This window comes from Sorex araneus, chromosome 7, assembly GCF_027595985.1.
Source record: "Sorex araneus isolate mSorAra2 chromosome 7, mSorAra2.pri, whole genome shotgun sequence".
NCBI classification, from domain to species: Eukaryota; Metazoa; Chordata; class Mammalia; order Eulipotyphla; family Soricidae; genus Sorex; species Sorex araneus.
In genome coordinates, this window is record NC_073308.1 from 27,083,485 (window position 1) to 27,227,663 (window position 144,179).

A 144,179-nucleotide genomic window follows, 5' to 3' on the forward strand; every position below is an offset into this window, starting at 1 on the left:
ACATGTTAAAACAGGAATTTCTAGGTCTAAATATGCTCCCCGTCTGTATAGAAAATATAGCTAGCTTTTACAGGGGAATTTGATCTTTTCCTGAAGCAGGATCTTTTTCATTTCTTTTTTTTTCTGTGCTTTTTTTTTTCTTTTAGAAAGGCCTAAAGATTAGTTGAGCTCAAACAACAGAAGATCCAATAATTAGGCATACTTTAGAAACACCCAGTCCAGACCATCAAAATACCTCTAAAAGAAAAAAGTGTCAAATCTTAATGTTTATGGTTGAAAAATGTATTGGGTAAATAGCCCAGTTACATAGTTACAAGATAAGAAGACAACTTTTAGTTAGTTTCCAAACTAAAAAATTTTGGCATGGTTCAGTCTATAAATTTTAGTTTGCCTTGTAAAAATGTCAACACAGCATTGTATTGTGTTCAGTACTAAGCACATTCCTCATGACTCAACTAGACTTCCTAAGTTTCTTGTGTTGGTTTTGTGAGCTAAAAAAATTATCATTTTATATATAAAATGGTCAAAATTACATGTGTATATGTGCGTATATTAACATATGAAATTTTTATTTAACTAAATAAAATAATAGGCTTTTGGGCCACATCTGACTGTGCTCAGAGATTACTCTCATCTCTGCACCCAGGAATCAATCCTCCTGGGGGCTCAGGGGACCATGTGGGATACTGGGGATTGAACCTGGGTTGGCTGCATGCAAGGCAAGTGTCCTACCTGTTGTACTATTGCTCAGGCTCATTTTAGATGATTTTAAACTGAGAATTGTTAGCAATTCTTCTTAGATTTTTTTTTGGTGGGAGAGGGTTACACACATGTAACCCTGAGGGTTTACCTGGCTCTGCACTCCAGGATCATTCCTGGTGATGTTGAGGGTGGGGTGCATTTTTGGTACCAGAGCTTAAACCTGGTTTAGCCCGGTGCAAGGCAAGCAAGCACCTCACCCACTGTGTTCCTTTAGGACACTTGATAGCAATTCCTATTAAGTGAATGGCTAGAAAAATGACTTTTTTTGCAAGGTGGAGTGGGGTGGAGTGGGTTGTTGTGTTGTTTTTGTTGGGTCACACTTAGCTGTGCTCAGGGCTTACTCTTGGCTCTGTGCTCCATCACTCCTGGCAGTGCTTAGGGACCACATATGGTGCCCAGGGACTGAACGCAAGTCAGCTTTGTTCAAGGCCTGTGTTTGATTCCTTGGTTTGATTCTTGGGCTTGATTCTTAAGCCCGATCTCAAGTTGTTAAAAACTTTAAACTATTGTGGTATTCAGCTCTGCTAGGTATTTCCTATATAGATGTTAACAACAATCTGAATTTTTTTCTCTCGTCAATCTCATATTTGGCTAGCCTCTTTAACAGAGAGGGATAATGGCAGTGATGATTTTATTATTTCACCATGGGATGATTTCCTGTTTGAACCCCCCACAATAGTCCTTTGGCAGGGAAGCAGAGGGGAGTCACGATGGAGAAAGAACCACCTTGGAGGGGTGGGGTGGGGAAGACATAATCAGACAGAATCTGATTTCCTAGAAACTTTGACTTTTTCTTAAATCCATTTCCACTTGGCCAGTTGATGCTCTGAGAAGGTGGTTTGGTCAAGTTTAAGTTCAAATAAATGGCAGTTAACATAGAAGAGTGCCTTGGATCCCTTTCCATGCAGGGGCTCTTTTCCATTAAACAGACAGACAAACAAAAAAAACCCAAAGAACAAAAAACAAACCAGAAAAAAAAAATCCCACTTTCAAACCACATCTCTCCCCCCACCATCCTCGACCATCCAAAGGGGCTTCAAGTGATCACCGAGACCTAGAGACCTTTTTCTCGGCCGGGATCCTAACCTGAAGGGAAGATCACGCCGGCTTTGTGCAAAGCTTATCAGACCTTCTCCCCAGGGAGTGGGGAACGCCCCGGCTCACGGTCCCGGGGGTAGCCGGGGGCGCTCGGCGCGCGCGCCCGGGACGGAGCTGGAGCCCCCACGGCGCAGGTGCGCGCGCACCTGCTGCCGCCACGGGCGCCCGCCGCGGGGGCGGGGCGAGGGGGGGCGCGTCTGCGGCGCGCGCGCACCCGGCAACGTTCCCGGACGTCCCTCCGTGCGTGGGCGCGTCGTCCCGGCGCTCGGAGTCGCGGGCCGGGGAGTCGGCGTCAGGCCCGCGGGGAGGCGGGGAGCGGCGTTTCCCGCGGCGGCTCCCCCTAGCGGCGGCGGCCCGCGCGGCGGCGCGGCGCGCAGTCAGGCGTTCTCCGCGGACAGCCGGCGGCGGGGCCTCGGCGGGTAGCGTGGGGTCCTCGGCGCGGGGGAGGCTGCTGGCGCTGCTGGCGTGGGCGAGTTCGGCTGCCTGTGCGGCTGCTGGCGGCTCGCGGCGGCGGCGGCGGCGGCGGCGGCGGAAGCGGGCGCGGCGGCCGGGCCCGGAGGAGGCGGGCGCGGCAGCGGCGGCGGCGGCGGCGGCGGCGGCGGCGGCCGGGGCCGGCGGGCGGCGAGGGGGGGGCGGAAGATGGCGGACGTGCTCAGCGTCCTGCGACAGTACAACATCCAGAAGAAGGAGATCGTGGTGAAGGGGGACGAAGTGATCTTCGGCGAGTTCTCCTGGCCCAAGAACGTCAAGACCAACTATGTGGTGTGGGGGTGAGTGGGCGCCGGGCCGCGGCGCGCGGGGGGCTGGGCGGCGGTCCCGCGGACTCGGGCGCCCCCGGACGCCCTCTCCGCCGCCCCCTCCCCCGTTTCCCTCAGGGCGGGCCGCGGGGGGCGAAAAGTTTCTCCTCGCCGCCCCCGAAGTTGCGGGAGTGGGCGCGGAGGGCGAGGGGCGAGCGGCGCGGGGGGCGGGGAAGGGGCGCGGGGGGCCCCGGGCGCTCCCCGCCGGCGCTTTGTGCTGGGCGAGTTTTGTCTGTGGGCGCGAGGCTCTGCGGCCGGCCCGCCCGCCCCTTGGGCTTCCTCTCGGCGCCCGTCGGGGGTCCCCGTGGCCCCCCGCCCCAGCAGCCCCCCGAGAGAGCGGCGGGAAGCCGGCCCGGCCGAGTCAGGGGCGGGGGCGCTCCCGCGGCGGTGCCCCGGGGGCGCGGGTCCGAGACGCGGGCTGGCGTGGGGGTGACCCCTGGGAGGGGCTGGGCCGGGGAAACGCTGGGGAGCCGTGGCCTCCTCGAGGGTCCGATCGTTCCCGTGCCCCAGGGTCTTTCCCCTCGGCGGGGGGGTGGGGAGAGTTTCTTTCGCATCGTTCGAACCTCGGGCCGGAACTTCTCGCTCTCGTTGGGTTTGAATGAGCAGGAGCCGCGGTCCCGCCGCGGAAAGTTCGGGGGCAGGCAGGGGAGGTGCAGTCGGGTGGGTGGCTGCTGGGTTTGGCCCGGGGGAAGGGGGGTTGGTTTGGCCGGAGGAAATGTTGCTGAGGCCCTGGCACGAGGGTGTCCGCGGACACGGTGGCGGCGGATCCGCCCCGCCGCCTCCTTTGAAACAATGCGGGACTCCAGGTTTCGCGGCTCGGTCCGGGCTTTAGGAAGAATCTACAGGACCCTGGTTCTTGCCTTAGGGTTAATTGAGTTAGAATGGCTTTTGCACAGACCGTGGTAAGGACTGCCTGCTAGGGTTGTATTTATTTATTTTTCTGCCACGGACTTGCAAAGTTCTTCACGCCGGAGTTTGAGGCGTACAGTGTTCCAACCCCAGTCATGTCACCCGCGCTCTCGCTTTCTCACTCCAAGAGGGGAGCAGGTCCCTTGACTTGGGGTGTTAGGAATAAACTTGTGGTTCGGGCCGTAGACGGTACGACAGGTCTTTTTGTGGGTGGGTTAAACGAATGAACAGAGCAGCCTCGGAGGGTCGGAGCGGGGGTCTGAAATGGTTGGTGAGTGGCGCTGCAGGGCGGAGACCCAGCGGGCGGCGAGTGGAGCAGCGCGGGGGAAGTGGCATTGACCGCGCTCGGTGAGCCCCGGCAGGGATGGGGCGCTCACGTTTGTGGGAGTAAGTGGCTTCTTGCACTACGAATTTGCATCCCTCAATGAGACTGTTTTAGCAGGGGTGGAGTTCGTTCTGGTTCGACATCCTAGGGCTAGTCTGGCGGATGTCATAAGGACCGGGCTTCTGAAGTTCATTGTTGTGGTTGCTAAGAATGTGATGGAGTTTGTTCAGCGGCATCCCGCTTAGGACACCTTTCTAAGGAAACAGGAGAGATTCCTCCAAAAATTGCCGCAAGGAATACTTGAGCTTCTCACAGTTTGTTTTACAAATTCCATGGGTGCTTTCCAGTTTGTAGCTGATTAGGGTTCTCTTCTCATTGAGAAAGCCCCGAATCTAATTTGTGTCAAATTCTGAACAGAGTATAAAATACCTTCCTTTGGCTTGTTTGCTTTTGTTTTTGGGTCATACCTGGCGGTCTCAGGGGACCAAAGGTATAAGGATGTTAGGGATTGAACCTTGGTCTGCTTCATGCGACGCAACCGTCTTACTGTACTGTATTTTTGGCACCCGTGCCTAATTTCTAACAGAAAAAAAAAATTGCTTTAAAGAAAGCAGTTTTCTTTAAAGGAGAGATAGTTCAGTAGCTTATGTTAGTGTTGGGCCCTGAGCACAGAACAGGTGTAACTCCTCAGCACTGCTGGTGTATTCCCCACTACAGACCTCCTCTCAATTTTTAAAAACATTTATTAATATCAGTGATTTGTATGCCTATTTTATAGTCTGTGTCCCTAGGACCACCCAATTTCTTGAGTGAAGGGCTCTTGAGGGGAAAAGCTTAAGAGTGCCCACCTCCCACCTGCTATTGCATGCCCTTGTTATGTCATGCCTTCAATCATTTCCAGCTTTTGTGGTCGTTTTTTTCCCCATGACATTTCCACTTAGCATTGTGCATACTTTTTTGTATTCTTTCTAGCTATGTTAAATCTATTGTTGGATAGCAGAGTGGCTATCAACAAATGAATATATCTAAATTGAATTGTCAGTAAGACTTCTATGTTTATTTTTTTCAGAACTGGAAAGGAAGGCCAACCTAGAGAGTACTACACATTGGATTCTATCTTGTTTCTGCTTAATAATGTGCACCTTTCTCATCCCGTTTATGTCCGACGTGCGGCCGTAAGTAGAACTCATTTTTTGATTTAAGAAATTTAATGGCGGGTATAATTTGGCACAGCTGATTTTCCTCATGGATTGTAAGGATTGAGAGTAATGCCTATGAAAGTCAAAATTAACTTTTAAAATTGATGTCAAAATCACCGTGTGGTTCAAAATTAATGATCATGCAGATTTTAAATCTGATGTTTTTGCTAAAGTATGGAGGATGTTTACAACAACAAAAGTTTTAGAGGGGCTGGAGCAATAGGCACAGTGGGTAGGGTGTTTATCTGGCATGCTGCCTACCTTGGTTCAATCTCTGGTATCTCCTATAGTCCCTGAGCTCTGCCAGGATTAATTCCTGGGTGCAGAGCCAGGAGTAACCCCTGAGCATCACCAGGTGTGACCCAAAAAGTTTCAGAGCTTTTTGCAGGGCTATTAAAAATGTGTTAATTTGTGGAATGATCATATTATTTAGAACTGTTGTTATCATGAGGTTTTATTTTTCATGAGAAAGAATGAAAATTAGCATTTAAATTTTTTTTTAAGCAAGGGAGTAAATGCAAAAATCTTTTATTGATAGAATTCATTTTTAGTATTTTACCGTTAATCTGCATATAAGTGTTTGAACACTGCTTTCCAGAGAGATGTATTTAGTGTCAAATATATGTTGAGCAAGTAGGGTAAAACTATTTGGGACTGGGAAATAGTAGGTTAAAATGCAGAACTTATCCTGAATTATGTTACCAAGTGTTTTAAAAACTGAAAAGGGGGACTGGAGACAGCTAACTGTGCTGGATGGAGCCTTTACTTTTAGGTTGCCTGAATTTGATCCCCAGAACCCTCTGGTTCTTAGATAATGCTGGGAACAGTCCCCAGCATTGCACAGGGAGCAGCCCCTGAGCACCAGACCCGGAAAACCCGAGTTAGTGCAGTTGGTCCTGGACAGCATTTGTGGAGTGGGTGTAGGGGACTCTCCCAAATGGTGCTCCTGGGGTATTCCTGGCAGGGCTGTTGTTCAGTGCTGTGGCCCCAGGATGTGGTACTGCTTAGACTCTGGGCCTTCCAGGATTCTTGTCAGGTGATGCTTTGGGGCCTTGTGCTGGGGATTGAACTAGGGCTGGGCGCAGGCAAAGCATGCACCTTAACATCTGGATTAGCTTCTGTCTCTGGATTTTTCCCTAAGAGATGCATTGGGATTTCTTGCTTTCTTTCTCGCTGTCTCTCTCTCTCTCTCTCTCTCTCTCTCTCTCTCTCTCTCTCTCTCTCTCTCTCTCTCTCTCTCCTTCCTTCCTTCTTTCTTTCTTTCTTTCTTTCTTTCTTTCTTTCTTTCTTTCTTTCTTTCTTTCTTTCTTTCTTTCTTTCTTTCTCTCTTTCTCTTTCTCTCTTTCTCTTTCTCTCTTTCTTTCTTTCTTTCTTTCTTTCTTTCTTTCTTTCTTTCTTTCTTTCTTTCTTTCTTTCTTTCTTTCTTTCTTTCTTTCTTTCTTTCTTTCTGACTTTGGACAATTTGAAAAGTTACCTAAGCTATAGGTGAACTATGTAACTTATAAAAATAGGAAAAATAAATTAAGTTAGGTATGCCATGATTACCTAAAATGCGGGTAGCACTGTCCTCCCGTTGTTCATTGATTTGCTCTAGCGGGCACCAGTAACGTCTTCATTGTGAGATTTGTTGTTACTGTTTTTGGTCTAAAAATTATTACCATAAAAGACATAAAGTTATCATTTAAAAAATTAAACATGCATGCAACACTTCGGATCATCCATGACTGTATTTCTGGTTGAGAGAGAGGTAAGGAAGTGTCAAGATGCTCTATTGAATCACAGCCCTATCCAGTTGACTGTGGTAGATGCTGGGCTGCTATGGTAACTTCACACCACCCCTGGTGCTGTTGCACTGAGCTCAGCGATTGCAGGAATCTGCTTAAAGGGCCCATGATGTCAGTTATTTTTCTGAGTGGGTCATCTCCAGTTAAAAAAGATTTGTACAAGGAATTTTGATTCTGTCCTCTATTCTCAAGTTATTTGAGGGTCGGGTAATTTAAGCTTCCCCGGGCAATAAAGATAATTCTGATGCCTGATTTCAATTTTGATGTCATGTGCTTGGGGAATGGTGTAGCACATTACTGCTAGCTAGGAAAGTGATAGTTATTACTGAGGACTGTAAGACCCTTGCCTGTAGACCCTAGGCATCCTAAGATTTAATTCTTAACTACTTGACTAAAAGGACAGTCTGAATGTCTTTATACTCCCACCCCCTTACTCCTTTGTCTAATTTGCACTTAGGAGCACACATACCATTTCTCAAGTTTTTACAACTCTGTGATAGACGTTTTTTTTTTTTCATTTGGCTCCATGTGTGCATAATTCATTAGTGATCAAGTGATGAGATTTGTGGTATCAGATTTGGAAACTAAATTAGAAAAGTAGTGAGTCTTATTGTCCCACTGCTCCGAGGAGAGAGTCCCATCTTTGGAAGCAGTGGGGCTGGCACACACATGGGGCTCACTTGATGGCCCAGGATTGAACTCAGGGCCACATGCTGGCTCTTGCTGCTTTCTAAGTGCTGTACTGAATTACTTCCAGCAAACTCTTTTTGCTGCGATTTCCAGCAGTAGAGCTGTCAGGATTGCTGGGACCCAGGAAATCAAAGCTCTGAGAATTGCTTGGACTCTAGCTCTTGCACTTGGCTTTAAGATACTGAGCCTCTTTCAGATCCCTGCATTAGTTTTTAAAGTGAGCAACCAGACAAACCTCGTGGATTCTTAAAAAATGTTTGTAAGCAGAAGTTAAAATGTAAAACCTGTAAATAATACATTAAGTCGTCATAGATCATGTCTTTCAAGTGGCGCAGAAATTTTGATGCTGTGAAATATGATTAGTATTCAGCCAAAGACAGTAAGACTTCTTCCCATTTTATTGTTGATTCTATTTAGAAACAAATAGATTTTTGACTATAGAATCTTATAGCCACCAGCTTCTTCTGTAATCACCTGTTTACTCCAGTGGTTTTCACCTCCCCCTCCTCCCTCCCCCCCCATGGGAAGGCAGTGCTCTGTGGTGCGCAGCCACTGGGCCACACCCAGGGATGTTTGGGGTGGGAGGCTGGCATGGGCTGCTGGGGATTAAAATTATGGCTTTGAGCATTCTAGGCATGCCTGGTCACTTGAGTGATCTCTCGTCCCCATTTTCAGCCTTTTTATTATTTATATAGGTTTTGAGCACCTGGCAGTGCTTTTCAGCTGCTTCTGGCTTCCTGATGGGTGGGCAGAGATGACACAGATGGTGAGAGGATGGAGTATGTGGTACTGGTATCAAATCACAGTCAGCTACATGCAAAGCAAGCACCTCCATGCTATCTCTTCAGCCCTTTTCAACATATTACATTAGTAGATCAGCATTGGTTCATGAACTAGCAGTTGAGAGCTGCATGTTTACATTATTAAAAATAAGGAAAATTATTTTGTTAAAGAATTCATTAGTTTTTTTATGGCCCATATATGATTTGGTACTTAGACTAAGTAACTTTTGCCCCTCCGTACCTTTTTACAGATGACTACTGTAGGAAATTAAAAGACCATTATCTATATTAACAAATGTATTTTCTTGGATTATATCTTAGTTCTCACTCTTGATGAATTAATAATGCACTTTAAAGAAAGTTATTTAATGTGGAAGATAAGCAACTTTTAATGATTTTCTATTTAATCTCTCTTTTCCCCTTTATTTGGTTGTAATGCCCAAAGATAGCACAGTGGGTAGGGCATTTGCCTTGCATGCGGCCGACCCGGGTTTGATTCCTCCATCCTTCTCAGAGAGCCCAGCAAGCTACAGAGACTATCCCACCTGAATGGCAGAGCCTGGCAAGCTACCCGTGGTGTATTCGATATGCCAAAAACAGTAACAAGAAGTCTCCCAATGGAGACTTTACTGGTGCCCGCTCAAGCAAATCAATGAACAATGAGATGACAGTGCTGCAGTGCTAATGCCTAACTTACTTGAAAGAGTTCAGTATTTTGAACTCCGATTTTGTCTGAGAAAAGAAAGCACTTGAGAATTATTGCATCAAATGAGTAAGAAATAAACTTAAAAGGTATTAGCCCCCAGTATACAAATTATCATGGATAAAATTAAATGTTAAAGTTAGTTTGGGGGGGTCTTAGGGTAGGAGTAGATAGATGGAGGGTTCCTGGTTCATTTGTAGTAATAATCTTATGTACGTTATTATAATTTCAGGAAAAAATTTGACTGGAAGGTAATACGCTTAAAAACTTTAAAAGTTTTATTAGGTTCTTTTAGCGTGGATTTCTAAAAATGCTCCATTATCAGGCATGTTATAATAAAATTCAGACACATGATTTTTATCCTTGTCAAGTTTCTTACAACTTTTTGAGTAATAACTATTTAAAATTTTTGACTTTAGACTGAAAATATACCTGTGGTTAGAAGACCTGACAGAAAAGATCTACTTGGATATCTCAATGGTGAAGCATGTGAGTGATTGTTATATTTTGCTTTCAAACATCATGGTTTGCAGTAGTTTGTGATTTAGTCCAACATCATTTACTGTAACAAACCCACCACCAGTGTTAACCCTCCACCACTGACTCTGTCTCTTCTCATTCCCACACCTTCACCCGTTAGTAGTTAATTTCTTTATTATTGTTATTTTTTATTTTTTTGCTTTTTGGGTCACACCTTGCAATGCACAGGGGTTACTCCTGGCTTATGCACTCAGAAGTTACTCCTGGCAGTGCTCAGGGGACCATACGGGATGCTGGGAATCGAACCCGGGTCGGCCTCGTGCAAGGCAAATGCCCTACCCGCTGTGCTATTGCTCCAGCCCCTTAATTTATTGATTGGTTAGTTTTGGGGTCACACCTGGCAGTGCTTAGGGCTTACTCCTGGCTCTCCACTCAGGGTTCACTCCTGGTGGGCTCTGCGGACCATATGGAATGCTGGGGATTGAACCTGGGTCAGCTGTGTGCAAAGCAATCATCCTCTCTGCTGTACTATCGCTTTGGTCCCCTAGAGTCAGTTTTGTAGGTAGTCTTTCAGGACTTATTCCCTTACTGTTTCCTTACATGTATGTGAGTGTGTTTTATGTTTAGTTTTATTTTTGTGGACCACACCTGCTTAATGCTTGGGTGTGGGGGCTGTGGTGTGGCTCAGCACTCCTGATCAGACCTGGGCCTCTTGCATGCAAAGCATCTTTCCTGTTGAGCCCTCTCTCCATCCCTCTCCATGCTCCCTCCTCTTTCCCTCTGATTCACTTTCCAATTCACTTTGGTCTGTCTTTCTGTCCAAATTACTAAAATCCTTCTCATGGCATCAGTGTAGACTGGATTGGCGAAACTTTGGTCTCTCATATCCAGCGCTTCCTTGATCTCTCAGCGTTATCTGATACTGCTGACTTCTTCCTTTTGGGATGCCTCTGTTCTTTTGACACCTAGGGCACCAGACAGTTTTTCCTTTGTACTCAGTGACCACCTCCTTTTATTTGCCCACTTCTCCAATCTCCATTACTGACCTTCTTGAGTTCCATGTTTCTTAATTTCTGTCACATCTTTCTTTTGATACTGAATAAAAATCAGACATTGAATATTTACAAAATAAAACTCCCCTTCCCTCCATTCTCCCCTCGAGCAAAACAAACTTAGCAAGTTTGTTCTGTACATTCCCATCTCAGGAAACTGTTTTGATTGTGTTATGCTTGGCTTAACCTGGAGACCTTTTGGATTTCTTTTCTCTCAGACAGTTTACAGCCTATTAGCAAATATTGTCTACTCCCACCTTGTTCCATCCTTCCTCTTGGGATTCTTGCTAACCCTTGTTTTCTGTGGTGGAGTCTCAGACTGCTGGTTAGAGTGACCTATTTTTCAGAGACCTGTATATTCGATTGTGTCTCTTACCCACTCACAGCCGCCCTGTGTGCCATCAGCTGTTGTATAAGTCTCAAACCCTCTATCCTGCTTATGTGATCTGTTAGAGTCTCCTTACCTGCTCTACTGTAGCTCCAGCCCTACATCTCATTCATATCAGTGCTCGAGTTCAAATGTTTCATCAGAGAATTTATTTGACTGTCCTAGAATTAATTGCTTTGTACCCTTGTGCATATATCGTATTGTCATTTATTTTTCACAAAGTGCCTTGTAACTTGAAATTATACATTTATTTGCTTACATATATATTGTGTGCCTTTACTTACATAGACTGTCACTAGAGGGTAAACTTTTTTGTTTTTGGCTTTTTGGGTCACACCTGGTGATGCTCAGGGGTTACTCCTGGCTCTGCACTCAGGAATTAACTCCTGGCGGTGCTCAGGGGACCATATGGGGTGCTGGGGATCGAACCCAGGTTGGCCGAGTGCAAGGCAAATGCCCTACCTGCTGTGCTATCGCTCCAGCCCTTAGAGGATAAACTTTTAAGGAGGCAGGTGGTATTATGTGCCCAATATTTAGAACAGTAAGTCTTTTAGATGCTGAGTAAAGGAACATGACTTCGTGTGTAAGTACCAGAATCTGATGTGTGAACCCCTGGTCACAGCAACGTCACTAATAAGGGAGGGATGAGTCTATGAGGAAACAATCCGCTTTATCTAATTTACAGTTTGCTTTTGTAGTATCACTTTGTAGTAACCTCCACTGAGAAAAATTCGATAGTAAATTATTATTACAGATTTAACATAGAAATTCTCTAATCTTTTATCTAAGAGTTGTATATGGAGGGGCTGGAGAGATAGCACAGCGGGTAGGGCGTTTGCCTTGCACGCGGCCGACCCGGGTTCAAATCCCAGCATCCCATATGGTCCCCTGAGCACGGCCAGGGGTAATTCCTGAGTGCAGAGCCAGGAGTAACCCCTGTGCATCGCCAGGTGTGACCCAAAAAGCAAAAAAAAAAAAAAAAAAAAAAGAGTTGTATATGGAAATGTATGAAACCAAATGTGTATATATGCATAAGTATATATTTATGGTGTTTGTCTACGTATGCATATATGCCTGTATCTATATATAAAAATTGAACTCACAGCTTTGGATATAGCTTAGAGGTAGAACACTTGACATAAGTGTGTGAGATCCTGGGTTTGACCCCCCTCCTGCCCCCCACCCCAACACGAAGTTAATTCATTGTTACATTGTAGTATCAAACTGTTAGTATTGAACTCTCCTGAACTCTCCATAGACTGGCCAAAGCATAGTTCATCTCATGTATACTGAGACTTAAATGATATTCATATATTGATACGGATGGATTATTGGATAATGTTTAAGAAAATAGGCAAGAGGCAGCTCCAAGGACTGGAAACCATGCATTTCTATTTGGAGTTGTGGGTTGACTCATATAATGTGTAGTTTTTCAGCGCCTCAGCAGTGACTCCTAGCACCACTTGGTATATTTCAGGAACCAAAAAGCAAGGTTTAGTATACTTCCTTTTTATGCTTTTCAAAAAAGCAGGGGTAGGCATAAAATCATAATTTTAAACTTATGGTTTCTACAGAAAATTCTGCGAAGTTCTTTAATGAGACAAAAACAGTGCTTACATACAGTGATAGAAAGTAAGTGGATGGGGGACAGTTTCTGTTCTTTGTTACAGTTACATTGTTTTGTGTAACTCAGGAACTAGATGATTTAATTTGAAGGCTTGTACAGCAGGTAGGGCATGAACCTTGGTTTCAATTTCCAGTACCATTTATGGTTCCCCAAGCCCTGCCAGTAGTGCAGAGCCAGGAATAAGTCCTGAGCACTGGTGGGTGGCTCAAAAATAAAAACAAAACAAAACAATCCATCAAAACCAAACAAAACAGAAGAAAAAGATAGTAAAGTAAAAATACTTAAAGGTACTAGGATGTGACTCAGTGGTAGATAGCATGCCTCATGTGTGAAGCCTTGGGTTCCATCCCCAGCACTGCACAAAATAGAAAAGGCTTCACATTCTGGCTGGAGCCACAACAGAATGTCTTCGAACACCAGGCGACTCTCCATGAACTCCAGAAGAAAAATGTTTAGGCATCCAGCCAGGGTTATGTGTGAGCCCTGGTCATTGCAGAAAGTGAAGCGAAGAAAAAAAGTGGATGGGGAAATTAAAGAATTTGCTCTTACAGACTTTCTTATTTTTACAAAGAGAAATCACTATGTAGAAAAATAAGAATCTAACAAATCTTGAACATTTTACTAATGTAATAATTGCTCAAATACTGGTTTTCTCATTAAAATCTTCTTAAATCTTCAGCAACATCGGCAAGTATAGACAGAAGTGCTCCTCTAGAAATAGGTCTTCAGAGATCTACCCAAGGTATGTATAGTCATAAGTTTTTATATTTGAATTTCACAAACCTGTTTACACACTGTACTAATAATATTTTTTGTTCTTATAGTCAAACGAGCTGCCGATGAAGTTTTAGCAGAAGCAAAAAAACCACGAATTGAGGTAAAGGAATTTTAAAATGATGCCTACTGAATTTTAAAATCGTATCTGCTGAACTGGAATTGTGTTTACGTAAGAATTCCTTGATTACAGTACTACTGTGAATTTTCTGGAAAAATTTGTTTGTAATGGAAAGAAGAAGTTGCTTGAATTGTAATTTAGGAATTCTTACTGTAGGGGCCAGAGCAATAGTAGAGTGGGTAGGGCTCTTGCCTTGCACATTATTAACTCAGATTCCATGACTGTATCACATAATGGCCCCCCGACTCCTGCCAGAAGTGATCCTTGAGTGCAGAGCCAGTAGTAAGCTTGTGAGCACCACTTGGTGTGTGCCCCAGACAAATAAAAGGAATCCAAACTCGTATGTAAAAGCTGTGAGGTTAAGTTAATAAATTTTATGTATGTTCTTTGCTTTTATAGTCTTATATTTTATTGGTGTGGTTTGGGCCACAATTGGAGCTGCACAGGTCCTACTCCTTGCTCTGTGCTGGGAGGCTGCCACTTTGGGAAACCTTACGTTGTCTGTCAGGGATAGAATCTTGGACTTCTTGCATGTGAAACGTGCTTTAGTCTGTGAACTATATTATCAGGCCTACCTTTTTAGTAATAATGAAGACAGGTTTTTTTTTTCCCCTTTGGTGGATTTTGTGTCCCAGCAAAACAGCAGTGCTCAGGGGTTACTTGATTACTCCTGGCTTTGCACTCAGGAATTACTCTGCGGTGTTGTGAGGCCATATGGGATGCTGGGGATCTGCTGGGGATTGAACTCAGGTTGGTTGTCTGCAAGGCAAATGCTCTACTCACTGTACTATTGCTCCGGCCTTGAAGACAGTGTTGGATTAGAACTGAGGTCAGGAAGATTTACTGGACCACGCGCTCAGTGACAACTGACGCAATATTCCCATCTTAGTACTCGGAGATCACTCCTGGCAGTGCTCAAGGGCGTGTGTGGTTGTTGAGATTAAAACAGGTCTCAATGCAGAGCATGCTCTTCAACCCATTGAGCTGTATCTCTCTTGTCGAAAACCTTCCTATAAAAATTTACAATAACTATTTTACTGTAAAATATCAGACAGTAAATATTTTAGACTTTGTGGGCTACTTAGTCCCTGCCCAACTAGAGTTGTTGTTTGCACCTATTATGGTGCAAACACGGGCGTTGGCTGTACAAATGTGAACAAGTGTAACTGTGTTTCAGGAAGTTTTACAGATATGATGGTCAGCCAGATTTGGGCTTGGGTTGTAGTTTGCCTTCCCTTGGAATAAGATGGTGTGGAAATCAGTTTCATTCTTAAGATCTTGAACTGCAATACGTGTTTATTGCAGTTTCTTCTTAAAATATCTATCAGGACCAGATAGTTCAAAGGTTAACGTGCTTACTTATCGTGTGGCATGACTGTGACCGTAGTTCGGATTCCAGCACTGTTTATGGACCCCTCAGTGTAGGTGGTGTGGGCCCCCAAAACATAGAAATTCACATGTCAGGTTATAGGTAATCTTGTAGCATCCAGCCAGGCATGTGAGTGAGCCCAGTGATTGCAACAACAGTGAAGGGAAAGGGCTATTGAGTGGAATGTTCAGAATATTGCTAAATATGGATGAAATAAAAATGGGTTCAAAACCAACATGAAGAGCAGGATGTTTCATATACTATCATTAACTTGAACTTTACAAGAAGTCATATATCATTTTATTTCATTTTATTTAAAATTCAAATAGAGGGCCAGGGATGTAGTTCAATGGTAGGGTGAATGCTCTGCATATATAAGTCCCTGGTTTCGATCCTGGCATCACAGTCAATAAAGATAGCAAATCAAAAGAGTTGTACTTTTTGCCTGTTATATAATCATAAGAAAGGTAACTGTTGGTACTGGGGAGATCACTCAATGGACAGGGGTGCATGCTTTGCATGCTGGAACCCTGAACTTGAACCCCCTCCACCACGTGGTCCCCACGCGCCGCTTAAGGGTGACATTTCAAAATATTAAGCACTGTTAAAAGAGACAAAGTTGATTAAATCACTACAGTAGAATCTGTTATAGAATTTGATGCAAAAATTGTTGACCCCACTCCTCACCCCACTCCCACACACACGTGGCAGTTCTCTGGGTCTACAACCAACTATACTTTGAGTATCAGGCACTGGTGGAAAAGGGTCATGCAGTACTTGTGCTCTTAACTCCTGGAGCCCTTTCCTTGACTAAAAATAACATATTTTTATCTGAGAAGAATATGACACATTGCCATTGTTACTGCTGTTACAAAGGTAATAATGAAGATTAGTTCCTTGTTGTTCCTCTGTAGGTGATGGTCTCTATAGTTAATATTGATATATGGAATCACTGGACTGGAGTGATAGCACAGCGGGTAGGGTGTTTGCTTTGACGCAGCTGACCCAGGTTCAATTCCTCTGTCCTTCTCGGAGAGCCCAGCAAGCTACCGAGAGTATCCCGCCTGCATGGCAGAGCCTGGCAAACTACCTGTGGTGTATTTGATATGCCAAAAACAGTAACAATAAGTCTCACAATGGCGAAGTTACTGGTGCCTGCTCCAGCAAATCGATGAACAATGGGACGACAGTGCTGCAGTGCAGTGCTGTGTAATCACCACCATTCACATTGAGGTTTGTGGTACTATGTATGTTATCTCTGATCACAGGCTAAGAAGGAGTTAATGACTTGCTAAGTTTTACAGAAACAGATTTAGAGTCTAGGTAGTTTGACCTCTGGCCATTTCACTGCTGGGCTTGGATTGTGTAGCAGTAAATTGGAAAATCTCCCCAATTCTATGCTTAAGAGAAGTTGTGACTCGTACAAAAGTGAGTTACTTAGGGAAAACCTGAAACTTACTTGGAAAAACCTGAAAATATTTGGAATAACTGTAAAGCTTAGGAATGCTAGTTTTCTAGTATCATAGTAAATTGAAAGGTTAGTCGCAAAGATCATAATGAAATTTATTTATACAGCATATATAGTTTTTTATTTTAATTTTTGTGGTTTTTTTTTTTTTGCCACACCCGACAAACCTCAGAAGATTACTTCTGGTGGTGCTTGGGAGACTGTATGGGATGCTGGGATAGAACCCATGCCTTCATTGCATGCAAGGCAAGCACCTTCCCACTGTATTGTTTCTGTGGTCTTTGTAACTTTAAAATAAATTACTTGAGGACCTGCAAGGGACTGTAGTAGGAGAGAGAAATCTTCAGGGCAGGGATTTAATCTGCACTTCTTTGGGTAATTGTCATATCTTTTATTATGAATGGCAGAAATGCAGTATATTTGTTAATTATTCTTGAATTAATTTGAATAATGTGTTAGAATTTTTAAAGTGTGGGACTAACTAGAGAGCAGCTCTTTTTTTTTTATCATATTCCATCAGCCATAGACACTGTAATCCTTAGTTTTCTCAATCATCGAATATTGAATTAGCTCAATTACTTTGTTGTAATGGGCTGGAGCGATAGCACAGCGCTAGGGTGTTCACCTTTCACACGGCCGGCCCGTGTTCGATTCCTCCGCCCCTCTTGGAGGGCCCAGCAAGCTACCTGTGGTGTATTGAATATGCCAAAAACAGTAACAATAAGTCTCACAATGAGAGACATTACTGGTGCCTGCTCGAACAAATCGATGAGCAACGGCATGACAGTGACAGTGACTTTATTGTAATTGTAATTGTAACCAAATACTATCAAAACTGATTTTTTTTGTTTTTGGGCCACACTCAGCAGTGTTCAGGGCTTACTCTTGGCTCCCAGGGATCACTCCTGGAGGGCTTGGTGACATATGGGATCGAACCCCTGTCATCTGGGTGCAAGGCAAACACCTTACTTACTGCACTGTTTATCACTCCAGCCCCGAAGCTGAATTTTTTACTTGAAATTCTTATCTGTAAATTAGATAGATCAAAGCTGAGAGCTGAGGTTGAATTCATATAAGTGGCCCATGGGGCATGTTGACAGAAAATCCTATTTTGAGTTAATTACTCTGAAAATGCCTAAGGTTTTACTTCTTAAATTTCTTACTATGCTCAGAGATTCAGAACCTGGGACAACAAAAGAAAAAATGTTGCTCTCAAGTGAAAATGATGAGATTTCTCTTTATCTTTAGTGATATAATCTCTTGAAGACGATTTATTTGTGGTATAGTATCTATCTGTATTATAAGGAAATGAGTACTTAACTATAAAAAAAGTTTTGCAAGTCTTTTGGTAAGCTTTAGTCTGTTCTAATTTTACGTGATTCAACATACATTTATTATTGCTGCCTTTATGTAACTAAAAGTAATCTTAAAGTTGACTTAAAAGCTAGTGTTGTCTGGAACTGTAGAGGTTGAAACTTCAATGAGGAAAAATTATGTGCAGTTTTTTTCTCTTTGGCTGTAAAAGTTGAACAGAATTTTTCACTAACAAGTGCTGATTTTTCAGGATGAAGAGTGTGTGCGTCTTGATAAGGAGAGACTGGCGGCTCGCTTGGAGGGTCACAAAGAAGGAATTGTGCAGACCGAGCAGATCAGGTAAGAATTTTTCTTCAGTACAAAACAGGCAGTTTAGGTATCTGTTACTGCAAAGTGGATTTGAATATGCCATCTACGTGTGCATCGACCTTTTATTATCGATAGGGGGCTTTTTACCTGTGCTCTGGGTATGCTTTCTGGAAAGTGGTCTTGGTTCTGTTACCATTTTGATCTTAAATTTTACTCCATAATTTCAGCCCCTTTTTTTTGGGGGGGTGTGGGTGGAGGGAAGCACAGGCAGGTGTACTCAGGGCTTTCTCCTACTCCTGTACTTAGGGATCATTCCTGGTGGGGCAGGGGACCACATGTGGTATCACATGCAAGGCGAGTGCTGTACACTCTCTGCTCCAAAGCCACTCAGTTCATCGTGTAATTTCTTGCTGTTTAATAGAAGTCTGCAGATTTTTTCTGTAATGTGTTATATGTTTAATGTTTTATTTTTTCTTTTTCTCGCCACACCTCCTTGTGCTTAGGACTTGCTCCTGGCTCTGCTCATGAATCACTTGTGGCAGTGTTTGTACCATATATGGGGTGCTGGGGATTGAACCAGGGTTGACTGTATGCAAGACACACACCTTAATCCTTGTGCTTTCTCTCGGCCTTCTCTCCCCTAGCCTTACCTTTTTTGGGGTGTGTGTGTGTCGGGGGTGGGGGGAGGCGGGGGTGTTTGGCCACATGCTGTTGTGCTCTGGACTTATTTCTGGCTCAGGAATCACTTCAGGGAACCATGTGTGACGCTGGGGATGGAATCCAGAACAGTTGCTTGCAAGGCATGAGTCTTACCCACTGTATATCCAGCTAAATGTATTTTGCTTTGCCAGTTTACACTTCTTTTTTGCAGTTGTTTAAAACTTTTTTTTTCTTTCGGGTCACACCCAGAGATGCACAGGGGTTACTCCTGGCTCATGCACTCAGGAATAACTCCTGGTGGTGCTCGGAGGACCATATGGGATGCTGGGAATTGAACCAGGATCAGCCGTGTGCAAGGCAAACGTCCTACCCGCTGTGCTATCGCTCCAGCCCCTAAAACTTTAAAGTATTTACAAAGGTATTCATAGTTGAGTTTTCAATATATAGTATTGCAGCACCCATCACCCACCAGTGTCAACTTCGCTCCACACTGTCCCCAGACTCCCTGTATCATGCTGCCAGCCTGCCATCCTGACAGGCATCATTTAATTCTTCTGTGGTAGATTACTCTTATTGTAAATGAATGCCCTGGCCTGGATTGGCTTGTGGCATTGATTGTATTGTTCACCCCTGGTTGATTTTTGGAGGCAGGGTCATCCCTCATAGTGTGAGGCAGGCGTATGGAGTGGGAGGGAGTGGGAGTGGTTGGTCAGCTGGTCACTCCAGGCTTGGTGCTTGGGACCATGTAGATTGAACCTAGGCCTCTCTGGTTTAACCCCTGATTATCATTGTATTTACTGTAACTTACGATTTTCTTCCATGGCATAATGTGCTTCTTGTGGAAAGTATATTTGAACTTAAAATTTGAATGCAGATTTGTAAAAGCTTTATTGAGGATAACTGACAACAAATATTATGCATTTAAATTATAAAAGTGGATACATTTAAAATGTTTGTGTTTTTGTGAAATCATAATTAAAATGAGCATAGACTCATCCCTGTATTTTCCTGTATACCTTTCAATGAATTCCATTCCTCTCAGACAACCAGTGACCCATTATTACTATAGGGACATTTTTTTCTAGAATTAAATTTAAGAGGAATTATGTTGTCTTCACTTTTTTTTTTATCATTTAGCTTAATTATTTTCAAATTCATTTATAGTGTTGGTTGTTTCAGTGGTAAAGTGTTTTTGTTGTCTTGGTACCAGTGCTTGGACACAGCTCCTCCTCCATGCAGATTGTGAGTTTTACGTTGAGCCACATTACAGCCTAGACATTCTTTTTTATTTTTTTTATTGTCAAGCACTATTCCACTCTATGGCTTTATCAGTGTTTTCTCAGTCACCTGTTGATAGATGATTTTTATGCTGTGTTTTGGCTGTTGCCATTAAAACTACGATGTATGTATACAAATTTTTGCATAGATTTGATTTCTTTCATTTTGGATATATACCCGGGAGAGGAAAGGAAATAAATAATACAGCTTTATTGATAGAAGTAGCACTTTATTATAGTATCAGATAATGTAGTTGCAACAGTGTTAACATTTCCAGTCTCTGCTTATTGTCCTGGTAGAGTGACAAGGGAACACACCTGGCTTTGTTTAGGACTAACTCTGTTTTCAAGAATAACTACTGACAGTAGTGAGGGGGGTGCCATAATGGCTTGCCTGGGATTGAACTCAGGTCAGCAGGTCGGCCAGGACGCTTTACTATCGATCTGGCCCAGGGAAGAAGCCCTTTTTGAACATCACTTTGTATTTTCTTTAGGAATATTAGAGGTTATATTTTAAATATACTTTTGTGATCTGCTTTCAGATACTGTTTCTATATATGGTACATTGAATAGCTTAAAGCTTACTCTTGGTGGGTTGCTGAGTATTGAACCCAGGAATCAGTACATTCAATGCTTTTACTTTACTGCTGTGCCACATCCCACCCCAGAGTTCATTTCTCTTTTATGAGATGGGAATTTTATCACACATTCTCTTTTATGTGCGAATATGGATAGTTAGTATCATTAGTCTCCAAGAAATTGTCTTTGTGCCTATGTAGCTAATCACTTGTATTTCATTCATAGGTAGATCTGTTTCTTGCCTCATCTGTTCCATTTGCAGCTGTCTGCTTGGCCAGCACCACAGTGTTTTTACTACTGTTACACAGTGAGGTGCAGTTTGCCTTCTTGTTCTTCTGGAAAGGGGTGTTTTTGGTATTTAGGTAGTCTTTGCATTTCCATCTGGTTTTTGTAATGAATGTGCTATTTTCCTAGAGGAAGGCCTCCTGGGATTTTGGTGGGACTCTGTAAGCCAGTTTGATGGGAACTGACATCTTACTCAGCCTTCTGACTTGTGAACAGGAAATATTTCCCCAGTAGTAGGAAAATCTGTAGGATTTTAATTTACTTTTGTTTCAGCTTGCAGATCCTTTATGTTTTTTTTTTTTTATTGCTAAGTATTTCATACTTTCTGGTGCAGTGTATGTGGTAAAGAGACATAGTTTAGTGCTTATTGCTAGTACAGAAATATAGTTGAGTTTTGTGCAAAAGCTAGTATCCTGTAATAATACCTACTTCATTGATTAATACCTACAATTCCTCCCCTCCACCATAAATTTAATTGGCTTTTCTGACACAATTGTCTACACATAAAATAATTATTTTTTTTCCCCCATTCTTTTCAGTGTCTTTTCTTGCCTCACTACACTGGCTTAATCAATATTGATGTGGGAATATGGGATTAGGCAGTCCTTTTCCTCATTCTTGGTAAAAGCATTTAATTTTATATAAACATTAAGTGTTAGGTTTTTTTAAGGTACCCTTTAATAATTGAGGAAATACCTTTTTTACTTTACATTTTGCTCCATCCCTCTCCCCCACGTGTATGTGCATGTGCATGTGCTTGGGGGCTTCTCACTCCTGGGCGTTAGGAGATTGCAGTACTAGCCTCCTGCATGGAAAGCGTGGGCTCAAAGTGCTTAGAGCTATCTCCCTAGCTCCTGCTGAGCACTTATTAGAAAGGAATGTTGGCTATTGGTAGATGTTTCTCCTGTTCTCTATTTCAGTGATCATCTATTCCTTTTTCTTTCAAGTGCATTGCTCTTTGGGGAGAATAGAATTTTATGAATAAAATCTTCTTTATTTTGTTATTTCTTTTTGGGTCACACACCCTTCGGTACTCAGGGGTTACTCCTGGTTCTGCACTCAGGAATTACTCCTGGCGGTGCTCCAGGGACCATACGGGATGCTGGGAATCGAATCCGGGTTGGCCACGTGCAAGGCAAACGCCCTACCTGCTGTGCTATTGCTCCAGCTCCCAATAAACTCTTCCTGATCATTTTAATAATCACTATCATTTCATAGCAGATTACCCAAAATTGGCTGGCTAAACAACAGACCAATTATTTCTGTGTGTCTGGAGCCTTGGGATGATTTAGGCAACTGCTTTGCTTCTGGGACTGTCGTGGGGCTACAACCTCTGACCCTGTTGTTGGCTATAACTGTGGTCTTTTATAGACTTGACTGGGAAGGAATCTGCTTCCAAGCTTGCTAATATGATTGTTCCTTGAACTCAGTTCCTTGGAGGGTGTTAGATTGACATGTCACTTCCTCAGTTGTCACTTAAAAAACAGTGACTCTTGGATATTTACCACATATCTACTTTGTAATATCTCAGCTTGTTTTGTCAGAGTGAATAAAGAGTGCAAGAGAGAGGCCAAGCAGAATAGAAATTAGATGATCTTCAAAGTGATACTCTTACAGAAGAGTAAGATTCTGTAGGAATCTTACTTACAGAAGATTCAGTCTATACATACCCACAGTGGGGAGGGAATTACCTGAGGCTTCAGATGTCAAGTGGTTATCATTAAATTAGCATTTCAAATACCACCATAATCATAATGTGCATTTTGAGAATGTGCATTGCTGTATTCAGCTTACTCACGTCTCTACAGGGATTACTTGTGGTGGTGCTTGGGGCAGTATGTGATGCCAGGGATGGAACCTGGGTTGGTCAGGTGTAAAGCAAGGGCCTTACCTGCTGTAAGGTCTCTCTCACCCCAATTATAAATTTATTTAAAAATACTTAATAACCTCCACATTTACTCTAAGAGACTCTAAGGGATTGTGTCACACATTTTAAGAAGCTGGAATTTAAGATTACTATTTCCTCAGTGCTTTTGAGAGAATTTACTAGTTACTTGTGCTTTTGTTGTGTCATCTCTGATTTCATTATTGGTCTCACTTAAAGTTGATCAATTTTACTGCTTATCTCAGAGAACTAGATTAGGGTTTTCTCTCTTTTTAATTCTTCAGTGTCTTTTTTAGGTTTTTCCTTTGATGCAGGGCACACCCAGCTCTGCTCAAGACATCCATTCTGACTCTGCTCTCAGGAATCACTATCACTTTGGCCCATATTCTATTTCTCTTTAGTGTCAAACATTTTAATAGTCTGTTAAGGTCACAGTTGAGGTCACTGATTTTACTTGTTTTTGTGTTATACCTGGTGTTCAAGAATCATTCCTGACTATGTTTAGGGGACCCAATGGGGTGCCAGGGATTGGACCTAGGTCAGTTACATGCAAGGCAAGTGCACTGTCTGCTATACTGTTGCTCGAGTCCATGATTTAAGTTGTAAAAGTATACTTTAATAATTGCTCGTTTTAATAGATTGTATTTTTATTTTCTATTCTCTTAACTTTTTTTTGTTTCCCATGTGATTTTTTTTCTTTGGTTCAGGATATTTTCACAAGTAAATTATTTACTTTCCAAATGTTTGGGAATCATCTTGATTTTTTTCTTTTTTTTTTTGGTTACAAATATCCTATTTATGTATTTATGTCTGACAGTGGGTATAGTACAATATGACTTAAATTTACTTTGGAGTATATTGAAACAGGCTTTTTTGATCATAGGTACATTGTCTTGCTAAATTTTTTTTTCCCTTTTACATGTGAAACTAGTGTATCCTGCTGATGGTCTAATAGTCAAATTGGTCCATAGTAAAAAGTCAAAATAGTAAAGTTCTTATGTGGTTTGTGTGTGGTTTTGGGTAAAGAACTCAGCACCACATATATGCATTGCATTTCCTGCGTTTATCCCTGATTCTTGTCAAGTCATTGTCTTCTTTAAAAAAATTATTGAGCTGGTATTGAAATCTAAATGAATTTGCAAGTTTTTTTTTTAATGTAGGAGTACTGTTATTTATGCAGACACTGATTAAGCTGACTGAAGCAGGCATGAACTCCACATTACTTTTTTTTTAAAAAAAACTTTTTGTTGAATATCTGTGAGATAGACCATTATAAAACTGTTCATGATTGGGTTTCAGTCACACAATGATGCAACAGCTATCCTCCATCATTTATGGCAGTGCTTTTGGATTGTGGAAGCTGGCAACTGTGGGGGTCTCTGCTTGCCACCAGGCTACATGGTGGCACTGAAATTCGTTGTGGGGGTGACTCCCAGTGCATTCAGGAGTATTAGGAAGTGGGTGGAAATAGCCCATCCCAACTCCGAGAAAGCCTGGAGATTTCAGTCACAGAACCCGCATACCCAGAGTTTTAGTAGATAATGTCTTGGTGAGATTCATCCTGAGATGGTGGAGTCAAGCTAGGGAATGACAGCGATTTTGGATTGTGAAAGCAAGTGGCTGCTGAGAGTTCTGCTTGGGCAGGCACTGGGCTGTCCTGCCCCCCTCCAGTTTACCCTGGTCTGTTCAGCCTTGGTGGGTCTGAGATCTATGGCTTTTGATCTCTTTTGAGTTATTTTATAATTATTTATGGGTCTCTGAAGCAAGGCTGAAAAATGAGCTTGTGTAGCTGAGCCGGAGGTGGTTTGTGGGTGTGACTCCCACATGCCTAACTTTTGGGCATTTAATTTCTCAAGTTATTGGGGTCTGGCCAAAGGCACAGCAGCAGTTTTGGGGTATCAGGAAGCCAGAAGGCATCATCAGGCTGCTGATGCATTAACCCCGAAGGTACAGGTTGACCTGCCAGAGGCACCTTATGCCCTTACATTTGTAGTTTTATCTGATTAGGTTTTTCTTTGTATGTTTAAACCATTTTCTTTGTTGCTTTACTGGGGATCATTGAGAGTTTCACATAGGCCAGGCCTATTTGAATGTGATTATTCATGTGGTTAATTTTAGTGTGGCTATTTGCCTTTTTTGGGGCCTCTCATTCTTTACCTTTTTTTGGCTTGTTTTGGGAAGGAATATTGGTTTTAGTTCTTATTTTTACTTACTGCTGGTTATAGTTATTTTAATGGTTGGTTTAGAGTTGATGGTTTTTTTTTTCTGTTTTGTATTTTGGTTTGGGTCACACCCTGCAATTCTCAGGGTGTGACCCAACGTCCTGGCTCTGGACTTAGGAGTCACTCCTGGCAGTGCTCTGGAAACCATGTGGGATTCTGGGGCTCAAATGCAGATATGACATGTGCAAGGCTAGTATCCTGTCTGCTTTACAATCTCTCCAGCCTCCAAATTTCTGAAAAATTTTAATTTTGTCTTCCCTCTTTACTGAGTATAATTCTGTTTACTCTCTTAAAAGTCCTTATAAAAATACCTTCTTAATCAAACTGTTTCTGATAAGTTTCCTTAGCAGTATTTGTGAAATGAGCCATTTATTTTCTTTGACAACCTAAATTTTTTTTTCCCAGTTGCTGATGCCGTACCATTGATTTAGGGAAATTTGCTTTATGGTTCTTTTCTCAACGTATGTTGAGCTTCTTGAGAAAAATTTAGGGTTCATAATTTTCACTGGAAATTTTGCACATTGTTTCTTCAGAGTTTGTTGCTCTCTTTTTGAAGTTCAGCTACTCATACTTCTCTTAAAGATGTCCAAGAACTGATTTTGCTCTTTTTTTGAATTCCTTTTTTCCCTATTCATATTGCTTAGTTTGTGTGTCTCACTAATACTTTCTTCTGTAATCCCACATATTTTGTAGTTTAAAACATCTGCAGATTAACTGTTAAATGGCATACAATGTGTTTACTTTGTTGAACAGATGATCTTAATATTTTTGCTAATCCTACATCTTTGTTAAAGTTGGTTTTGGTTTAGCTTATTCTGGCATATATATGTGTGTATATGTATATATGTGTGTAAATATATGTATATAAATACATACACTTTTTGTTCCTTTACATCCCTTTTTCTGGAGATTAGATACTTTGCATTTTGTTGAATGCTGCATATTTTTGTATTTTTCTGAGTTTTCTATAGCATTATTTTTGGATAGTACATGTAACTTGCTCATTTGGGTCTTGGACTTTTAAAATTTGTTGTTTAAATAGTGCTCAATTAGGGTAAGTATTTTCCACCTATTGTTGTAATAAGGCAGTTCTTGGTTCTCTAGTATTCCATGATGGAAAAATTTTAATGCGGCAAGTGGGAATGACTACTATTCTGTACCCTGTGTGAATTCTGGGTGTTGACTTCCTTATCACAATTCTGTGATGGTGCTAGGCCTATCATTAATTTCCCTAATGCCACTGAACTGATTATAATTAGTATTTTATTGGAATATTTCAATGTAGTGACCTTTGTGTGTCTGTGTATTTTTTTTTAAGTTGTAGCCTGATAATTGAAAACCATTGATCTAAATTGAACAAGATAGTTTGTTTTAGCCTTACACAAGAAATTAATCTGTGTACCAGCACCATGGACAGCTGCTTAAAACTCTTGTTCTAAGGAACTTTTTTTTTTGTGTAGGGCTACTAGGTGTGCTGTCCTGTGAATTTTAGCCACTGTATTGCTTTGTTTTTTCAGCTTCCGTTTTCTAAATCAGGGAGTCCGTTTAATTTTGTGTGGGTTCTCCCTATGTCATGCAGACATTTTCAGGATATTACACTGTGGCATTCGTATACCTCACTTCATTTAGTTTTCATTTGTCAGCCCTGTCCCTTACTGCTTGAAAATCAAATGTCTACTTCTGTGTCTATTTCTGTGGCATATAAAGGCCTCTCTTGTTTGTGACTGGTTGTACTAAGTCAGGAGTCTTTACCTATTCCATTTGTTTCATCATGGCGCCTAAGTTCCAATGATTCAAAGTCCAATTCGTGTTTGAATATAATTTAGAAAAATATTAGAAATTGGCTCAAGGCATGCTGGTATGCCTTTCATTTTAAGAAAGTTGAACACTACTATATAAAATGAATCAGATATTAGCTACACCTCCTATAGAGTACCTTTATACCTAATATAAGTAGTACAGTATACTTTATAATACTACCTGCATATTTAAACCTGCAGGAATTCCTGTCCTTTTTCCTGATGTTGTTTAAACGTATTTCAAGATTTTCATCTTGTGATTAGACTTATAATTTTGTCAACTGTTAAGGTACCCAAACACTTCTAAACTTTTATTTACCATTGTACATCATGAAAACACTACAGTTTTTTATTATCATTTTAATAAAATCTATAATTTTAGTGTTGTCTTTAAAAAATAAATTCTGAAAGCATAATCTTCTTTTGCTACTTTACCTGTTATTTGAAAGTCAGGTAAAAGCTGGGGAGGGGGTTCAAAGGTGGTTTCATTTTCCAGACAGTAAAAAAAATATTTCTGTGGCATATAAAAACTCTTGTCATCTACAAAATTAATATTGTACACTATTACACAGGTTTAAAACCTTGAGAAAACAAGGAAAACCAAAGCTTTGAATTCTTTATAAAATGAAATTTTTATTCCTGTTCCAAGATGGGCTATGTGTGCAAATTTATAGCTGTGGGTAGGGATGGGGTTGGGGGGTGGGGGATTGCAAATAGAAAATATAAAGAAATTACTTCTTAAGTCCTGCTTTTTTGGTGGGGTAGTGGGAGATAAAAATGTAAAGAATTTTATTGCATTGACTCTTTAAAGAAACTACTGATTTGCAAAACTGTAGACTATAAAACTCTTGCATATCAGGCATAAATACAAAATACAAAGTATGTGAATTGTATAGATTAAAGGAAATAAAGTTAATTATTACCACTTACAGTGCTTTTTTTTTGATCAGAACTTAAAGTGTAACTATGTATTTATGTCCTCAATAGTCCTGCTATGACACTTTAAAAAAATAATGCTTTTAGGTCTTTGTCTGAAGCAATGTCAGTGGAAAAAATTGCTGCAATCAAAGCCAAAATTATGGCTAAGAAAAGATCTACTATCAAGACTGACTTAGATGATGATATAACTGCCCTTAAACAGAGAAGTTTTGTGGATGCTGAGGTAGATGTGACCCGAGATATTGTCAGCAGGGAGAGAGTGTGGAGGACACGAACAACTATCTTACAGAGCACAGGAAAGGTAATTAAATATTCTACTCATTCATTAGTATCCATGTGTTTAATTTATGATTGGTTGGTCATGGAATTGGTTACTTTAAGGGCAGGTTTCAGGTTATATCTCTGAAGAACCATTAATGTGGATTTCTAAGTGGCCGTATTTATCATTTTATTGTCGTTTATGGTTGGTTTTAGGTCGTCAGAGACACTGGGGGAAAATGACACATTTCGTGTTTTATACATGCATTTGTGGCTTGGTTTTCTTGTTGAGCAATGTTTTGCTTCAGCCTAATGGATAGGCAGACTCTCTTATCATTAATTTTCCCACATAACCCTGAGAACTTGGTAGTAGCAATCATTTGTTGGGTATGTTTTATGTAGATAACCTGTGAAACTTGTGTATTCCAGTGTGTTCTGTAGTGTGAATCTGTTTCATTAGTTCCTTTTTTTTTTGCTTTTTGGATCACATCCGGCGATGCACAGGGGTTACTCCTGGCTCCGCACTCAGGAATTACCCCTGGCGGTGCTCAGGGGACCATATGGGATGCTGGGAATCGAACCCGGGTCGGCCGCGTGCAAGGCAAACGCCCTACCTGCTGTGCTGTTGCTCCAGCTCCTCATTAGTTCCTTATTAATGGAGTTTTGTTAACTTTTCTGCCTCTACCTCTCCTCCTAGTTTCTCTTAAATGCTTATTCTCTACTGACGAACTGTTGTAAATAGTGATGATTTGGTAAGAAAGTTTGTAGAAGTGATAGAGTTTAACTGAATGTTGATTTAGGCTAAGTAGTCTCTCCCACTCCTTACCCTATTCTAGGGATCATATCCAAGGCTTCACAAACGCAAAGGCTGTTTTCCTGACTGCATGCCCAGGTATCACTCCTGGCAGGTTGAGAGACGGGTTTGAGGGGGGTTGTGTGGTGCAGAGGATGGAACCTGCATCAACAGTGTGCCAGGCAGGTGTTCTATTGACTGTAATCTCTCTGGTGCAGTTGTACTCATTTGTACTCATTTGCAGGTTTTGGGGATTATGATCTTAAATGAACTTAAAGGGAATAAAACTACTAGAGTAATAAGAGATTCTTTTTATTTTGTACTTTTATCTGTTTTATAGAATATTTGAGGTTAAGATAAATAATATTATCCAGGGCCAAAGAAATAGTAAAGGGGGGTTAAGATGCTTGTCTTAACCCTGGTTGTCTTGACCCTGGTTCAACGCCAATAATGCATATGGTCCCCAGAGCACTGCCAGAATAACCCTTGCTACTGCTGGGTATGACCCCAAACTCTCCATAAAGTACATTATCCAGAATTTTAAATGTAGAAAGCTCTGAGTAACTGACTAAATTTCCAGTTTTTAAAATTTATAATAATTTGCAATAAAGTATATTTATAATATTTGTATTTATAATTAAGTGATCTGTTGCTACTGATTTTCACTCCTGATATGGATACTACTGAGTAATTTGTTGTTTAGCCATTTTCCTTTTGATTGTTGGGAAATTTTAATTTTTTGGTAAATTAAAACAAGTGATTACACGCCATTTTAATTTTAGAGCAAATAACGAGAACAATTTTTTAAATTACGAAGATGAACAATTTTGTTTGAACTCTAGGTGGCAGGATTGCACCATCATTTCAAAAAACTTGAAATTAGTGTTTAATTTTAAGTTAGTATTGTTGGCATCACTATATAATACGAAAGATAAAAAGAACCGTTTTGTAGCTAGGTTGCTTGAGTATTAGTATTAAAAAATAAAAACATATTTTACTTGTCTAAGATGGTTTTTAATCTTCTACTTTAAATGAAAACTTAAAAGTTCTCAGTGCTCTAGGTAGCTCACCATTATCACCTATCAGGGCCTCATCATTTTCTGAATTTTTGAAGAAAAGAACAGATTTAAGATTCTTTAACAAGTATGAATAAGTATATTCTTTCATAACTGTATTACTATTCTAGCACTCTATAAAAAACTCTGTTCTTGCCTTTGGAAACACTTTCAGACTTGACATAGTTTCCTAATGTTCAGTGTTTAAAATTTGATCAAATGGATAACCAAGGGCTGGAGAAATTGCATGTGGGAGTCCCTGGCTTGATCCCTGGAACTTCATGGCTCCTATCAGGAGTTGCACCTGAACACTATCAGGACACTATCAGGACTTGCACTTGAGCACTATTGAGGTGTGGGACTTGCCCCCAAGAGCCCCCAAAAATCTATCTAGAATCAAGAGGAAGATAACATGTAATTCTGCCTCACAAAAGTGACATTCTAATTATTTCTAGAAACTTTTATCTTATGCAGAAGTACTGTTTTTAAAGTAAATCGAATTTTCATGTGCTTTCAGTTTTTTTCATAATATGATTAAGACTCGATTAACTTTGCTGCATCTATTTTTGTACTACAGGAACAGTACAAGCAGTAGTCAGTTAACTGCTACTGTCTTGGTCTGAGTAAAACAGTTCACTGGCACCAGACCCCACTAGCAACCCTTGTGTTTTACACCCACTTATGTCATTGGTTAAAATTTTGTACTTTTATGAAAATCTTGGTCTTTTCTGTTATATATTTTGATTATTTTTTTAATATGGGACATCCCTTTCAATGCTCACGACTTATTCCAGGCTCTGTGCTCAGGGTGGGGCTCAGGACGATATGGGATTCCGGGCTTTGAACCTGGGTTAGCTTTGTGCATGGCAAGTGCCCTGCCCACTGTACTCATCTTTTTGGCCCCATCTTTTGTGACTAAATATTGTGTGTGGTTAAGTCAGGATAAGTCAAGTACTTCTGGATAAGAAAATTGATGATTGTCTATAATAAGTAACACTTGGATTATTGTCTAAAATTGTTTGCTAAGCCTGCTTTTTTCACAGAAATCTTTAATTCAAATAACTTACTCGCACTTGTGTATTTGACAGACATGTTTTCAAAAATGAAGGAAGTAAGTCTTCCTTTAAGGAAAGCAACTGATAGTATTTATTGCCAGTAGTTAAAGGTGAGCTTTTATTAAAAAATTTAGAAATTTGCTACTGTGACCCTTACAGCTTTCTAATTCTGAGTCTTCTCTTGAGATTTTGTGATAATATTAACATATATTAAGTTGTTGATATTGTCTGTAGTGTGTTGAGATTAGAAAAATTGCATCTCTCAATGATTGTTATTTTCCAGATAATGATTGTGGTTAAAAATCCCTGTGCTGTTTAAAAAAAAGAAAAGTCTATTTGAAGGGGCAGGTGGATGTAACTCAGTTTGGTCGAGCACTTGCCTTACCTGAGTTCAATTCCTGGAACCAATTAAAAGTCAAGAGACCAGTGGATTTTAACATAACAGTGTAGAGACCAGGGATGAGACTCAGTAGAATAGTGCATGTGTTGCGTACTTAGGGCCCTTTGTACATACTTAACACATATATATATGAGTAGGGCGGTATATGCCTTGTGTGCATGAGTCGTTGGTGTGTGCTTATGCACACATACATATACATAAGCCAATTGTACAGCATACTCCTGTTTTATCAAATGACTATACAAACATGGTTGCTTGAAATTTGTTCAGCTTTTCTTTTTATGTGAGACTAGTTTATTTATGTTGACCAAAATTAAACATAGAACAATAGGTACTGAAAAATTAAGATAGAAACATATACCTTTATTATTATATCATACTTAGGGATAGTTGCAAAACTTCAAAGCGGTTCTGCTCTTTGGAGAAGTCATTAGGTTTTTGAAAAAATTTCATAGAAGTATTTTTATGTGAAATAATTTTTTACTTTTAAGAAATATTTCTGGGCTGGAGTGATAGCACAACGGGTAGGGCGTTTGTCTTGCACACGGTGTGCCCACCTGAGTTCGATTCCTCCTCCCCTGAGAGCCCGGCAAGCTACTGAGAGTATCTCGCTCGCATGGCAGAGCCTGGCAAGCCACCCGTGGTGTACTCAGTATGCCAAAACCAGTAACAAGTCTCAAAATAAAGACATTAGTGGTGCCTGCTCCACCATTTTGATGAGCAACGGGATGACAGTGATACAGAAGGAATGTTTAAAAATTCTCACTTTTAATTTCTAGTGTGATAAATGTTATAATGCCTCTAAATCATTGCCCTTTATATAGTCTTTTGGGTTTTGGACCACACCTGGCAGTGCAAGGCAAGCGTCCTACCTGATACACTATTGCTCGGGCCCCTATATGCAGTAATTTTGAAGCAGTCAAAGTGGTTCTGACCCTGTCGTTTTATGTTCTAAGGAGTACGACCTAATAAGTACTGTGTTTGGGACAGTGGTAATATATACATTTTGATAGTTCGATCCAAGGAACTTTTCTCTTTGTCTTGGATTTGAACAGATCTGATGGTGCTCAAGCTGGGTGTCTGGTAGGGGGTGGTCACTGTGTGTTACGGTGCTTGGGGAATCATGCCGTGCCCCTTCCCCTTTCTTCTGCCCTCAGTATCAGTGTGCATTGCAGCCCTGTGAACTGCCACCATGGCTCAAGATACTTTTCATTTTATGTACTTAATGATATATTTTACTATCTGCAAGTTACATCTTGAACAGACAAAAATTTTAAATATGCACAACAAAATTAAGTATGCAGTTATGAAAGAGGGTAGGCACCCATCATGTACCACTTTTTCTTAGGAGAAAGCAAATTTGAAAGAATAAAATGCAGTGAATTGGTAAATAAAGGCATTAGGTAGAAAAAGTGAATTTCTAAGCCAAGGAAGTGTTATGCTTCTTCTAGAGAAGAGAGATGGTGTTGTATTTCATGTTCACTGGAGAAAGGGTGCTACCTCTCTTTTCTTTTGTATCCAAGTACCATGCAAGGTGATTGTTAGTGATTGATAGCTGAATTGGAAGAGCCTGAAGAAAGGTGTTTGAGGAAAAGTGGGGGAGAATATTAGAAATTAAGGAACAGTATTTTGTGAAGGAATGAGTACTGAGATTAGTAGTGAAATTTGTCAACTTCATTCAGGGTTGCTCAGCTTCTTCATGTAAAACTTTAAAGTTTTGTTGAAATTAAAAAAAAAATGTGAGGCTCACCCAGCAGCCTCAGGGACTATTCCTAATTCTGTGCTCAGGATCATATGTGGTGCTGAGAGTGAAACCAGGATTTGCCACAGTGGCAGGATGTAAGGCCAGTGCCTTAACTCTTGTACACTCTCTCGCTCAAAAGTTTTAAGATATTTCCATCTGAAAAAGTATATATTGACTCCTGACTTTCCAGACATTTTAGATCCATAAATAATGGCAATCTGAAATGAGAATTTCTTTTAACAACAGACTGAATTATTTTGGCCAGTGCTTGGAATTGAACCCAAAGACTCACGAGTTCTGTGCTCTACCATTAGTTCACATCCTAGCCCCAATGTTTTTACTTATTTGCATGAAATATAATTTATCTGTCCTACCACCATCTTTACAGAAGAAAAAAAAATCACTCATCACCCTGCTGGAAATCTTGTCTTCTTTATGTGAACAAAGTGGCCCCTAGTTGCCACTGCTGCTCCCCTGAACCAATCTGCCCCACTCTGAGGAATTACTACTCACTTTGGAAATAGTGGTTGAGTGTTCACTTGTTCCCTGATTACAGATTTGAATACATGTGGGATATTAATAAGTTCATAGCAATAATGCAGTTACAGTAAAGTGAAAATGCAATGGATTTTTGGGTAAATTTTCTCTAATAGTTGATTTTTCACTTACATGTATTATAGTAATACCTTGTCATATGATGTAGCAAGGAAGAATTGATGGGGAAATTACTGAAGTCTTGTTATTTATTAAGTACATTCACTGTATTTTAAGTGGGCTTACCTAAAATTAATTTATGTTTTAGAATTTTTCGAAGAACATTTTTGCAATTCTTCAGTCTGTCAAAGCCAGAGAAGAAGGACGTGCTCCTGAGCAGCGTCCGGCGCCCAATGCAGCCCCTGTGGTAAGACTTTGAGTTGCTGACTAACGTGGTTTTCAGTATTGCAATTGCTAGTACAGGCCATCTTAAAATTGTGGGTTTTGTGTGTGCATATCCTGGGGGCTAATTTTTTTTTTTTTTTAAAAATCAGTAGTTTTAAAACCAATCATCCCTAAACTTTTCTGTACATCAAGTGCATACATGCAACGTGCTTGGCCACTCAGCTGCATATCTGGCGGGCTCTTTCTGCTGCTTCAATGTACTTGAAAGATGTGAAAACCTTCCTCATCCATTAAAAGTTCTGCCTCAGGGCTGGAGAGGTAGTAGGTAGTATGGCCAGGAGGTTGGGGGGGAGCGAGGTGTTTTCTCTGTATGTGTCCTACCCCAGTTAGGTACGTGGCACTGCGTATGGCCTCCCCAGCACAGAGCCAAGAAGAGCCCCAGACACTGATGGCATGGCATGGCCAGTCCTTCACACTTCTTTATTTCCCAGTAGTTCCTCATTGGAAATATTCTTGTGTCACAGTCTGAAATGGGTCAATTAAAAACCTTCTGAGTTAAACTCTAGTTGACTTAATGTGTGGGAGAATTAACTAGCCATTTAAAATGTTGGGGATCGAACTGGTCAGCTGTGTGCAAGGCAAGCACTGTATACCTTCTGTACAGCCCCACCTTATTGTGTATTTTGTTTGTTTCTGTTTTGGGGGCATACCCACTGGCACTCAGGGCTTACTCTTGGGTCTGTGCATGGATGGGCTTTGTGGGGTGCCATGTATCAAACCTGGATTTTCACACGTGCAAGGCAAAACATCTTAACTAGCTGTACTATTGCTCAGGCCCCTTTCTATGTTCTTTTGGTGGTGGTTGTTGTTTTAATTTTTTTATTGAATCACAGTGAGAATACACAGTTACAAGCTTGTTCATGGGTTTTAGTCATATTGTGTTCCAAGACCCATCCCTTTAGCAGTGACCATTTTTTACTATCAATGTCTCCAGTTCTTTGGTTTCTTAATTTGAGTATTAAGTAGCAGTTAAAAATACTAACATGTAACTCACTTTTCTACAGGATCCTACATTGAGAACTAAGCAGCCTATTCCTGCTGCCTACAATAGATATGATCAGGAAAGATTTAAAGGAAAAGAAGGCAAGTCACTGAACATTTCTTGTTCCACTTTTGCTATTGTGCTGAATATGTGCAGAATATTCTGATGTTTAAGATCTAGGGTTAGCAAGATGTATCTTCAGGATACATCTACAGGCAGCACTAAAGTTTTGTTGGAGCCTGGCCAGACTCTTTCATTTATGTATTATTCGTGACTAGTATGAGCTAGACGCTCTGAGTTGTCACAGATGATGTAGCTTGCAAAGTCTCTGTATTGTCTGGCCCTTGAACAGAAAGCAGTGCTGGTACCATGTATTCTGAATCCACAGTACCTATTTCACATGTTACATAACAGGTTATTTTGCTGTGAATTTTGATAAATTTTTTAGCTTTTAGCCTGTTTCTTCCTGTGTATGTTTACAATATGAATAGCAGTAGTGCCCATATTTTAGGGTTACAGTGATTAAACTAGTTAATATAAAGTTCATTAAATGATTGGTTTATAATGTCTATTACCTGCTGGTATTTGCTGTTACCACTGTTTTTTCTTCCCCCCCCCCCCATCCTCTTACAGTAGAGAGTCTTGATAAATCATGTTAGGTTTTCACATTATATGTATTCAGAACTTGGGAAGCATAGGTTGTGTACTAATGCATTTTATGATAGCCTGTTGGCCAAAATTGGATAATTTAGGTGTGATTTAGGGAGATGGGACTACTGTCATTATACTGTCCACTTTTTTCTATTCTTGGCCAGTTACATGACGAACACAGTTTATGAAATAATCTTGCCGGGAGGTGGCCATGTCACCCAAGAACTACTGCCAACTTGGGACTCATTCCTGGCAGTGCTCAGGAAACTGTGCTGTGCCAAGTATAAAACTTAAGCCTTCTGCATGCAGAGCATGGCCTCCAGCCACTGAGCTATCTCTTTGGTTCCCTTGAGATAGTCTTATCTTTTTCTACAGAATTGTTTCATTGCTATATTGAATAGATTCTTGGCGACTACTGCCACTTTCAGAGTTTTTGAGTTTTAGGGTCACACTCAGTGGTGCTTAGGGCAAATATAATTCCCCGCCCCCCCTTTTGGGTCACACCTGGCGGTGCACAAGAGTTACTCCTGGCTCATGCACTCAGGAATTACCCTTGGTGGTGCTCAGGATACCATATGGGATGCTGGGAATCGAACCTGGGTCGGCTGCGTGCAAGGCAAACTCCCTACTCGCTGTGCTATTGCTCCGGTCCCAACTTAGGGCATATTTTGACCGTGCTCAAGAGAGGTCCTGGCCGTCCTTGGAAGGGGGGCTCTATGTGGTGCCAGATAATTCAAATTGGGATCACTCACACATACAGCAAGTGCCTTACCTCCTGTATGATCTACTCAGCCTCACCGATTTTTTTCTTTGTTCTTGATGTCATATGGACAGGGAATTTAAGATTTTCTTATTCTGTTGGAATGATAATGTAGGTGATACTTTTTGATCTGTTACTTATCATGAAATACATAAAATCTTGTTTAAATTTTACAGAAACGGAAGGCTTCAAAATTGATACGATGGGCACCTATCATGGTATGACGCTGAAATCTGTGACGGTAAGTCGGTTCCTTGCCTGCAGCGCTCCTTCTGTTCCTGCTCTGTTACGTGAGTAGCAGATGTTGATGACAAGTTTGATTTTCTAATCCTTTCTACTTCAGATGTCTTTCTTTAATAACTACTTTGCTCATCTGTGATTATTTCATGGGGTGACCCTTTTAGTTATATACCTTAAGTGTACCTGAGTGTGTGTGATGGAAGCCTCCTTTGAATCACTAGACATGTGTAGGTGAGTGGCTGCTTGTGTCGGGATGAGGTCTGGTGTGGGAGGAGTCTGTGGTTCTTCAGAGCCAGATCACAGTGCTTCCTGGGTAACAGTGTGTGCCTGGCAGAGCCAAGAGTTGGGTGTGCCCTTGCTTCATTTTGATTTTAGTTTTGATTTTTGTTCAGAGGCTGGTGGTTAGGGGCTACACCTACCTCTGTGCTCCTGATAGTGTTTAGGGACCATGTGTGCCTGGAATTGAGGCTGGTCTCCTGCTTGCACTCGGCTCATTGTGCACTCGCTTTCTCTCTCTCTCTCTCTCTCTTCCCTGGTTTAAGTTTTCTCTCTTTCTGATTTTGCTTTGTTTTGTTTTGTTTTTGGTCCATACTTTTGGCTATGTTCAGGCTTACTCCTAGATCTGTGTTCAGGTATCATTCCTGTTAGGAGTCAGGGAATGGTAAGTGGTGCCAGGGATTGAATTGGAGCTTGCTATGCACAGCAAGTGAGCAGGTGCCTTCTGTACCATCTCTTTGATGCTTCCCACCCCCTTCACTGTGAGTAAGCTGTTTCTTGGGGCGGGGGTGGCAGTATTAATTCTGGGGGATTGAGCCCAGGGCCTTATGCATGTGAAGCATGTACTCTACCACGGGGTGTTCCCTCTGCCCTGCCCCACCCCACTGTGCTCCTTCTTATTTAAAAAAAAAAAAAACCCTCTAAAGATAGTTGTTTATAGCTGTTCTGATCAAGCATGTAAACATTTAGCCAGGTTTTTTTTTTTTTTTCACATTTTTTTGTAGTGTGGGGCTACCCAAGCAGTATTGACGGTCCCAAGGGCTACTCCCAGTGACACTTGGCCAACCTGGCCTGTGTTCAGTGTAGGGGTCTGAGGATGTGGTGCTGCTCCAGGCAAGGTCACCCAGCGCGGTGCAGGGCTGCACCGTGGGATGCTTCCGTGTGGAGGGGTGCAGGCAAGGCTTGTCTCCTCATTCCTGTAATCTCCCTGGCCCACATATAGACAATTGATTTCAGTCAATGATTGGACTTAGTGATGCTGAAGAAATCAGGAGTTTTTCCTGGCTCTGTGCTCAGGGGACCATATGTGGTGCCAGGAATTAAACTTGGGTTAACCAGTGTGCAAGGCTAACATCTTACCTGCAATTTCATTTTCTGGACCTGAACATTATACTTTTAATTTCTGGGAGGTGGAGTGGGGCCATACCTCTGGTGGTTCTCAGGGCTTACTCCTGGCTCTGCTTCAGGGGTCACCTCTCTTGGTCTCGGACCATGGGGGATGCAGGGTATCACACTTATGTTTCCTGCGTGTAAGGCAAGTGCCCTACCTGCTATACTGCCCTATGTGCTATAGTATTGCTCTGGCCCTGCATTATACTTTTAAAATACTTTGTTAGTTTGCTCACCAATATATTTTAAATTCTAATGCTAAACTTTGTCATTGAGTTGTTATTTGCTGTGATATTTTGTAGCAGATAGTTAAATGTAAAGAATCTGGTATTAAAAGGTGACCTTTTTCTGTACTTAAGACTGAAATTGAGTATAATATTTTGCTGGTGAATCTTGTCTTTTAAATTGTCATCAAATATATTGTTGAAGTTGTGTGTGGACTCATTAAGTCCTTCAAGTACATACTGTGTTCTGGTTGCCAGCATTAAAGTGGTCAGTAAGAGATAGGGCTTTTCTTGTTGTTTGTATTTTGGGGCCACACCTGGCAGTGTTCAGGAATTACTTAGGACTCTTCTCAGGAATCACTCCTGTAATGCTGGGGTCAAACCCAGGTGGACCTTGTGGAATCAAAGTGCCCTAACCACTCTACTGTCTCTTCGGCCCCCTGTAGGGCTGCTTTAATGACACTTGAGCACCTCATTGGAGGTGATAGTTGTGTGGAGTCTGGCAGGTAATGGTGCTATTGAAGACAATCAGGTCTGGAATGAGACCCTGTGAGCAGTAACTGGAAACCAGTATGTCTAGTGTCTATGAAAGTAAACTGGTAAGAGATTAGATAACTTCATTTTAGGAAAATTGCCTCATTTTTATTCAGTAGAAATCATAACCATAAGATTAATGTACTGGTAAAATATTTGACCTTTTGGGGGCAAACAACTTAACTCCTGACCCTTCCTAATTTGTTCTCATGGCGCTGAAGTTGCCTTTAGGGGGCCACAAAAGGAAATTTTTCATTGTTTATGTTGTCATTGTTTCTACTTTTGTCTGAAACACCATGAAATTTCTATCACTGTTAAGCTTTTAATCAAATAGCAAAATCATGAATAGCTTTTTGGTAATGATGGATGCTCTCTACAGAATTCCTTTTCGATAAGGATTTTGAAATAGGAATGACCTGGTGCTGCTTCTTGGTAGAGACTGTTCCTAAGTACAGTTACAGGAGAGGTGAACTTAAACAGTGTGGTCTGGGTGCCCATAGAAATAATTTTAGGCCATCTTGATGCCACAATCCACAGAGAAGCGGCAGGCATTCTGGTGAGCAACGCGGCCCGGACAATGCTCCGGACCCGAATCGGGGCCAGCAACACTGGGGGGCCGGAAGGAGGAGGTGCCGCCAGCACACCTTCTCCAGATGGAACCCTGGCGACACTGAGCAGCAACTAACACGGCTCCAGAATTCGGGACTGGGACACATCCGAGCCGCGGGGGGGGGTACTGGAGTGGGGCGGCGCCAGCCCAAAACTCCAAGTGACCTTTTCTAAAACCTAAAAACATACAATCTTTTAATGGAAAACTAATTATCAAATGCCTCCTTATTAGGGTTATCTTGTTTGGGGATATAACTCCGACAACAATAGTGAGTTTTGTGTTGAAATATGAAACGTAATCAAGGTGAAGAGAAAATAAATTGAAATTCATCAGATATACAGTTTGGGTGGGGGGCGGGGAGTATACCCGGGATTTTGGTGGTGGAATATGGGCACTGGTGAAGGGATGGTGTTTGAATACGGTACAACTGAGACATAAACCTGAGAACTCTGTAACTTTCCACATGGTGGTAAAATTTTTTAAAAAATAAAAATTTAAAAAAAATAAATAAAATAGACATAAACTCTCAAGGAAAAAAAAAGAAATAATTTTAAAGATTATTGTGGTTTGGAAATGGAATAAAAGACCAAAAAATGATCAAATTTGTAGCACTTCTAATATTTCATTACTCAGTGTGAGACTTGGCCGCTTGTGCTCTGATTGATTTTAGCAGTTGTTAGAAGAGTAAATACATAGCAACTTGAGCTGGGAAGCTTTGGGGTAACTCCTGTGTTTAGTTTTCTCTAGTTGAATCTCAGAGTTGTTCCATTGTGATGTTTTTTGACTTTTTTTCTTTTCCCCTGCCTCCCGACTGAGTGGCATCTTCAGTGTCAAGCAAGTCTCACTTAAAGTACAGAAGTCTATATTAAATGCTTTGTTGCATCTACCTGGCTTCCTTTCTTCTTTATATATAGTTCATTTTTGCTACCAGTGTTATTTAGGGTTATGTACCCTGCTTTTTACACACACACACACACACACACACACACACATACACACGTATGTATATATAATTAGTAAAAGTGGGATTGGTTTATGTTATGATTACATCTTTCGGTTTGTTTTTGGTATGGCAGGGCGTGGAGAACTATATTATGCCAGGGATTGAACCCAGGCCTCTTGCAAACAAGCTTGAGCTCTGCCTGCTGAGCTGTCTTTTTGGCTCCAGAGCTGCACTTGCTTTTTAAGTTTTGGCACTGTGATTTACAGTAGTAATGATAGGGTTTCATGCATACAATGCTCCATCACCACACCCTCCTCCAGTGCTCCTCACACACCAAGCTAGATAGTTTTAAGTTCAAGACAGCAGAAATCTGTTAGATGTAAGACCAAATTAATTAATTGTTGTTTTGGTGACTAGAAAAAAGTACAAATATTTTTCTTTCTATGTCACTGTGACGTTAGTAGATTTACTAGTAAAGGTTCCAAAGTTCACATTCAGAAGATCCAGGTGTTATGCAGTGGCTAGAGCTTTTCCTCAAAATGTGGACCTTAGGTTCTGTAATGGTAAACACTGAACATATTTTGAACGTGTGTGCATAAGGAAGGTGAATATGCATTCTTTTCCAAGCTTTTTTACCCCCCTCTCCTTCTTACTGAGAATACTGAAGAGTTAGGCCTTACATAAAATCAATGTAAGTGAAGCTGTCATAGGAATTTCCAGTTAGAAGTAAGCAAAAACCAGGATATTTATTTTTGTGGATCCTTTTGTGAGTGGCGTCATTTTAGACTTAGCAAATGCCATTTAATAATGATCTTCATTATTTAAAAAGAGGGAATTTTAAATTTTAAATTTTAAATAATAATTTTAATGTTAAGTAGTAGCAAGGAACATATTTGCGGTTCCATGGGAGAGGGAATAAGAATATATGGTCATAGTTCTTTGTTTGTAAGGATTTGATTGAATTGAGAACTACTTTATTTTAATCTGTCATTCTAGCTTGTGTATGTTTAGGTGGAGATGTTACATACCCTAGGCCCTGTTTGTTCCTAGTGATGTTCTTCTTGAGTATTGACACTCTACCTTACTGTGGATATATTATGTTTTTTTCCTTCAAAAACTTAGGGGTAGGAGTAGGCACATGCCTGACAATACCAAGGATGTGTGCCTAACAGCCCCGAGACCAATTTTGAAGGGGCTCAATCTGGGGAACCATATGCAGCACCAGGGATTGAACCATGATCAGCTATGTGCAAGGCAGAGGTCTTAACTCCCTGTGCTCTCTATGTAGCTCTTGTCTTCTTTTTTTTTCTTTTGCTTTTTGGGTTACACCCGGCGGTGCACAGGGGTTACTCCTGGCTCTGCACTCAGGAATTACCCCTGGCAGTGCTCAGGGGACCATATGGGATGCTGGGAATTGAACCTGGGTCGGCCGCATGTAAGGCACATGCCCTATCCGCTGTGCTGTTGCTCTAGTACCCCCTTGTCTTCATTTTTAAGGACTTTTACTCTAATGTTGTCCAGAAGTTTTCCTTTAGGTTCATTGTTTGAATTGACTGCATCACATATTACAGTTTTTACAATAAATGTCTTTTTTTGAGGGGAAACTATTTTCCTGATGGTAAATGAATAGATTTTAAGTGGGATAATGGGAAAAGATGGAGATATAATGATGGCACTATCATGAAAGATTCAAAGTCTCAGTCTCCTGAAATTATTCCTTAAGCAGAATTCATACATTAGTAACCTTTCTGCTCTCCACTCTTTTGTAAAGCTTCCTTCATTTTACTTTCCCCTTCTCGTTTTCCTTCCCTTTTGTTTTTGTTGGACTGTGACCCAGTCAAACATTTGGTATAGTCCTCACTGGGGGTGACACATTTGGTTGCTACACCTAGGATCACAGTGGCAGAGCTGGGGATCTCATTTGAATAATCAGTCTCGTTGCCTTTCCACATTGAAGATGGGCATTTGCCATTGAGCCACAATCCTGGTTTCTGAACCTCATTGGATTTTGATGACTTTGTTGTTTTATCTCTGCTACAAGTGATAAGAGATTGCTTTCATTGCAATATTTGGGGATTCATTGTAGAGCCCAGGGTAGTAGAAGCTGATCAGAACTATTTGAACTCCACTTTTCTTCCTCTCTGCCTTCAGCAAGTATTTTGAGTGCTGTGTGTTCTGCAATATACTAGGTGCTTGGACATCAGACATCAGAGTTGAGCCAAACCAGATATGTTACCATGACTGGAATGATGGTGCTGCGGGTAAAGTGCTTGCCTTGAATGCAGCCAATCCAGAAATTGATCCTTGGCACCACGAATGATCCTTGAGCATTGACAGGAGTGATCCCTGAGCACAGAGCCAGAGAAAGCCTAGAGCACTGTCATATGTGACCTGAAAATGAAAAAGGAAAAAATGAAACCCAGGAAAAAAAAAACAGACATGATTTCGTGGACTCGATTGATGGTCTTTTGTAGAAACATACACTAGTCCATCAAAATGAAACATAGGTTATCAAATATAAAGTTGGCTCAAGTGTGTAGAGAGATGTGTTGTGTCACGAAAAGCCAAATATGTGGACTTTTTAAAAAAATGGGAGTCAGAAGAAGATGCTAGCCAACGCAAAGATGCCAATTTTAGGACCAGTGAAGACAAAGGAGGGCTAAGTGTTCCTGGGAGGGAGCATGGCAGGTAGAGAGTAGGATAGAAGACAGATTATTGTGCAGATTTTTAAGGACATTTAAAGGAAGTTTCTTCTCAGAGGTAGAAGCTGCCTACGTCTTGAGTGCTGGTGCATTGGTAATTGTCTGCACAGCAGTGCTCTGCCTGAAGCTACATTCACATCCACAGCCATCACGTGCTCTTTTTTTTTTTTTAAGCATCCCACTGGAGTCTTTCATTGTGCTAGTCTTTTTTTGTTTGGTTTTGGGCCATCCTATGGTGTTCAGGGCCTTGTTCCTGGCATTGTTTGTGGAACTGTACAGTGCTGGCATCAAAGCTGAGCCTTCTGCATGCAAGGCATGCCATGGTCTCAAGCTGTCTCTGTCTCTTCATTGTGACTTTCTAAATGTGGCCAGGTCTGTTGTATAATGCGTTCATTAAAATTTTAAATGGTATTCTTACATTTTAAAATAGAAATAAGAGCATGTCCAGCATGTTCCATTAAGCTGCCTAGTGTATTGGGGTGCTGGGACTGGCCCTCAAATAGCAGAGCATGTGAGCTGCTGCTGCCTTCTTTAGATGGATGTTCTCTCTGGTTTGCCAGAGGATGTTCTCTCCATTTGTTCTTGTTCTTCCTCTCTTTTTGTTTTTTTATACTGACTCTACTGGTCTTTGAGCTTGAGGTCTCCTATTTAAATAAAGGCCCAATTGGCTGTGGAAGTTGATCAAGCTAGAGAGAAAAGGGTAACGTGCTTGCCTTGCATTTGGTCAAGACTGATTCTTTTGAATCACCAACACTTTTGGTCCACTGGGGACCACCAGGAATCACTCCTGAGTACCAGTAGAGTATAGCCCCCAGATAAAAACCAAATAAAAAAATAATAAAAAGAACGTTAGTTGGGAACACTATGAGTTTAAGGCTTTTGAAGTAAGTCCCTGCTTGAAATTGCAAGTTGTATCACTTACTCTGCCACAAATGATGTTGAGAAGGTTGTTTAGTCTTGATTCTTGTTTTCATTTTATAATAGAGATAAAGAATGTAATAGAATAAAGAAAAAATGATGAATATGATGTAAATATAAAATAAAATTTAATATGCACATGTTGACATAGAAATATAAATTTATGTAATGAATACTTACAAAGTACGTTAATGGAAAGAAAATTAAAAAGTGAATCTTAGCTCTGTTAATAATAAAATGCATTTATATGAAAAGTGTTCAGCACAGAGGACTTAATAACGGCTACTTTTATGAGTTATTATTTTATCTGCAATCTAATGTGTAAACAACCATCACATTATATACTTTAATATTATATGTTAAATGATAATACTTTAATAATTATGGAGACTAGTTTATATTTTGGCAGTTTGGAAATTGGGATATTTTTATTGTAGCAGTATGTGTTTGTCTTCAAGTAAGGTAGGAACTTGCTACAAAACGTCATCTTACAAAGTAAGTTATAATAGCGTTAGGCCTTCTTTCCTGCCCGTTGGGGCTCATAACTATATATGGAACCCAAACTGAACTTCACTTACCTTGGTGTCACCATGTTTATTGAACTGCATAAAAGATCTGGTAAGTCAACTGGCTATGTACAATTTAAAATAAAAAATACATATGTATATACATACACATATATGCACACACATATGTCTGCATCTGTATATGTTATTTAAAGTATTTGATCCCAAAGTATAAAATGTATCAGATTTTTAATATGTGATCACAAAATTTCCCGTAGGAATATTTTTATGATTTTTATGCCGTTAGGTCAGTATATGTCTTGAGATTATTTTAATTAGTTTATTTTTGGGATTTGGGGTCATCCCTGGCTGTGCCAGTAGGCTGCTCCTGGTGGTACATAGTGCCAGTGAGCCCATACTGTTCACAGATGAGCATGTGCTTGGCCAGCTCGAGAGTGTTGTATTGAACTTGAAATAATTGTCAAAAAATGTTGACTTACTATATTTTAGCGACTTATGATATTTTTTTTTTTGCTTTTTTTTTTTTTTTGGGGTCACACCTGGCGATGCACAGGGGTTACTCCTGGCTCTGCACTCAGGAATTACCCCTGGCGGTGCTCAGGGGACCATATGGGATGCTGGGATTCGAACCCGGGTTGGCCGCGTGCAAGGCAAACGCCCTACCCGCTGTGCTATCGCTCCAGCCCCAGCGACTTATGATATTTTAGTGTGATGGTTCTGTTATACATTAGCCTGATTAACAATGGTATACTCCCTAAACAGAATAAAATGTTACTTGGTTTCTGCCAGTCAGAACCTATTACATGTCTAAAGCTCTCAGGGTTTTATGCATTTACTAGCTGTTATGTGAAAAGATATTTAAATGTAACCTTTAATATTTTTTACACAGATTATTATCTTCACTTAATAGATTTTAAAGATTAAGTACTTTATTTTTCTATGTACTCAGTTTTACTATATTTCTTTTCTAATAGTTTAGTACTAGTGATTTTTCCAGTTTCCTTCCACCTTTTTCCTTTCTGGAATGATGTCGTGTTCTTCATAGATTTAGACCATTCCTTTAAACTGTCTCCAAGGAGAAGATAAAAATATTCCTTTATTATAATTTTATATATTTTTTAAATTAGGTAGTGCTTTTTTCATCTGAAAGATGGTGGTGCAACAGCTTTTGGGGTTTGGGTGTCTTTATTATTGTTTGTTTTGATTTGATTTCATTGTCATATCTGGCTGTGTTCAAGGCTTTTTCCAGCTCTGTGTTCAGGGGGCCATTGGTGATGCCAGCGATCAGAGCTGGGTCAGCTGTTTGCAAGGCTAGCACGTTTCCCATTGCACACTCTCTCGTCCCTTGAATTTGTTTTGAGGTTTAAATATATGCAGGCATACCTTTTTCAATATTGTTTGATTCACTTTTGTTTGGTTGTAGCATTGAATTAATTTTGCAGTTTTTTTATGATAAGTACCTAAGAGACTTTGTTATTTTTTATGTTAAGAAATACAGATAACACTTCCTTCTTTTTTGTTTAGTATTTATTGTGAACACTTACATGGGTGTATATTAAACTCCTTTGAATTGAAGAAATAAAAAAAATCTCATCTTACCATAATATTTTGCCAGCATAATCAGCATTTTGATCATAATGTACTTCAGTAAAAAGTGAATTATAACAGCAGAACATTTAAAAAAATTTCTTTTCTTTTTGGGTTACACCTGGCGATGCACAGGGGTCACTCCTGGCTCTGCACTCAGGAATTAGCCCTGGCAGTGCTCAGGGAACCATATGGGGTGCTGGGAATTGAACCCGGGTCGGCTGTGTGCAAGGCAAATGCCCTACCCGCTGTACTATTGCTCCAGCCCCTAACAGCAGAACATTAAATAGGTCTCCAGGAATTTTAATGCATACAAGATTAAAGTTATTTCATGTCTTTAGTTATCATTAGTGTTAACATTACCTTGCTCTCTGTGTTTCTGGGCCACATCTGGTTGTGCTCAGGGCTTACTCCTGGTTCTGTCTCAGGAATCACTCCTGAAAGGGCTCAGGCTGAGGGTAGAGGCGGAGGCAGGGTGGTGAGGGGGACTTATGGGATGACCCTATGCTCTGTCAGGGATCAAAACTTGTTCAGTACATGCAAAGTGCCTTATCCGCTCTACCATCTTGTATCAGTATTGGTAGACATATGTTTTTGTGCGTTGACTTTATTTGAGAAAAAATGCAATTTTTTAAAATTCTGACATGATTTAAATCCACTGATACAGAAAATATTTAATAAAATGCCAATGCTGGAGTGATAGTACAATAGGTTGATTGCTTCCCTTGTATGTGGCCTACTCAGGTTCTATCCCTGGCACCACCCCATATGGTTCTCTGAGCCATACAAGGACTGACCCCTGAGCACTGTCTGTATATGGCTCCAAAACAAAACAAAAAACCAAGACAAAACAATGCCATAATTGTGGGTTTAGATAATGATAGGTATTTTTGGTTGGTTGTTGGCTGGGTTTTAATTTATTATATAAAAATTTCTTCATAAATGGATTGAAATCCAGAAAATTTCTTATCTAAAATCTGCTTTGAAATTTTAGTTTCTTAATTGTCTTAGCATTTTGGCCTTAATATTCATGTATTATCTAGTCAGTTTATCCCTTTCTTCTCCCTTCCCCCACCCACCTTACCTCATTTGATCTTTAATTCTAAGTTTTGGTTTCTTTTCCAGGTCTTTTTCTTGATGGATGTTTCTTTTAGTGTTGTTCTTCTTGTCTTTCCTGCTTCTCATGTTCCTCTGTGAGTGATTGTTCCCACATTTATTTAAAATATCTATTTAAGGCTCTTTCTTGTTTCTTGTCTGGACAAATCTTACTATTAAGAAACTTGTTTCTGTTTGAAATTTCAGAAGTGTGCTTTGCTTTGAATAAGTTGAGGACTAAGAAATTACAGATTTTAATGTTTTTTAATTGGAGAGAAAAGTGATAACAAAACTCAGATAATTGTCTCATTGTTGAACTTTTCATTTTACGTTGTCATTGATAGAACATTTTTTCTTTGCATTCAGATGTTTTACATTGAGACCAATTATTTTAAAGTCAGTTTAACATTTCTGCAAATTACACTTTAAGAATTGATTCAGTATTTCATCATTGTTTACAAGTAGTGAGTTCTGAATATTGTCAAACTAATCATTTGTATCCCTAAATTTGGTATTTTCTGATTGATATATTTTAGTGTCTCTTAGTTACATAGTGTTTGAAACATTTAGCAGTACAACTCTTTGTAATAGCTCTTCGTATTTGTTACACCAAATTTGAGAATTTAATATGTTCTCAAATTTATTTGGATTTTGAGTCACGCCAGACTGTGCTCAAGGGTTACTTCTGGTGGTGCTCAAGGTGACTCTGTGGGATGCCAGACATTGAACCTGGGTCGGCTTTGTGCAAGGCAAGCATCCTACCTGCTGTTACACATCTCTCCAGACCCTGAATTATTAGTAATTCTGTAAAGTTTATATAATTAAAAAAAGTCTTTAGTATCAAGACAAAATTCAGCATGGCAGAATTTTCAAAACATTCTTCACTGTGGCATATTAGTGGTATTACAGTTCAATTTAAACTGGTAACTCTCAGGGCCAGAGAGAGATCGAAGAGTGGGTCAGCATCTTACCTGTTGCACGTGCTTGATGCAGGTTCAGTCCCTGGCATCCTTCAAGCACCACTGGGAGTGACTCCTGGCCTCAGAGCCGGGAATGAGCATTGCCAGGTGTGGCCCAAAAATAGAAACTAAAAAAACAAACAAAAAAGTGGTACTCTGCTGTAGCTCACAGAAGAACAATCCATTGTCATAGCATCTAGATGTAAGTACTTAGAGATTTTTTTTTTTTTTTTTTGATCACAGTTGGCTGTACTGAGGTCTGAGGTCTTAATCCTGGCTCCATGCTTAGGAATTACTCTTGGCAGGGTTTGAGGGACCATACGGTGCTGGAAGAATTGAGCTTGGGTTGACCATGTGCAAGACAAGCACCCTACCTGTTGTACTGTCTCTCCAGCCCCCAGTACTTGAAAAATTTTTATCACCCTGTCATATGTTACAGATGGGAGATTAAATCATGGTAGTGATGAACAGTAGTGCAGAGGTTATGCTTCTCTGGCAGACTTAGCTGAGTGAGTTCCAAGTAAGTTTATTAGGTGGCATTTCCTTAGTCATGTACAACTGCCTGGAAAAGGCAGAGAAACTGTATAATACTAGTATCCCATTATAGACTGGTATATTTTTCAAGCTTAAGAGAGTAAGTTTTGAAATGCTATTCACTCATTTACAGAGAGATACTTAATTGTCAAGGGCACTTAATACTTAGTTCTCTGAGTGGAAAAAACTACATGGCAGCCAGGGAGATAGGCGTACATGGGTCCCTGGTTTAATTTTAAGTATACCGCATTGCTCCCTAAGCATCACTGACTCTGGCTTGGGTTGATGCTTGAGCAATGAAGGCAGAGCATCATTGTTTAATGGGGCCTTAGCATTGAATTCTCTGTTCTCTTTGGCCAAGCATTGTTGCCTGCTCACAGCTTCCCTTCCTCCACCCCCCAATAAAGAAACTCATTACCATGTAACAAGATGGTAGCATAGTATGCACACATTAAATTATGCCTTTTGACTGCTTAATGGTAATAGAGTAAGATGCCTCTCTTCAGTAAAGACCTGTTGCAGCCAGGAAGTCTTTAGCATGGGTTACTGCTCAGATAGGCTTGGTCATCATTTTTGTTACTTCTGTTCCTTGTTGGCCTGCCTGAAACACTCTCCACGTGGATGTAACACATTATTTTATGGATGTCTGATAAAACTTTATGGTTAAACTCTCAGTCTATTTAATATGTTTAAAAATGTTTAGCTATTTGGAATTTAAAAATTCATAATGCAGATAGAGTGGCAGTAGCAGATCTGACCAGAAGTTCTAACTGTAGGTCCAGGATTAGTTCTCCTTTTTTGTTGATTTGGAGGTGAGAGTGATCAATGGATTTTCTGTTACATTCTGTAACTCATGTATTTCTTTAAACTTTCACAGGTTTATAACAGTGACCATATTAAAATCCCACCTTCCCAAATCAGTTATTTTGGTGTTATAAAGAAAATGTCACAGTAGAGGCCAGAGCAATAGTATGGCTGGTAAGGCATTTGCCTTGCATGCAGCCTACCTGGATTTCATCCCCAGCATCCCAAATGGTTCCCCGAGCACTGCTGGGAGTAATTCCTGAGTGCAGAGCCAGGAGCAACCTTTGAGCATCACTGGGTGTGACCCTCAAATCCAGACAAACAAAAGTTATAGTTTAAGGTTTTTTATTTTTATTTTTTGGGGGTGTCGAAGAGGTGGCGTTTTATAAGAGTACTTAAGATACAGAATGCAATCAGAATGAGTATAATGGCAAACAGAATTAGTCTGAGTGGAAAGTGCCACCATGGTTACTGTTGTGGAGGACTTTCTATACAGAGATATGTAATTATTCTCTCTTGGGATTCACATTTTACATGACTTAATGTTACTTTTGCATATTTACTTGAAAACTATGAATAATTAAAATATGTGGTCTTTTTTCTTATTTTTTAATTTAAATGTTTGTTTTCTTTCCTCATTGATGTTTTGATTTTCATTTTTTTTTTTTTTTTTCTTTTTGGGTCACACCTGGCAGTGCACAGGGGTTACTCCTGGCTCTGCACTCAGGAAGTACTCCTGGTGGTGCTCGGGGGACCATATGGGATGCTGGGAATCAAACTCGGTTGGCCGTGTGCAAGGCAAACGCCCTACCCGCTGTGCTAACACTCCAGCCCTGATTTTAATTTTTAAATTGTCAGGGTCTCAGCATAGTTTGTATGATTTCTATCTTCTTGTTCTTACAGAAATATGTTTTGTGGCTCATCATGTGGTATGTCTTTGATAATGTCCTTTGTGCACTGATGAAGAACATATGCTCAACTTCTGGGGGATGAAGGGCCCTATAACATACATACATACATACATAATACATACATACACACACACACACACACACACACACACACACACACACACACAGTCCGCTAGGCTTGTCTCTCCCTTTGTTCCTTCAAGGGTAATAATTCCTAATCAAAGTTTTGTCTAGTTAACCTATCCAGGAATGATAGAGAAGTGTTAAAAGTCTTCCACCACTCCTGTGTAGCTGTCAGTATTTCTCTTTAGTTTTATTAGTTATTTTATGTTTTTGTTTTGTTTCGTTTTGCTGGCGGGGGTGGAGCACAGTGTTCAAGACTTTTTTCTGCCTCTGCACTCAGGGATCATTCTGGCAGGTCTTGGGATGTGGGCGTTGACCATATGGGGTGCCAGGGTTGGCTGGATTGGCTGCATGCACGGCGGTCCCATATCTTCTGTGCTATCTCTGGCCCCAGTTCTGGAAAATACTTATCTATGGTTTCTTTGGGGCTGGAGTGATAGCACAGCGGTTGGGCGTTCGCCTTTCACGCGGCCGACCCGAGTTCGATTCCTCCGCCCCTCTCGGAGAGCCCAGCAAGCTACCGAGAGTATTGAGCCCGATCGACAGAGCCTGGCAAGCTACCCGTGCATATTGGATATGCCAAAAACAGTAACAATAAGTCTCTCAATGAGAGATGTTACTGGTGCCTGCTCGAACAAATTGATGAGCAACAGGATGACAGTGATATATATGTTTCTTTGACTAGTGATTCTTCACATTTGGGTACCCATTCCCTCTTAAACTCATCCCATACTTTTTTGGTACGATGTTCATTTATTATCAGACTTTTTTCCATCTTAAAATTGTTCTAAAGTTCTTATGCATCTTATCTTGGAGATCATGGATCTTTTTTGCCTGCTCTTGTTACTTTCTTGCTCAGATCTTCTGTTGAGTGTTAAATTTCACCTGTCCTACTCTTCACTTCTGTCATCTTTGATTGCAGTTTTCTCATTTCTCCACTTTAGTGTGCTTAACAACTACATGTACCATCATTTTTTGGAAGTTCATTAAACTTCCTCAACATGGTGTGTCTAGTGTAGATACCTGAAGAATTACAGAGCTGGTTGGTCCTGGTAGAACCTTTGTGCTCTTGTTTCCACTCATTGAGTTTGGGGTGCTTTCTCATTGTGTTTGTGCTGCTCTGGGGCTGTGTCTTTCTAGCGGAGTGTTGGAGGAATGAAACTGTGTCATTCTGTTCCTTCCCTGCCGGCCCTCTGCACCCAGGAGGTGCGGGTGAGCAGAGTGAGGCTCCAGGAGGAGAGCTGCTGCACTGCTGCTTACTTACATTCAGGGCTCCAGCCTAGGTTCTTGCTGGAAGCCTGGAGGGGCTGAGTCACTGGCTCAGCTGTGAACGGGCCTGGAGGGCTGAGTGCACAGGTGAGAGTCTGAGGTGTGGAAGTGTGCTCATTGACATGGTGGAGGTTGGTCAGGAGGCTGGAAGTTTCTAGGGAGGTTTTTGGAAATAAGAGTAATTGATACATTCTATAGACATTTGCTCTACCACTGAACCACCTCTTGGCTCTTCTCTAATTTGTTCTTCAACAGTCTCAGTAATTTTCTTCACTTCACAAACACTTCTTTTTCCCTGAAGAATTCAGTGCTTTGCCATTTTAAAAATAATTATGAGTATTTTCAAACACATACGTAACTACAGAAACTAGCTCTCTGACCCTCAATGAAGACTTTATTTGCATTACTCTCATGGTGGCCAAGGTTGACGATGGTTATTGTGGGTCATGTTTCTTTCTCTGTAAGCTATTATTTCCTCCCCCCCCCCCCCCCACTATTTCTCTGGCGCTATATTATATTGAGAGTACATAGGTTGCAATTATTTTTTTCTGTCATTTAATATTTTTGATGGTGATCTTACTATATTTTTTAAAAATTTTAATGTGATTGCATTTAGAAATTGTTGGTTTCGTGTTTTAGTCATATGTAGAAAAGTTAACTTCTTCCAAGTTAATAAAGGAGTTCACTATTTTCTTTTTCTCTGAACTGGTTTTAATACTTATGATTGAGGAAGAAATCTAATGCTGTTTTTTTTTATTTCGTATGACTGCTCAGTTATTCCAATATTATTTTGACCATCTGAATACCTGAAAGACCATCCTTTAGTTGATTATCACAATTTTGTCTGTCCATGGCAAATTGTTGACTCTAAATAATACCGAATGCTTGAATGAATGAAAAGCTATTTTAAACATGTAGTCAGGTCATTTTATTAAACTGAAGTTTCTTAAAACCATAAAATTAATTAGATTTGGAGAGCAGTGATTATGTGCTAATTAAACAGTAGATAGCCCAGATTTTAGCATGGTGTTTGTTCATTCACTGATTGCAAATTTAGAAGAAGTTTTTTTTAATGTCAAGATGAAAATGGCCATTTCATTTTACAGAAATAACCACTATTTCTTATTTTGCGTGTATTCTAGGATTTTTTCCTGGCCAGACCCAGCTGAGCTCAGGGATCACTCCTGGTGGGCTTGGGCGGACCATAGCTCGAGGTGCTAGGGATCAAACCCAGGTCAGCTTCATGCAGGGCCAAGTGCCTTACCAGCTATACTATGACTTTATCTCTATTATTCATTTTAATTATTGCATAAAGTTTACTTAAAATATTTGTTAAACTTTATCTCTTTTTTTGCTTCCTTGTTTATTACTTTCAAATAGTTTTCTTTGGGTGGGGGGGGCATCTTCCCAGGGATGCCTGGGCGTCTGAAGCTGCTGTTGGCAGTGTAATTTTAAACGATGCATTAATATTTTGTGAGATTTCTTAGAAAAATAAAGTAGAGGTTAACCCATATAGTTCTTAAATCCTTGTTAATTTATACTCATTTTGTAGATTAACGGTGAGAATGGTCTATGGGGGGTGGGGAATAGAACCCAAACCCCAACCTTTAATTTGATAAAAAGATTTTACTAAGCCATTACCAAACAGTGACTTACATGCTGAGGTGGATAAGGGCATTGCTATTTTTCTCTGTTAAAATGATCAGTTTTGTTGCAAAGGAAGTGCCTTTTATTAGTTTCAAAATTTTCTAAGTGCCTCCTATTTATTACTAAGAATTGTGCTCAGTCATCTAAGGAGCAAGAGAAAAGATTTCACTCTTCAAAGGTCTGGCCACAAGGCATCAATATCTGAGAAAGGACAAAAAAAATTAACCGTGAGAGCATAGATTTTCTCTTTTTTTTTTGCTCCTTATTTACACACATCAGGTGCCATTCTAGTGTTTGAAAGTGGATATGCACACCCTTGGTACTGGCAGAAGATGAAACAGGAAATAGGAGAATAGAATACATGCCATTTTTGCTTTGCTTTTGAAAGACCAAAACTTTTAGCAGGTGTCATACATGAAGTGTGGAAGAATAGCATAATAGTCTTTGGAATAGAATCCTGTGCTCTCCTAGCTTTGTGATCTTCGATATTTAACCTCTTTCATGAGCCCTGCTTTCCTGGTTCTTTGTATTATTTATAAGGATTATAGGAGTTCATTTGTGTAAAGTGCCTTAAAAGTTCCAGGCACACAAAAGAGGCTCAATCGGTAAATCGTTCCTCTTACTGCTATTGGTATTATTTTTATAGTTATCTTTGAAAATAGCTATAAATATTACAATTAGTATAAAGTGTGATTATACTGAATGCCAAAAGCTGAGACATTTAAATTATATACTTGAATTCTATACTTAAGAGTGATAGCACAGCGGGTAGGGCATTTGCCTTGCACGAGGCCGAACCGGGTTCCATTCCTCCATCCCTCTTGGAGAACCCAGCAAGCTACTGAGAGTATTCCGCCTGCATGGCAGAGCCTGGCAAGCTACCCGTGGCGTATTTGATATGCCAAAAACGGTAACAAGTCTCACAATGGAGACATTACTGGTGCCCGCTCGAGCAAATCGATGAACAATGGGATTACAATGCTACAGTGCTATTTGAATTAATAAACTTTGATCAAAATTGAATTAGCTAGAATAAGTATTGAATGTTGGAATTTTTATTAAAAATGATTCGTCTTACCACTTAGAATTATATGGTCATTGTTAATAAGTTTTTTCTTCAGCTGTATGATTTGATATTTAAATTATATTTTTATGTATGATAAGAATTGTATTATGAGTAAGCAGTTCTTACGCTTGGTAGATATTTAATATTGACATTGGATAAACACACTGAGTAAAAGTTAAAAAAAATATGGCTTATTTTAAAATAAGACATTTTTCAGCAGGACAAGGATCTGATACTCTACTGCTTTTTCAAGAACTCAGAATGTCATCTATTATTACATTACCTTTATTTAAAAAGATAGGGTCAGGGTTATAAAGGTCCTGGCTTAAAGCTGATGTCTAAAATACCTATTTCACTGTCAGGAATTCTGTTTTTCAGTAATTTTTTTAAACTCAGAATTTGTTGGAGAGTATAATTGAGAAAAAATCCTGCATAGAATTAGAATTTGGATTGATTGCACTTGGATTTTTTTTTCCTGTGTGAACATCTGTTCATTTGTGTGTGTGTCTTTGATTTTTTTTTCTCAAGTTCAGAGGTATAAATTATAGCCTAACCCACTAGTGAGAGAAAAGAAGGAGATTCTTTTTGATTTTCATCAGATTTAGGTAATTTGATGTTACCCTGTCATGCGTGATGTGTATTTCATAAGGATATTTAACAAGTTTAGAGAACTTAGTAAGTTTCAGTCTTGTAGTCATAAAGAATAATAGACTTGAATGAAAGTCAGTTTTCAGAATTACTCTGGGTAGAACAGAATACTTACAATATTGATATGAAAATGAGATAAAATATAAATAGCATATTAGTATTTCAACAGTTACAATGCTTCTGAAACTAAGCAACTATTGCAATTCTATTTTGGCACAGTTTCCTCAGAATTAACTTAGATAAATTAGTGTTCTGGGGGACTGGAAAATAGAGATAGTAAGGGCGGTATTTGTTCAACCCCTGAGGGCCAGAGAGTTCCTGATGCACCACCAAGAATGATCCCTGAGTGTAGAGCCAGGAGGAGTAAGCCCTAAGAACTGCCCCAAATAACACCAGAAAACAGTAACAAAAATTAATGTTTTTGGGATTGGAATAAGTAACATCCTGGATTTATATACCTTTATGACATTAAAATACTATTTTAAAGTTAAAATACTTAAAATTTTTTGATTATTAAGATTGTAATGCAGTCACGTAAAAGTACTATGAAAATATTTGTACCATAAAACCCGGTAAAGTTTTTAATTTATTTTTTTATTAAAAATTTGATAAAAGTGCAGTCACATTATTCATTTTAGAATCAAGTGTTCATCAAACATTTGTAGTTTTTCCCCAGCTTTCCCCAAAACGTTTTTAATTGGTGACGCAGAATATGTGTCATCTATGAAATTAAAAACCACAGGTTTGTAAACTTGGCACTCAGAGGGAAGGAAGTGCCATGAAATGATTAAGTGTTGGCATGTGCACACCTGCTGTCAGGAAATAAACATCCCATATGTTGCAGTTTGGCAGACAGGCATCTTCAAAGTATGTTGAGTGAAGCTACTGCTATCCTCTTTAACTTTTACTTTTTAAACAGCACATTCTCTTTGTGAGTGATCACTTAGTTTCAGTTAGAGGAACATCATATTTTATAGGTAAGTGGTGGAACTCTTTTATATCTAACCAACCTAATTCAATAACTCACTGAAGAGTTCTAGATTGACCCTTAACATCAGACTATTTTGATACCAACTATTTTGAAACATTTAATTTTTTTTTTTAAAGTAGAGCCTGAGACACATTGATATACTTTTTTCACATTTTACCATGTCGTGTCAAAATAATTCCTCTCAATATTGTTAGTGAAACAAAATGAATGTCAATTTTTAAAAGTTAAGTATTTAGATGAGAACTATATTTATGAAACATTTGAACTTTATAAATATGTTCATGGAATAACTCAATGTTATTGCATGGAATATAGTTTTTATAACCCTAAAATAGTCAGGTCAGAAAATCTGTCTTTTGTACAAAGTTTCCTCAAAATTGACAGCATTGTTTTATTTACATTTATTTGTATGGTGAAATGATAAACAACTTAACCTAGTCTTTCAACTGTTTTTTGTTTTTAAAATTAAGATTTTTGTGAAAATATATGCAAATCTATTTTCCTTTAACAGATGATTTGAACCATCATATGTGCATGCTTGTTATTGCATGTTGACACACAGATTCCCCTCATACAAATTTTTAAAGATTCTTTTGGGATGCCTTTGTTATTACAGTGTAGGTGTTTTAAGAATTATCTTCTTTGGAAATTAAAAAAATATTTTTTTGGAATTCATTTATGTGATGACTTGTAACTAAAGCTTGTCCTATGGATGTAATCAGTTTAAACTATACATGCTTTTAACAATATTTTACAGATTGCACATTGGAAAACAAAAGTTGTCTTTTTTAGTGTAGTTTACGGTGGCGATACCTGCCTGCCTTTTCTTTCGCTGCGTTGGCACAGGCGTTGTGCTTATTTTGTTGTAAGTGGTTCCAGTATTTTATCAGTTCGCTAGGCTGGAACTGATGAGAGGTAATTAGGTGACTGTATTTACAGCTTGAGTAAGAAACTCGCCAGTGATTGAATACGAACTCATTGGGAGGGGGCACAGGATCAATCCTCAGTTTGGCAAGACAGATCCCCACATAGACATCTTCCAAGTGCAAACGACGGATGCTTAAAGACACTTTAAATATCTTTTCTGCCAGATCTCCAGAAAAAACATAACCGGTCCCGGAGCAGAAGACAGGGTAGCGCTCACTTGGGTAGAGTTCTGGTGGCATGTACCACTTACTGTCTTTGTTGCGATTGGGTGCGTATCCTCTCATTAAGTAGCCAGTAAAGTAGTTATGTCTGGGAGGCAGGTCTGGCTTCAATAATTTATGTATTAAATATTCAGTGTTAACAAACATGTCACTATCAGTTTTCATAACATAGGGAACATGTGGACAATACGTTGCAACCCAGTTCATGCCCATTAGTGTTTTAATGGTCAAATTATAGTATGTATCTAAATATTCCTGTTGAATTATATCATGGTATTGTCTGCTTTCTTCCAGTATTGCACGTTGAAGGTAGCCATTTAGCTTAACACTTAGGCCCAACAAAAAAATTCGTGTAATTGGGATACCAGCGGCTAGAGTTTCATTGCCCCAGGTCTGTCGGATCGCTCTTCTCGCTTCTATTTGTCCAGGTTCTGCAGCTATCAGTAGGATTAAAAAGGGATTTTTCACCTGACATTTGTCAGGTTCATTGATGATGTATTTGAAATGGTAAGAATGTGGATGTCCAGTACCTTTTTCATTGTAAATGCTTCCATTGGCACTAAGTGTGTTCTCTAGTCCTGTAACTCCTTGTGGTGACAGGTCTGTGTTGTTGGAGTTAGTTGCTGTTTGAGGCCTCAGTGTTTGAGGGACTGTTTCTTTCCAAATGTTCCGAAGAGAGCTGTGATTTGTCTCACTTTTTGTTGACCGAAATCCACGGAAAGTGTATGTCACAGGGTTTTCTTTGAATCCAGCCCTGCCTGGCAGCCAGTCGTGGTGATTGAAAAACAGAAACACAGCAAAAAGAAACACCAGAGAAAGTACACCTATAAGATGAGTACGAAACAGAGACCTCTTGACATTCCAGCTCATCTTCACAAAGCAGCAGTATCTTCTCCTCCACTGAAGCATGTTGTAAATAGCCAGTAATGAGATTGCGCTGTTGGTGGCTGAAGATGTGTTTCTCCTCCTAAACTAATGCTCTCCTCTGGTAATCATATTCCAGTTCGGTCCTCATGGTATCCTCTGCAAGTCATTCTGTAAAGATGAAACATAAAAGTTTACAAAACGCAGTCATTCTATAAAGGTGAAGCATAAAAGTTTACAAAATTCTTGGTGTTAAAAAACTGCCTGAAAGAAACTTTGGGTGCTAATAAAATTAGGGCAAATAAGAACTTTTTAAAACTGTGAAAATGCAGAAACAAAGTTTATAATTTGTTTTCCCTTGGCAACATAGCATCTCTGAAAGCAGAGTAGACTTTGTAGAATAAGTACCTTAATGAGAAGTGATGGATTTCTTTCACTCCTTGTTACTGTTTTATTATCTCTGGTTATCTGTACTTTTGACCCAGATTAAAGATTTAAAAGTTGTATGTATGTATGTAGAAGAGGAAAAATGTTGGTCGATTTCCTGTGAGAGGCCCTGTAAGAAGGCTTGTGAGCAGATGGAAAATTTATTGGTATTAATTAAAATTGATTTGACATAGCTTTGGTGGTATGGTGCGCAGTGAGAAGCCTTTTTTGTAAAATGGTCATGTACCAGTTGTGGGACAGACGGTGCAAGGTTGATTATGGCAGAGTTCTGTTAGTCACAGTACACTGCTTGGCATGTTTCCATTGGCCCCTACTGTGTTGAGAAAGTCAATGCGAAGATGCACCTGTCAAAATTAATTTTCAGGGTCCAGTAATTTCAGTGCTGGATTTCAAGATAGTAATAAATGATGAACCTTTCAAATACTCCTTTCTAATTCTAACCTTCCACTTAAATATGAGTTACTCAGGTAATGACAGTTCTTGTTTGGACTTAAGATTGATTTTAAAACATAACTGATTATCTTTGACTATTTGATGCCTTGGTAGAGTACTGTCACCGCATAGTTCAGTTGAGTGTCCAGGTTAGTGTTAAACAAAATAACGACTTTGAATAATCTTTACAGACTTTATGCAAATATAGTAACTTGGTGTTACAAAATAGACTAAAAATGTTAAATTTCACAGACCATATTGACATATTTTAAAAATTATTACTGACTTTATAAAAATTTTCGGAGTTCTGGCATAACACTTAGATCTTAATATTTTAAAAGATTATGAGAGTAATTTTGGGAGGTTCTTGATATTACATCAAGAACTGGTTGTGTTATGTTTTAAAGTTTTTTCATTCATAGGGGAAACATTCATGCATTTCAGTTTATTAATATTCTAATTTGGTATAGATTATGAGATACTAAACAGTGAAGTAGAAGAAATCTATAATGCTTCACTCATTCTACAAAGTATATTTCAAAAGAAATCAATCATTTTCAAACATGAGGGGAGAAGTGTGTATGGAACTATAACTTTTATGGTTCTAAATGAGAAAACATGTCTTGGGAAGAGGACTGTTTCATTTAACATTTTATTGTTAAAATTATTTCTTTAGGCTAAATAAAACTAGTTAAAATAATGTAGTATTATGTAAATGTATATACTTAGCCTGATGCTGATATTCATGGTCAATATAAAATTTTCATAATTTTAATTCCTTGGAAGGTAATTAAGACAATTAGTAAAATTTACATATATAATGCTGATACTTTGGAAACATTGCAAGTTCATTCATTACATGAATGAAAGTAGTAGTATTCTAGTAGCTGCCACAAGGAGGCGCAAGTAGATGGGAGTTTGGACAAATTTTTAAATTGTCGTAGTACAGGCACCAGATTTTGATTTTTTTTTTTTTAATTTCTGAAATGATGTAGTATTTTAAAAGGTACTTTAAAAAGTTACGGTATTTTTCAAATGTTTAAAAAAAGCTGATCATTTTGAGAGATACTAACAATGCTTTTTTAAAGCTTGGAATTTAAAAATCAGAGAATCTGGTTTTTAATTCTTAGTGTTAATAAAATAATAAGCTATTCATTAGTTTATTAGCATTCATTTTAATATTTTTATAATGAAGACCAAGAATATTCATTCTACTAGAAAAGCATATTATGCTCTGAACTTAGCTGAAAATTACAACTTAGCTGAAAGAAAGTTGCATTTTCTGATTTGAAATAGACATTTTTCCTTCTTGTAAATTGTTACTCTGTTAAGTCAGCAAACTTAAAAAAATTTTTTTTACCTGTAGTTTTAGGTAACATGATTACAGTAGTGTTAACTCTTATGGTTTAGACATGCAAAATTAGTGCACTATCAGCACCACCAAAGCATCTAAGGACCCTATACTACTGTCCTTGTTACACCAGCAAACTCTTTGTGAAAAAAATTTTTTAGAATGATTTTTTTGTGTGTGTGTGAATAGTATTGATGTTGATTCTTTCTTTACCTCATAAAGAAGCCAGTAAAGTGTAGGATTATGTGTGTAAAATTTTTAAGTTCAAATAAAAGTTTAACCTGCTTAAAACATTCCAAAAACTAGATGTAGTAGTTTTCTGTTGATAAAATAATTTTTGGAGTCTGGTTGAAGTCCAGTTAGATGTTTGTTAATGGAAATTAGATGGGTTGCAAAAACAATAAATGGATGTTTGAAGAAATGAAGGTAAATACGTTGATAAATCTAGGTTATTTTTGTGGAAACAGTATACCTAACTGATGTCTCTAAAGTATTTCAGTGTTACAGAAAACTGCACGTTATTATTTATTGTAGCCTTAGGATGAATACATAATTTATTGACCGTATGATTTGTCAGCTGTAGGTGAGAAAGATGTACCTTAATTCAAGTTCATGTCATTTGGATGTTTGTAAATATGAATAAGCCCTGAAATTTGCAGTCGAACATACCTACTTTACCAATCTCCTATTGGTAAATGAAGTGCTTGTGCATCATTTTTAAATTGTTTATTAAAAGTTTGACAGGTATTTTTTACGATTTTTCCATTTAAAAATAGCTATAGTCTTCCTCTTACTAAATGAAAAGTTATTCTTGCTATTGCCTATTATGTTATATTTTAATTCTTAAGAAATGAAAATGTGTTCAGGTAAAATATTTTGGAGTTAAAAACCGGTTTGCTCTTTCACATTGTCAGCATAGAATTAGTTTTTATTTATCTCTTGTAGGTTAAGTGGGATTTCCCTCCCTAAATTATAATATTCTCTTTTACATCTCTGGTTGAAAAGCATGGAGAGAGTTACTGAAAAATGCTTTTAAAAAAATTGTTCACTTAAACAGTTTGTATCATTTGGCTTTAAAAAGTGTTACTGTCTTTAGTCTTTTGAAAATAGAGATAAGTTAAACTTGAACAAAAAATTTCTACATTTTTGAGTTGTCTGCCTTATATAACAGTGTTTAGTTGGTGACTTTAACATAGGTAAAGGCACTTAATAGATTTGATCTTTACAGTAAATTATTTTTGCTCAATATCACCTTCTTTAGTGGAGTCAAAATTTATGGTATTAGTGACAATTGATACATGTAATGATAATTGGATCTGGTAAACTCATTTAATCTTAAATTTTAATACTTGTTACTTGTCTTTAGCAACTATTTGCTATTTTTATTATTAAATTATGGGTTACTGTTATGTGAAATGGAGCATAAATTAGGGTGTTGATCTGTTAAAATAGAAGAAATCTCTTGAGTTCTCCATGAGTTGATTTTTCTAAGTATGACTGCTGCTGAATTTGTCAGATTTATTTTTGCTCTGCACACAAACACATGGTTTGTTACTGCATATTAATGGAACCTGGAAGCACAGCAGCACATTTTTGTTTAATTTTTTGACCTTGTATTGCTGTTCATAGATATTTTCATATCAGTATTTTCATTTTATGCTTTTGATTTCACTTTTAAAATGACCAAGAATCTAAAATTTGGTCATTTTCAGTTTGTTGCTTAAAGTAAAACTGACTGTTTCAAATGAGAGTTTTTAGTAGCAACTATTATATCTCTTTGTTCTAAGTTGTATTCAGGAACACAGTAATAACATGCAAATCTACTGTGGTGTGGTGCTGTGTCTATGCTAACGCTGCCTTCTGTGATCCTCTGCGAATGTTACCGTCTTTCTATTAGCTCATGGCTACAGAATCCTTAACATTTGTTGGAACCTCTTAGGTTGTGTTAGTTACCTTTATTTGGGGAAATGGATATTGGAGGGAGGATTTTGTTTTAGGAGGAAGCTAGCTTTTGGAAAAAACTCTAAATGTTAAGATTATCTTTGGTACTATTTAATGTAAATTTCCTTATTGTATCTTTTGATAGCACTTTAATTTGCTAGATAAGGACCCACTTTGACCCAATTTGTTAGAAGATGCTGTGTTTTCTTTAGAAGACTATAATTTTTTTCTTTTAAGTTTAATTTCTGAGTCCTTTATGCACATCTCATCAGTATTTGCCCTTTCTCTTTTACACATCTATAATCTATAATTACTCCAAGCTATGTATATTAAATAAAGCAGTGACATCTTGTCTCTAAACAATGACAAATTAAAAAATAATGTATTTAGAAACCGTTCAGTAGTTTCAAGGGCAGTGAGCTGTACGCGCTTGTTTATCACATATCAGTGCCTCCAGGGCTCTAACAAGGTAACAGGCATTCAAATGAATATCACACACAAGATTGACATACCTTCCTTGGTCAGGCCATTTATGTGAAGAGGACTATGCCCATTGAAAATACTTTTGCCACGCCATCACTTCAGTAGAAAAGATGCTACGGAACATGCGCACATCCCCCGATAGTCTGCCTCCTGCGATTGCTTTTCACAGTATCCAAAGTGTCCATCTGTCTGCTTCTCGTCGAGTTACCGTCTTGTTCATACGGGTCCCAGCGTTTGGAGATTTTCCTCTTCTTTCATTTTCTTTTCTCTTTCTTCAAACAAAAGAGCTGCAGTTGTCTTTTCTGTCTGGAGCACTGTTGACTCTTCTCGACAGTTGATGCATTGAAGCTTTTTACATCTGCTGTTTTCCGAGCCGGACAATGCAGTGCTGTATTCTCTGCTCAGTATCCATATTTCTAGTATAACACTGGGCTGCAACGCAAAGCAGCTAGAGCTAGAATGTAGTGCTTCGATTCTGTTGGGAAGAAATAGGATTGAACTCTTTCTTGTTGCCTGGCAGCTGCAGAAAGGATTTTGAGCAGGTCTACGCGGCTTTTAGTCTGTAATATGAAATCTACGGTTCCTCAGCTGCTGCACAGGCAGGCAGCAGTTTCAGTGTGGGCTTGACAGATGCTCTCTCTGACAGAGCAGAATTTAACGTCACTGCTTGGCTGAATCCCACGTGATTGTTTGCATTCATTTTGACTGAAAAACTAAGGTAGGGAGAAGCTTAGAGATTTTGCTCCTCTGTGTTAAATTATCTCTCTATTCAGTACAATTGTAGTGATGGGTAAAAAATTTGATGATTATGATATGGAAGTTGTAATTTAATTTTTTCAGCACCCCCTGCCCCCTTTTAAAATGATTTACATAGGATTCCTGAATGTTTTCATTGTTTGATGCTGGTATTCATGTTTTTTACATGCTTCTGTAGGACATAAGCAGCACACAAGCAGCGTAAGCATTTATGTGTAATTTGATCTGATTTAACCCTTGCAGTGTCACCTTTCCTTGAATTCTATCCCCATCCTACACAGCTTCCACTGCACTAATCCCGAGCTAAGACTTAGAGACTGTTTATCTTCACCTTCAGCTTAAGACATCCTAGCCACTCAATTTTCTGGGCTTGATATAAATCAGCTCTTTTACTGGATTTATCAGATTGCTTTGCTGATATACTTGATATAGCTTCTGTATTACTTGCTTTATTGTAGTTTCTTGCATTCTTGGAGGAAGCAGAACTTTTAATCTTTTAATCACTTCTATGTAAGCATTTGATTTTCCTTTTAAAAATTGCATGTCATTTCAACAAATTAATATAGATGTGGCATACTTGTATATGATCTTGGTGTAGATACTGATATCTTACAGATATTTTCCCAATTATTTTAGATTATAAAATAGCTTGCCATTAAGCAAGAAAGCATTAATTTCTTATTCTAAAATCTGTCTTTTACATGGTTAGACTCCTGGCTCATGTGACATTCTTTTTTTTTTCTTTTTCTGTACAGCCCTATGGTTTTCTGTTGTTGTTTCCCCTTACACCCCCTTCCTTCTTTTACTTTTCTTTCTTTTTTTTTTTTTACACACTTTTGTTGGCTACAGTCATGAGCCTTTCTTGTTTAGTTTTTGCAACCACATGAAATCAAACTACAGAGTTCCCATTTCACAGCCTGAAATCCAGTAACTGGTCTGATAAAGACAAATTGCCCAAGGGCAATGGAAGGATAAATGTTTATCAGTGAGAAGAGTTGAAATCTGCCAAGAAGGAATTTCTTGGGTGGTAATCAGGATAGCTTCCACATTTCAAACTTTTGTTCAGTTGCAGCTACTGAAGGAACATAAGGCAAGTTTCAGTAAATTTAAATAACTCACTCAATTTAAAGATAGAGCTGGAATTTTGACCTTGCCCCTCCCACCTATAATGGTTATGCTGTTTTTGACTTTATATTACTTATCACAAACCTAAAAAGGTAACTAAGTTGAAATGAGGCTATTGGAATGAACCCCAAGCCCCAGTGTAGGAGATTGGTGCCATTATAAGAAAAGGAAGCCAGGATTTAGAGAGGCCCTGGGGGTATATGTACCCAAAATAAAGAAGATGCAGGTAGACATTGCTGTTTGTAGACTAAGAGATTCTGGAAGAAACCAGACCTGCTAGCACGTTGATCTTGAACTTTTGGGCCCCTGAACAGTATAAATACATGTTTCTACAGTCAATACAGGCGTTAAGGATCCTTATCTTCCATGTGCCATCCCAGTTGGGTCCCTAGCACCACATGGTCCTCAAGTATTGTCAAATGTAGCTCTGGAGGCCTTGAACACTAAGATGCCCCGGGGGGGGGGAGGGGTCAAGAGCATTTTAGGACCCAAACAGCACCACAGCCACCACATCCTTGGGCCCTCTGCATTGATCTAAAGGGATGTCGCCTTTTTTTTTTTTTTTTTTTGTGGAATTTGGTGGTTTTTGGCATTCACCACTTGGTTTTAAAAGTAGGAGGCCTTTTGGTATTCCTCACAGAGTTGGCAAATGTCTTCAGTTCTTTGTCTGAGAATGTTTTTGTCCCTGTCTCAAATCTGACAGCCTCAAAGGATACAGGACTTTAGGTGGAAGGTTTTCTTCGTTCAGTACTTTGAATATATTATTCCATTCCCTTCTAGCCTGTTGGGTTTTACTCGAAAGATCAGTTGTAAATACTGTTCACCCAAGACTTGAGGTTTTGTTTCTCTCTTGTAGGTTTAATAATCCCCTGCGGGCCCCCCCCCCCCATTTGGATTACAATTTTCTGTTTGAGTTGATTTTGTTGAGCACTCTGTGGACCTCCTGGATCAGTGAACAGGTGCCCCTACCACATAGGGAATTCTCAGCTATTACCTCTTCCTTACTGTTCTTCCCCTTCCTCTTTTCATTCTTCATCCAGGACATTTACCATTCATAGGTTGTTCCCCTTGATATAGTCCACTAAATGTTTTGGGTTTTTTTGTGACTCTTTCTCTTGTCTCTTTCTTGATGTTCAGTTTTGCCCCAGACTCATTCATTTGGTTTTCAGCTTCCTCCTCTCTACTGTTGTGACTTGCTACAGTATTCCTTAGTTCTTTCAATTTCAGTTGAATATTTATTCTAATGATTGCATCCATTGTTCTTTGAGCTGAGCGAATCTCTTACCCAGTGCTTTCTTCTTTTCTGTTACCACTGTGTAAACTGTTGTTCTGAATTCATTCTTAAGGCAATGTTGAGAGTTTTGATACACTAAAGGATTTAACTAGACTGACTGTCCTCATCTACTGAAGCCATTGAATTCCTTTGTTTTCTCATTATTTTAAATACTTTGTGGGTATTGTGGAGTTAGGACCGTCAAGTTCCAGGTGATCTGAGCAGTGATGGATGTGCTGAATTCTACATCAGATTTCTCTTTGTACCTCATTTGATTTGTGACTACCACCTCTGCCTATGTCCATCCTTTTCTACTATCTTCTTCTTATACTTTTCCTATTTCTTTCTTTTTAAAACAATTATTAAATTTAGTTTGCAGGGTAAAGTTTAAGGTAAGGTTTATTTTAAGGTATCAAATTATTTTACTAAATTATATGTGGATTTTAGTAGATCAGCATTTAATCATGCAGCTAGTGGCAGAGGCTGTTTATTATCAATTTACTAAAGATGGATTGCTTGCTTTAACTATTGTATAAATGATTCCCTTCCCCTTACCCCCAGTTTGTTTTGACTGTCATGTAAATATGAATGATTAGGGTTATGAAATGATCATTGCAAATATCATTTAGTGATGAGAGAGTACTAGGAGTTAAAGTCAGCTGGAAATTAAAGTAGTGCATACCCTGTGCTCTTCACCCACCATTTTGCTTTAATGGTACAGCTGAAGAAATTATGAGGAGTTTTCTGTTATTGGCAAAGTTTACTCAGAAATCATTGATGGAACTAAAAATTGGATGTTTATCTACATTTTTTTCACCCCTTCAAATACATATCGGTTGGCTACTGTGTGCCAACATTTGCAGTTATTTTGCAGTCACTTTTCTCAGTAATGATAAAAAGTTATTTTATCTGGTTCTTCTGATTGAAGTCTTTTTCCCTCAGAAGATTTCCTATGGATCTTGATTTTCAAGAGAGCTCCTGCTGGGAATGCTTCCATCCATGTTGAGCCCCTTTAATTCCCATTGACTTGTGTCAACTTGTGCTTGCTATGGGACAGAAGAGTGTCCTGGCAACTCATAAAATGGTGTCTGTGTACTTAATCAGCCTTTAAGTTTTTACGTGTACCTGTAGTCTATTTTCTAAGTCATGCTGGTTAAGAAATTTATTCAAAGTGCAGGGCTGGAGTGAGAGTACAGTGGGTAGGACACTTGGCCAGACCCAGGATCAATCCCGAGCCCTCCAGGAGTGAACTTGAGTGCAGAGCCAGGAGTAAACCCTGAGCACTGGATGGGACTCCTCACCCCCCTCAAGTGTAAAAAAATAGTGCAGACAGGAGATAAAATTCTAGCAAATCTGTATGTGTCAGCCAGGAGATAATTGTGAAAATCTCTTCCGACAGCAGACTTGTAGAAATTCATCCTTTAGTCTAGTTTTTTTTAACATTCAAATTCTATGGTTAAACTTCTTCAGTAAATGTGACGGGTTTCTTTGTCAGACTCAGAAAACCAGCAAATAGTTTTAAGTTTTATAGTTATAAATGTCTTGTAATTTTTACTTGGGAGGGTCTATTTTTTATTTTTTTATTTTTTAATCTTGTAAGACATCTCTGCTAGAAAATTAAATACTAGTTTTTACTGGTGGGTTATGACCAGAGAGAGCTGTCTAGGCTGTGTTTAGGAGTTACCAGGGGATGTCTAGAATAGCTCTCAGAGTCAGGATTTAAAGGTAGCACTTAATTATGTCTCCTCACTTTTTTTTCCTATTACATATAAAAGCAGTTGCCACTTTATTTACATATTTGGTAATTTCGAGTGATTATTTTCAGATGAATCAGGTGTAGATTCCTTCACCTAAACTATGTAAATGATTTCTTGCAATTGATATTATCTTGTATAGGCAATCAACTAAACCATAGTACTATGAAAAAGTACAATTATTTTTAGTGTTAGTATGATTAGTCAATAATTGTATGTTGTTTTCTTAGAGTTTATAGCTCTTCACCTAAAATTACATAAAAAGATTGAAACTGATGGCATATTTTTGTTCTCTAGTATTAGTAAATCATTTCTTTTGAAGAAAAATTAAAACATGTATTGTTTAGAATTTTTTAAAGTCAGTAGATGATTTATAAGACAATGTTGGTTTGAACTAAAATAGTAATAATTATTTCAGTTTCAGATGAGCAATCTCAGAATGACCACAAGTGTCAGTGTTTGCCTGCATTACTCTTCTTACGTTTTCACCAGTTTGGCCAGCTTATACTCATATTGCTGAAGAATTTCTTTAAACTTGAAGCCACTGTTAAATTGAAATGTGTCTTTCAGAACTAATTACAGGTGCTTGTATTTAATATCACTGTGTCACTGTCATCCCGTTGTTTTCGAGCGGGCACCAGTAACTCAGCTCTGAGATTTTAGCAGCCTCTCCTTACTCGTCTTTCCCAATGATTGGAGGCTTTTTCAGGGTCAGGGGAATGAGACCTAATCATTACTGTTTTTGGCATATCGAATACGCTACGGGTAGCTTGCCAGGCTCTGGTGTGCGGGAGAGATACTCTTGGTAGCTTGCTGGGCTCTCTGAGAGGTATGTATATATCTTTTACTGTATTTGGGATATAAATACACCCTGGGGAGCTTGCAAGGCTCTCCCATGCAGGCAATAGACTCTTGGTAGCTTTTCAGGTTCTCCAAGAGGGAGAACAAGGCTATTAGATATATTTAATATATGGACTCTTAATGATCCCAAAGAAAAACATAAACACAATTGAAATGAGCAGTAATTGACAGTAATGTTAGGATTATGCATTGGATCTCTTGGTAGTAAAGCTGTTGCAGTTTGACTGAAATACCTGAACCTGGTGTTCATTGGGAACATTTTTAGTATAAAGAATGGAGTTGGGATTGCTGGATAACCTTAGAGTTTAGGAGGTTACTAGACATTTATAAGGAATTTTTATTTTTTGGCTGACAAAATATTCAAAGGGCATTTAGTGAGGAGGGCCGGGGAAAGTAGTTTGTAGTGTGGTGGACAATAAAGACTAGTTTCATGTTCTGTAAGATCTCTTTTTAACATCCAATGAATATGTGTGTGGATGAAAGGGCTTCTTTATAATTAAATGGCTTTAAAATGAAATTGCAATACAAAGTACATTTTGTGAAGTTTTAATGCACAACAGATTTTTCTGAAAGTGTAATTGCAGTGTATATCAAGAGAAGATTGTGCTTTATTCCGAATTTGGCTGGTGGTAAAGTCATAGTCACTGACTCATCAGAACAGTACATTAGTCTATGGGCATTTGTGATGGTTCCTCTCATATATCAAATAGTAGTTGGTGTGTGAGGGGGCTGTATGTGGTGCTGGGGAATTGCATCGGCATACAAGACAAGCATCTTCTGGACTGTCTCTCCAGCTTCTCACTTTACTATGTGTCTTCTAGTATGATTATGTTGTATGGTGTGATTAGGTCTCAGACTCACCTGCTCAGACTGAATTTTAGTCATCGATTTCTCGAGCAGGCTCAGTAACCTCTCCATTCGTCCTTTCCTTGAGATCTTAGAAGTCTCTCTCGACTCAGTCCACCCAGTGATGTCGCACTGGAGGCTCTTTCAGGGTCAGGGGAATGGGATCCAGGTTGTTACTGGTTTTAGCATATGAATATACCATGGGAAGCTTGCAAGGCTGTCCCATGTGGGCAGGAAACTCTCAGAAGCTTGCCGGTTTCTCCCAGAGGGAGAAGTAGGCTACAAGATATCATGCAGTCGCAAAGCGGCCATGTGCTTCTGGGAGCTTGCTTTTAAGTCTCTGGATGTTGGCCGTTGATGGGATTACACACACCTGGGTTCCTCTGCTGGTACCTTCATGCGTGAGGCCCATCTGGATGTGTGGAGAAGGGCCTTGAGCATGGCTGTAGTAGCTAGGTTTTTGTGGTCTTCAGCTGCCGGGATCTCTGCTCGGGGTGGGGAGGGAAGCTGGAGCCCATCCCCTCTTAGGGGCCCCGGGGAAGACAGCCAGGCGTGCGGGCCAGAGACTCTCAGAATTTTAGTCATAATTTCTAAAATTTCTCCATTCTATTAAGATAGGTTTTTTAAAAAAATTATTTTTTGTTAACTGGTGCCCGCTCGAGCAAATCAATGAGCAATGGGATGACAGTGACAGTGATTATTGAATCACCATGAAATAGTTACAGCTTTCATGTTTGAGTTTCAATCATGCAATGATCAAACACCCATCCCTCCACCAGTGCACGTTCTCCACCACCAGTGTCCTCAGGACACCCCCCTTTTCAGCCCTCCATGGCAAACAGTTTCCCCCATACCTTCTACTTTTGGGGATTATGGTCTGCAATACAAATACTGAGAGGTATGTTTGGCCTGGGAAGCAGAGGCAGGGAGGGCTCCGGGTTCGAGGGCACAGGCGCGAGGAGGGCAGTCAGGGTCCTTGACTAACCTGGGATCAAAGAGCAAGGCCACGGCGCACAGGGGAGCGTGGAGCAGGGGAGCGTGGAGCAGCGGCCCGGGAACAAAGGCGCGGAGGGCTCTGGGTTCGAGGGTGCAGGCACGGCTAGGACAGCCAGGGTCCTTGACTAACCTGGGATCAGAGAGCAAAGCTGAGGCCCTGGAGAATGGCGCACGGGGGGACGCAGGGTCGCGGCCTGGGAAGCAGAGGCAGGGAGGGCTCCGGGTTCGAGGGCATGGGTGCAGGCAGGTTCGGCAGCAGCCGGGTTCTTGACTAACCCGGGATCGAAGAGCAAAGCCGTGGCTCTGGAGAATGGCTCACTCGGTTGCACGCACGGGGCTGCAGCCCGGGAGCAGAGGCAGGGAGGGCTCTGAGTTCGAGGGCGCAGGCGCGGGGAGGGCAGCCGGGGTCCTTCACCAACCTGGGATCAAAGAGCAAAGCCATGAACAATTGAGTGGGGTGGCAGCCTGGGAGCAGAGGCGGGGGAAGGTTCCGGGTTCGAGGGTGAGGGCATGGGTGCGGCGAGGGCAGCTGGGGTTCTTGACTAACCTGGGATCAAAGAGCAAAGCTGTGCACACAGGAGCGGGAGGGCGGCCCGGGAGCACAGGCGGGGAGGGCTCCAGGTTCGAGGGCTCGGGCCTGAGGAAATGTTTGTGTTCTGATGATGCACATTAATGGTCTGGCTTTGTTCTGAATTAATTTCTGAGCTTTCTGTTGTCTTCATGGGTCTTTTGACCTGCTTAAATATCAGTTTTATGCACCGTTTTGATCATTGTAACTTTGAAAAAGATTTGGAATCCAGAGAGAGCCTTCCTGCTTGGTTCTTTTTCAGTATTGACGTGTCTAGTTGTTGGAGACCCTCTGAGTTTCCATTTTTGCGAAAACTGTGACTGAGGGATGGGATGAAGTATATATAGAAAAACAATTATGTTATATAAAACTTAACTATATCTAATTAATGTTTATAAGATATTGACACGTAGTTTATATATATATGTTTTAGAAATTCAGTTATTTTTGGCAGGCATAGACTCGGTTATAACAAAGCCTCCCAATTCTGTTACATTTTGATTTTGTTTCTGAAATCTTTTGTTTTTCAAACTCAGCTGATTTGCTCAGTTTTGGTTTCCTTTTCAACATAGGGTTTTAATTAAAAAAAATTTTTTTAATCTCAACAACTTAGTGAAATTGAACTAAAAAAAGAGAATTCTAAATAACACTCATTGGAATAGTTGCTGCTGTTGCTTCCTTTTTTTTTTTTTTTTTAAATTGATTAGTGCTTGCGAGGGTCTAATTGAAATTTTGTTTTGGGATCCTGGAAGTAGGCTGAGTGACTTTGAAGTGCTCACTCCACATGTGCCAGACCTAAGTTCAAACCTCTGTGCAGTTGCAAGTGCTGAGATGATCTGGATAAGTTCTACTGTGATCCCTAGCAAGGAAAAAAACTAATTATAGAACATATTTGACTTGCAAAAATACTTGATTTTTGCTGCCATTAGTACTGTAGTTAGGAAAGTAGATTATAAAGTTCTAGAATTTGTGTGTGTGTCTGTTTATGTGTGTCTCCTGTGTCTTTTTCATTAAAAGTTTTAGAATTTCATTTATTTCCATATAAATGGCATTTCTCCAAATTAATTACATTTTATAATGATACTTGTAATTTAGTTTTTGTTATACACTATGAAAAAGTGTTGTTTCCTTCTTGTTTAAGCAGCAAGTAGCATTTGTTTATCTCCTAGTATCTCAAGAATTTAGATGATCTCATTTGCTAAATTAAATAAGAATTATAAACAGCACACATTGTTCTTTTGTGTTGTTATGCTCTACAGCTATGATTTTAACACTTTGGTATCTCCCACCCCATTTGAGTTCAGTTTTTTCTAGAATGCCTCAAGTCTTAGTGGAATTGTAATGCTTCTCACTTTCCAAGAGAAAGCAGCTTTTCCTCTCCACTTACCATAACTTGTCAGCTCTTCAGTTGTTTTTGTGCTGATACCTTTCTTTCCTATCTGGGTAGTATTTTTCTCCCTGCTCCTAATATTAAAAAAAAAATAAAATGGGGTGTAAAGTACAGAGATTAAGTCATTTACCTTTCATATGGCTGACTGTGATTCAATCCCCAGCATCATATATGGTTCCCCAAACACTGCCAGGAGTTACCCCCGGGCACAGAATCCGAAGTAAGTTCTGAGCATTTTCATTGTAGCCCAAAAAACCAACCAAATAAAAATATTTAAAAATGGAAATGTGTGTATTATTAAATCTGTATGATAGCAAAATTATTTCTGTTATTTCTTATATGCCAGATACACCATTGTGTAATCTTTGAAATGCTACTTTATCCATGTTTCTTCATAGACCAACTGGTGGTTGGTTTTTAAGATTTTGGTATCTTGTATGGAATAATTTGTACAATTTTTTTCCCAGAATAATAGCAAATCAAACTAGAATATTTTTTTTCTTTTTGGTTTTTGGGTCACACCTGGTGATGCACAGGGATTACTCCTGGCTCTGCACTCAGGAGTTACTCCTCACGGTGCTCAGGGGACTGACCATATGGGATGCTGGGAATCGATCCCGGGTCGGCTGCATGCAAGGCAAACCCAGGCCCTACCCACGGGTACTAGAGCTCCAGCCCTAGAATGTATTTTTTAAAAAATATTATATTGACTAGAAAGTTCCTGAAATTATCGTAAGTTCACAGCATGATTGATGAAAGATATCTCCAGTTTTCTTTCAAGGAACTTAGTCAATTATTCCGTCAAGTGAATAGTTCAATGTGTAAATATATAAATAATGTATGTAGATATATGTATATGTGTGCACATGCGCATATACTTTTGTTTAATTGAATCACCATGTGAAAAGTTACAAAGCTTTCAGGCTTAAGTCTCAGTCACACAATGATCAAACACCCATTCCTTCATCAGTGCACAAGTTCCACCACCAAGAACCCCAGTATACATCCCATCTCTCCCCCTCCTCCCCCCCCCCCCCCGCTTCTGTGGCTGCTGATTTTCACTTTACTTTCTCTTTAATTACATTCAATATTTCAACGGAAAACTCACTATTATTATTTGGAATTTTCCCCAACAATCAGACCTGCCGAAAAGGCATCATTTGATAATTCATTTTCCATTGCTGAGCATGTGAGAGCATATGAGGTCGTTTTGGATTTCTGGTATTTTAGTAATTGAGTCCAGAGAAATTTCTGCCAGAAATCGCATCATTGCAAGCTCATAAGCTCGTACCTCTGTATAGTGGACCTTATAAGATGGTGGTTGGCACATCGCCGCCTGGGAAAGGAAAGGCCGAGAGAGAAAAACCGTTCCCGTTCCGGGGCGGCATGGGGCCATAGCTTAGTTCAGTCTAGAGGCATTTCTGCAAGAAGCCGCTGAGTGCCGAAAGTAGTTAGTTGGCCTCCGGGATCATGGGTGTTCAGGAATGGAAGCGCATATACTTTTAAAGTTCTATTTTTGTGAAGTCATTGAGCGGTAGCACAGTGGGTAGGGCGTTTGCCTTTCATGTGGCCAACTGGGTTTGATTTCTCCATCCCTCTTGGAGAGCCTTGCAAGCTACCGAGAGTATCCCGCCCCCACAGCAGAGCCTGGCAAGCTACTCGTGGCACATTCGATATGCCAAAAACAGTAACAACAAGTCTCACAATGGAGACATTACTGGTGCCTGCTTGAACAAATCGATGAACAGTGGGACGACAGTGGTAATAGTCACAATAATTTATTACGTTTAATATCCCACACCTTGCTGGAGTGATAAAACTCCAGTGATAAAGCACAGCGGCTAGGGTGTTCGCCTTGCCCGTAGCTGACCCAGGTTGGATTTCTTCACCCCTCTCGGAGAGCCTGGCAAGCTACCGAGAGTATCCCGCCCGCACAGCAGAGCCTGGCAAGCTTCCTGAAGTGTATTTGATGCCAAAAATAGTACAAGTCTCACAATGGAGATGTTACTGATGCTCGCTTGAGCAAATCAATGAGCAGCGGGATGACTGATACAGTGGTTGGTTGCCTTCTACTTTACACCCCATCAGATGTAGTGTGCTACTCTTGGTATATCAGTGGCATTGAGTATGAGGTGTTGCGCAGTCGAGTGTGTGCTTATTCTTGTTTCTGCCTGTATTTACAATTTCCAAAGTTAGGCAAAGTTCTGCTTAACAGGGTGACCCTGACAACCCAAATTGTCATTAAATTCAAGAAAACATAAAAGACAAAATTATATAAATTGTTTTTGATTACAACTAGCAATTTTTGTTCAACTTAAACAAAATAGTATGGGGACACATCGGTGAGAGAAGAGATTGTAATGGGTCACATAATCGAGAGAAATTAGAGGTACAATAGGTGTCATTGATCGTTACAGCTCCGTGTTATGAGGAGTGTTGCATTCCACTTACTTTCTTTTTTACTAACTTCATTCTATCCTGCAGAGGGCTTTTGCTCTTGAATCCTGTGACGTATTTATCTGTAATTTACCTCCTTACAACTGTGTTACTAGAGTGTAAGTAGTTCCAGCTTATAAAGCAAATACCAGAGAAGTGCTCTTGCTTGATCTAATGCAGAACATATGCCTTCTCGTCGCTAGTTACCGAGGGCTGGATTTATTTTCTAAAAGGAATGGTTTGAAGTAGGAGAGAAAAACCTAGTAGACTGCTGATGGGTGGCACAGTGCCCATTTTAAGTTTTGAGTTTACTCAAAAATGGGCAAAAATACTTGTTACAATTTGTAGTGAAGACTGTAGACAGATGTCAGCATAAGTGTTGCATTTACCATTCATTTTGTTTTTTCTTCTCTGTACTTAAACCTAAAAGTCAATATTTACGTATCATTTATCAGTATTGTAACTAAAGTTCACTTACTATTTTATCACATAATGTCTGCTTGTTTCCTGTTTATGCAGTAACCTGGGATAAATAGCTAAAATTTCCATAATTTCTATTGAATGATTATTCTTTGGTTTGTTTAGTATGACTTTTTTTTTGTCTGTTTACGGTGTTCTTAGTGTTTGATTTACTTAGTAGACATAAGTAATTCCTAGAGCAATATGAACATAAATAAGCTTGACAAATTTTTGCAAACTTCACACTACCATGAATACAATATCCTAAATGAGTCATCTTCAGATACACTAATACATAGTTAAATCCGTAAGAGTGCAAATATTGGAAAAAGATTATTTTGTGTTCCTTTGCTTTTTACAATTTTGTTAATTTTTTGCTTTTGTTTCTTATAAAATTAGTTTTTAAATTCTAACTGAATCTTGGAATATCACTATTGAAAATAAAATGTATTTTTTGTTGATACTAATTTTAGTATTAATTTTTTACATATAACAATATGTAAAAAATGTGGGCCAGCCTACATTTAAAATTACTTTTCCCTAATACTGCATAGGTTCCCAGAGCACCTCCAGGAATGATCCCTGAGCACTGCCAGATGTGGCCCAGCCCAAAAATGTTTTCTTAAATTTGTAAAAATACTACATTTAAGAGATACAAAAAAAATTAAATTTGTAAAAATGCTACATTTAAGAGATACAATTAAAATTAACATTATTAAGCACCATTTCATGATTTTTTTCTGTATTTCTAAATTGGTAAATTAGTGTAACTTCCCTGATACCTTCAAATTTCCTTTATTTTGAATGCAGCTAAAGTTTCCTTGAATTACTAGTTGTTTAGAAATTTTTATTTGTAGCTTCTGTCAAGAAAAATGCTTTTATAAAATCTAGTGTATATGATCAAAATTGCTGCATTAAAGACATCTTTTGAAGCGTTAGGGTAGTTGGAGTCTTTTAGACTATTTTTGAGTACGGAACTATTTTTTAGTATATAATTGATATACATCAACATTTACTGTATTTCCTTGTATATGTTATGCATTTAGTGATTAGTTGAAATGTTACTCATATTTTAAGATATATTAAATTACCCTTAAATGCAACAGACCTCATCTTCAGAAATGTTTCTTTTCCTTGAGTGTTTTAAAAGTACTGAATACTAAACTTAAAATGTGTGTTTCTGGGCTGGAGCGATAGCACAACGGGTAGGGCGTTTGCCTTGCACGCGGCCGACCCGGGTTCTAATCCCAGCATCCCATATGGTCCCCTGAGCACCGCCAGGGGTAATAGGGGTAATTCCTGAGTGCAGAGCCAGGAGTAACCCCTGTGCATTGCCGGGTGTGACCCAAACCCCCCCCCCCAAAAAAAAAATGTGTGTTTCTGATTTTGCTATCAGATCTAGGACTTCACATAAATGAGACATGCACTGTAGCAGTGACCTGTAGATCTGGCCCATGTTAGAGAGTTTTAGTCTGAGAGATGCTCCCAGCTTTGCGCTGTGTCTCAGGGCAACTTGCGGGGTTTTTACTGGGGCTACACTTGATGGTGCTTCTGCTTTTGTTTTGGTGCTGAGAGTTGAGTTCGGTGCCTTAGGCACACCAGCTATGTGCTTCAGCTCTTGACTTCTTTCTTTTGGGCATTGGTAAGCTCTTTGGTTTTTTGTTTGTTCGCTTTCAATAATGCACTTCGAAATACTATTTAGTGCCTCTTTTTAATAGGTTATTACTAATTTTAAGACTTTCAGGGGAGAAAGGATGACTTGATTTTTAAATGTTTACTACATTACTGAAAGTATTTAAATTATCAGCAGTTTAAGAAATCATTGAATACCTGAAAATACTACATGCTTTTAGTAACTCCTTTGTGGCAAAATGTGAATTTATTTTTCACTAAAGATTGCCATTATGACCTCATCATAGTGTAGAAGATAGCACTGTAGCACTTTGTCCCGTTGTTCATCAATTTGCTCGAGCAGGGACCAGTGATGTTTCCATTGTGAGCCTTGTTACTGTCTTTGGCATATCGAATACGACACGGGTAGCTTACCAGTCTCTGCTGTGCGGGCGGAATACTCTTGGTAACTTGCCGGGCTCTCCGAGAGAGACTGAGGAATCAAACCTGGGTTGGCCACGTGCAAGGCAAATGCCCTATCCGTTGTGCTGTCAGAGAGGTTTATTTATTTTAATGGTTAGGATTCACAGAACATTAAGTAGTTGACTGATGGAGAGACATATGGACTTTGTGTGCAGAAAGTGAATGGAAATGTGTAGGTTCAATGTTAGTAATTTTCTTCACACAAGTGTGCTTTCTTTTAAAGGAGGGTGCATCAGCTCGCAAGACTCAGACTCCTGCAGCACAACCAGTACCAAGACCAGGTAAAAGGAAAAAACTTCGTGTCTTTTTCACCCTCTCTTCCCCCTTCGGAAAGATCATCACAGTGAGGGTTTCCTGACAGGTTTAATACTTTAAAGGAATTAAATTTTTATGTAAAATGCATTGGGGGAATTTTCTTCAGGTTGTCATTAATGCTCAAGCAAGTATTAAAATTGTACTAATATACAGAAAAATACTACTTAAGTTTGGGTGAGCATCATTAATAAATTCTTTTGTTCTTCGTCAAGTAACAGTTAAAGTGTAAAGCATGTTGAATATTCTCGGTTACATAGTACAGGAGGTAAAGTATTTTCTTTGCTTGTGGCCATTCTGACTGCCACCCTGGTTGAATCCTTGGCATTACATAGGTTCCTCTTAGCACCACCTGGATTGTACCCTAAGTACAGAACTAGGAGTAAGCCCTGAGCACTGCCAGGTGTGTTCCAAAATAAAACAATAAAGCGTGCTGGATTATTTTCTTGCACTGCTTTTAAACAGATCAGCTAGATTTTGTAATATTGCTTACCATAATACTATTTCCCCCAATGTGATGCAAAGATCATTGATAAAATAGGTTATATGGGGGCTGGAGAGATTAAACAGGGATTGACTCACTATGTTTGCTCCCTTCCCTGCCGCTGCACCCATCCGCTTATCCCCCTTTATTCCCACTACCACATACAGACCCAGTTAACTGATGTGAGTGGTTCCTGTCACTCTGTGCTCAGGGATCCCTCTGTTGGTTTTGGGGGGGACCTCACAGGGTTTCAGGGGATCGAACCCAGGTGAGATACATGCAAGGCAAAACAGTCCCCCCCCCTCCCGTACTATCCCTCTAGCTCCTGATTTCACTTTTAGCTTCAACATAATTCTAGCATTTGTTCAACTATAACGTGTCTCTTTTTTTGTTTTTTTAAAAACCCCATCACTTTTAGCATTGGAAAGGCACAGGTGATAATTGAACAGAATGGTCTTTTAAATTTGGCAGTATCAGTGTGGGTATCTTTTCATTGATAGACTTTAAGACTTGCATGCTGGCTATTCCTATAGTTATGCAGGTTATAAGTATGAAATATTTCTGGAAGCATGTTAAACTGTAATATTAAGATTATATCAGAGGTTTTGAAGGCAAATTCACTATATCCTGTATCCATATCTAGGGCCGTGAGATGACTAAGTACTTGCTTTTTTGTTTCAACTGACAGTAGGTTGGTTTCAAGTCTTTGTCCTGTTTTGAGGCGTGAACTATCATCTCTGTGAAGCATAGAGCACGTTGGATACACTATTTTAGGTGATAGCACTATGGGACTATTTAAGTAGACACAACAACCATTATGAGAGTATAAAGAACAATTAAATCCAGTAAGTACTTTTTGAATGCTATCTGTGTACTCTGTGCCAGAAATTTGGAGAGGCTAGGAGTCTCAAGAAGGAAGTAGAAAGTGAAGGAGGAGGGTGCAAAATGGGTTGGACTCAAAGAATGCAGCCTGGGAAATAGGGGGGCTGTGGAGGCCACTAAGCACAGAGGGTTATTTGTTTCCTTTGAAGGGAGCGGGAGGCTGTGGGCATGCTGGTCAAGATAATCACACGCAGGGGCCAGAAAGATGGTGCAGTGTAGTCTTTAGGGAGTTTGCCTTCTCTGTCACTGACCTGGTTTCAATCCCTGGCATCCCGTGTACTCCCTCAATACTGCTAGAGTGATTCCTGAGCACAGAGCCAAGAGTATGCCATAGCGTGGCCCCCAAACAAAAGTCACAGTGGAATTTAGTTTAGAAGTGGTTTGAAAGGAAGGAATCAGCACTTACGATTTCTAACTTGATTTTCTGTTGATGGTTTGAATTGTCACCATTTCACATTTTTCTCAGAAACATTTCGCAAAAAAAGGAAAGGGGTTGGGAGGTACATTGATATTTCATAAACTGGGTCACTCAAATGTACTGAGTAAATCAGATTAAGAAAACTTGATTTCACAGCCAATTATGTGATCTTATAGAAGATCATATGTAAAGTAATGTAGACATTGTAAATTTTTTAGTTTAAGTGTTTCTAACAAGGTACAGACCCTTAAGGAGACTAATTGAAGTTAATTTAAGCTAGTGTCTTATATAAAATAACAGTTTTTTGGATGCTTTTAGCACCAGTTGGCAATAAGACCTTATTGGAATGCGTTTTAGAAGTTTGTCTTCTTCTTTGTCTTGATTATACTGCAGTTTTGTTTTGCTGCAGAAATAGAAGATGTGTTAGCTTATCAGGTAGTGTCCAATTTTGAGGGAATATTATGTTAGTATTTATCATGTGCACCTTTTTTTAAAATTGAGGGAATATGGACATTCAAAACCTATGTTACAATGGATGTCATAGGTTTATATTGTTACTTAAAAAAAATTGGGGGGTGGGAGAGGCACTCAGAGCTTGTTCAGGCTGGTGCTCAGGGGACCATATTGGTACCAGGAAGAGAACCCCACTTATCTGTGTGCCAGGCTGACATAGCTGAGAGGTGAGTGTGAAACGTTAGGTAGGAAATGGGGTTTGAGTTACTTTTTTTTTTTTTAATTGAATCACCTTGTGGAAAGTTACAAAGTTCTCAGGCTTATGTCTCAGTTATACAATGCTCAAACACCCGTCCCTTCACCAGTGCCCATATTCCACCACCAAAAAAAAAAAAACCAGTCACCTCCCACCCCCACCTGCATAACTGATAAAATTCACTTCATTTTCTCTTTACCTTGATTACATTCCATATTTCAACCCAAAACTCACTATTGTTGTTGGGGTTTCAACACAGAATTCACTATTCTTGTTGGAGTTTGTCCCCCCAAAATACGGCCCTATTGACAAGGAAACATTTAATAATTAGTTCTCCACTAATGGGAATGAAGAGTGTTTTCGTAATTAAGTACATGGAGATTTAAGTGGGAAATTTCATCATTTCCCTTCCTGGGGCAGCCTAAAGCAAAAGCTTAGTTCACAGTCTGGGGACATGGCTGCGAGCACTTGCTGGGTTCAGAAGTAATCTAGCTGGCTCTGGATCTTGGTCGTTCAGCAGCAAAGCGGCCGTGCAAACGCATGGCCACCCGGTTCGAATCTCGGCGGAGCTCGAGCCGGAGCCAGTCCCAGCCCCCTGAGTTACATTTTTTTCACTTCAATCAGGGACCCATGGATAGAGAGTATTTATTTTTTGTTTGTTTTTTAAAAATCTGTTTTTTTTTCTTTTGTTGAAGTATTTTTATCATTTGTGTCAGGTAAGTCCCTAGTGAATGTAATGTCTTAAATTCTTTACAGTTATTCCTGGTTTCTGAAGGAAATGTAACTAATTGGTAATTACATTTAAGAAGGAAAAATTTACTAAACCATAGCTTTGGACCTTAGCAATCATTCTTTTATAATTAGATTAAATCTCTTGTACATGTTCTGTTCTTCTCACTTTTCTAATGTATATTCGTGCAAGTTTCACAATTCCGGCATTAATTCTTAATTCCTATTTCATAGGTCTTTTGAAATGGGTTGGTGGTCTTGTCTGTTTGCTTACTACTCATATGAGACTGAGGGAGAATTAACCCCCAGGATATTTAAGTAGATTTCTTATTTGCTCCTCAGCCATCCGTTTACAACAGCTGCTGGTTGGACCCCTTTGTTCTATACTGTTAAATCTGTGTGCTAATGGCTTTCAAATTCATATTTAAGTTAAACATCTTACTTCAGTTACATTACATTGGCTTTCTGTTTAGAATTAGAATGTGCCATCCCTGTTTTGAAACTGATTTAAACCATTATTTTTTGATATTTTCCCCAAGATATCTTATTCCACACTGCTGCTTTTCCACAAATAAATGGTAGCACTATCAACTCTGTTCTTCAAGCTAAAAGACAAGAATGTAAACTCTCCCCCCAGAGTTACTCATTTTCACTTTAGCTTATTTCACTTACATCAGTGACTTTGTTTTTGATCCTCAAGAAGTACACACACAAGTTAAAAGGACAGTATTGTCACACATCTTGTGAATGATCATTTTCTGGCAGTTTATTATTACTGTGTTTTATTCAGTTTACCTTGGATTATAAATGGGGGGGGGGACCCAAGAAACAAAGCCTTTCATCATTAACTACACATTAGTTGAGTAGCATCATTTGCAGGCTGAGTCAGTATTAACAGCCTAGACAGAGCTTTCAGCTCTTAGGATTGTCCTCCTTTTGATCCCATATCTGAATTCATTGCTTCTCTTTTCTAGAAGATGTACCATGAAAGTAAAATCTTGTCTCTTTCTGTCTTAGAAGTTCAGATTTTCCCATGATGCTTAAACACACCCGTAACCATTTCTAGCAAAACCTATGCATGTTGATTCCCTTAGTTGTGATTTCTGGAACAGGGTCACTTCCTCATTGCCATATTTGCATATTTGTGGTTATGTGTGTGTGGAATGTTTGTTCTCTTGAAGTCTCACACTTACTTTTGCCACGGTGCCTGGGCTCACAGGAGTGGTGCTAGGTATTGAGCTCTCAGCTTCATATTTGTGAGAGAAGCACATCTCTAAGCCCCTGCATCTATATGTGTATGTGTATATATGTGTGTATATATGTGTGTGTGTATATAAATATATATATATTATCTCTCATCACATTTCCTTTTTTTTCTTAATGGTCTAATCATGTGACTTAACTACAGTAGTTTATTAACTACAGTAGTTCTTCATGTGCTTGTTATCTGCCCACATTGCTACCTCTTATCTGGGCAGTTTTTGCACTTGTTCTGTGTAAGTTTTTTTCTTTCAGCCTTCAGATCTTGATTATAGTGCCTCACCCTTTGGGAGATAGTGTTCTATCTAAAGGACAGTTTTTTGTCACTGTACATTTCTTTTATTCTTTAAGATTATGTGTTCAGGTTTGTGTTTGCTTCTTTGTTTATGGCCTGGCTGCTTTACTGAAAGTCTTTTCTTCTGAGGGGTAGGATTATTTGTTTTATAAGCAGGGTGCCTTGTATATAGGCTCTGACTAAATATTTAGGAAGGTTGTTATTATTATTATTTTTCTTTTGTTTTTGGGCCACACCTGGCTTAATCTTGAGTCAGCTCTCTGGGCCTTATGTGCAGGGGATTGAATCCAAGTTGGCCGTCACACAAGGCAAGTGGCTGACTTGCTGACGCTCTGAAAAAATACACAGGTTCAGAATTGAATTGCATCTGAAATTAAGCATAGCAATGATAAAGATTATTTTATTATTTTATTATTTATTATTTTATTTTTAGATTGTATATTGCCTTCTTTTGTATTTGTTGAAGATGGTTCAGGAGCTGGTAGTATTCGCTAGAACTGCTGGATATGTTGCTTAAAACAGTATCAACAGGTAGAAATTTGAGGACAGAAAGACTTAATTGTTTAGTCACTTCAACCTGCCAGTGTAAAGTGGGGACAGGAAAGGGACTCCTCCGGTACATTGAAAGGAATTTGTGACAGATCCAGTCCTCTTTAGACAAGCACCCAGTCAGTTTATTGAAGGGAAGAAAGGAAAGCTGTGTGGGGAAAAGACTGCCTGCGGTGGCCCTTCTTACTCCCCTTCTGTGGTGCTTGATTTAGGAGGAGGACTGGAAGAGGTCTTCTGGGAAACTCAATCCCTTTGTGTGGAATGGACTTCCATTCCTTTCCTAGCCATTTTTTGGCCAACTCTGAGCATTCCCGGTGGATTTCGGGATGGTGTGGGATCGGGGTGAATCCCTAGCCAGAAGCCACGGGGAGCGGGATTCTCTGCCTATCTGGAGATGGGAGATTTCAGGGCCTCCTTCCAGCAGCCCTTGGGTGGGGCTATTTCTGGTGGATTAGAAGAGGGGATTCCTATGCCGTGATGCTTGCTGCCTTTTTCAGCAGGGCGCCGCCTCCCTCTCCCCTTCTGTCCTAATTAATGTAGGAAATAGCAAAATGGAGAGAGCCATTAAGATCGCCCTGTTGTCCTTGGCCATCTTGTGTTCTTTCCCCATCCCCACTGTATAATTAGAGTACTTGGCTGTAGTGTTCTTGCCTTGTTCCTTACTTGGGAACTTACTTTATTTTATTTTTTTGGTTAATATTTACTAAACCTCTAAACTTTGTGTTAACTTCTTTTAAAAGTTTTTTTCTCTTGTTCCTGAGATATGAACAAATACTTCAACATGGGTACTGATGAGATACTACATTCTTGGCCTATATTGAAGATTGTTTTTTCATTCATTTCCAGTGTTTTTCTAATGTTTTTTCATCCCAGTTCCAATGATAATCTTTTTCCAAATCTCTGGAGTCTGTTGAGTTCTCACCAGCGTTTTCAAAGATGTCTTCTTTGTCATTATCTTTATTATTTTTATAGTAATTCCTGTTCTACTTAACCCGTTTCATTATTCCTTTTTCCTCCAACAAATAAATAGCAAATGTTTATTGCAGTTATATTATAATCTAGAGCAGAATTTCTAAACTTTTCCACTTGTGACTCTTTGTCACCCGAGAAATGCCAGTTGTGCTTGCTTGGGTTTATTGCCCAGGTGATTTTAAATTAATTTTGGTTGTTAGATGTTCAGAAGCTTTATTGCCAGACTTTTTTTTAAATTTTATTTTTTATTGAATCACTGTGAGATAGTTAGAAAGTTTTCATATTTGATCCACCACCAAACCCCCACATACCCCCCCTCCGCCTATGTATTTGCCAAACTTTTTATGATGGCATATGAGGTGGTGATTCATGGTTAAGAAGCTAGGCTCTGGATGATCAACTTAACCACAAGTCCTATTTCTAATGGCTTAAACTGTCTATATATTTTTCCCTTAGAAGAAAGATTAAAACACTCTAATATGTATGTGTGTGAATTTATTTTGTTTTTCTCCGTATGTGTGGTTGGAAGAAATCATACTAAACTGAACTTAAAACTAAATATATCAAGTAATATTAGTCAAAATTAGTGTTTTACTGCCTTTTTATCTCTGTACTCTGAAACCAAATTTGAATTTTAAGTTTCCTAAATTTGAAATTAGTCTTATCTGTGTTTTATTTACTCATTTATTTCAAATATAGTTTTTGGTGCCAGGGATTGAAGCCTAGGGCCTCTTTCACATGAAATTCTCTGCCACCAAGCCCCATTCCTGGCCCCAATACTTATACTTTAAAGAAAATAGATGCATTCTAGCAGGTAATAGAAGGCAATCGAATTTTCACAATATGAATAAATAGCTTTTATCTGAAAATATTTTCTTGAATTTGATTAGTGCTAACATACGATGGCATGAATATTTCTATGTAGTACAGTTAACTACATATACAAAAAAATGAAAAGTTATAGATATTGGTGTTTTATAGCATACATTCATAATTACAGTAATATGGGAAATTTTCATATAACAAACTTTTGTGTGACTCATTGCCTGTTACATTCTCTTCTATTAATAGTGAAAAAAAGTTTTTGCACAGAGGAAAAGTGAAACGTAGGCCTTTATTCTGCCAAAATTATTGCAGCGTTTAGTGTTTTCCGATGTTACGTACTCATTCAATTTTTGCATTTATTACTGTGAGTAGTTAAGAAAATGTTTCCTTTCCTGTTACCTAATATTTGTGATTGTAGGTGTAGATAGTACTTAGTTACTAGCAGTTTTTTGTTTTTACTTCAGTTTTCTTTGGGGCCTTTCAGGAGTTCTTGGCAGTTGAACTTGTGGTTCCTTTCTCAGGCCTGATGATGTGGTGCTGTTTGGGCTCTGGTTAGGAGATAGGAGTTATGTGGGTCAGACCTGGTGGTGCTCAGTGGCCCAAGGTCTATAGCTCTATGTTCAGGTTATTGTGTATGTGATGCCAGGGTTCTAACCATTCAGCAGTGTTCAGTATAGCCTTAGCTACGGTATTAGCTGTCTGGGACTTCACCACTTATTTTATAAGTGTGTATACTTGAATAATGCTAAGCGTTACCGGATTTTGAGACACTGAGAAGTAACTATTTGGGAAGACTGTAATATTCTTTAATAATATAACTAGATGTGTTTAAATAAAACTATTAGGACTTAAGTAGCTTGAAAATAAGAATATGATTTTGATGACACTCAGAATTTTCTTTTCCCTTACAGTTTCTCAAGCAAGACCTCCTCCAAATCAGAAGAAAGGTGAGATGATGCCTGATTATAAACTAATTTAGAAAAGTAAAGATGAAGAGGAGAGGGGTGGAAATAGAGACACAATGAATAAGCTAGATTGAAAAACAAGGGCTCTTATTTATACATCCCTAACATAGGTGCTTGGTATTCGTTTTAATTAGGCAGTACTGAGTTTGCTGATTATAAACATTTTGAGTGTCATTGCTGATTTAAAATATTTCTTGGCTTAAGTGAGTTAAAATTTAAAAATTTTAATTTTTTAGGTGTGAAATAAAGTATGAATCTTTTAATAGTAATATATTTGATGCCTTCAAAACTTTGTTTATTTAGGCTCTCGAACACCCATAATCATAATTCCTGCAGCTACCACCTCTTTAATAACCATGCTTAATGCAAAGGACCTCCTGCAAGACCTCAAGTAAGTCATTTGTTCAGTGATTCCTTTCATGGGGCATGGTGGCAGCATTGAAAACTAGAGTTCTGTTTTTCTTTTAAAAAATCTGCTAAATCACCATGAGATACAAAGTTACAAAATTCAGTGATCAATTTCAGTGGTATAGTACTTGAGCACCTTCCCCTTTACCAGTGTCTACTTTCCTCCACCAACTTCCAGTTTTCCCAGTCACCCCTTGAGCCTGTCCCCATAAGCAGCCCCTCAATAATTTATTTTACATTACTTGCCATAAATAATTTGCTAAAAGGATGATCAAAAAAATGTTTCCTTAGAAGAAAATTAGTGAAATTGTTGAATCTCACCGTGGAGCCTATAAACCCTTGCATAAGAGATTACTAAGATTTTGTCACAGGTTAAGCCTTCTGTGTTAATTGAGATTGGTTGCCTTCTATACATTATATCCCATCCAATCTGGTGTAATACTCCTGATTTTCCTGATTTATCAGTGTTATAGAGTTTGAGATATTCTGTGAACAAATGGTGGCAGTTTACTCTAGGGTGTCCAAAATACAGGTGGAGTTAAAATTCTTCACTGACTGGTGGCTTTGGGGGCGGTGACTGCCAGGTTTCTGAATGTATAAAAGATGGGAGGAGGTAGTCCACCCACCCCCAAACCTATGAAAGCTGGAGATTTCAGTCACAAAACCTGCATACCTGAGTTTTTCAACAAATTGATAATTTCTTGATGAGGCTCATCCAAGCAGTGGGGTCTGGCTGGGATCATGGCAGCAGTTATGAAATGTGGAGGTTTGGGCAGGCAAGGGGCTTACCTACCCCCTTCCGTGTAATCGCAGGGTGACTCAGGCTTGTACGGGATCCAGGAGAAATTCTGTCACTTGTTAATCTCTTTTGAGATTTATTTCTGAGTCTCTGGGTCATGAGTCTCTGGATCATGGCAGTGAAAGTTTACATGGTGCATCAGAGGTGATTTGTGGCAGTGTTATTTATAACTTTTAAATATCTCCTTATATGGTTATAGAACATTCATAGAAATTTTTTGAAATGTTAAATTTTGTATTTTTGTGTTTTCGGTATCTTTGGTAGTATTCTACTTTATATACTACAAGTCTTATACTTAAATAGTATTTTTATAGTAGTGGGTAATACAATACTGAGAAACCACAAGTCGGCTTTATTATCTCTTCTTGTAGCCTTACTAGAGAGAACCCAAACACACCTCATTCTTTGGATAGACCATACCTATTTTTTCTTCTCAGTCTAAAATACTCTCTTCATAGTTTAACACCTCATTGCAACTGACATCTCCCCTACAGTTTGAGTCAGCTGGAGGCTTTACTTTGTAATTAATGCATAATTGAAACCTCCTCCACACAATTATAGTACTGGCTGTAACCCATAGCTCATGTTGGCATAGATTCTATTTAGTTTCATGGAAAATTCAGTATTCTTCAATTTTCAACCCTCCAATAAGAAAAAAATAAAATAAAGGCCACATTAACCTTTCATGCCTAAATAGGAAAATTAGGATGAGTATAAGCATGATCTTGAGAGAAGTTTTAGTAAAATTTTATATAAATAAAGCGGATGACTGTTAAATTCTGTCCATCCATGATTATCACACCTTTGTGCAGAGTTGTCAGGAGGGGAGCTTTCCTGAAGAGAGTGCGCCGAGATGGCGCGGGGTGGGCGCCCTCGTACAGTCAAATGCTGCATAGCACATGCATAGGAGGAAACTGCTTTTTTATACTCCCTGCCACAAGCAGTTTAAAATTATTCAACCTTTTGGGATAACTTTAGGAGTTTCCTTTCTGTCTTTCCCTACTCCTATCACATATACTTCGAGAAGGCAGAGATGATGTCTTATATGATATCAGTAAGTTAATACTTTTGGGGGGTTGTGTCCATTCAGTAGAATAATTACCAACAGTACATGTGTGTTTAAAATATAAAATTCTTCATTTGATGTCAGTATTTGGTAATTTTAAATGAAACTCCGTAAGAAATAGAATGATTATCTGAGGGGATTTTTTAAGTATACAGAAAGCTTAACTTATTTATCATGTGAAATGAATGTGAGTGTATCTCAAAATGTGGAGTTCAGTATTACCACAGTTGGCATGTGATTAAAAACTTAAATTATTACAAAGTCAGTATGTCTGTGATGGTTTTGGGCACTTTAGAAATATACAACAAAGCATAAGCTTTTATGGGTTTCCTTTCCTCGTCTATCTTTCTTAATTTCAGATATAGAATGAAACTCAGTGCACTAATTGTTCTGCTCCCAAGTAATTGGAGGGGCCAGACCATAGCTAATGCAATAGACTATACTTTAGAAGTACATGTATTTCAGAAATGAAAAATGTTTTTAAATGCCTTGTGAGCCGGGCTACTGGTCGACCCTGCAAGGTCTAGCCGCAGAGCACTATATTCGGTAGCAGTTCTACAAGAGAACTGAGTTGTTCGAGAGTTATTTGTTGATGGTACAGTAGAAGATTGAGTCACGTAGGGTCAGTCAGCAACTATTGCAGTATTTAACTAACCCAGACAGCATACATTGATTTAATTTTCGTCTTTAAAATGTGCAGAGCAACACTGATGTTGCTGAGGCATGAGCAAAAGCATGAAAAGGAATATTTTGTGAAGCTCCTACACAGGCCGAATTGCCTGATCTGGAAAAAGCCTACTACTTTTTCTTCTCTCTTAGTGATGTGGCGTCAGAAACCACATCATCTTCATTTCAAGTGAGTCACCTTTTGACTTACTGTAAAATTTCTCTCTGATAGCATATGAGAAATCAAGGATTAGTGTTGTCTTTAATGTAACTTTAGAGAATAGTAAGTCTGGAATGAATATAAATTATGCCTACAGAGGAAGGAACCGTATACATTTGCTCTGATCTAACTGCAGAACTGGCTTATTTTTTAAAATGAGGGACCAGAGAGTCTAGGAGTTGTGGTTTGCCTTGCATGTGCCTGCGTACCCAGCACCATTTGACCTTTCAGGCATCACCGGACTTAGCCCTAGAGGCCCAGCATCCTCTGTGAGACCCTGGTGATCCTTGGCCCTATAGGCCTTAGAGCAGCACCACATCTTTGGGCCTGAGCACTGAACTGGTCCTGTTGGCTGAGTATCTTGAGTGGCCCTTGGGTCCCTGAACACCACTTTGGAAGGCGCCTCCTCATTCAAATGGGTTTTTGGTTCAGAACTATCAGTAATTTTAAATTACTTCATAATATATTTTTCCGATGTGCATTACATTAAATACATTTGCTGTTTCCTTGCCTCTTTTTCAAAGATTTGTCCCATCAGATGAAAAGAAGAAACAAGGCTGCCAGCGAGAAAATGAAACTCTGATACAGAGAAGAAAAGACCAGATGCAGCCAGGGGGTACTGCCCTTAGTGTCACTGTTCCGTACAGAGTAGTGGACCAGCCCCTGAAACTTATGCCCCAAGACTGGTAAAGTGTCTCTGTTACATGATTATTTTTTTTCCATAAGCATTGAATTTTTTTTCCATAAGCATTCCATTAAGCATTGAATTTTACATTGAGTTCTAAATAGAATACACGTGGGAAATCTGCATTAACAATCTAAGTTTATCATCTATAAAACTATAATTCGAACCTAAAAAAAAATACTAACTTTGGATATCTAAATGATTTTACATACAAGAAGTACTGTTTTCTGGGAAATAAGTAAAAATTCTTTCCACCTCTCCTTTTGCTCTGGATCAATTTATAGAGTAAAACTTAGAGGTAGACTTTTTTGAGAGCCTGTATTTAGAGTTTTGTTTCTCTGATTTAAAATTTTTCTGGTAGTAAATGACAAAGCATTTTTACTGTCATTGTAAAGAGATCATTTTTTGTGTCCTTTGTTTGTCCTCCCTCAACCCTTTTGTCCCCCCAGGAAATAATTCAGTGGAGGTAATTAACATCACTGTTTTTCATTTTGCGTAAAATATACTTTAATAAAGTATCAAGTGCTTTTGATATTCAATAAAAGTGGGTTTTTTTATGATACAGACTGCAAATTTTGATGCATTAGTCTTTTAGACCATAGGAAGTCAAGACATTGAGAATTTTAAGGTTTGAAATGTTAAAAATTGATTGAATAATAAAATATTTCTGTATTATTTTATAAAGGATATACCATAAAGGAAAAATAATTTTTTACTGTGTATCTCGGTTTTCAGCAGGTTTTCATCAGGTTTTCTGCAGGGTAAATTTTAAATTTGTGTGTTTCATCTTATTACTTTGCTCTTTGCTTTTATTTGTAAGGTAAATCCTGGTTTTATGTTTTGATAGCTTTAGAATCATCCATCTAATGCAGTGCTTCTCAAAATGTGGTCTGTGACCCTCTGGGCATTTCCAGTGGGAATGGGATTACAAGTTGTAAGGGTCAAGATAAATCATAGAACTGAGAAAGCTTCTCATATTCTTAAATAGTCCTCACAGAGGAAAAAGTTTAATGAGTCACAAGTTAATTTATTTCTCTCCCTCTTCTTTTTTTGTATTCCTTTGTCTTCCCTTTCTTCCTCTTTTGTCTAGTGGACTGTTCTCTAGTACATCCTTGAACTTGTTTGCTCATTAGTAAAGTTGGAGTGATTATAGTACTTAAAATGCATTGTTTTGAGGACCAAAGGTATTGACATAAGGTGTAAAATGAACAATATTGGTATACAGTATACTGGCTTGTAGTAAATCTTATTAATAATTTTTAGTGATGTTAAAATTTGTTCCCATCTCTTTAGTTTATGGCAGTTGTAACTTGTAATTTCTCCATGATTAAAAATTTTGTAAACAAGGAGTTTTAAAGAATCTAGAAAGAGAACTATTCCTAAGAGAATGAAATTGAAAGGTTAGAAAGCATGCTGCTTAATAAAAAAATCTTTCAGGTTGACTAAAATCACACTAAACAGTGGGAACGTTTAAAAACTATAAATGAATTTTGTGTTCAGATTACTTTCCAAACATCAGAATAACCTAAAAATAAAACTTGAAGTCTTTGTAATGTCCATGAACTACTGTAATTTAATATTTCATTAAAATCATCTCTTTTAAAGTGAACTTTTTAATAGATCAACTACTTTTCCTTATTGCATTGAAATATCTCTGCCTTATTCTCCAAAGGCAGAGATAAGGGATTGGATATAAGTATTATGTGCATATAAATATATTTAAAAGAATTGGGTGCACAAATGCCAGGCCGATTGTGGGGAGCCTCGTAGCCATTAGTGTGTCTGATAGTGTATCTAATTACTAACAGTGTATCTGGTAATAATGTTGTCAACTCTTGCTGATCTGCTTTGCTCACTGCACAGAAATGTTGACAGGATAAGTGTCACATGAATGATTATGAGACTTCCTTCAGGACTTACAGTAGCTGAAACTCATGATTGAGAGATTCTCTCTCCTTCCTAATAGGGACCGGGTTGTAGCAGTTTTCGTGCAAGGCCCTGCGTGGCAGTTCAAAGGTTGGCCATGGCTTTTGCCTGATGGATCACCGGTGGACATTTTTGCTAAAAGTAAGATTCTCCTTATTTAATTTTGGGGTAGTGCTGGGGTGGGTTTGGGAGCAGGGACTACTTCCAGCACTACTTTGCCTGGTGGTGATGCTGGGCTTCAGCGGGGAGAGTTTGGGCTGGTCACCACGTACAGTGCATGCGCTTCACCCTTTGGACGTCCATCCCTTTTGATACGTTGTCCTTGTCCTCACTATGTCTAGTATAGAAATTTGTTGCTAAAGATAATTATGACTGCGTAAATATCAAGAAAGGATTTCCTGTTAAATAACAATTTAAATTTTAGATACTTGTGAAATTACTGTAGGGGCTTTTTTGAAGACCATTGATGTTTCTTTGTGGCAGATACTTCCTACCTCCCCTGCAAGACATGGAATGAGGAGGCCCGCTGGAACCAACTCAGTGGGCAATAGTAGTAGCCTCTGGTGCAACTGGGGACACTTTCAGTTTATTTTCTAAAGAAGGAATATTTCCAGGGTCATTGAAGGGATTCTTTTTTCTTTTTTTTTAATGGGGTGATTTTCAAGTAAGTTTGGGAATCTTTGATTAAGTTGCTTATTTGCAATTAGGGATATCTATTTTGAGTACAAATTGACGACAGTAAAATCACTATTAAAAAAAGAAGCATTCTTGGAGCCTGGAGGTACAAAGGGTAGGGCGCTTAACTTGTATGCATCCAACTTGGGTTTTATCCCCGGCATCCCATATGGCCCTTTGAGCATCTCCAGGAGTAATCCCCCTAGGCATCAGTGGGTATAGCCCAAAAAAGAAAACAAAAAATAAAAAAAAAGCACTCATGAAATACATGTACTAATTACAAATGATAACTTTCAGTAACTATGAATAAGAATTGTGCTAGTATGATTTTTTGGGTAGCAGTCTTATTTTGTGTTGTGTCTTCATTCTTCAGATTAGAAACTGTCCAGATTTGAAAATTCCAATAATTTGTTACTCTATGTCTTGTATTTTTATTATTTGAGAGAAAATTACTTTGGTTTCAAGTCAGACTCAGGATCCTTTCTGTGTACATGGCATGTACTCTGTGGGCTGCATACAGGGCCAAAGACCCTCGCCTCCGTTTCTGGTGATACTTAATCCAGGTGTTCTGCATTTTCTTGTTTTAATGAATTGAATACAGCTTTTATTGTAGCATTTAATGTTATTTCTGAAACTTGAGTAATGCACAAAATGGTGCTAGTTAATCACATAGAGAAAAGAAGAATTTTAATGCTAGTAAAGTGTCACTAAGGTGAATATGTTTTTATTTAAGTTTTTTATGTTTATTATGCCAGCCTTATTGAATACTGTTGTGATACAGGTGTGATTATCATCAATAATCTGTCATTTTATTTAGTATTATTCAAATTGTTAGCCTTATGAAATTTAGCTAAGAGCTTGAGACCTACAGCCATTATCAAATGTTTTTTCATGAATTATTCCACTTCAGTGTTAATTTCTGTCAGAATTTAAAGTTCTCTTGATCCTTCTATCTTCCAACAAATGAAAGAAACATTTTCCCAAAACACTTTTCACTTCTAGCTTCTCTTTTGTTTATGTCTAGGCTTTTGTAAAGGTCTCTACTAAACCACCATTTAATTCTCTATCCACTATAGACTTGTTTTTCACTAAATTGTTCCCACCAAACTATTAACTCAGATATTGAATACTTTTGTTTGCTTTGTGATGCACGTGATCCGTTTCCTTCCTCCTCTAAAAGTGTTCTTTTAAGGTTTCTTGAATTCTCTGGCTACTTTTTTCCTGGTTTTCACTTACATGTCTGTGTTCCCATTTCTCCTCTCAATTATAAGTAGTCCCTTAAGGAGAGCTGATAGCTTTTTTGTTGCCTTGTTCTGAAAGTTATGCTTCTAACTAATTCATTTGGACCTACGTATGTCACGGATTATCCTTTATGAGCTCACCTTCCTACATTCAACTCAACAAGTAGCAAATAGAGACATCTTACACTCTTTACACCTTTAATTAGCCTCGATTAAATTTTTAAATAATTTGCTTGGGTCAGAAAATTAGAAACAACTCTTTGAGTTAAATCTCTTAGCTTTTAGTAAGTCTCATTGCTTCCACTCTTCTTCCAGCCTTCTGTTCTGTTCTCCTGTAACACACATAGAAAGTGAATATTTGTATTTGGCCTAGACTGAAAATGGAGGGTATACATATATATGGGAATGTTTTTATAGGCCTTGGTGAAAATACCAAATTATATAAATTTTCCTGATCTTTAAAAAAATACAAGGAATTTGTTTATAATTGCAGCACTGGATCATTATGATAGGCCTTCATATGTCTTCAGTGACTATTGTATATAAATCCTCAGTAAGTGTTGAAATGAGTGTTTTTGAGACAGTTGCAGTGAAAGATATCTTTGTTTATACTATTGCTTTGGTTGATGGAAAAACTGGTGATTGCTTTTTTTTGGTTTATATCTATTGAGTATTTTCATTATTTAATTAAAATACTGCATAACTTTTTATTACAGTTTGAATAAAATCATTTCTCCCCTGTATAGTTAAAGCCTTCCATCTCAAATATGATGAAGTTCGTCTAGACCCAAACGTTCAGAAATGGGATGTAACAGTATTAGAACTCAGCTATCACAAACGTCATTTGGATAGACCAGTTTTCCTGCGGTTCTGGGAAACATTGGATAGGTAATTCTGATCCTAAAATGTACTTATTTTTTTATTACAGTGATTTTACAGTTAAAAATTTAAGAGTTTCAATTTCTTAAAATGAACTTTATTTCCCAATTTTCTTTTCTAAACATCATCTAGTTTGATGCTCATCCACACTAGAAAATTAATGAATGTCTTTTGTATATTGACATACAACATAGAAAAAAGGTCTACAGCTTAGTGGAAAGGTCATTAATTCTGAATTGTTAGTCTCAAATTTGTATCTTACCTCAGCTGAACTGCATGACCTTTCTAAACATTTTTTTCTTTCTAGTCAAAAAGAGCTTGGATTATGTGATCCCTATGTTTTAGCCAGCAGCTGGTGTCTAATGCTGGATTTGAGTTATGGGTAGTTTGTAATAGGAATGAAGTTTTTAAGTTGTTTTAACAGTTTAGTTTCAGATTTTAAGACTAGTATAAATATAGAGGTCTTAAAACCCTTCATAATAGCCATTTTGTGGTTGGAAAATCTTGAGAATAGCAGATGAACACAAGGAACCCAGATGTATCTTTTTAAGACTTTTTTGACCTACCAGGAGGTGCTCAGGACTTATGTGAGGTGAGGAGGGGCTTCTCCCTGCTCTTCTCGGCCTGGCCTTTAGTTTGTTGGACTTGAAGATGCAGTTCTGTTTGGGCCTGTCAAAAAGTGCTCCCACCATGTGTTACTTGCAATCCCGTCTAGGGTCTATCGCATCAGCCTGTGCTGTCTTCCTGACTCCTGAATCTTCTGTTCTCATTCATGTTGTGCTTTAAAAATCTTTAATTTTCTGGGGCTGGAGTGATAGCACAGCGGGTAGGGCGTTTGCCTTGCACGCGGCCGACCCAGTTTCAAATCCCAGCATCCCATATGGTCCCCTGAGCGCCGCCAGGGGTGATTCCTGAGTGCATGAACCAGGAGTGACCCCTGTGCATTGCTGGGTGTGACCCAAAAAGCAAAAAAAAAAAAAAATCTTTAATTTTCTTGGTAGAAGTCTGAATAAAGCTGTGGGTTTCCTCAAAATCATGAGTGATTGAATATCTCAGTGGTTTTAATTGGCAGTTTATATAAGAGGAACCATTTGGGTTTTCATAGCCCAAGCGGCTAAATAATAAAAGGACTGTTTCTTCTAGCTTACTTCACAAAAGTCCAAAAGTTACAAGTTATAGTTTCTCTCTCTTACTTTAAATGAACGAAATACCCATATCCACTGTTGATTTAAAAATTTGTTAAAGTCTACTTATTTTGAGTATAACCTATTATATTATTTTTCAGGTACATGGTAAAGCATAAATCCCACTTGAGATTCTGAGTTACTTGGTTTTCCTTTATCTGGAAATCTGGATTAAGAAGCATGGATGTACCTTGATACAAAGACTGAGACTCAAGCTTTATGAATTTATCAAGAACTTACAAATGAAGAAGGTCACAGATTGATCTTTTAATAAGACCTTATTTGATGCTCTATGCTTCAACGGGATGATGCCTGTCGTCCATATAAGCATACTTTTTGGCTTACAACTATTTTTTTAATATTAGCCTTCTAGTCTGTAATGAAAATTGTATATTTTGATAGAAGTTTTTTCTCCATTGGTTAAGTTAGCATTACTTAAAATTTGTTCTTTAGAAAATAAATACAGGTTATAAATGTGTGTATATTTAGAGGTTATAAGGCTCTCTAAGCCATCTTGCTTCTGATTTTTCATTGCTCTATAATTCCTTTACTGAAAATATTGTTATGAATGGTATTAAATTTTAATTCTTGAACTTCCAAAACCAAGCTAAGGGATGTGACTATTTTGAGTGATTCAAAATGTCAACCTGTATGTATACTATATACTTACTCTTTATTTAAAAAGGAATAATGAAAAATCAAGGACAATTCTTCACTTTTGGTTGAAGTATTCAGCCCTTTCAAGACTTCTTATAAGGAATACATTTAATGAATGTACATTCTTCTCACTGACTTTGGTGATTTTAAAAACTTAGAATAATATATTTCTATCTGTGATATACCTTTCCACTTGAAAATTTCAAAACACAGATTAAAGACTGAATAGGCTATAGTACTTTTTATTTTTGGGAGCCAGAATATGATTTGGGAGAAGGAAATTTATTACTCCTATTGCTGTGCGACTTGACTTCTTTATGTTTTCTCAGAAGCTTTCCTTTGAATCTTCCTTTTTGTGGTGTAGGATTTTGAGTCTTCTGTTTCCAGGCATGTCGATCTTGGAGTTCTTACCTTCCATCATCCCTAAATATTGATAAATTCTCCCAGACACCAAAGAACATTTGCATAATTAAGTGTCTGAACAGAAACAGGATAAAAACACTGGTTATTTTTATGTGCATATGCAATGTTGCAGTGTCATATAAAATATAAAACCTATATTTTAACTTAGTAAAATATTTTACTACGTCTCTACTTTAGACAGAGTATTGCATCCAAGGTACAATGAATGAATAAGCATTTTTCTTGAGTTTTTATTTCACTTTTAATTAAATATGAGCCCTTTTTTACTCTTTCCTTTCAAGAATTTTTGCCATTGCAATTGTTGCTAATCATTTGTCATTTACTTTTGTCCATTTTTCCTGCCCTCAGTGGTATTTCTTCAGTTTACATACTTTTTGAGAAAGATGTAACTTCTTTTTATGTGACGCTGATATTACCTGGCCTCATTTTTAGATTTACAACTCTTATGAAAATGAGAAGCACTTAACTATTTATTTTTAAAGTCACCATCAATGTCTGTACCAGTAGTGGAGAACAAAAAAATATTCATGGAATTCACTAGGTTTATTTCAGAAGTAAAGCAGTCAAGCATTTTAAATAACTAGGTTTTAGGATATTTATAAACATTTCCCCTTCTTTATTGCATCCTTTCTTGAAAATAAAACTCAAATCTGTTCACATTAGAATTTTTCAACATATAAATGTTTTCCAAATAAATTATGTATTGTGTAAACATTCTCCATGATGAAATAGTCAAGGACTAGAATCTGTAATATTTTAATGTAAGATTATTTGTTAAGACTACTACAAGTGGACATGAACTACCTTTCTATAAATATTTTTAGTATTTATACTTAACGTCATGTATGAAATTTACTTACAGAGTGTAGTTAAAATTGGAAACATCTACTTTAAACAGGGTTTATTTTTCTATCTTGAATTTGCCTTACCTATATTCAGAGGCTTCTGGAAATAACAAAGAATCATTAGGAAAAGTACAAATGTGCTATGTCTTACGTTTTAAAATCAAACTCTCAGTGTTTTTTAAATTTTTTTTTTAAATTTGGCAGTAACTCCTGTATTAAGTTCATGTAATTAATTTTATAACTATTCTGGGGAAAAAAATGAGACCAAAAAATGTTTCAGCCAGTAACTCTTAGTTCTCTCATGGCTCCAAGTTCTGCCTGACTCCAAGCCCACTCATAGTGCCTTGCACATAGTAGGCTTTCAGGAAATAGTTACAGGCACAAATGAATAATGTGTATTCAGTGAAAATGACTTGTTTCTTTGATGTACATGGTTTTGGAGTTTGAAAGTACAGATAGAATTAATAGGGAGTGAAGAGGTGTGAGCAAGTATTTTACTGGACATGAAGTATGCATTAGTAAATTGATTTGCTCATAAATTACCATTAACTTGAAGAACACCCAGATTTTTGTCCTACCACTAAAGGAAAGCTCAAATTTTTTTTATTCATAGGCTACTTCCTGAATCAGGTAACAATGCAAAGCCTGTAGACTTCATAAACAGCTCTCAATCTGAGAGTAATTTGGAAGCTTTGAAAAATACCGACGTCTGAATCTAGATTGTTTTAAATTGCCTGAGACAAGATCTGGTTATGATTTCTTTTTTGTTTTCCGGGTAATTTTGTTTTTAGAAAGGAATAGGAATCACTGGTTTAATTTGCTATTGAAAACATTACCAGTATTAAATACTGTGTTTCTCCCCCTTCCCCCCAGCCCCAAATTTGTATGTGTGTGACCACCCTTTGCACTAGACCATCCCCATTATTGGTGGGATTGGCCTATAGTTCCACATGAAAAATTCATCTTATTTATTTAATATAGGAGTATTTTGCTGTTTAATATTTAAACAATGTTTAATATATTTCATTATAAACTAGTATTGTAGTTTATGGTTTGTTTCCCTTGTGTCCATATCCATTACTAACTTTTTTTTAACAGCAGCATGACAAACTCCATACAGCAGAAATAACTAATTCACAATGATGAAAATTTCATGATTTTTAAAGTAGAAGGATGTGAAATATTAACTTATCTGCCATGCAGAATTAGACAATGGGAGTTTGCTGATGAAAGGTGGAGGCTTCCTTTTCCAATTGGTCTACACGGAAAAGTAAAAGTAAATTTTCATTTAAATTTCATTATCTAATAAAATTGAAGGAAATATTTTTCCTAAATAAAAGTTTTGTGACTCCTAACAAAATTAAAGTGATGACATTGTTCTTTATTGGATGGTGGGGAGGGGTAGTAAGTTGCCATATTCTTAACATATAGCAGTTTCATTTTATTGGTGTTAATAGAAGTACTGATGTTAGGATATACAGATGTGACCAGAAATAAAGTACCACTCTGCACATAACTATTATTTGAGTTTTAATTGTTCAACTAATTTATTTCTGAAATCCTTCAAGACTTAAGAGTATACTTTATAGTGTTACAAAGAGAGTTTTAAAAAGAAAGCAAATCTAGTTATTCTTAAATTACATAATCATTTTTGCTATTTACTGTTTGGATACTAATCGTATACATTTTTTAAAAAATGGAATAACTGCATTTGAAATTTTGGAGTGCCGTACCTTATACGTTCTCTCATGTTCATTACCACATGGGTAGATGTATGTTTACTACCCCTTAGTCTGGTTTATTAGTATTTATTAATATATTAGGATTTTGTTACTATATATTATTACTGGTCATTGCGGCAGAAGTCAGCACTGAAGTCCCTGGGCATGTCCTCCACCCGCCAGCCGTCCCCACCTTGCTCCACGTCGCTCCAGCCCTCCTTTTATCGGACTGGAGTGATAGCACAGCAGGTAGGGCATTTTCCTTGCACGCGGCCGACCCGGGTTTGATTCCTCCGCCCCTCTTGGAGAGCCTGGCAAACTTCCTGTAGCGTATTCGATATGCCAAAAACAGTAACAACAAGTCGCACAATGGAGACGTTACTGGTGCCCAATCAAGCAAATCGATGAGCAACAGGGCAACAGTGATAGTGTTTCTTTATTACTATAAATTAAAATATATGATGTAAGATTTATTTTAGTAAATAATAGGTAATATTTTCAGATAATCTGCTTAATGCAGTTTATGTGATAGTGTTCATAAGTGAGAGCATTTGGAATAATAGTGAACATTGTGGGATAGAATATGTGAATGAGAGTTCTTTCAAGTATACTATTTTCTCTGTGGAAGTAAGTGCGATATGTTTTCAATTTGATAAACAATGGGTTAAATATTCGTATCTCCTTTTCTGTTAAGAAGCTAAATAATATAAAGAATCATAGTTTTTCACAAATGTAACAACTGCTTGCTCTTGCTTCCAGTTTGATTATGGTAAAATTCCTATGTCCTTACTTTGTAATAGAATTACAAGTCTGTCCTGGTAATTCACATAATCTTTATAGTTTGAGAATTCTGATTTTAACATGTTATAGTTTCAAAACAAACTGTACTCCCACATAATCAAACCATTAGCAGCAGCATCATATTGGTGGTGCCAGTAATAATATGTGGATCTTCTGCAACAAAATGTCTTTTAATGAGGAGTTTAATGGGCCATCTTCAAATTTAATTTTCATTCAATTCATAATTACCTACTAAATATGTTTTTTTACACTGCTGCTCTATTCCTTTGATCATCTGCTTTTGGGTGAGTATGTGCATAACTAAAATAGATATAGCATGGGTTGCAAATGCTGTTGAAAGTTTTTAAGGCTCAGAGGTACTAGTATGTAAATAGTAGCACATTGCCAAATATATTTTTAAAACCCATTTTCTAAAAGTACTTCCTTTTTGTCTTTAATCTTGTAATAATATTTATGGTGAGTTATATTTTTTCGTAGTTTTTCTTAAATGACAAAAAGTAAACATCTCTGGAGAAAGCTGTGTTGTTGAGATTAATATAATTATTTGTAGATTCTTTTGTACCTATTTGCAAATCATCAGAGAACCTTTTTTTGTATTATAAAACTAATGTAAATTGGTTGGAGAACATATAAGCCAGAAGATATCTGAGAGAATTTTTTAAAATTGGATTTAAATATTCAGATGGACTACTCATTCCCCTCAAATTCCAGGTGAAACACTTTGGATTATGCAGCATTTCCTGTGGTAATGTACACTCAGAATGGCCATATGGAATTTAGTGCCAAAAATAAAAACAATAGCTTTTCTCTTCCAAATAATTCAATAACAAGTATCTTTACATTTTCTTTTTTTTGGCCATATATGCTGCTCATAACTTACTCCTGGCAGAGATCGGGGGGACCCGTCGTGCCAGGAATCCAACCCATGTCTGCCACATGCAGAGCAAGTGCCCTGCTCCACTGTATTACCTCTTCAACACGTAACATTTATCTTTAAAACAGGGTATCAAGGCAGTAATAAAGTTTATCACTGTGATTAAAAAGTTTTATCAAGTCACTTGATAAAAAGTTTATCGAGTCAGTGACAAATAATTGGAGATCAGATGTGCTTATGACTCCACTATATTTTAGCATAGTTGGGCATCACTTTTTAAAATTTTTTTTAAGAATATGACTTGACTGCTTAGATCTTAGTTGATAATGTCACCTTGAGTACAACAGCCTAATGGGCTGAAAGGGACAATTCAAGGGACAGAAATGTGAAAGTTGCTGCAGTTCTTGATGGGAAATGTGTAGATAACACTTCCTTTAAAGTACACAGTAGAATACTACACAGTCTAAGAAGAGATAAAGGCATGCTGTTCACTGCAACCCGGCTATCACGAGGACATCGTACTAAGTGAAATAGTCAGAGGGGGGAACCTTCCTAAATGATTTCACTTGTCTGGAATATCACGAGACAAGACAAGGGAGTGGAAGATTTTGGTTAACCGAAAGTCCTTTGCCAGGGTAGTTGAGATGAATGCCAGATGGGTGAGTTGGGGATCAGAAAGGGGAGATGGAAGTAACTGTACATTGGTGGGGCGTCTGGGGATGTCACTTGTATGGTGGTTTTGACTAGAACAGTTCTAAAGTGTTTTTATTTAGTTTTCCAAGTGTGCCACTGAATACAGAAGGAAAGTGGTGAAGAAAGAAAACTAGTAGAGTTCAGTGCAAGTGATACAGAAAATTTGAGGAGAAATAAATCATGGGAACTTGAGAGCAGTAAAAAAAATTATATAGTAGGGTTGGGGCAGTTCTTGAGCTCCTGGTCACGGATTTAAGGGAAACCAGATAAATTGTTATTTTGGTCCAATTTCACTTGAATCACCTGGAAAGGCTCTCCATGTGCTGACCGTTTGTTTTCCTACTAGCATGATTCTTTGATGTAGAGAAAATTGGTTCCAGTTACATGATCCAGAAGCAAACCAGGAAGTATCTACAACAGGTGCCCCATCCTTGAAGGTTTGCCTCACACCCCTTGGTCCAAGCCCCGACTCACAGGCACAGTGCTCCTCTCTGAGCCCTTTCCCATGAGTGGGAGCAGTCAGCTTTCTTCTCACCATTCCCGTCTGCGTGTTGTGTTGCCTCCCTCTGTTTCATGTAGTGCGGTTGGCTAGGCTGTATGGGTGTCTGGGAATGCTGGAACCTTGCTTTCTGGGTAAATGGTAATTCCTTTTCTGCTGCTTTTGCTTAGAGAAGTTTCCTATGTGTTCTACTCTGCATAGGAAAGCCTGCATTTGTAAGGCAGAAAGGCTGCGGCAGGAATAGAGTGGCCAGCAAGCCACGAGTGAGTGTCAAGGATGAGGGCAGAGGACAGGGCCCAGCGAATGGACAGTGCCAGTGATTGGGGGCAGTGGAGGAGAAACCTCCTGGGCTGAGTAGTCAAGGAGCTGGGGGACCCTGGACATGTTAAAGTAATACGTAGTTTCTGAGTGATCACAGTAGCTTCAAGACAGGGCTGGGGAGCTCGCGCCTAAGGGTCCTGCGAAGCAGCTCTGGCTTGATATTCCCAAACGCCAGTGAGTATGTACTTCATACCGCAGAGCACTTGAAGGGGCGAGGCCAGTGCCGTCTCCAGCACACTGCCTGTAGCTCTGAGTTCCTTGCCTTGTGGTGTGCAGACACAGGATGAAGCCAGTCTTTGCCGGAGACCTGAACTCAACTCGTTTCAGATCTGTCCCAAAGCTAGGGTCACTCCATTTGGTTTTCCAGGGGAGAGCGCTGTGATTGGAGCTGGACAGAAAGGGCAACAGGAGGAAAGGGCTTTCCTTCCACTTCTCTATGACTGACCTTGTTTCTTTAGTTTTCTTCACTCCACTTTGAATGAAAAGTTTAACAAAAATGTCTGTTTTCGGGCTTGGAGCGATAGTTCAGTGGGCAGGGCATTAGCCTTTCATGGGGCTCACCTGGGTTCGATTCCCAGCATTCCATTGTTGCCTGAGCACTGCCAGGAGTGGTTTCTGAGTGCAGAGCCAGGAGTAACGCCCGAGCATTGCCAAGTGTATCCCAAAAAGCAAAAAACAAGGGGTTTCTTTCCTTCTAGAGGGGTGTGATAACATTTTGAACTGCACGTTGATCCTGAATTTCTTCTTAGGTTTCCTTATTACAGGAGGCTGTGGGCTCTTATTTTTGCTCCATTTGTGAGGTTTCTTGCTCTGTTCTGCTCCCTTTTCTACTCTTGGGTTATGTGTCTACTGTTTTTGAACATAGCATCCAGAAATGACCTTAACTTCTCAACAGAGGCAAGAGAACCTCCTTCATCCCTCTCGGAGAGCCCGGCAAGCTACCCTTGGTATATTCGATAGTGCCAAAAACAGTAACAAGAAGTCTCACAATGGAGACATTACTGGTGCCCGCTTGAGCAAATCGATGAACAACAGGACGACAGTGGAATGCCACTCTAGCACATGACTTAATCCTGTTACCTTGAATCTAGTGTCTCTACCCACATTTAAACGTGGCAGTGTCTTTCTGAGGGTGGCTTAGGGACTTGCTTTCTGTCTAAGCCTTGATTGCAACCATGGATTTACAGGAAAAAGATGTGTTCCTTTTTACACTCCTGGATTGCTGTGGGCTGTGCTTTGTTCGCCATCTTCCTTTGAGTCTGTGAGAGAGAGCATTTATTCAGAAATGGCTGGTGGGGAGAGAATTGCTAGTGGAGATAAATGACAACTTTAATTTTGAAAAAGCACATGAGGAAATGCAGTCAACGTAAAATAAACTTTCTAGACATTTAAACCCAACAGATTTAAATGTGGAAAAAGAGACAAGTGGGGCTGGAGTGATAGCACAGCGGGTAAGGCGTTTGCCTTGCATGCGGCCGAACCTGGGTTTGATTCCCAGCATCCCATATGGTCCTCTGAGCATGGCCAGGGGTAATTCCTGAGTGCAGAGCCAGGAGTGACCCCTGAGCATCGATGGGTGCGACCCAAAAAGCCCCCCCTCCCAAAAAAAAAGACAAGTGACTACACTGCTGAGTATCAAAGTGGTGTCTTGAGAGAAGTATAGAAGCTAGTTACATCGTGAAATTAAAAAGTGCAGCAAAACCATGGACCAATCATGGTGGCTGCTTAGTATCTGTATTGCAAACCATAACACCCAAAAGGAGAGAGAAAGGGAATGTGCCTGCTACATAGGTGGGGGTGGGGCCGGGTTGTTGGGATGGATACTGGGAACATTGGTGGTGGAGAATGAGCATTGGTGGAGGGATGGAATGTGATCATTGTATGAAATGTAATCATGGTGACTTATTAAAAAATAAAGGTATCAATTGGAAAAAAATACAGCAAAAATGAGGGCAGCTTTTAAACATTATTTAAAAATATTCCCCTCAAATTTTATAGAAGGATCGCAGACAACAATGCTGCGGAAGGATAGATGGTGCCAGGGATCTGACTCAGAGCCTCGTGTATTTGTTCTGTGCTCTGCCACTTGAACTATATTCCTGCCTCCCAGTGACATCTTGAAGACAAATTTTAGGCAGTGAATGCAAATAGGTGCAGAACCATAAGAGAAATAAGAAAAAAAAAGGCACAGTTCAATCTAGAGGGTATTTTCACTTGTCAGGAAAGGTTCTATATAGTTTCTAACCACTCTGCAGGTAGGAAAGACTTGGAGGTAAAAATTCAAGTATTTGTCCATATGTCAATGTTGTAATTGAGTTCACTAAACTCAGGCATTCCCTGGGAGTCGGTGGAGATTGGTGATAAGTGAATGAATGTGTGAGAAATTGCAAAAATAAAGGAGAAGGAAATTCAGGAAAGTGGGGGTGACCCAGCAGTTGTTGGGTTATGGTAGAGGCCAGATTCATTTGGTTTCGTAGGGAGGGTCCAAGATAGCCCAGTAAGTTGAGTAACTGGCATTTGAGCAGTAATTTAAAGGAAACTAGGATGCCATCTTCATCAATCTGGAGAAAACTCCAGAAGTTAAAAAGTTCCTGAGGTAGGGCCAGATTGAGTCCAGAGGTTAAGGTGCTGGTCTTGCATGCCAGTGATCCTTGTTCAATCCTGTTCCCCCAGGCTCCAGGAGCGGTGACTCCTGAGCACAACCAGGAAGAGCATGAGAGCACTGGACAGTGTAACCAACCCCTTCCAGGTAGTAGCACATGCGTTATCTGACAGACTCGGAGACTCTTGGCTAAAGATGCGTGTGGATAGCAGGAGGTTAGAATCCGTGAGGCTCTGTGCTCCACTGTACTGGGAGACCTTGGGCTGTTAACCATTACTATGTAGAAGCCACTGAGAATTTCTGAGTAAAGAAGAAACATGTGACTTTAGTTTTAAGTCGCTTGGCTGAATAGGCACAGTATGGATGGAAGCAGAGACACTAGCCGCTGAACTGCTCTGAGTTGTTCTATAGGTGAGGAACAATAAGGGATTAGAGCAATAAGTTCCATGTGAGCTCTGAAAAATGGTCAGATCAGATGCAGAAATACTTTGAAAATACTTTAATTGGATATTAAACTATCCAATTAGAGTCAACAAGGGGGCTTTTTCCTGAATACCGTGAAGGATGGCATTTATTATAGAAAAGAGTGGAAGGATCAGATTTGGGGATGGTTAGCCTCGAGGCTGAGGGCATCCAAGTTGAATTGAAAATATTGAGGTTGAGATACTTATATTAATCATTAGGGAGGTGATAGGAGATATATTCGTGACTTCCGAGGCAAATGGGAATTTTCAAAAATCAAATATCCAGACTTTACGGAATGACTTACAACTAAGAATCTCCCAGAAAAAAATAATTTATCTTAAGGACATGTGCGTGGATCCAGATTTCTTTTACAGGTAATCTTATTTAAGGAAAAAGCACCTAGAACCTTTAAAGATTAGAAACAAAACCTTATGTTGTAAGAGAAACTTGATGAGTTTGCATAGGAAAGACTAGGAATACCAGGGATGTCTCTCAGTAACACGACGCACCTGGCATTGCAGTGATCTGGGTTCAATCCCCAGGATGGCACAAGTGGACACGCCACTCAGAAAATCTCTACTAAATATTAGACCAGGAGCAAAGCCTGGAACCGAAGGGCTGGGCAAGGAGTAATGGAGAAAAGTGTGTTCTACATTTCTCATCCCCGCTGAGAAAAATGACTTTGTGGATGATGGACAATGCTGCTTAAAACTAATCAGAAGTTACATATCTTTGACAAATGACTTTCTAAAACCCACGGAAAGACTTTGGAATATATTTTCTAAGTTACTAGGTTTGGAAGATTCTTTTCCTTTCAGTAGATCAGGAAGTTATTTCTGAGTTGTTACATTGTGAAGAAATAACTTTTTATAGTTTTTTGCTTTTGTTTTTTTAGCTACAAAAGCTCAAAACAAAAACTCCCAGTAAAAATTTTCAAAATGCTCTTGCCAGAGCACATTTACCCCACCTTCACCGCAAAGCAATTGCGTTCTCATTTCTTGGTCACCTGACTTCTTCATTTTTATTTAACCTTGTAATTTGGCAAAGAGCTTACTTTAGGCTTAGGAGAAAGGTCAACCCTGTCATCATCTTTCCTCATGCTTCAGTTATTGCTGTTATCTTTGTGAATGTGTATTTTCTCAGGTTTTGTTTATGCTTGCTGATTTGCTTTGTAAACTCTGTAAAGCTGTGTCTGTCTTGCTTGTGCATGAGGGAAAAACTTAAGGTCTAGTGACTCCATCTCTTCACCTCTACCCACATCAGCAGACTAAAGACACCCTTTATCAAGTGTCCCCCTGTAGCCCTCTGGCCCCCTAGGCTGCGCTCTGGGGCCTCACCAGTGGGGGTTCAATGCAAGGTCCTGGGGACTTTGTGCTTCTCTGATCCTGAGGTGCCAGAATTACTCAGGCCACCCCCGCAGTGCAGGGCTGCACCCCTCCAAGCTTGGATGCTTGGGACTACTGTGGCACTGGATATCTACCCACTACTATTTCCGAGCTCCTCTAGGTCTTAGCTATTAAAACAATTTACATACAAATACTTTTTTATCTTCTTCCAGCACCTCTCAGAGTTATCTTCACTGAAGGGCAGGGGCCTGGAAACCGCTGGGATAAAGTAAACTACTTTATTTTATTTATTTATTTATTTTTGCTTTTTGGATCACAGCCAGCAATGCTCAGGGCTTATGCCTGACTCTGCACTCAGGAGTTATTCCTGGCAGTGCTTGGGGGGACCATATGGGATGCTGGGAATTGAACCCGGGTCGGCCATGTGCAAGGCAAATGCCCTACCTGCTATGCTATCGCTTCAGCCCCAAGTAAACTATAGGATATAGTGGTGCATGGATTAGGAGTCTTAGAACCCCAAGGAGAGGGTGGGGTGTATGCTTGTTAAAGTGCTGGCTCCTTGACTCCTACTTCAGACTTTACTGAGAGTGCTTTTGTGGGGAATGGCTAGGGATCGGCACCTTTAACCTGGTTCTCTGAGAGTCAATGGTTTCTGAAAACCTCAAGCCAAATATCTTTGTCATGTGAGTTGGTTGCAGATGCCACTTGCAGTGGCAGTCTCGCAGCGTGTCTCCCCTTTCTGTATCTTCTACCCTAGTAGGTGCTCCTTTCCTGACATGAAAAATGTGATCTTACTTTTCAAGACTCACTTCAAATTCACATCTCTGAAATTCACACATGTCCGTATTGAGCATTTTTTTTTTGTGATGTTTTTCTGCCCATAATCATTCTAAGGTATTTGGTGATACACTGATTGCTTGCTGTTGTTTATAAAAGGGAAAAATGAGATCAAACAATGCTCTTAAAACAAGTGCATTAGTGTACTGAACTGATTTAAGGATGGAAAGCCAAATCTTAATTTCCTATGTATAATTCACTTTAACTTATATTAATAAGGAGTTTAAATCCACTAATAAGATTATTACAGAGGTGATCTCTGAGGAGAGGCAGCAATAAAAATGAAATCTATTTTCTATAGCCCACATATTTCAGATATTTCAAGTAATTTATCAATTATCGACTAAGCAAAGGGGTACTGATTTCTGATGAGTTACCTGAAATCCCCACTGCCCTCTGCTGTGCTGCCATAACCCGGGTCCCCACTTCCATCGCAGTCCCACCCCTTTCTAAAACTGAGATTGACCATAAACCAGTTTACTGGCTCAGCTCCAAACCCACCCTTCTTTGCGTATTGAATCTGGACACTGTACAGATCTCTTTCCAGCTATCTTGATGTTAGGTCTCGGCCTAAGGAATAATGTAAGAGTTTAAGGAGAGGAAAGGGCTGGGCTGCATTTGACTGGTCATCAGCAGATTGATGTGCAGAAGGTCTAGTGGCTGGTGCCTCAAGAGCCTTTTTAGATCAGCTGCAGCCTGTACTTCCCTGCAAGTTCCGCTCCTGACTCTTGAAGTACTTCTGTGAACCCCTGTGGCTCCTGTAAGCCCCGCCCCCCCTTAGTGACTCCCGCCTGGGGAGGTGCAAAGACTCCAATATTTGGTGTGTGATACCCAGGTGCTCAGAATCATGCTGGGCTCTAAAGTTTATGGACTTCAAATGCGTACAATATTAGAGTATTTGTAGAGATCATGGAACAGACTGCATGTCTCAGAATAATTTTTTGCTGGGTCCATACGTGAGTGCAGATGTGGTTTAGCACTTGGTTAACGTGGGCTAGATTTGGGTTTAGTGCTTAGAGAAGCGAGCATCCTAAAAATACGCATCTGAAAAATATTTTCAGTGTTGTCACCAAAGTACCCCTTTGGATCTTGAGATACAGTACTTAAAGGTTTTTACTTGGACATAATGGCAAATTTTCAGAAGAGGTGTAAGTATGCAGACTCCCAACCCCCCAATGCATATTCCTGCCATTAGAGAGTGAAGTGCATGTCATACTGCCTGTACTTAGTGTGTCTCAGTTAAGGATGGGGTATTTCATTACGGAACTGCAGTACGATGTAACCATATTTTATTTTGAGGCAGCAGTCTTTGTGTTTAATCTGCTGTCTATATTCTAGTTTCATCAGTTGGCACAACACTATCCTTGTATGTTAAATGTTTCGGCCCTTCTGTATTGGACCCAGTCCAGATCGCAAGCTAGGTTGGTCGTCATGACTCTACTGCTGAGCTGTGGAAGTGTTCCTCACTCAGGCTTTTGTGACACCAAAGGATATTTGAGAATAAATATCACCTTTACACAATGGACTGGGCCTCTCTTTGTGGTGATGCTCTCATCCCTTGGCCAAGGTGCTCAGTTTCTTTTGATCACTTGCATACTAATTTTCTTACAGGTTTCTTTTTTTGATAAGTTTATTTTTATTTATTTATTTTTTCTTTTTGGATTATGCCTGGCATGACCTCAGGAACCTGCACTCAGGAACCACTCCTGAAGGTGCTCGAGAGACCACATGGGTTGCCAGGGATCGAACCAGGGTTGGCAGCATGCAAGGCAAACACCTTCCCTACTGTACTTTTACTCCACTCTCCTCTTATAGGTTTCTTAAGGAAACTGTGGGCATGTACTTTAGGAGCGCAGAAATAATGCCTCATTCATAATTTCTTCCACAATTTAGCATGTATCTGCATTTCTTGCCAGAGTTGCTTCCCATGAGGATTATAAAGTGACAGTTTTACAAACCCGGGGCTCTGCTCTTGTACCAGTTGGAACTCAGCATTCCACGAAGTTCCACCTCCTTCCACTTGTCACTTCCTACACTTAGTTTCTTCATTATCAGGTTGTACTCTGGGCTTCCTAAGTGATCAGTAGATTTGGAATTTATTATTTCTTGGCATGGGAACTATATGGCGTGTCATGGATTGAACCTGCATCAGCCCCGTGCAAGGCAAGTTCCCTGCCGATTCAGGCCTTGTCTCACGGTATTTAATTTTTTTTTTAATTTTTATTTTATTGAATCACCATGACAAAAGTTACAAAGCTTTCAGGTTTAAGTCTCGGTCATATAATGATCAAACCCCCATCCCTTCACCAGTGCACCTGTTCCACCACCAAGGATCCCAATATACCCCCCTCCCACCCACCCCCACCTGAGTGGCTAATGATCTTCACTATATTCTCTCTATACTTTGAATACATTCAACATTTAAACAGAGAACTCACTATTATTATTTGGAATTTCCCCCCAACAATCAAACCTGCTGAAAAGGCATCATTTGATAATTTGTTTTCCATTGCTGAGAATGAAGATTATATGAGCTGTCGTGGCCACGCGGTTTTGGATTTATGTTATTTTAGCTCTAGATGCATTTCTATAAGGAGCTGTGGGGTGCCAAAATGGGTTAGTAGACCTTCCGGATCTTAGCCTTTAAGGAGCAGAGAGGCTGTGTTGTGCGCAGCTGCTCTGGATCTCATTTGGGTGGTATTTAAAATTTTTGATTTTGTTTTCATTGTGTTGCTATTGGTTATTAATAGCATACTGTTTAATATTGATATATTTTTGAATTTACTATTTCTTATTTTTCTTTTGTTTTTAAATCTACCTAATATAACAGGAATCTTCATTTCCAGTTTTGTTTCACCATTTTTACAGAGGATGTTCGATATGTTTCAGTGATCTTAAATTTACTGAAACGTCTTTTGTGACTGAGTATCTAACGTGAAGAATATTCCATGCACACTTTAGTGGAATGTGTAGAATGTTTTCTGTTGCTTTTGGATAAAATGTTCTATATATATCTGTTCAGTTTACCTGGCAAAGCATGCATTTAAGGCCAATGTTTCCTTATTGATTTTCTGTCTGAACTAGCCAATTATGAAAATGGTATATTTATGTACCTACTATTGTTGTATTGCTATCTGTTTATTCTTTGGGATTGTTAATATTTGCTTTATATATTTAGGTGCTCCTATGTTGGGTGTTTCCAAATGAGGTACCTTTTTGTTGAAATGACCCCATATCATCATCTAATGACCATCTTGTCTCTTAAATGTTTTGTCTTAAAGTCTGAGCTGTTTGATATAAATATAACTTTCCCAGCGGGTCACATATTTCTCATGGCTGTTCGCTGGAGGCCTCATTTCCTACCAGGTCAACCTCCCTTTGGACTATTCACAATGGGGCAGTATGCTTCCTCCCACGTGTGTGACCTAAAAAGGGAAGATAAAGTTAGTGTCTAAGTGTAAGTCATAGGAATGTAAAATAATTTTAAAAGAACATAATCTTGGAAGTGGCAGATGAGATTGTCATATCACTTCTCCTGGGACTCCACAAGAAGATGGATACCAAGGGATTGGTTTGCTGGGAGCTGTCTGTCCACTGGAGTGTGGAAGAAGCTGCCAGAGGAAGCAGGGATGTTTATCTATGACAGCCAGTATAGACCATTCTCTGTACCCACCAACAGGATTTAAAAGATCCTGTCCAATACAAGATATTTTCTTAGTTTCCCTTGCTTATATGGAATATATGCAACCTCTCATCAATCATCCCTGGTCCTATGCAACATAGATATGATTGCCTATTCAGCAACTGTATGTGTTAACTATGTCATATCTTTGGTCCAATTTCACTGAACTCTTCTTTTATCTTTCTACCTTAATGTTCCCTTTAGGGTACCCTTTCCTCATCTTTGTATGAATATGTCATTCTAGTATCATCTTTGAGATTTTCTCTTAAACTCTAAATATAATTAAACATTGAGGAATTTTGAAGTAAATCCATATTAATAGTGATATGTGTACTTGACAGTAGGGTACTTCTATGATAGTATAGTGAGTATAGTAGAAGTAGCATTTTAAAATTAGATCAAATATTTATATATCTCTTCTAGTTCTTTAGATGTATGATCATGATAAATTGTTTGAAAATTAAAATGCTCAATAGTAAACACTAAAAAATAAATTTAGTAATATATAACTGCTTAAAATTGGTAGACATTTATAATTTCAAATATCTTAAAATAACAGTGAGTTTTGTTTTAACATGTTTATATGTAGATACATATGAACATACATATATGTTTTGCTTTAGATAATCTTTTCACAAAACTAAAAAATTAATTTTCTAAACAAATACAGATGGGTAATATAAATAATAAATTTATTTATTAATAATAGATTGATGTTCTTAAACTTCAATATTATAGAATAAGAGAAAATATATAAGAAAGGTTAAGAAAAAGAAACTTTTTTTTTTTTTCTTTTTGTGTCACACCGGTGATGCTCAGGGGTTACTCCTGGCTATGTACTCAGGAGTTACTCCTGGTGGTGCTGGGTATTGAACCTAGGTCGGCCATGTGCAAGGCAAACACTCTACCCGCTGTACTATCGCTCCAGCCCCACTCAGGTATATTTTTTTTATGTTCTCAATTGACTTTCAAATAATAGAAGTCCTTCTTTGCAAAGACATATTGTTACTAAAATGTTGTTAAAGTGATGTTTTCTGCATTTATTAAAATACATTGTGATATGTTGTAAAAAATGGTCCTATCTACAGGCAGTTGGATCTTTTATAGTGGTCTGCGTCAGGTCTAAGTTTTGAATGGCTGATTGAGCTTGCTTTTAATTTCAAGATTCTTGTGGAGGTGAGGAGTTAGGCAAGAGTTGAATTATTCCTTTATTCCTGCCTCTCTTGATACAAAGACTTTAATATATTCATTCTGTTCCACTATGCTTATTGATTGCTGGGGCTATAGACGTAATACATAAAAATGCCTCTGGTCCTCCCCAAATTACAATGTCATGATCGACAAGAGACAATTCTGCCACTCCTTTCACAGAAAAATAATTGAATTACAATGGAATAATGGTCACCATTTTTATTTGTTCATAGTATATTCTGGCTCTTGGGAAGGACACTGGGGCTTGAAGAAGATATTCAAGGTTTTATAGTTACGATATTTTAAAATAAATGAACAACCATTACCTTGCTCTTAAAACATACTGGCTTTTTTGGTGTGCAAAGGATGCTGCTTGCAAATTGCTCCAGTTGGTGTGAGAGTCCCGAGAAACCTCCCGTCATCACCAACAACAAATTCTCACTATTTCTTTACCATGTAGAACAATAATTTCAAGGATTAAGAAACTGGAGATTGTAGTAAAGTTCCTGTTTGGGATATATCACTTCTGCTGTAGTTATATTAAATGATACATAAAATGTACTGATGCTTGGACAATATGTTTAATATTTCATATGATTCTTGTCTTTTATTCATATCAAAAAACAAGCCGTTGAAAATTTAGTTTTTTAGTGCACTAAGTTTTCATCATAAATTCATTGTTGTGGTTGTTGTTGGGGGGGTGCCATTGGAAATTTGATATGAGGAGGGGCTTTGTTGGCGTCCTGCAGTGCCTGGGATTACCTGGGCCTAACAGATTATCCCAGATTGGGTTAGATACCACCATGACCCAATCATAGAAGCAAAGCAAGAACTGGGATCAAAAAACTTAACAGTTTTGGAACTTGGAGACTTCTAACCACATCAGGGTTCTCTATGGCTACTTTTGGGATATTTGAGGGGCCGTGTAGTGTGGAGGATAAAATGGAAGTGCCCTAACTGCTACCCTATTGCCGTCCCTTCATCACAAAACTCTATTTATGAATTTATTTTTTGGATTTGGGGCCACACCCAGAAGTGCTCACTTACTCACTTATTCCTGGCTCTATTCTTAGAAATCACTCCTGGTGGCCTCAAGGTACCATATGGAATGTTGGGGATCGAACCTGGGTTAGTTGTATGCAAAGTAGGTGTACTGTCTGCTGTACTGTTGCTCCAGTTCCCAAACTGTTAAGTTTATTGATCTCAGTTCTCCTTTAGCTTCTATGATTGGGTTACGATGGTATTTAAACTTCTCTTACCTCCTCTCCTTCCTCCCTCCCCTCCCCTGCCCTCTCCCTCTCTCCTTCCCTCTTACCTTTCCCTTTCCTTTTCATATCCAGGAGTATTGGGGCTACTCTCAGCTCCTTGCTTGAGGGTTGCTCTTGGCAGTGCTCAGGGAATCACGTGGTGCCAGGAATCAGACCTAGCCTCCTGCTTGCAACTCACGTGCTCCAGCCCTTTGAGCCTTCTCCCCATCCTTTAGGTTGTCTTCTTTTGATAAAGGCACAGATTGTTCTTGGTGAAATAACGATACAGGCATATTTTCACAAGTGGAAAACTTTCTTGAAACAGCAAGATGCTTAGCTTCTTTTCCATCCTCTCACAGTTGAAAGGAACATGTAAAGGAATAATTTATTTTTCTCTTGACACTTTGAGAGGAAAACAATATTCATCTACACTGAGAGATGGCAGTTACACTGGCTCAAGACAGGAAGGCAACAGGGAATAGTAGGGACCATGGCAAATTCGAAAGTTCATACAGTGTTCCAGGGATCAGCTGCTGCTCAGCTTCATTACATTGTTGTCATTAGGAAATCCTTGGGGTCATTGCCAAGAGAGCCTCTAAATTTTCAAGAAAGCTGGTGCTCCACATTTTCTTGTTAAATTTTCTAACATTTAACAGGTAACATATTTGGGACATACAAAACATATCTGTAGGCTGAAGTTGACATCAGGGCGGCCACAAATGGGGGTTTCATGGTGTATGAGAAGGATATAGGCACCAGACACCCAGGGTCCCAGTACCATGCCTGGAGGAGGGTAAACATGCAAAGAAACTAGAGCAAACTAGACTTTGCAGCACGATGAAGGTCAGCCAACTGGTCGACAAGGATGAGATGACAAATGAGATCCATATCTGTGTAGAGACACTGAAAAAGAGAAGAAGGGCAACAGTGAGCTACAGATATTTCAGTTTTCATTTGGAAGCAAACACAATTTGGATAGACTGGAGCTTCTGGTGCCTGGATCTTTGTGGGAGCTTGTAGACTCAAAAAGGAGGCGACTAGTTGGATAGAGCAGGGAGAGAAGAAAACCAAAAGAGAGACTGATCAGGTTCCTGAGATGGGTGGGGAGGCCTGCAGAGGCTACAAGGGAGGTGAGGAAGAGGCGAGAAGGGTACCAAAGGGTACCAGGAGGTAGGGCTCAGGAAGTCTTGTGGTGCAAAGAAAATATGAGTAGTCAATCTTCTGGCAAAGGGGAAAAAGTGGGAGATCTGGGCAGAGGGATATACAGGCGAGCCACACTGCTAAGTAAAATCAAAGGGTGCTGAGCCAGGAAAAATCACTGGGAATTTAAGGAAACCAAAAATATGCACAAATGGGAAGCAATCCTGCTGAAGTTATAGTGTGATGAGGCTGATCTTGAGCCTAAGATCCATGTTGAATGAACGTGGCAAGATCAGACTAGTGTTTTTGTTTCTTTCTGTGTTTTGGGCTACACCTGATGTGCTCAGTATACTCAGGAATTGCTACTGGTGGTTCTCAGTGGAGCATATGTGGTGCCTGGGATTTGAATCCAGGTTGGCTGTGTGCAAGATAATTGCCATATTTTGTTGTACTATCTCTCTGGCCCATTCATGTTGATTTAAAAAATGTTTTTTATTGAAGTCTAACAGTAAAGAGTACAAATCATAAATGTGCAGCTTAGTAACTTTTTATAAAATGAGTACTCCAGTATTACCAGGTCAGGAAATAGAAGTATCTGAGAATGCTTTCTAGTCATGCTGTCTGTCTCCTCAGACTTCCCATTGTCTTGACCTGCAGTATCACACATTAAGGGAAAAAAATGTCGTTGAAATAGCATTATATAGATTCCACACATGTATAACTAGAAATCAACAGCTGTATATACTTCATTGTGAATTCTATCCTTCACCTTATGTTTGATCCCCTTTGCCCAAGTTATCTCCCTTCATCCTCCTAAAGGCTATTTTATTCTTACAATCTCAGAGTTTATTTCTATTTTGTTTTGTTCTAGTACTTCACATATGAATGAAATCATAAAATGTTTGTGTTTCTCTGTCTGATGCATTTCAGATTGGTTTTGCCTGCAAAACATAAATAGACACTCCCCAGAACAGCCATCCAAATGGCCAGTAGGTACTTGAAAGCTGTTCAACATCACTAATCATAGGGGATGGGCAAATCAAAACCCAATGAAATAGCACCTCTTGCCTATTTTGATTGCTTTGTATCCAAAGAACAAGGAATAGTATATGTTGGAAAGAAAGAACACATGTATTATGGTGGAGAGAAAGAAACACATGTATTATGATGGGGAATGTAAATTGTTCAGTTCTGGAAAGGAGCTAGGGGGTCTAAATAAAAAATAGAGCTACCATATAATCCAATAATACTATCTCTGGATACAATTACAAAGAAATAAAGACAGGATACTCAAGAGACAAATGCACTTTCATACATAGAGCACTGTTATTAAAAATAAACAAGATATGAAAAGAACCTATCTGTAAGCAGATGATGGATAAAGAAATTGTGCTGTATCTATATAGAAGTACTGCTCTTCATGATAATATTGTGGATTTGGAGGGACTATTCAAGTATGGTAGGATGTCACTTTGATGCAGAATTTTTATGTATCATAGAACAGAGGTTAAAATAGTTGTTATCATAGGTTAAAGGAAAAATTATTGTCAAAGAATATTGAAGACCAGTGCTGAGGATCTATTGAATAAGCCTGGTGACGCTACTGTACTAGAATACATGAAATTTGCTAAGAGATCAGCAGACACAGCTATGTGAGTTATGTATTAAACAGTTCGTAATAATCGTGACAAATTATATACATAATTTGTATATTATCATCACATTGTACCTTTTATGGATTATATCTCAGTCAAGCTGACAGAAAAACTGATTTTGTCTAATTTTGAAATTTGCATATGTGGAATTATAATAAGTATCCTTTGTTTCATTTATGCCACTCACCATCCATGTTTCTGAGATTCTTCAATGTTCCTAAACATTCATTCAATAAGATGAATAATTTTATTTTCCTTACCACAGAAACTTCTAGTGCGTCTTTTCTGTCAAGGACATTTCAGTTGTGTTCCTGATACTATTGAAGTTTATACTATTATAAATAAAGTTTCAAGGATACTCCTGTACATGTCTTTTGACAAACATATTTATGTTGATTATAATTCACATTTTAAAAACATAATTTCAATGTAGTGGTAGAATGAAATAAGGTAGGAATACAGGTGGAGTGACATGGAGAATATTATAATAATTCAGGCACTGGGGGCTGGAGCGATAGCACAGCGGGTAGGGCGTTTGCCTTGCACCCGGCCGACCCGGGTTCAAATCCCAGCATCCCATATGGTCCCCTGAGCACCGCCAGGGGTGATTCCTGAGTGCATGAGCCAGGAGTAACCCCTGTGCATCGCCAGGTATGACCCAAAAAGCAAAAAAAAAAAAAAAAAAAAAAAAAAAATTCAGGCACTGTGGCGAGACGGCTTGGACCAAAGGACTGGCAGTGAGCAAGACAAATGGCTGGATCTTAGAACATTTTAGGAGCATGTCATGACTTACACATCGATTGAATACAGAGAATGAAAGAAGAGCAAATGTCAAAAAAAAAAAGAGCAAATGTCAATAATACCTTCAAGTTTCTGACTTGTTATATGTGGAAAGTGGTACCCAATTCATCATTAAGCCATTCTGATTTACTAACTTGGAAGCCACTTGTGGAAGTGTATGATTTATCACTGCTTGAGTTCAGAACTTCAAATTTAAAGATGTTACAATTTTAGAAAACCTGAATATTTAGAATGTCAAGATAATGCCTCGGATTATTTATGAAAATAGTATTAATCCTAAACTTGAGGATACTTATGTTTTTTTCCTAACGTAGCTTAAGTATCATCACTAGAGTTACTCTGAGTTTTAAAACATATGCAGGCAGGTTGAGAGTTGATTTCTATTCCTAACAGAATTCCAACATTTTCCACTTTTGTCACAGCTTGATAGATATTAAATTATATCGCTTGATAGGGTATTATATAAAATGAATTATTCTCAATTTAGTTTCTTCCTTTCTTTTTTTTAAGTTTTATTGAATCACCATGAGATAGAGTTACAAAGCTTTCATGGTTGAGATTCAGCCATATGATGATCAAACACCCATCCCTCCACCAGTGCATGATTTCCAAAACCAATGTTCCCAGTACCCACCCCACCCCCATCCCAGTCCTTACCCTGCCTCTAGGGCAGACAATTTCCCCAATACTCTTTCTCTACTTTTGAGCATAATGTTTTGCTCAAATTTTCCCACCACCATTCAAGCCTATGTGCCAGGGGCAGATGCTAAATCATTTATTTTCCATTGCTTATTTTGAATATCACGAGAGCTCATGCAGCCGTGAAAGCGGCCATGTGCTTCTGGAATTCTAGATTGTAAATGGTTGGGTTCCAAAGACATCTCTGTAGGGCACTGATCCATTTTGGGATTCAACTGGGCATCTCTGGACCAAGGCTGTTTGTGTGCTAAAATGGCACTTGGCGACAGATTATGGGCGTGACAGCCAGGCATAAAAAAAAGCCTAACGGAGCCAGGGAGGGACAGCCTGGCGCCTCTGCTGCCATGTGGACCAGAGATTTAGTCCTGGATCCTGCTTACCTGGTCCTTGCTTGTGGAAGCTCTTGGTCACCAGGATTCCATGTGGAGTAGGCGGGGAGACTGCACCTGCTCCATCTGGGGTGCCCTGGTGAAATTGGCTCTGTATGGGGCCCAGAGAGAGCTCCGATGCTGTGGTGTCTTCCAAGACTCTCTGTTGTGTCTTTGGACCAGGGCTCTTAGTGTGCTCTTGTCCTTTTTTTTTTTTTTTTGTCACACCCAGTGGTGCTCAAGGTTTACTTCTGGTTCTGTGCTCAGGGATCACTCTTGGAAAGGCTGGGTTGGTGCCAGGGATTGAACCTGGGTCTGTTGCATGCCAGGCAAGTCCCTTTCCACAGTACTATCACTCTGGCCCTCAATTCAGTTTCTTACAGACTGATGTGTTCATGCCCTAAACTGCGGTTGCAGTTGTTACCGTATTGGCAGTCTCAACAACCTGACACTGAGTGAGTACAAGCTCAACCACTGATTTCTCTCTGAACCTGAATTTGGATACAGGTTAAGAAACTTTAGTATGGGCCAGAGGGATAGTACGATGGGTAGAGAATTTGCCTTATGTGTGGCCACCCAGAGTTAGATCCCTGACACCCGTATGGTCCCCCAAACCCATGGGAGTGATCTCTGAGTGCGGAACCAGGAGTTAGTCCTGAGCACCACCAGGTGTGGACCAAACAGCAGGGGAATAGTGGGAAAGCCCATCTTTAGTAGAAAGTGTATAAACTTCCACTTCCTTCATCATTAAAACCAGAATTTTTCACAGCATTAAACTTGGCCTGGTACAGCACTAAAATTCAGGTTAATAAGAAGTAATAGTGGTTGCTAAGATTCTGAGAGTCCCTATAATTATGGTTCACTTTTTTCTCTCTGTTTTTAAATTAGAATTCCTGGTAGACAGAAAAGGAAATACTTAAAAGATAGCTGAAACCCTTGTTTTAGGTGCCAATGAGGTTATTTATTTAGTTTGAGATTGTCATTGGAAAGAATACTAATTTTTCTTGCCTCTAAGTCTTGCCACTGATTGTGGCTTAATCTCATGGGGCATGTTCTTTGGATCATATTTCCATTTCCTTCCTGCTGTTTCTGATCAGTGTCACCTCACTTTTGGTGTTCCTTTTCACTCACAAAAGTCATTGGGCCAAGAAAGACACAGAGTTAGGAAAACATCTCTGCCTTGATGATCTGCAGTTTTAAATATCCCTCATGGAGGCCGAGACTACTTTTTGGAAAGAATAGAGGTTCATTTATAAGAGGCCTGGTCAGATGTGCTGTGTGCTGTTGCCGTGGGCACAGCATGATGGGAGAGCATCAGAGAAGTCAGAAAATTGAGTGGTGAGGCCTGCAGAGAGGCTTCTTGGCCATCAGCACTTTATACAAGTGTCAAAGACTTCAAGCCTTGCTCTTCCCTTTCTTTCTTTCTTTCTTTCTTTCTTTCTTTCTTTCTTTCTTTCTTTCTTTCTTTCTTTCTTTCTTTCTTTCTTTCTTTCTTTCTTCCTTCCTTCCTTCCTTCCTTCCTTCCTTCCTTCCTTCCTTCCTTCCTTCCTTCCTTCCTTCCTTCCTTCCTTCCTTCCTTCCTTCCTTTCTTTCTTTCTTTCTTTCTTTCTTTCTTTCTTTCTTTCTTTCTTTTTTCTTCTTTTCCCATTCTTAAGTCAGGACCAGAATATTGGTTCTACTGGCTGGTTGATGGCATAAATGTAGAGGAGGCACTCAGGAATGCTTGAAAAATGGCAACATGTTACATGAATGTGCCACAATATTGCTTTGGGGAATGCTCAGTTGTATGTGCTCAGTTGCTTTAACTGCTTGCGACACAGACCCAAATTAATGGTGCTTTGGATTGAATTTGATGCTTCACTTGTGGAGCTGCAGTTGTTGAGGGAATCAATCTTCTTTTATCTTGTTCTGCCATCTGTAGGTTTTTGTTCTCATTTGCAAGATACAAAGTGGCTCATCACCTTGTCCAGATTCCACTTGGTAGTGGGAATGAGGCAAAAGGAATTCGAGTGGACATTCTTCTAGTTGAAAGTCATAAAACCCTTTTCTCTCATGTGCTACTCACAGGACAAAGTCGGGGGGGGGGGCACACCAGCTACGTGGAAGGCTCTGAAATGTGGTCTTTATTCTGGCCATCTCTGCCAATGAATGTTATAGATGCTGTTATCAAAGACAGAATAAAAAGTTATTGGGATATGCTACCATTTTATTTTGTTTTAATTTAATTGGAGGGGGTAGTTCCCACCTGGTGGTGCTCAGGGCTTACTTCTGGCTCTGTTCTCATGATGAGGTTCAGGAGACCATATTTGAGGATTGAATCCAGATATGTGGCGTGCAAGACAAGTGCCTCACCTGCTGTGCTACCACTCCATCCCCGGGTACAATTTTATACTTCTGTCACATGAATAGAAAAAGAAGAATAACAGGACTGAACTTAATTTTTTTATTATTATTTTTTTTAATTTTAATTTTTTTATTAATTCTGGGGTCCAAATGTGTATCTGCTGCTGAATGCAAGGCAAACACCCACCATACTATCACTCTGGTTCTTATTTCATTACTCTCCTATGGGAAAGGCTTGAGCTTTTACTTCTTGATTTTTATAGCCCGCCACTTTACTATACAAGTCTATTTTTAAGTCTTTAAGGGTTTTCTTAAAATATAGTATCATGTTTACTGCCTGCATGGGGGAGAGCCTGGCAAGCTCCCTGTGGCATATTCATATGCCAAATACAGTAACAAAGATGGGTCTCATTCCCCTGACTCTGAAAGAGCCTCCAATGCAGCGCCATTGGGAAGGATGAGTAAAGAGAGGCTGCTAAAATCTCAGGGCTAGGACGAATGGAGACATTACTGAGATCGCTCTAGCAAATTGATGATCAATGGAATGACAGTGATAAATTTACCATGAGATACAGTAACAAATATTTCATGTTTGAACTTCGATCATATGGTCATCCCTTTGCCAGTGCACATATTCCACCACCAAAATCCCCAGTATTCCCCACCTCACTTCCCATACCTTCCCCTGCTTGTGTAGCAGACAATGTGCAAGGTATCCTTTCTCTACTTTAGTTACCTTCGATATTTCAAGACCAGTCCTACCTCCCCTCATACCTGCCGAAAATACAATTGTTAGACAATGTGTTTTGTATTGCTTGTTATGGATATAATATAATCTTTTATGTATATAATATAATGTCTTTTATGGATATAATATAATGGCTTTCATGGCCACGCGCTTTAGGAGTTCTAAGATTTTAATAATTAGGGTCTGAAGAAATTGCTGCCATAGGTTGCTCCTGTCCGAGATTCCTGTGTGTGTCTCTGGAGCATGGCCATGTGGGAGCTTAAGTAGGCATGGGTGGGTGTGGCGTCATCTCTGTGTCCCGGCGGGGCGAGGGGAAGGCTGGCACATTCCTCCCCTGTCCCTCGAGACTTGGGATTTACCGTCACCGAGGCTCATACCTGGTGCTTCTTGTTGGTTTCTATAAAATGGTGCCCAATGGAGCTCTTAGAGGGCAGGCGGTGGGACTCACCTACCCCCATCTGGAGCAGCCCAGCGGAGAAGGCCTATGGCAAAGTCCTGGGCCATCTCTGCCACAAGTTGCTCGGGTCCAAGATTTCTGTGTGTCAGAACTGAACTTTGAATGAGTTATTTGATAGTAATCCTAAATCCATACGCATACACAAAAATGGCATGCATATATAATGTTTGCTATCTAATAAGCCATTAGAATATGAAAAATGGGGACCAGAGAGAGAGGAGAGAGGGTAGAACTTTGTCTTACAAAGTTGGTTCCCGGCACCAGATCTGATGCTCTGAGTCCCACCAGAAGTGATCCCTGAGTGCAGGGCCAGGAGTAAGCCCTGTGTGCCTGGGTATGGCCCCCCTCACATTTTGCACTGTTGACAAACATCTTAGTTAAAAACTAAGTTCAGTGACCCTTTTTAATCTCTCTCAGCTGTGGTAGGTACATAAAGAAACAAAGCAAAGGAAGGGCAGTATGCAATGTTGACAGTTGGACTTGGGCTACGGACCTGAGGTAGAGAGAGGGACAGTGGGGCGTGAGTAAGGAGGTGGACTAGAAGTGACTTAGGGACAGAGGTGGAAGAATTGGACACTTTATTGTGGTGGAAATGCAGTAACTTTGTACCTAAAAACAAATATTAACATTACTGTAACCATGTTATCCTGTATCACACCAGTGTTTATCTTGTAGTCATCTTGGGAACTGTTGGTGGGAAATGTACACTGATGAAGGGACTGGTGTTAGAACATTGTATGACTGAGACCAAGTCATGGACAACTTTGTAACTGTGTTTCTCACAGTGATTCAATTCAAAAAAGAATTTAGAAGATACACAGGGCTTACCCCAAACTTAAGAAACCTGCAAAAGAGTCAGGAATATAGAAAATTATTAAACAATGTAGAAGAATGGTCAAAGAGATTGATGGGCATTGAAGGTGGGATAGGGAATTTATGGAGTCTTCTTGGAGGAATTATCAGTCTGAATTTGAAAGGATAAGACAAGTGTAACCTTGAAGCTACAAAAGGGAAGTCATCTCAGGCAGAAGAGAAAACTACCTTTGAAATCAGTCAGTTGTAGATTTGGGAGAAAAGAAATTGCTGAACATTGGGGATAAGCACAGAGAAGTGATTTATAACATCCATGAGTATTAAAATCACATATGAATTTATAATGCTATTGAGACAATGGAGTCAGGAGTTACTGTTGAGAGGTGGCTTTGGGCTGTGTTTTTAGCTGCACATTATATACTTTTTTAAACTTTATGCACAAAACAACTTCCCAGGCAGTTCCATATATAATAAATGAGTAAAGATTGATTGCTTAAGACATACTGGCTCTGTTCTAAGTACCTTAAAATTATTAGCTAATTTGATGTAGGATCCATGAAACATTTAGACACCAAGCAGTAATATTGCTTATTTCAGGACATCTCTGAAGTAGAAAAGCCAAATTCTGAAGCAAGAATTATTCTACTGCTGACTGGCAATCAACAACAGTCCTTATAAAACACTTGCTGGAAGAATACTAAAACATGTCTCTAAAAGTATTAAATTTTAATACCCCTTCATGTGATCATTTTGCCGTTCTGGCAATGATAAAGCATGAGTAAAGATTGGTTTGGAAGGGAGCCTTTTCTGGGAAAACAATAATGACAAAAAAACATTGACCCTAAAGTCCACTTGAGCTAAATTTAGAGCAGTTTGAAGGGCTGAGCGAGCTATCTTGGTGCACATTGTCTCTCAAACTGCCTGTCACAGAAAGCCTCAGAAGGAACATGGCAGAGAGGGGTGGAGGGAACCTCCCAGCTGAGGTCACTCTCATCCGCTTACAGAGTAGGAAGGGGACTTTTCGAGCTATAGAATATCAGAGGCTTGTCCAAACATCAGCTAGGGAGAGAGGTGGCCAAACAGGAAGTTGACAGGCTGCTTGCTTGGGGTGGGGCTGGGGGGAGGCCCAAGCCCACCAACGATTACAGCACGGAGCAAAACCAAGTGTTTCGCCTGAGGAAAGTGGAATTGGGGAAAAAGAATCAATGCATGGCCATGCACATCATTTCTCCCCAAGGAATGAGGTTATCAAGTATTAGAAACATTCACCACAGTTTATTTCAAGGGGAGACCATATGCGGTGTTTGTCGTGCGACAAATTTGTAGGCATAACATTTAGCCATAATTCTATTTTTCTGCATCAGTCTGCCAGAGGTTTCAAATTCATTTTGATAGACCTTCATTTAGCAAAAAGAAAGTATATGTCAATATGAATTCACAATGCCTCATTGGTGATCCTGACATTAGCAGAGTCAAAAATTTTTGTTTTATTTGACCTTAGAATGAATTTGGGTACAAAACCTGAACTGACATGCATATATATACTTCTAGAATTTTTCATGCACAGTGTGAATATTCATGCATCTTGTTGCCAAAATATTAGTAAATTTCATCTCTTGGCACTTTTTCTATATCCTTCTGTGGGTCTTATATAAGCAATAGTATATGTGGTTTATTAGTTTTTTCTAACATCCTTGAATTCTGAATCCCCAAATGCATCTGACTCCCTAATTTTCTGATGAAGTTCTGTGGTGCTGTATTGACATTTTGAATGAACTGTGGTCTTCCTAATTCCAAATTAATTATTTTCATATTATACTCCAAGTTGCATTGGGAAGAAACATTATTTATCTAAGAGTTAAAACTTATGGAGGGGTCAATATGTAATCTTTATGAATTATTCATATTAAAACACTGAACTGCTGATTTTTTTTCCAACACCATTCCTAAGAAAACTGCAATCTCCAGAGATTGGAAGTTGAGTTAAAAACTGGGATACATCTTCAGATCTTTGGGCACTAGAAAGATTAAATATTTGTTAAAACAAGTTTGTCATGCACAGTTTTATATTGCATTCCAAAGTTTATGTCCTAGAAGAAAATCAGAAAGCGGAAATTAAATGTCAGTTCAAGTGGTAACGAAAGAATAGGCACCAGCTGATTTTTCCTGAAAAGGATAGTCTAAAGCAGTGATTTCCAACTTTTTTTATACTTGAGGCACAGAACTGATGAGAACTGCATGTCTGTATGAAATTCTTAAGTTGCATAAGTCTGGTTACTGTTTAACAGATCTGTGAAATTCTGGCACTAAGGTGATGTTTCGTGCTGCAGAGACAGTAGCACTTAGCTTGCTTGTGGCTGACTGCAGTTTGATCCCAGGTGCCACGCACAGTACTTCGAGTGTCATCAGGAGTGACCCCTGAGCATAGAATAGTCAGGAGCAGCCCTGAGTACGGAATAGTCAGGAGTAGCCCCTAGCCTGTTGGGTGTGACCCAAATTTCTTATACTCCCTCCACCCCAAATATTTAGGGCTGTTCCATTTTATTTAATGATTGCATCAGTTAAACATTGACTTTAAAACTTTTCAGATGGCTGCACATAGCAGCTTTCTTTTATCTTCTTTTCCATCTGGAATGCCATTAGTTTATACGATTGTTTCAGGGATCCAGTTTTATGCCCCATCAGATATACACACGTCAGTTTTAGCCTGTCAGACTCTAGCGAAAAGGGACAGGAGAAGCTGAAGGGCCACGGGTCATGGGTGACTTGCACCATCACTTCTAAGTGCAAGTGATGGACTCGCCTTGCTCTGCAGGTGACCCAATTCCAAGGCAGGGATTTTTCTCAAGAAAATAATGCTGGGATAGAGAAATAGTACAGCCAGTAGGGCTCTTGCCTTGCACATAGCAAACCTAGGTTCAATCCTGGGCACCACATATGGTTCCCTGAGTCCTGCCAGGAATGTTTCTTCATCACAAAGCCAGCAATAAGGTTTAAACAGCACTGCATGTAGTCCAAAAATAGGAAGCAAAACAAAAAAAGAAAAAAAGAAAACAATGCTGCTAAAGAACCAACCAAGCATCTATGGTCCCAATATTCCTTCCCTGACCATTGTCAGAGATTTGTTACTTGTTTTCCTTCTACAGTTCTGGATCTTAAAAGATTCTAGCAGTCACACAGGAAGAAGCAGGAGTACCCCATTTCCTAAAGGGGTGGGGCCGGGGCAGGGTGGGGGGTTGGAGTTACCACTCTAGGGCACCTGGTTACTTTTAGCAAAGAACTGAGGAAGCCCCAGCAGGCAGGAAAAGGATTTGGTAGAATTTGGTTTGGTTTGAGGGCCACCGCTGGTGATGCTCAGGGCTCACTCCTGCCTCTGGGCTCAGGAATCACTCCTGGAGGGGCTCAGGGAACCATATAGGAAGCTGGAGATTGGACCTGGGTTGGCCATATGGAAGACAAACGGTTTACCCAATGTGCTATCTCTTCAGCCCAAGATTTCTTAGGATTTTATATAATGACTTGAGAGTGTCTGGGGCGGTGCCAGTGTTAGGTGGTTGAGGACCCTTTAGGGCGACTTGGGAAGCTATTGGTGGTCTCAGTTCCTGCACCTGTTGGCAGTTGACTGCACCAAGCCCCTGCAGTTTGCTGAGAAGTCTGTGCTGACATTCAGGGGTCTCCCTGCCATCCTTGTTCCCTCAGGAGCGTGCACTCTCTTCTACCCTGTGTCTTATTTGTGCATTTGTATGTCCTTTCATCTTCCGTCAAGAGTCAGGGTCTTTGCCATATAGTCGGAATTGAATTCAGTTCTCTCAGGGATCTTTCCTCTGCTTCATTATAGTTTGGGCTTTCGGGCTAGCTACCTTGAACAAGAATGCAGAGCTGTTTTTCTTGGATACTGATTTCTGGTCCAGCCCGGGAGGAGCTTCAAAATGATCACACTCTTCTAACAAGTTTAAAACTTGAACAAACGGAAAATCAGCATTCAAAGTCCTGGGGAGAAACTTTCTGGTCAAACAAGCCTCTGCTCTCGAGAATACTCCAGGTTCATTAAAAATAATTCCGGATATTTTGAACTGGAAGGCTATTTCCCCCGGATATTCTCTAGGAGAACTTGGTGAGGATCTGATTCTGGAAGTAGAATCCTCTAAGGGCTAGGAATTTCTTCCTCTTCAAAGCAGCCCACACTCTAGTCACACAGCAGTTTTTCACAATTCCCAGTTAGGCATTCCTTCCTCTCGTTCCAGTGTCTTCTGCTCTGGGAAAGCTATTCTCTGCATTTATCCCTCTCTTCTGATTTCAAGGTGGTCTTTTCTCTGGGATCTCATTTCCTCAGCCATCTTAAGAAAAATAATTGATTGGCTGTTTGTTTAGCCTCTTCTTGTTATAAGGACAGAAGTGATGACTTCTAATCTCTTTTCATATTGGAAATGAAATTGGAAGTTCTTGGTTGAATTAAATAATATTTTCAATTAAATCCTTTTAAAAATTAAGTTTAAAGAAAATGCATTAGACAAAGACATTTCTCTCTCTGGAAAAACATTTCAACTTAGTTACACACTAATAGGTATTATTTAAAGACTGGTGGTGAGGGGGTGTGTGTGTGAACTTGAGGAAATGTTGCTCTCTTCTGAATTAAACAATTCATGTAGAAATAAAGGAAGCTGGAAAGATAGTACAGTGGGTAGAACACTTGCCTTGTCCATGGTAGACCAGGGTTTGATCCCCAGCATCCCAGTTTTCTCCTAAGTCCTGCTAGGAGTGACCCATGAGCCCAGAGCCAGAAGTAAGTCCTGAGCAAGCTGGGTGTGGCCCCCGAAATTTAATTAACAACAAGGATCAAAAAACCTTCCATTTTTCGTGAAAGGCATTTTGGTTTGAATCATAGGGCATATATTTAAGAAAAAAAATAGTGTCCCTCTTGATTGTCAGAAGAACAATAGTACAAATAAACAAATGGGATTACATCAAACTAAAATGCTCTTTGGGGGGCAGGGAGATAGCTTGAGGAAACGGAGCACCCACCTCACATGCTTGAGAGCCTGGGTGCAGTCCCTGGCACCATATGCCTCCTGCAGTTTGTGGCTCAGCCCTGTCAGGGGTGACCCAGGGTGCCCCCAGCCTTCTCACGCCCAAGCAGCACTGCATTGCCGTGCCTTGTCACCCAAGCTGTTAGACCAGCATGGATGGGCCAGGCGTCCCCAGGAGTGGCTCTTGGACCCTTGGGCACTTCAGGCTCAGAGCAGGGAGGAGACCCTGATTACCACCAGGTGTGGCTCCAAAACAAACACAAAAAGCCAATGAAATTAAAAACAAAAGAATAAAGTAAAAAGCTTTTGTACTGAGAAGAAACCTTTATTAAAGACACTCTACTACATGGTAGAAAATATTCACACACCATATACCTCTCAAATGTGCTCATACCTGAGGTTTATAAAGAACTGTCACTGAAAAATAAACATTAAAAAAAGTTAACAGGGGCGGAGGAGATGACTGGAAGGGCTGGAGTACATGCCTTGCGCAGGGCCATGCCCAGGTTTGGTCCCTGCCTTTGCAGGGTTCCCCAAGCACCTGCTGAGCACACTGTGCTGGGAATGAGTCCCCATCACAGCTGGGGAAGGTCCTATAGCACTGTCCTCCCATTGTTCATTGATTTGCTCGAGCAGGCACCAGTAACGTCTCCATTGTGAGACTTATTGTTTCTGTTTTTGGCATATTGAATATGCCATGGGTAGCTTGCCAGGCTCTGCTGTGTGGGCAGGATACTCTCAGTAGCTTGCCGGGCTCTCCGAGAGGGATGGAGGAATAGAACCCGAGCCGGCTGTATGCAAGGCAAACGCCCTACCGCTGTGCTATCGCTCCAGTCCAAGGTCCTAAAAACAAATAATAATCACTATCAAAAATATGGAGAGAAGAACAAATGCCTCTGCAAAAGAGACGTACAGATGACTGAAAGCATATTTTAAAAAGATGTTCATTATATAGACAATTAAAATCAAAATGACAGTGGGGTATTTCATGTGTCTGAATGCATGTATGTCTATGTCAAAAACGTCAGAAGCAGCAGGGAGTGTGGAAGAAAAAGAAGCCTCTTTGGGGGTGGAAATGTTAATGATTCAGCAACTACAGGAATCAGTATGAGGCCAAGAAGATAGCTCAGTGGCAGAGCACTTTGCATGTAGGAGGCCTAGATTCAATCCCCGGCACTGCATGTTTCTAAAATTACTACGTGAAGTAATCCCCAGGCTCAGAGCTGGAATTAGCTTCTGAGCACTGGTAGACTTGGCTTCCCCCCAAATAAAAACAACACTCATCCAAAAAATAAAAACAGTATGATGACTGTTTAAAATATTAAAAATAGAATTGTCATCTGATCTAGCAATTGTACCCCTAAACTTCTATCTGGAGAGCACAGAGTTCCCTCCTTCGCAAATGCGTATGCACACCAGTAGTCACTGCAGGGCTATTTCCAGTATCTCGGCATTGGAAAGAAACCAAAGGACCTGCACAGATGAGTGGATAAGAAGATGGGACATCAGTAGGTTGATAGACACAATGAACTACTGTCACTCAGCTCTAAGATGAAATCTTGTCTTCTGCGACTGTACAGATGGAACTGGAGGGGTCAAGGTCAGCAAAATAAGAGGAAGAGAGAAAGACAAATAGTGATGTCACTCATCTGTGGTAGGTAGATAAAGAAAAGCAACAGGTCTGTAGGCATTGTCCCAGGAAAACCCTGACCACAGACCTAAGTTGACCAAAAGTGGACTGAGTGGGCTGAAAGCGTGGGTCAGGTCTACTGGACTGTGCAGAAGGATATTGGCACTTTGCTCATGAGGGAGGTATGATCACATTGTTCCCTTAAAACATGCAAACTTCATGGTCTTGTACATCAATATTATCTCAATTAAAATGAAAATAAAAAGTAGTGTTTGGAAGACAGAAGTGTCCAAACAAACCATCAACAACTGTATATATCTTATAGATCACTAAGGAGATATCATATAGATTTGTAACATAGATTTGTGGATCTTCCCCCCCACCCCCGCCGCCTCCCGTGTTATCAATTGGAAATGCTTATTTCCCTGGAATTGATTTAAGCACTTGCCTTAGCTGCACAGCTGAAACTGGTTGGAGAGTGGGGAGGCATTGACTGGTGTTCTACCGCCCACACCTGTATGAGACCCTGCATTTCATTCCCAATCCCATTAAAAAGAAATGCTAGGAAGCATAGGAGACACCGGGCTGAACTGAGCCAAGAACTGACTTATTTCTGGTGACTGGTTAGGGCAGGAGATGATGGCCCAGAGATGCTCCGATTTGCAGATGTGTGGCAGGACTCTGTGAGACACAGTTCATTTTTTCACTTCTCCCCCTCAGCAGCTTGAAATATTCAAGTTCGCACAGGAGTAAGTCTCCATGAACCCGTTATCTCTAACTATCTCAGGTCTCCGAGATTTCCCCTAAAGTCCTTTTCTGTCCCAGGATCTCACAGCGCATCAGGTCCTTGGGTTTATTTAGGCGGGGGTAAGCCAGCTTCTCAGACTTGGGTTGTTTGGGATGACCTTGAGCATTTGGGGGGCACACTTGAGGTCTGAGAGTAATGCACAGTTGGCATGCTTTCAGTTTACAGGATTGGCGAAGTATGGCAGGTTGTTTCCTTGAGTCCCAAAAATGATTCCCTTGCCAATTCTCCTTTCCTGTGCTCTCCCAAAATCTCTTAGACCTCAGTGCGATCTAGCAACTAAGGGGTTATTGGGAAGGTTCTAGATCTCTGTGTGACACCCAGGGCCTTGTGCTTGGTTATTTGTAAATATTTGGAACAGCATAGCGCCCTGTATTGATATTTTTTTTGATTTGCCAAGACAATAACAATCTATTCACATAAAAATGAAACACACAGGGTTACTGAAAACACCCATTCAGATAGCTAGAAGTTTCTAGTGAGCTGGATTATCACTTTAATGAAGCAAACTTCCTCGGGGAAAGTCTGATGGCAGGAGAACTGGCTTTATGCTAACTTTTTAGATTTGACAAGTGATAAAAAGGTAAGTAAAGTATAATTGTCTCTCAAACACTATCTAACTAGACTTTGTTTATCATTAAAATGCTGTATAGTGCTGATGGAGATAGAACTTGTTTCATGCTCCAAAAAAGTAATGCTGTTAGATTTTATTTTCCTTGCATTCTGAGAATCATGGGGTGAGCACATTACAGCCTGCAGGGCAGCTCTGGGCTTTGGACTGGATTTATTTTCCTAAGTCAGGCTTTGCTGAAGCCCAGACACACCTACTTGTTTATAGATTGCCCATTGCTGCTTTTAAGCTAGGCAGAGAGACCTGAGAAATCATAATATACTGGGTGGTCTTACAAAGCACATTTAATGTCTGTGCTTAAAATGGATAAATAAATAAATAAATAAAATAATTTTTTAAAAAATGGAGACTCCTAGTTGAAAAGCGGAAAGCATATTTTTTGGTTTTGCTTTTTGGGAGCCACACCCAGTAGTGCTCAGGGGCTACTTTGTGGTACTTAGGGGACCATGAAGTGTTGGGGATCCAACTGGAGCCTCTCTTATGACCTCCAGCCCTGGGAGTTATCTCCTTGGACCCAAGACATACTTTCAAAATCTTCAGAACAAGTACACAGCCTGCTCCCAAGAAGACTTTTTCTTTTTAATTTTCTGACTTTCCCCCACCCCTAAATAGATTTTTTTGTCAATTATTTTGTCAAAAAAAAAAAAGAAAGAAAAAAGAGCTAACTCTGTTGTGTATTTTTCCCTTGTTAGGAAAAGTTGCTATGAGAAAGTCCAGTGAAAACAAACCCTGGGACTCTGACCACAGAATTGAGGTTCCCAATGGTGGAGAAGGAGCCGGCAATGTCCAGGGCATCGTGGCCAAGATATTGGCACTGGAGATGGGTCAGTTGTACCATTTATGCCGCCTAAACTGGGTGTGGGGCCATTCTACCCCCGAAAACATAAGCACATTTATACTTTTGTAAACCTATAGTACTCCAATGGAAAAACAAAGGCACAAAAGTTTCTATGCATTGCTTTCAATTTATATTTTTTCCCTACATTTTCTACTTGAAAACTCATCTCCTGAACTAGTTATAAAATATTAGAATTCAATGTCATGTCCACTATTTTTCTTAAACTTTCACTGACAATAAAATGCATTTTGTGTTATGACATTTTTCAGAAGAGGTGAGTGTTAGGATAGCAGATAAAATATCATAAAACATCTGATAACCAGTTTTGTCTTGCAGAGTCCTCAAGTATTACCCTGAAGTCATGAGGTAAATGGATATTTCAGATAATGGAGCATCATTTCAGAAATTTTAATTTTTCTTCTTCTTTATGAAATAAATACTCTGTGAGTTTTTAAAGAACCTCGATAAGATTATCTTGAAAGAAATGTTTTAGTATAAAAGTAGAAGCTCTCACCCAATTATACATTAATTTTATTGTTGTCATTTAATACAATGCCTGGCAATTTAATATTAAGAACGTTAATACAGCTATATCCCTGGAAATAATTGAGTTGTAATACAACAGGCTTTTCAAAAAATTAAATTTTCTATCAAATAAGAATCAGTTGGAATAACTAAATCCTTAAGTGCTTTTGATTAACATTTAAGAAGCTGAATACATTTGTGCACATATATATTAGGAAAGCACTATTGGAAATTAGCTCAGATTTGAAATAAAGATTTGGGGAAGTTTTTGTGTACTTCCACTTTTACTTGCAATGAAAAGGGAATAGGTATTGAATCGAATGAGAAATTAGATAATGAGAATCATGTAATAAAATAGAATTTTATTTATTATTTGATATATGCTAAATCTAATTTTATTAATTCTATTTTAAATAAACATAATCATACATTTCTTTAATTATCTTATGCATAGAATTCTGTGTTAAGTAAATTAATAAAACATGGTTTATGGTATTTGAGTTGGTAATCTTGTAGGGATGAGATAAGGTGCATGTCAAAATTACCATTACAAAATTACCATTGTGATGGTTAAGTAGCAAGAATAGCATAATCCTATTTGTCCACCTCATCACTCAGCACTTCAATTCCTAGGTAGAGACCCAACCAAGATGAATGCATGTGTTCACAAAATTGAGTGAGAAGACTTCCTACTAGTTTTATTAGTAATAGTCATAAGCCCTAAGACGAGTAAGGAGAGGCTGCTAAAATCTCAGGACTGGGACGAATGGAGACGTTAAGGGCACCTGCTCAAGTAAATCGATGAACAATGGGATGACAGTGATACAGTGATACAGTCATAACCCAAAAAGAACCAAAATAATCAAGAGGAGAATAGACAATTTATATTTTATGTACAAAATAAAAGTACGCTGCTGAGACAAACACGTCGAATGTTTATGGCTGAATAACACAAAAGTGTTGCACTAAAGAATTCAGATACAGTAGTGTAGTCACAGGGGATTTAACTTATGATAATTTTTAGAAAAGACAAAGCTAATTAGAAGAATTATTGCCTCAAGATATAAGGGTAAATTGTCTGAAAAGGGGGTATGAGAAAAATTTTGAAGATGCTGGAATTGTTCTATACTTTCAACTAGCAGATGTTTACATGGATGTACACATTTGTCAAAATCCATGAATCATGTGTGCATATTTTTTTTATGTAAAACTGTGAGGCATAGTCAGTGTGAAAACAGAATGGCAAACGGCCCATTTGACAAGAGATTTGGACACACGACAACCTTGCTAATAGAAAAATCACTATTCTATGAGCAATTTTAAAAGTATAATAAAAATATTAATAAAGAATAAAAGCAGTTGTTGATTCCTATTGGTCATTGTTTTATGTGAGACAAAGTAGGATCATATCTGGAAAGGAGCGGGAACTGAGGATTAGAAGTGAAAAATGTTAGTATGGAAGAGTCCAGAATGAAGGGGAGTTATAATTATAACAAGCTGGTAACATCAATGAGTTTATTCCTTAGAGGGCTATAATGATATTTCATGACAGTTTAAACAAGCTGTATAGATTGATATACTTAGTTTATTAGGTCATGGGAAAAATGAGTTCCATCTCTGCAAAATCTTGGAAAGAAGCAAATTAGAAAATAGATAAATCATAGACTATTGGAAAAACTTTTCTATGCCCATTCCTAATATTCCACTTAGATTTAAGTCTTTTCATTGCATTTGGTGCATCTTTTTAATTTTATTATTTTTTATTTTTAAATTTTTAAATTTTTTTTTGCTTTTTGGGTCACACCCAGCAATGCACAGGGGTCACTCCTGGCTCATGCACTCAGGAATTACCCCTGGCGGTGCTCAGGGGACTATATGGGATGCTGGGATTTGAACCCAGGTCAGCTGCGTGCAAGGCAAATGCCCTACCCCCTGTGCTATCACTCCAGCCCCAAGGTGCATCTTTTTTTTTAAAAAAAATTATAACAACTGTCTTATAACATTTAGAAATAAGAATAAATAGAAATAATTTATTAAATATAAATAATATTTCTATTCACTGTGTCATCTTTTCAGCTGGTTCCAAAGTGGTAGAATGAAATACTGCCAAATTCACTCTTTTCCTTTCTTCTTTAGTTTTCTGTTGCTTTTTACACACCCATGACACAAGTTTTCAATTTTTATGAAAGCTACGTTGGGCTACACTAGCACTCGAATGGGACGTATGGGGACATTACTGGTGCCCACTTGAGCAAATTGGAGATCAACGGGATTACAAGTGATACAAGTGATGAATGCTTTAATCTGTTCATCTGTTTGTCTTATTCCCCATCTTACCTTTATTTTTTCTGTTGTTTCAATGACTGGGGTTAGCACATATACTCATTTAAAAAAAAATGTACTATATCACTGTATCACTGTCATCTCCTTGCTCATCGATTTGCTCGAGTGGGCACTAGTAATTTCTCCATTGTGAGACTTGTTCCTGTTTTTGGCATATCCAATACGCCACAGGTAGCACATTTAAAAAAATATTGAAGTGCTAGGTTTGGAGCCCCAGTAGTACAGTAAGTAAGGCACTGACCTTGCATGCGGCCCATCTGGCTTTGACCCTTGACATCTAATATGGTCACCCAAGCTCCACTGAAGACAGAGCCAGGAGTAAACCCTGAGCACTGTGAGTTTCCAAAGAAAAGCATGGGGGTGCCCATGGAACTCAAGCATTCGGTGGCTGAGAACTGTTCCGATGGCCGGCCCATGGCGACGGATGGACAAAGGACCAGGAGAACAGAGGAACAGGGCCCCAGGCTTGTTGGTAGTCAGTTTCTTTCTTTCTCCTCCCCAGCGTAGTGCGATCTCTCCCCTTCCACCGTGACTGTAGTCTAGCTTTGGTCGTAGTCCCATCACCATAGTTTCTTCATCCTAGTCTCCTTGTAGACCTCAAAGTCCTCTACCCCTCTTACCCCTTACAGCATAGTTATGCAGAAATCATGAAGGGTGGGAGGTACACATAGGTGACGTTGAACATGGTCATAACAACAAACAGGTAAAGCCCCTCCTTCAGGGGAAGTTCTAGGGTATTAACTCAGGACAAAATCTCATCTGAGGGTTCAGCACTTTCGATTACTAGGAGATCCGCTCAAGGGTGGGATTCCACCCAGGGTCTATTGCTTTCTCCTTTCCTCAGCTAGTAATCATAACAATCATAGTAAATCTACTTCTTATAATATTTCTAGTCATTTTGTATGAACACAGTAAGAGATATATTAAGCTTAAAGGTTGGCTCTTCCTGGGGACATCTTGCTATGTATCCCAGACTACAGTCCTCAGGCCAGGTTAGTCTTTCCCAACCCCAGCAGGTCAGTTACTTCTTTTTGGGTCCCAACCCCAGCAGGGTCCTTATTCAGTTACTTCTTTTTGGGTCATGACAGAGTTTTTTCCATGACTGTGCTCTTAACTTATTATACATGCCATATATATACATTATATATATGGCACTTAGCTTGTCCTATGCCAGGGTAGCTTACAGCTTGCCCTAGGTCCATCCAGTCCCTTCGTCAGGACCCTGCTTTTGGAGTGCTAAAGGGCAACTGAGGCTTAAGTCAAGTAAATATGGATGCCCAGGAGTAAATATTATTTTGGAGTCAATTAACTCTCATGTTACAAAGCATAGCATGAACTATCTTCCTGCGCTTATACAAAAAGGACATAACTAAGCCATGCAAGTGATATAAAAGAAAGAGAAAAGCGATATAGTATTATTAGTGCTTGATGTAATTGGGTGTGCCTCAGGGGCACTGTTGTGGGAGTAACTCAATAAACCTAAGCTCCCTGTAGAAGGAGCAAGGACAGCCCAGTGTTATCCAACACAGTACCACTGAGTATAGCCCCAAACAAAAGCATTGAGATACTGTGATTTGCAATATTGCTAATGATGGCTTCCTATGTACACAATTCCAACACCACACCCATCACCAGTGTACCCACCTTCCTTTCCCCAGGTGCCATTAGGTGTGTACACATTTTGTGGCACTCACAATCCATCTACTGCAGTATGGTTTAAAATTCCTTGCAATGCAGTTCCGGATGGCGGAACTGCCTGAATACACCTGGGGTTTATGGGACACTGATGACTTAACTTAGAATCATAAGCTATGAAGGCAAATGTTCTAAGCCTTGACAGTATTCCCCAGGCTTACTTAAAAAAATAGGGATGTGGGGAGAGAGTGTCAGGGATTAATCCAGAGCCAGTACACACAAAACATGTCTTCTTATCTTAATCCCCAGTGGAGTTCACATTTGTTAGCTTTTATTGTTTTGTTTTGCTAGTGGTTCTGTTTGTTGTGCAGATGTTTGTGTTTATTATTTTTCCCTTTAGACTCAGATGTGCCAAATTAGGCTAAGATAAACCAAAAATTCATTATGATTAACGCCAAGGAGTTTACCACTATAACTTCTTTGAGAATTATTTTTCTTATGGTTTTGGGCCTGACGTTCATTCTAGTGTTTAATGCATTTGGTATTAATTTTTGTGTTTAGTGTAAGCAAAAGTTCAACTTTATTCTTCTGCTGGTGCCAGTTTATCTCATTACCTCACTACCATTTATTGAAGAGGACTGTCTTTTCCCCACTGTACGTTTTGCTCCCTTTGTCATAAGTTAATTGATGATATGTGTGAGTTTGTTTCTGAGTTCTCTAATATGTTTCATTGATTTATGTGACTCTTTTGTATTAATACTATACCTTTTATATACGAGCTTTCTGCTTCCAGTTTTACTCTTTTTTAAAAAATTGCTTTAGCTATTTGGGGGTCTTTGGGGTAAATACAGAAGTTTCAATGTTTTGGAGCTAGAACAATAGCACAGCCAGTAACTGACCCGGGTTCAATTCCCAGTATCCCATATGGTCCTCTGAGCACTACCGGGAGTAATTCCTGAGCACAAGAACTAGGAGTAAACCCTGTGCATTGCTGGGTGTGACCCAAAAAGCAAAAAAAAAAGTTTCAATGTTTTGAAAATGTTTATCAAAAATTACCCACATTGATAATTTTCCTAAATAGCTCAATGAAATGATATACAAGGAAGTTCAATTATTACATGCTTAGATATCAGTACCTAGCAGTCCCATCTAAGAAATAATTGTTTGTGAATCATACCTATAGAAAAATGTTGTGACTATTAGTGTCATTTAAAAATTTAACATGTATATACTTTTAAAGTTTAACTCTTGAAAAGTTTTTCTTTCTTTAAGGAACTTTTTAAAGTAAATCATTATTATTTTTTTCTTTTTTGGGTCACACCCTGTGATGCACAAGGGTTGCTCCTAGCTCTGCACTCAGGAATTACTCCTGGCGGTGCTGGGGGACCATATGGGATGCTGGGAATCGAACCCTCGTTGGCCACATATAAGGCAAACACCCTACCCGCATGCTATAGCTCCAGCCCCCATAAATCATTAGTTTTTATCTATTTACTCTGATTTACAAAGCTGTTGTTAATAGAATTTTAAGCATTTATTATTCCAACTCCAAACCCATCACCACTCTCTGTCCTTCCACCAATGATCAAGATTCTCTCCCTCTCTCCATCCTGCTTTCTTAGCAAACCCTTTCTTTTTCTTTGCTTAGCACTGTCTACCTGTAGCACTATCGACCCATTGCTCATTGATTGATTTGCTCTAGTGGGTGCCAGTATCATCTCCATTGTGAGACTTGTTACTGTTTTTGGCATATTGAATACTCAAGGTAGCTTGCAGGGCTCTCTGAGAGGGACTGAGAAATCGAACTGGGTTGGCCACGTGCAACTTATATGCTTATGTAAGCATATATATATAAGGCAAACTTATATGCTTACTATAGCTTATTTTTTGGGGGGCTACCCCTGACTTTTCCTGGCTCTGTGCTCGGAGACCCCCCATGGCGGGGCTCAGGAGAGTCTCTGGGTGCTGGGGATGGAGCCTGGCTCAGCCTCACGCAAGGCAAGTGCCTTAGTTGTTTACTTTCTCTCTCGCCCCCTTTCCTCCCCCTGAACTGGCTGACTCAGCACCTCATCAGGTCCTCCCGGAAAGAGGAATTCTCCCCCCTCTTCAGCACTTCTCTCTTCATGAGTCCTCCCTGGGATGCAGTCCCTCCTCTTCAGCAGACTGCTGGAAGGATGCAGTTTGAGCCCAAGGGAGCGGCCCACGCGGCACAGGGACGGGAGCTTCACCCACTGGCCTGGGTGCCTGGGCCTGCTTGGCCAAAACAAGCAGAGACAGTTCGTATATCAAAGAAACAGCTCTGATGCAGGGATACCGGTGTGAACGCACATGGTGAGGGCAGGCGCAAGTGCCCTGCTGAGGGACAGAAAGCCCCTAGCATGCCATGGAGGGCTGGAGAGCAACTGGACTTTCAAAGTGTGACCCTTGGCCCTCAGAAGCAAGAGTTCAAAGGGACTGCTTCAACTTAAAGATTGCGGGGGAGGGAGATTAGAGTTGAAGTCAGCAACGGATAGGTCTCATTCCTCTGACCCTGAAAGAGCCTCCAATCGTTGGGAAAGACAAGTAAGGAGAGGCTGTTAATATCTCAGTGCTGGGAGGAATAGAGACGTCACTGGTACCCGCTCAAGTAAATCGATGAGCAACGGGATGACAGTGATACAGCGATAGCTTATTTGCTTAGTATAAGCAGGTATAGCTGCTTGAACCTGCTCACACTAGTTTTGAGTGTTCTGGCTTTGATGTGCATTGAGACCTCACCTCCACATCACCTAAATCAGTGCCCTTCTGTCACCACCAGTCCTCCTCTTCACGCCTCATCCATCTCATCCTTTGTTGACATTCTCATTTCTATAATCCAGGGCTAAGGGCTTGCCATCATTTGGTACACATGAGTCAGATATTCTTAGTAGACTTTGGAGTTTGAATTGAATTTGGATGAATCTGAGACCTTACAGTGGCAGAAGAATGGTGCCAGGCTAGTTGACTAGCTGAGGCACAAACAAGCAGAACCCAGCAGGCCAATGGGCCCTTCTGGCACCTCTGACTTTTTTTTTTCTTTTTGGGTCACACCTGTCGATGCATAGGGATTACTCCTGGCTCTGCACTCAGGAATTACCCCTGGTGGTGCTCAGGGGACCATATGGGATGCTGGGAATCGAACCCAGGTCGGCCGCATGCAAGGCAAATGCCCTACCCGCTGTGCTATCACTCCAGCCCCCACCCTTGAACATGAAATATCTCAAATATCTGAAAGAAGGTACCAGTTCAGCATGTTTTGTCGGGGCAACAGTCACCAAGAGATAGCTTAAAGATTTGAATATACATAAATAGCTCTCTGAAGTCTTTTGTAAAATGACTAAGGGACTCTGTTCCCAACTAGTAATTCTGTGCCTAGGATCTCTCTCAGAGATCACTGCAGTGCTGCTTTAGGGGAAAGTCCTCTGTGTCTTCTTCCTTTCATCCCTGAAAAGTGGAAGCGGACCAAGGAGATCTATATTTGGGTTGGATGGCATAGATTGTCATTGACAGCGTATTTCAAAAACCCGCCACTTGTTACTCTCTTTTTCTCAGAATAGATTGCTCTAGATTCTGGCACAAAACTGCAATTCAACTGAGAGGAAACACTCGGTCTCATAGATTTATTAAGCTGATGTGTCATTTGTGTGCTTTTATATCATTTTAACTATCACAATATTGTTAGTATCATAGTAATGACTACAAAGTGATGCACAGTACATCCTTAGTAGATGCGCATTAACTTCCCAGCTTTATAAATTATAGAGTTATATTGCTAATATTTACATGGGACCTACCTGCAATGCTTTACTGAGTAGACTATTGTTAGTTTTAACATATATCAGAATAAAAATCAAAACTCCTGTATATAAAATACTCTCATGTTTCTGTGCTCAAATGTATCTGTGACTATAGTCTTAAGAATCTACCACAAAGCAGTAGTCTACTAGCTACATATGTGGTTTTAGTGAATGTTATTCATTCAAGAAAAATGTGATTTAACTTATTTCTATGTCTGAAAAGATAGCAACATCATCACTCAAAATGCAGGACTCAAAGAGGAGAAGTTTCTGTGCTTAATTCTTTTGGACAGGAAAATGCAATTAGTGATTTATAATTAATGGGGATTGAAAAACTGTCTTGCCGTCCTTGAGTTAGTTTAAAAGAGAGCAGGAGTCAGTATGTAGTTTTCTTAAATTGAGTTCTTTTAACAAATATTTGCATGACTCCTTATATGCCAGGAGCTATGTTAGTTTCTGGCAGTTCCATTTTGAACAAATCAGAAGACTCCTGATCATCACGGTGCTTACAGTCATAGGTGAGACAGAAAACACCTGGGCTATAGAAACACATATTTAAAATGAATTAGGTTAAAAAGAGCTTGAAGTTTACAGCAAAATTGAGCAGGATATGTAATGAGTTCTGTATGCTTTCTATATCCTCATATTCATGTCTTCCTATTACTAATATCCCCTGCTAGAGTGGTAAGTTTATCATAATCTATGAGATAATATAGACATATAATGACCACCCAAAGTCCATGTCTTGTAGTAGAATTCACTTTTGGCTTTTTTTTTTGGGGGGTCACACCCACTGATGCTCAAGGATTACTCCTGGCTCTGAGCTCAGAAATTACTCCTGGCAGTGCTTGGGGGACCATATGGGATGCTGGGGATTGAACCCGGGTTGACTCCATGCAAGGCAAACACCCTACCCACTGTACTATCACTCTGGCCCCAGAATTCACTTTTGGTATTGTATGTCCTATGGGTTTTTGATGAAAGGTTAGTAACATGTAGCCACTATAACAGTACCACATAGGAAGTTTCACTGCCCTGAAAATCCTCTGTATTCATTTTTCTCTTCATTCTTACCCCCTGACAATATCTCACCTTCTTATTGTCTTCATCGCTCTGCCCTTTCCAGAGACAATTCATCGTTCACAGTCTGGTGAGAGCTCTAAGATGCTAACCTTCTCATTCATTCCATTATTCTCAGGTTCAGCCTGAAACACCCAGGCTGATCTTGCAGTGAATGGGGAATTCAATGGAGGTTATTCTGTGATAAGCATGTGTTGGGAGGCTGATCAATAGACAGCAAAGCTCACAGATAATAAGAGAATCTCACGTGGCAGAAAATATACAAAGATGATGAGACAGATGTTAGGAACTGGAAATGCGTGGGAAATATTGCTTAGGTGATTGGCTGTGACTGAAAAGTGAATGGTGAAATCCTTCAGAGGATCTTGGACTGGGACCTCTATGCAGAGGAAAGAGTGAGTGCAGGAGTCCTAAGAGGCACCAGCCTGGATTGGTTCCAGGGAATGGCCGAGAGGGGTGGTGGTTCAATTGCCATTTGGAGTGGTACCTATGGAGGAGGGAAATGGAACTAGAGTTGTGTGAGACTATTTACTTAGGCTCTTGCCTTTAATTTGAAAGTTGCATTGTCTTCCAAAGTAACACTTCCAAAGTAACACTGTCTTCCTGTTGTTCATCGATTAGCTCCAGTGGGTACCAGTAACATCTCCATTGTGAGACTTGTTTTTACCGTTTTTGGCATATCGAATATTCCATAGGGAGCTTGCCAGGCTCTGCGATGTGGGTGAGATACTCTGGTAGCTTGCTGGGCTAGAGGGCTAAAGGGACAGAGGAATTGAACCCGGGTGGGCCATGTGCAAGGCAAATGCCCTACCCGTTGTGCTATCGCTCCAGTCCAATTTGAAAGTAATTGGACACTATTCCCCTTTCCAAGATTAAAATGAGATGCCAAAAGATAAACAATTTTTTCAAGTTCTCCAGCCTGTTGCAGTAGAACTGAGATCTGAATTGGTGACGTGTCTGCTTCCAGACACACCTTTCGCCTTTATGCAATTTCCTTGGTAAATGCCTAGAGGATGGTCATAGCTGTTGAAGAGCTTGACTGTGCATATCCTTTACTTATTTCTATTTGCATAGTATTTATCTCTTTTTTTATGTATGTGTGATGTCATTCTGCTTTCGAAAGTAAACTACCTGCAGTCACGAGCCGTTTCAGTCTCACATTCTGCACTGTACTCAGTCATGTTTAAATATAAACCCATCAGGCCTGAGCTTTGGTGATAAATAAAGGAGCTAATGTGCCTCTCAGCAGAGCATCCCTCATGATAAGGGAACAATTTTGGGCTTGTGAGATAATGGCTCATTATAGGTAATCATGGAGTTTATATTCTGGTTTTCCTTGTTGATGATGCCCAAAAGTTTAGCTGTATATGTCAACTAGAGCAGAAACAATTTAAAGAGATTTCCAGACTCCTCAGGTAAAATGGCCTCATTTACATATTTAATAAAAATTCTCACCAAATGCCTGAGATATTCTGAGATACGGTAGTTTGACTGTAAGATAAATAACATAGTTGTCTGTTAGTTACCCCAACATGAAATTACAAAACAACCAGGACACGCTGAAGATTCATCCCCACCTCATAAAGTTCTGAGATTACAATTGCAGCCTGGGAGAGGAGAATTAGAAAGCAAGTGTAAACCTTCAGTCTGGAGTCTCCCCAAATTCCATTTTCTAAAGGAAATCCTTTGTAGAGCTTTCTTATCTTCCAGTGATTATTAACATTACAGTTCAAATTTGGCAGCTGGCTGGAGCACTTTGCTTGAGCCTAAGACAAGTCCAGGTTTCCATTTTGTTAAAGAAGACAACGTCTCTTTCTGATGAGCAGGAATAATGTAGAGTGATTCTGTATTACCTTTAATTAAGTATGATCAGTTGCCCCCTGAGCTGAGGAAGCCTGGCTTTGTGCAGGAAGAGCGAGGTGGATGCCGGGAAGAGAGGGCAGATACTTTCACTGGGAAAGGAGCTGTGAAAGATGAAGTGAACTTCCAGCATCGAAGGTTCAGGGCTCAGCACTGAAAGTTATGTTAGAGAATGAAAGGAACCTAGGGGTCCAGCTGAAAAAGATAAAAAGAGAGAACATGGAGGCTGTGTGTCCCCACTTCCCATCCTCTCCCCCCAGCAGCATGGAAGCAGGTGCAGGATGGGAGGAAGAATCCTTGGGTCCGGTGAGGAAGTCAATCCAGAGCATCAGATAGGGATAGAAATGAGCGAGAATTCACCAGAGAAGAAAGAGGTGGCGCTGAGAGTGATGGAGCAGGATGCAGAGAGGGAGACGGGGGTGCCGTCCACAGACTGGGAGTCTGGGAAGCACCGAGTAAGGACCATCTCCAGGGTGTAAGAACAGGTCGAAGATGTTGGAATCAAAGAGAAGCTCAACGTGTCACGGGCAGCTGAGCTCTTGTCTTACTTGTTCTTGATAATAGCACCAGCAACAAAAGCGAAAATATGTCCATGCTCCTATTTTAAAACGTGATTTCAAGGGCAAGCTTTGGCAAGCAAATGCAAGATTGGCCGGTTCAATAAATTGTCCAAGTATAGACACTTTGGCCGTAGCTTAAAAGCTACCCTGAATTTTCTGCCTTTGTTTCTTCCTTGGCCTTTATAGCAAAGCTGTTTGAGTTTTGTCAGATGGTATATTGGCAGGGGAGAACAGACTGACTTTTGATTTGACTGTGAGAGCTTTTGTTACTTAAAGCAAAGTACCATGCATTATTAGTTAGTCAGATTGATAGATTGACTCTACGCTCTCAGAGTTGGGAGGTGGGGTGAGACGGAAAGGGGTTTGTGTTTGGAGCTGATTGCTTTCTAGCAGTTATTTTTCCTCTCTCAACATTTGTGTGTATTCTTTTGCCCCGCCCCCACCCTGCCTTTGTGGTAATAACCACAAAACAGGCAATCTGTTGGTATCTTGTTTCATTACATTGCAGAGTTTAAGTGCTCCTGCAGTCTCATCTGTAAATCACTTATGCTTTTGTATGACATTCACTGTTTTCAACTTCAGCATAAGATGCGGTGTGACAACATAATTGACAAGCCTACCTTATGCTGGCAAACGGCGGCAGTACATCCCTGCACAGCTGCACTCTCGGGCCTGCCGATCGCCACTTACTCAGCAACTCCGAGGGAAGGTTCCACAGACAGCAGCGAATCACCACTGTTCAGCTCCAGTCACAAACCGGGACACTCTTGTGCTTGCTATTGAATAGGCCACCTGCCAGTCTGGTCAAAATAACTTGGCATCTTTTTAAATAAGGGATAACTGACAGTGAGGGACAGATGGGGCTTCATTTCAGCGG

The 144,179-nt window shown here is 39.5% G+C and overlaps 2 protein-coding genes across 2 annotated transcripts; one reads left to right on the top strand and one right to left on the bottom strand.

Moving 5' to 3' along the window:
• Positions 1–2,444: 2,444 nt before the first annotated feature.
• CDC73 (cell division cycle 73) lies at positions 2,445–98,764 on the top strand. The gene is made up of 17 exons (XM_055144348.1): positions 2,445–2,630; positions 4,961–5,066; positions 9,469–9,538; positions 13,276–13,338; positions 13,421–13,473; positions 17,893–17,981; positions 27,682–27,898; positions 33,705–33,803; positions 34,846–34,924; positions 36,411–36,475; positions 77,400–77,457; positions 85,523–85,558; positions 85,880–85,967; positions 89,260–89,421; positions 91,387–91,487; positions 94,009–94,150; positions 95,427–98,764. The coding sequence occupies exons 1-17, from the start codon at positions 2,500–2,502 to the stop codon at positions 95,461–95,463; spliced, it is 1,596 nt and encodes a 531-aa protein (XP_055000323.1). The 5' UTR covers positions 2,445–2,499; the 3' UTR covers positions 95,464–98,764.
• Positions 55,535–63,276, bottom strand: B3GALT2 (beta-1,3-galactosyltransferase 2). Its single transcript, XM_004619918.2, has 2 exons — positions 62,648–63,276; positions 55,535–58,135 (listed from the first exon to the last, which is right to left on the bottom strand). The coding sequence occupies exon 2, from the start codon at positions 58,007–58,009 to the stop codon at positions 56,741–56,743; it is 1,269 nt and encodes a 422-aa protein (XP_004619975.1). The 5' UTR covers positions 58,010–58,135; positions 62,648–63,276; the 3' UTR covers positions 55,535–56,740.
• Positions 98,765–144,179: the final 45,415 nt, after the last annotated feature.

Bases quoted from the DNA above. Each gene is read 5' to 3' on its own strand.
- CDC73 (XM_055144348.1), top strand. From the start codon at position 2,500: ATGGCGGACGTGCTCAGCGTCCTGCGACAGTACAACATCCAGAAGAAG. The intron at 5,067-9,468 runs GTAAGTAGAACT...TTTTGACTTTAG, and splicing joins TTTATGTCCGACGTGCGGCC to ACTGAAAATATACCTGTGGT. The intron at 34,925-36,410 runs GCAAGTCACTGA...TAAATTTTACAG, and splicing joins AAGATTTAAAGGAAAAGAAG to AAACGGAAGGCTTCAAAATT.
- B3GALT2 (XM_004619918.2), bottom strand. From the start codon at position 58,009: ATGCTTCAGTGGAGGAGAAGATACTGCTGCTTTGTGAAGATGAGCTGG.